This window comes from Salvelinus fontinalis, chromosome 42 (genome assembly GCF_029448725.1).
Source record: "Salvelinus fontinalis isolate EN_2023a chromosome 42, ASM2944872v1, whole genome shotgun sequence".
NCBI classification, from domain to species: domain Eukaryota; kingdom Metazoa; phylum Chordata; class Actinopteri; order Salmoniformes; family Salmonidae; genus Salvelinus; species Salvelinus fontinalis.
The window spans coordinates 19977195-20099090 of record NC_074706.1 but is presented as its reverse complement, the minus strand read 5'-3'; the positions used below and the strand labels follow the sequence as shown (position 1 = coordinate 20099090).

Below are 121896 nucleotides of genomic sequence, written 5' to 3'. Positions count from 1 at the left end.
TCAGCCTGCTGCTGTTTCTCAAGATCAGTAGCTTCAGATGACACAAATGACTAAAAATAGAATGCATGTGTGTGACAACGGGAAGAAGCCAATTTGGCCGCCTCATTAGCTATGCTGTTACCAATATTAGCATAATCACTCCTACCTGTGTGTGCCTCAACCTTAACAATAGCCAATTTGTTAGGTTTTTACATAGTTTCAATCAACTGTTCAACATAAGGTATGTTTTTAATCGGTGTGCCTGTGGTATAAGTAAACCCTCCTGCTCTCCAAACCCCACACCAGGACAGACAAACCCCAATAGCATATGCTGAGTCTGAGTAGACAGTAAGGACCTTCTCTTCCCCTAATTCACAAGCTGTGGTCAGAGCTAATAAATCTGCCTGCTGCACTGATCAAATCAAATCAAGTTTATTTTATATAGCCCTTCGTACATCAGCTAATATCTCAAAGTGCTGTACAGAAACCCAGCCTAAAACCCCAAACAGCAAGCAATGCAGGTGCAGAAGCACGGTGGCTAGGAAAAACTCCCTAGAAAGGCCAAAACCTAGGAAGAAACGTAGAGAGGAACCAGGCTATGAGGGGTGGCCAGTACTCTTCTGGCTGTGCCGGGTGGAGATTATAACAGAACATGGCCAAGATGTTCAAATGTTCATAAATGACCAGCATGGTCAAATAATAATAATAATCACAGTAGTTATCGAGGGTGTAGCAAGTCAGCACCTCAGGAGTAAATGTCAGTTGGCTTTTCATAGCCGATAATTAAGAGTATCTCTACCGCTCCTGCGGTCTCTAGAGAGTTGAAAACAGCAGGTCTGGGACAGGTAGCACGTCCGGTGGACAGGTCAGGGTTCCATAGCCGCAGGCAGAACAGTTGAAACTGGAACAGCAGCAAGGCCAGGTGGACTGGGGACAGCAAGGAGTCATCATGCCAGGTAGTCCTGACGCATGGTCCTAGGGCTCAGGTCCTCCGAGAGAGAGAAATAAAGAGAGAAGGAGAGAATTAGAGAGAGCATACTTAAATTCACACAGGACACCGGATAAGACAGGAGAAGTACTCCAGATATAACCAACTGACCATAGCCCCCCGACACATAAACTACTGCAGCATAAATACTGGAGGCTGAGACAGGAGGGGTCAGGAGACACTGTGGCCCCATCCGATGATACCCCCGGACAGGGCCAAACAGGAAGGATATAACCCCACCCACTTTGCCAAAGCACAGCCCCCGCACCACTAGAGGGATATCTTCAACCACCAACTGATAAATGTTCTGGTAGGGGCTGTATAACCTCAATATCACCTTCCACATCTACTACAGCAAATCCTACATGTTTCATCCCTGTGCTTTGATCTATATAAGCAGAACCATCAACGAACAGAACCATGTCAGAGTCAAGCAGAGGTTTGTCTTTGTCCAGTACACATTCCTGGACTGTCCCGATGTCCCTGTTATTGTTACTGATGATTTGCTCAGGGAAGCCCCAACAACTTGTCCAGGTTTGCCTAAACAGGAACAGTGAGCTCTAGTGTCTATTAGAAATGGTAGGTCATACCCATTAACATTAAGAGTAACCATTGGTTCTTCCATCATTGAATTCATACTGGAGACACTGGAGCAGGGGAGTCGGGCGCCTTCATTGTTGATTCTGAGGGAAATAAGAACTGTTGGTGTTCTGATTTCCCGTTGGCCATGGCTGTCCTCTGTCATTAGCAAAGTTTCCTCTTTCTCTGCCAGGCCCAAAGTTTCCTCTTTCTCTGCCAGGCCCAAAGTTTCCTCTTTCTCTGCCAGGCCCAAAGTTTCCTCTTTCTCTGCCAGGCCCAAAGTTTCCTCTTTCTCTGCCAGGCCCAAAGTTTACTCTGCCCCCGTCGTAACCTCTTCCTTTTTCATTTCCCCCACACTGCGAACTCACATGCCCCAATTGCCCACAGGTCCAGCCTTGAGTGTTGTTCCAGTCACGAGGGGCTCTGGCGGGCCCACCTCCTCTTTTAGCTTTTTACTTTCGTCCACATCATCTGTGTCCATTGTCTCTTTAATCTTATCAGCAATTAGCACCTACAGATCTTCTTTCAACTTTCTCTTCTCTTTTCGTAATGTTTATAACTTATTATTTTACAGTCTTCCTTCTTCTCTCTTTCTTCCCTTTCTCTCTGGTCTCTGAATAGGTCACCCATGGATGGTAACACTTTGTACTTTTCTTTTACTTCTTTAGTAGTTTGTTTGTTTTCTACAGGTGGCCATATGTCTAGGGTCTTGTCTGTTCCTTTTTGTGGAGTGAGTTGGGGTGTCGAGGGAATCTCCCTCCAGGAACTTTTGTTCTCATGACGCTTGTTGCTGCTGTTGTGTCATCCACCTCCTTCATCAGTCCCCTAGCGGATAATTGTGGTTGCTTCTCCATTTTCTTCTGTCAGTGGTATGAGAGGGTAGATCTGTGTATAGTCACCCGGGGGTCCGGGTTCTGCCTCATTTCTTTCCTCCCTCACTCTATTGTTCTCTCCAGCTTTAGTTTGGTAACGGTAGCCTTGTTTATGAAGAACTGTCCTTCCAGCATCATCATTCCTATCACAGTTTCTGATACAAGAGTACTTTTCTTCTTCCCCTTCTTTTTGAAAATTTTTCTTGTCTGAATTATCTCCTTGACTAAATAAATCCAACCTAGTCTTGTTGCATGAACCATCCATTGGATATCTATTTTCTCCTGCCATCTCTGTCCAGACATGCCATTTCTTAAAAGTGAATGTAAATTCCACAGCAGGAAACTTATTTTGCATATATTCAACAGGTGTGACAGGCTTCATTGCTCCCATCTCCTCATTCTGGTTTGACTGTGCCATGGTTCTCCGGCTTTTTATTTAGATAGTCTGCGTGTAATGTGTTTTCCCCAATTTCTATAGGGTTATCCTAAAGTGGGTGTAATATGTAGACATATGCCTATTTAAATGATTCTCTACCTCCTTTCAGTATGTGTTAAACAACAGTAATCCTAATTCTACTTTCACTTAATCCAGGCTATAGTAAATGGTTCTACTAAACTCAAATATATTTCACACAAGGGCCTCACAGAGACAACCGCATGATAGACTTCAATTCCTAGTATTATATCTTAAGGGTGTAGCGTAACAGTAATATGTTATACACCAGTGCCCCCTGGTGATAGCGTCACAAAGTAATTTTCTATGAAAATCTCTACAGAACTTCCTTTTAATAATTTTACTGGTATACTAAGTGTTGTACATTTTCTATGGTAGGAAAGTGTCACTAACAAATATGTTCAACCTTTAATTCAAATGACTTTTTATTCCACCATTGGGCCATTACCCCAAAACCCCGCCATAATCCACAGACAGACAAACAAACAAATGAAACATGCAACGGACTATTCATAAACAACTCTACTCATTCACTGGGTAAATTTCACATAGAATTACCTCTACAAAAATAAAAAAATAAACCACCCTCCCATAGGTCAAGGTGGCCTGGGTAATAGTGGCTGAATTACCTCTACAAAATAAAAAATAACTTCAACACCTTCTACTCATGAGACCATATACAGTTATACAAACCTGCAGGGGAGACAATAGTTCCAGTGTTTTCTAAGGGTTCAGCAGTAATTTTCCACTCCCAAGTTGCTTTATAGTGGTATGTCTTACTTGTCTTTTCTCTTTCACTCCCCTGCAGAGTTCTGTGTCTATGAATCTCTTTTAGCCTTGAGGCGCTTTCTCACAGACACCCTGTTTTGACTGCAATAACTCACATATCTCTCAGACCGTTTCTTATAAGAGGCAGAGACTAGAAAAGAACTGTGGAACAATATTAAACCTTATAATGCATATACAGTGGGGAGAACAAGTATTTGATACACTGCCGATTTTGCAGGTTTTCCTACTTACAAAGCATGTAGAGGTCTGTCATTTTTATCATAGGTACACTTCAACTGTGAGAGACGGAATCTAAAACAAAAATCCGGAAAATCACGTATGATTTTTAAGTAATTAATTTGCATTGTATTGCATGACATAAGTATTTGATCACCTACCAACCAGTAAGAATTCCGGCTCTCACAGACCTGTTAGTTTTTCTTTAAGAAGCCCTCCTGTTCTCCACTGATTACCTGTATTAACTGCACCTGTTTGAACTTGTTACCTGTATAAAAGACACCTGTCCACACACTCAATCAAACAGACTCCAACCTCTCCACAATGGCCAAGACCAGAGAGCTGTGTAAGGACATCAGGGATAAAATTGTAGACCTGCACAAGGCTGGGATGGGCAGGTCTCTTTGACCTGAAGAGAGCTGGGACCACAGTCTCAAAGAAAACCATTAGTAACACACTACGCCGTCATGGATTAAAATCCTGCAGCGCACGCAATGTCCCCCTGCTCAAGCCAGCACATGTGCAGGCCCATCTGAAGTTTGCCAATGACCATCTGGATGATCCAGAGGAGGAATGGGAGAAGGTCATGTGGTCTGATGAGACAAAAATAGAGCTTTTTGGTCTAAACTCTACTCGCCGTGTTTGGAGGAAGAAGGATGAGTACAACCCCAAGAACACCATCCCAACCGTGAAGCATGGAGGTGGAAACATCATTCTTTGGGGATGCTTTTCTGCAAAGGAGACAGGACGACTGCACCGTATTGAGGGGAGGATGGATGGGGCCATGTATCGCGAGATCTTGGCCAACAACCTCCTTCCCTCAGTAAGAGCATTGAAGATGGGTCGTGGCTGGGTCTTCCAGCATGACAACGACCCGAAACACACAGCCAGGGCAACTAAGGAGTGGCTCCGTAAGAAGCATCTCAAGGTCCTGGAGTGGCCTAGCCAGTCTCCAGACCTGAACCCAATAGAAAATCTTTGGAGGGAGCTGAAAGTCCGTATTGCCCAGCGACAGCCCCGAAACCTGAAGGATCTGGAGAAGGTCTGTATGGAGGAGTGGGCCAAAATCCCTGCTACAGTGTGTGCAAACCTGGTCAAGAACTACAGGAAACGTATGATCTCTGTAATTGCAAACAAAGGTTCCTGTACCAAATATTAAGTTCTGCTTTATCAAATACTTACGTCATGCAATAAAATGCAAAACAATTACATAAAAATCATACAATGTGATTTTCTGGATTTTTGATTTTAGATTCCGTCTCTCACAGTTGAAGTGTACCTATGATAAAAATTACAGACCTCTACATGCTTTGTAAGTAGGAAAACCTGCAAAATCGGCAGTGTATCAAATACTTCTTCTCCACACTGTATATATATAGCTAATCTGTAGTCCAGGACCCTAATAATGTAGTGGGGGAGGGGTCTTATAGCCCTCCCCTTCTATTCATACAACATAAGCATAATCAAGTATTATAATACATCAATCATTTGATGCAGCCCCTATCATGACCCCAAACATAACACTTTGTATTCAGCAGTAGCGTAAAGCATTTCGCTACACTCACATTAACATCTGCTAACCATGTGTATGTGACAAATAAAATTTGAAGTACTTAAGTAGTACTTCAAACTATTTCTACTTAAGTAGTTTTGGGGGGTATTTGTACTTTACTACTTATATTTTTGACAACTTTTACTTTACTACATCCGTAAAGAAAATAATGTACTTTTTACTCCCTACATTTTCATTGACACCCAAAAGTACTCGTTACATTTTAAATGCTGAGCAGGACAAGAATATGGTCCAATTCATGCACTTATCAAGATAATACATGGTCATCCCTACTGCCTCTGATCTAGTGGACTCACTGAACACAAATGCATCGTTTGTAAATTATGTCTGAGTGTTGGAGTATGCCACTGGCTATTCGTAAAATGGTGCCACCTGCTTTGCTTAATATAAGGATTTTAAATAATTTACACTTTTACTTTTGATAGTTAAGTATATTTAGAACCAAATACTTTTACTCAAGTAGTATTTTACTTGAGTAACTTTCCATTAAGGGATCTATAGCTTATTCAAGTATGACAATTGGGTACTTTTTCCACCACTGGTATTCAGGACAAAAGGTGAATTGCTTTGCCACATTTCTTGCAGTATTACTTAAGTGCATGTTTATTCTGTACAGGCTTCCTTCTTTTCACTCTGTCAATTAGGTTAGTATTGTGAACTACAATGTTGTTGCGTCAGTGTTCTATCACAGCCAATGAACTCTGTAAACATTTTAAAGTCACCATTGGCCTCATGGTGAAATCCCTGAGTGGTTTCCTTCCTCTCCAGCAACTGAGTTAGGAAGGTCGCCTGTATCTTTGTAGTGACTGGATGTATTGGCACACCATCCAAAGTGTAATGAAAGGGATATTCAAATGTTGCTTTTTTTTTTTTTTTTTACCCATCTACCAATAGGGGCACTTCTTTGTGAGTCATTGAAAAACCTCCCTTGTCTTTGTGGTTTAATCTGTGTCTGAAATTCACTGCTTGACTAAGGGACCTTACAGATAATTGTATGTATGGGGTACAGCGATGAGGCAGTCATTCACAAATCAAGTTAAACACTATTATTGCACACAGTGTCCATGAAACTTATTATGTGGCTTGTTAAGCACATTTGTACTTCTGAATTTATTTAGGCTTGCCATAACAAGGGGGTTGAATACTTATTGACTCAAGACATTTCAGCTTTTGATTTGTAAAACCTTTGAAAAACATAATTCCACTTTGACATTACTGTGTAGGCGAGTGACAAAAAATATATATGAAATACATTTTAAATTCAGGCTGTAACACAATATTGTACTACATGCCTTATATCACACAATGTATGGGCCTTGCACTTCAACGATTGACCCACAACTGCTGTTTACTGGATGTATCTATGTCATCTTGCTGCATCTACCTTTAATGCAGGGTTTGATCTAAACGTCAGAATCGAGTGTTATGGTTACTTTCTATGTTATAGTGGAATGTTTTTTCTGCTGGTGCATCTTGAGGTATCTCCTCTCCGAGAACCTCTTCCCGCAGTGAGTACAGGCGAATGGCCTTTCTCCCGTGTGGACCTTGAGGTGCATCTTCAGCTGGTGCTGGCGGGAGAATTTCTTCTCACACTGGGGGCAGCTGTAGGATTTCTCCCCCGTGTGGACTCTCTGGTGCCTGTTCAGGCTGGACGATTGTGAAAAACTGGCCTGGCACAGGTGGCAGCCGAATGGTTTCTCCCCCGTGTGCACCCTCTGGTGGATCACCTGTTTGCAGAAACTGAAGGCTTTCCCACAGAATGAACACGGAAAGCGCTTCTCTTTGCCACCGGATCTACTGATAGCATCACTACTACTGTCATTTGGCAATGGGCTTGTGTAGCCATTTAGTGTTGAAGCACTGGCTTTGTCTGAGGTCTGGTTTAACATTAGGAGAGTGTGAGGAGGGCCAGGAAGTGTCTGTGTTGTCGCAGGGTCCATATTCCAGTTGACAGATCCTATCGAAGGCAGGCTGAAGGCGGCACCTGTTAGGGGGTTAACCTGAGGCGCCATCAGTCTCTCTGAATCACAACTATAGGAGCAGGACGGAGCATCGTTAGCAGAGTCTGTTTCTGTTCTCTCCTGCCGCATATGGATACCTCCCAGTCCCCGTGGACCAAATCTACACCTCACCCTGTTGTCATGGAGACTAAGTTCGGTTGTTGTTCTGTGTTCGACTGTCAGTTTCTGGTTGTGGTTAACAGTGTTGTTCCCCAGCCCAGAGTTGAAGACGCTGTCCCATCCACTGACCTCCACTATGTTGTTTCTGGTCCTGCCCTGCTCAGTGATGTTGTCCCCTGGGCTCTTGGCTTCACTGGTCTGGGTATCCAAAATTGTTGTCCAGTCTCCTCTGTTAGCCTCCAGCCAACCACCTGCAGGAAGAGGTTAGAAAATAGGCTTTAAAAACATGGCAGAGAACTCTACATGTTTTTTTTGTCAATTACCTGGTCAAGTTCATAGATTCTAATGTCTGTTTTTACATGTAAACATAAGTTCTATTGATTTAATGAATGAAGAAAATATAGAAGAAAATAAAATAGCCAGGCGCATCACTATTCCCAATGAAGATCTATTACTGTATGTAGGCAGGTAGCCTAGCGGTTAAGAGCATTGGGGCAGTAACAGAAAGGTTGCTGGTTCGAATCGTGAGCCGTCTCGTTGAAAAATCTGTACTTAACCCTAATTGCTCTGGAATAGAATTGTGTCTGCTAAATGACTAAATGTAAATATGCATGTCTCCCTTACCTTGCTCCCCAATCTTTAGTGCACTCAGCAGGTCAATGCTCTCTGGTCTGTCCTCTATTTTCTCCTCTTTGACCAGCAGCAGATCAGGCTTCCCATCCTCCATGTCTACTGACTGTAAGAGATACAGAGTGAGAGGATGTTGGATCAAGAAATCTGATATGAGCACCCTGCTATGGAGCATCTTCTGATTGGGCAATGAGGGATTGCTATGAGTATTATGCAAACATGTTAGTTGATTTGATACTATGCAAACATGTTAGTTGATTTGATTACTTGACACTCATTAAAATGGTTTGATATTTCAAAGGCATGGTCTCACACTTAAAGGGCAACTCCACCACTTTTCAACCTCACTTTCATTATCTCCAATACAATACCAGTGTCAACATACACTAAAAGTATTAAGACACCTGCTCGTAGAACATCTCTTTCCAAAATCATGGGTATTAATATAGAGTTGGTCCCCCCCCCCTTTGCTGCTATAACAGCCTCCACTCTTATGGGAAGGCTTTCCACTAGCTGTGGGGACTTGCTTCCATTCAGCCACAAGAGCATTAGTGAGGTTGGGCACTGATGTTGGGTGATTAGTCCTGGCTCGCAGTCGGCGTTCCAATTCATCCCAAAGGTGTTAGATGAGGTTGAGGTCAGGGCTCTGTGCAGGCCTGTCAAGGTCTTCCACGTCGATCTCGACAAACCACTTCTGTTTGGACCTCACTTTGTGCATGGGGGCATTGTCATGCTGAAACAGGAAAAGGCCTTCCCCAAACTGTTTTCACAAAGGTGGAAGCACAGAATCTTCTAGAATGTCATTGTCAAATCAAAATAAAATTGTATTTGTCTCATGCGCCAAATACAACAGGTGTACACCTTAGTGAAATGCTTACGTACAAGCACTTAACCAACAATGCAGTTTTAACAAAATACCTACAAAAAAGTAAGAGATTGGAACAACAAATAATTAGAGCAGCAGTAAATAACAATAGCGGGGCTACATACAGGAGGGTACCGGTACAGAGTCAATGTGCGGGGGCAACGGTGTCGAGGTAATATGTACATGTAGATAGTTATTAAAGCATAGATAATTACAGAGAGTTACAGCAGCGTAGAAAAAAATTTTTTTAGAGCCTTCCTCTGACACCGCCTGGTATACAGGTCCTGGATGGCAAGAAGCTTGGCCCCAGTGATGTACTGGGCCGTACGCACTACCCTCTGTAGTGCCTTGCGGTCGGAGGCCAAGCAGTTGCCATACCAGGCAGTGATGCAACCCGTCAGGATGCTCTCAGTGGTGCAGCTGTAAAACCTTTTGAGGACCTAAGGACCCATGCAAAAGGGGAAATAGGTTTTGTCATACCCTCTTCACGACTGTCTTGTGTGCTTGGACCATGTTAGTTTGTTGGTGATGTGGATGCCAAGGAACTTGAAGCTCTCAACCTGCTCCACTACAGCCCTGTCAATGAGAATGGGGGCGTGCTCCGTCCTCCTTTTCCTGTAGTCCACAATCATCTCCTTTGTCTTGATCACGTTGGGGAGAGGTTGTTGTCCTTGCACCACATTGTCAGGTCTCCGATCTCCCTATAGGCTGTCTCATCGTTGTTGGTGATCAGGCCTACCACTGTTGTCATCAGCAAACTTAATGATGGTGCTGGAGTCATGCTTGGCCGTGCAGTCATGAGTGAACAGGGAGTACAGGAGGGGACAGAGCACGCCCCTCTGAGGGGCCCCCGTGTTGAGGATCAGCGTGGCGGATGTGTTGTTACCTACCCTTATCTGGGGACGGCCCGCCAGGAAGTCCAGGATCCAGTTGCAGAGGGAGTTGTTTAGTCCCAGGGTCTTTAGCTTAGTGATGAGTTTTGAGGGCACTATGGTGTTGAACACTGAGCTGTAGTCAATAAATAGCATTCTCACATAGGTATTCCTTTTGTCCAGGTGTGAAAGGGCAGTGTGGAGTATGTGGATCTGTTGGTGTAGTATGCAAATTGGAGTGGGTCTAGTGTTTCTGGGATAATGGTGTTGATGTGAGCCCTGACCAGCCTTTCAAAGCACTTCATGGCTACAGACGTGAGTGCTACGGGTCGGTAGTCATTCATGCAGGTTACCTTAGTGTTCTTGGGCACAGGGACTATGGTGGTCTGCTTAAAACATGTTGGTATTACAGACTCAGACAGGGAGAGGTTGAAAATGTCCGTGAAGACACTTGCCAGTTGGTCAGCGCATGCTCGGAGTACACGTTCTGGTAATCCGTCTGGCCCTACGACCTTGTGAATGTTGACCTGTTTAAAAGGTCTTACTCACCTTGGCTGCGGAGAGCGTGATCACACAGTCGTCCGGAACAGCTGATGCTCTCATGCATATTTCAGTGTTACTTGCCTTGAAGCAAGCATATTTAGCTTGTCTGATAGGCTCGTGTCACTGGGAAGCTCTCGGCTGTGCTTCCCTTTGTAGTCTGTAATAGTTTGCAAGCCCTGCCACATCCGACGAGCATCGGAGCCGGTGTAGTACGATTCGATCTTAGTCCTGTGTTGACGCTTTTCCTTTTTGATGGTTTGTCTGAGGGCATAGCGGGATTTCTTATAAGCCTCCGGGTCAGAGTCCCGCTCCTTGAAAGCGGCAGCTCTACCCTTTAGCTCAGTGCAACTGTTGCCTGTAATCCATGGCTTCTGGTTGGGGTATGTATGTACAGTCACTGTGGGGACAACATCCTCAATGCACTTATTGATAAAGCCAGTGACTTTTGTGGTGTACTACTCAATGCCATCGGAAGAATCCCGGAACATATTCCAGTCTGTGCTAGAAAAACAGTCCTGTAGTTTAGCATCTGCTTCATCTGACCACTTTTTTATAGACAGAGTCACTGGTGCTTCCTGCTTGAATTTTTGCCTGTAAGCAGGAATCAGTAGGATAGAATTATGGTATATTTGCCAAATGGAGGGCGAGGGAGAGCTTTGTACGCGTGTGGAGTAAAGGTAGTCAGAAATGTCTCTCTGGTTGCACATTTGACATGCTGATAGAAATTAGGTAAAACTGATTTAAGTTTCCCTGCATTAAAATCCTCACCACTAGGAGCACCGCCTCTAGATGAGTGTTTTCCTGTTCGCTTATGGCGGTATACAGCTCATTGAGTGCGGTTTTAGTGCCAGCATTGGTCTGTGGTTGTATGTAGACAGCTATAGGTAGATAGTGTGGTCTACAGCTTATCATGAGACACTCTACCTCTGGAGAGCAAAACCTCGAGACTTCCTTAGATATCGTGCAACAGCTGTTGTTTACATATTTGCATAGGCCCCCGCGCCTTGTCTTAGCAGAGGCTGCTGTTCTATCCTGCCGATGAGTGTATACCCAGCTTTATGTTCTTAATGTTGTCGTTCAGCCACGACTCGGTGAAACATAAGATATTACAGTTTTTAATGTCCCGTTGGTCGGATATATGTGCTTTCAGTTCGTCCCATTTATTTTCCAGCGATTGAACGTTAGCTAGCAGGACGGAAGGCAAAGGCAGATTAGCCACTCGTCGCCTGATCCTCACAAGGCAACCCAATCTTTTTCCGCGAAATCTCAGTTTCCTTCTCCAGTGAATGACGGGGATCTGGGACTGGCCGGGTGTCTGTTTCGCTGTAGCGTTAAGATTTCCCTTCACTGGAACTAAGGGGCCTAGCCCGAACAATGAAAAACAGCCCCAGACCATTATTCCTCCTCCACCAAACTTAACAGTTGGCATTATGCATTGGGACGGGTAGAGTTCTCCTGGCATCCGCCAAACCTAGATTTGTCCGTCGGACTGCCAGATGGTGAAGCGTGATTCATCACTCCAGAGAACGCGTTTCCACTGCTCCAGAGTCTAATGGCAGCAAGCTTTACACCACTCCAGCCGATGCTCGGCATTGCGCATGGGGATCTTAGGCTTGTGTGCAGCTGCTTGACCATGGAAACGGCACATTTCTAAAGTGTAAGTAGAAAAAAATATAACATAACATTCTACCTACCCAAAGACATTAAAAAAAAAGTGATTTTCAAACACTAAGATTCGAAGTGATGTGGGGAGCAAGGAAATATCCTCCCTTGGGCTAGAAACTCGGTGCAGGTTTTGAAAATGAATGTTTTTTTACTTTCAATCCTACCCAGAGATGTCACAGAGAAGCGTTTTTTTAGGACCTTATCTTTTTACCACAGATCATAGAAACGGTCTTGTTTTCACATATGTAGACACTGATTTCGTGCTGGAAATGATGATTATGAGATTGAAAAGTGGCAGAACGGACCTTTAAGATGACATGAACCAAGACCGGGGCCGTATCCACAAAAAGGATATTTCCAATAACAATACATTCGGAAAGTATTCAAACCCCTTGACCTTTTCCACATTTTGCTACGTTACAGCCTTATTTAAAAAAATGTTTTATTTTTATTCCCTCATCAATCTACACACAATACCCCAACTTTTCAGAAGGACAACCATCTCTGCAGCACTCCACCAATCAGGCCTTTATTGTAGAGTGGCCACTCCTCAGTAAAAGGCACATGGCAGCCTGCTTGGAGTTTGCCAAAAGTCATGCTTCCTCGAACCCCATGCTGTAGTGACGCCTCAACACCGCGATGTAATGCCTTAGACAGCTGTGCCACTCTGGAGGGCCCATAACAGGCTTTTAAAATGTAATATTGGTGGACAATTTCAACTTAAAATATTTTTTAAAAGGCACTCATTTAGTGGAACAACCCAGTTCACAGTGGGCTCACCTCCGTGAGACTGTGTGTGGTCCTGTACAGCTCAGCTGGTTCCTCTTTGGGTTCAGGAGGAGGTGTAGTCTGGTTGTCCTCCACGACCATGGTCACCTCAGGGTTCCCCAGACCCTCCTCCTTCACCAGCAGCACATCTGGACCCTCCTCCTCCTGGAAGAGAGAGGTGATACAGATTACACAGACATACACTCCCTCAGGTACGTACACACACAGATAATAAACACACTTTCAGCATGGAGTTATCTATCCCCACTACGTTTGAGTCCTATACTGTAGTTACAGAATGACTTCATTGTCTTTAAACCCATCATGGTGGACATAAATATGATGTGGGTAAATAGAAGTCAGATAAACCTGACTAAACTATTTTGACGTGTACAGTAGGTGTTTGTTAGTGTGTGGGTATGTGTAGGTATTAGGGCTGTCAAACGATAACAATAATCAAGTTAATGGCATTAGTAAATCGTATTAGTCAACATTTTTAAATGTGCTCAAATTTGTCCCCCAAAGAAAGACTTTTCCATTTAAAAAGTAGTGCATTGATGTACAGGCATACGATGCTTTGATCGTAAGGGACGGAAACACAAAATGATCTACATCAGAATCTTTTAATAGCATTTTCCCCATAAACAACACAAAAGTCCCTAACATAGCTACAGCTATTAGTGCTCCCAATGTTTGTGTAGGTCTACTTCCTCTTATCAATGTTCTTGAAGTGTAACACTTGTACACAGTACAGACCACACACACACACACACACTCTCTCTTTCTCTTACACACACCATTTTAAGTACTGTTAAAGCATTCTAGGTAAAAATAACTGTCTCTGGATACAAAGAACAAAGAGCTTTTAAACTGATGAAAGCATTGTAACCATCTGTACTGTTCAGATACCTTTACACTCATAGTCCTACGCAGTCTCCCTCCCACTTACTCCCACTCTCACACTATTGACTATGATATTGATGACTGCTTTGTTGGGAAAGAGAAAGAATGGCATTTCACTGGACTAGTGCACATGACAATAAAAACGTGAAACTTAAACACATCCTCGCTCTCACACATTCACACATTCACACATTCACACATTCATACACACCCCACTCTTGCACATGCAGCCTAACTTTGAAGCATATTTTTGAGGAGCCTATTCCTTTTCAGTTCTTCCTGTGCAATCCAAATGTGCATAGCCTAGTCAGTGGTCAAGTTATCAGGTTGCTAGGTAACATGACCAGCTAGCTAACCAATGGTGTTTGTTATCAAATCAAAAAACAGCAGCTTGCGAGTAATTTAAAACCAATCCGCGTCTGAAAGAAAAACAATAGCTCCAGTACTATTGGGTATAACTTTCACATGATTTTGGCTAGAGGCACACAGTCTTCAGCTATGCAAAGGCGCAAGCATTGACTGTAGCTGTGTTCCCTGTTGTGTTCTGCATTTAAAAGCGCCGGTGCGGAAACACCTGCGCTTAAAAAGGTTCCATGTGGTGAAGATATGGAAACGCAATTAACGGCATCCAAAGAATGTACCGCGATAAACACGTCACACGTTAAACGATGGCCCTAGTAGAAATATTTAGTAAGTGTATATTGGTTATAAAGCACTGTTGTGTGTGTATGCAGAATAGGTTGAGATCATATGTGATGAATATTAAAGAGAATCTCAATAAAAGTCCCATTTTGTGTTTATTAAACATAAACACGTTTTAAATACACCATATGAAAACCACATATACACATGCCCCAACTAAATATCAGCATTAACTTGTTGAACTGCATTTATTTTATCATTAAAAGTGTCTTGGGGAAAAAATCAGTAGGTGAATGGAAGTAATCCAGGCATTTGTAAACATATATCCTACACAGTACAAATATAATATGTAATAGACTTTAGGCTTATATATCACACAATATCTGGATGCAAAATTCTACCCAGGAATATTCAACACTGAAATCTGTTACTCGTTATTCCAAATGCACCTGTGGATCTTTTCTGCTGATAACAATGACAATGTATCAATTTGCCTTTAATGCAGGGCTTGATCTAAACGTCACAAGCTATCGCATTAAATGGTTTCTTTCGATGTTATAGATTGGAATGATTTTTCTGCTGGTGTATTCTGAGGTAGCTCCTCTCTGAGAACCTCTTCCCGCAGTGCATACAGGCAAACAGCGTTTCTCCCGTGTGGACCTTCAGGTGCATCTTCAGCTGGTGCTGGCGAGAGAACCTCTTCTCACACTGGGGGCAGCTGTAGGGTTTCTCCCCTGTGTGGACGCTCTGATGCCTCTTCAGGTCACCAGCCTCGGCAAAGCGCATGTGACACTGTGTACAGCTGAAGGGTTTCACCCCTGTGTGGACCCTCTGGTGCCTCTTCAGGTTGCCAGCCTGGGCGAAGCGCATGTGACACTGCGTACAGCTGTAGGGTTTCACTCCTGTGTGGACCCTCTGGTGGATCTCCACATTATGGGGGCAGCTGAAGCCTTTGTTACAGAACATGCAGAGGAACCATTTCTCTTTACTATTGCACGATGTAGAGTCCCCTCTCTGAGCCTGGGCTCTAGTCCTGTCATTTGAGTTCAATACCTGATCAAAAAGGACGCGGCCGTGTGAATCAGAAGGCTCCATCGACGTGGACACTGGGTCGCATTCTCTGAATGCATGTAAAGGGGAGTGGGTCGCAACATTTAGATTTGTCTCCAAGCTTTCCCTGTAATCTAAGAAGTCACTGGTGTTGTCCAGCGAGTGTCCTTCTCTTGAGTGAGTCTCGTCTGCATTCCATGTCTGAGGAGAGTTCCGCTCAACTTTCACAATAACCTCATTTACGACAAGACCTTCCCCTTTCTTATCTAGGTGCCTTTCAGAGTTTACACTACTACTGTAACGGTTCCAGTCCCTTCTCATTGGATTAATCTGTGTATCTAAGCCCACAGGCATGTCACCAGATATCATCTGTGTCTCTGTAGCGTATGAACAGGACGGATCATTGTGAGTCTGTAATGCATCACCTGAGTCCCGATTGGATAAAACTGTCCTCGGGTTAGCGTAAATTAAATACTCTGAGTGGGGTGCAGGAGGACAGCCCAGTCGCCCCAGCCCAGTTAAAGTCTCGGTGACTGTCTCTGACTTGAGTGCGGCGTTTGGCGTTCCACTGACCTCCGTGATGCTGCGTTGGGTCCTGGGCTGCACTGGGGCGGTGGTGGGGTCCTCTGTGGCTACAGCCGCTCCAGTCTGGATGTCTGTGCTGTGCCGTGGGTCCTCCTCTCCTTCAGACCGCTCCAGCTTGACCACAGGACCTGCAGCCTCTGCAGACTGACAAAGAAGAGAGGAGGTTATTGGATAACAATGTCATAGGGAAGTCTCACAAGCTTCCCTATGGCAGATAAATGAGGATGTACATGTAAGCAAGTGAATAGCGGTGGGGAGCCTTTCTGAAATAAATTGGCAACATTTGATGTACTGCAATTTTGATGTAATACTATTACACTAACCTCTATCATGATAATGTGCTGGGTTGAGGTTCCACTCCCATCATCATCAGTGATTGGTTGGTCATCTCTCCATGTATTGTGTCCCACTGGCTTAACAAAGCTTCTGTAGCCTCCAGTGCGATGTCCTTCACCTGAGAGAGTGATTGGGCGAAAAGAGATGGATAGGTTAGGTACTGTCAATGCTCAACTGTATATTGTACACTAAGGTAACATTTCTCATAACTTCTTGAAATACTATTTATTGATCGATGTATTATGTTCCATGTGTTACATTGTTTTCATTGAGTTAATAATAGGACACTCATCAAGCTGTTTTCAAATGCAATTTGTTTTCAAATGCAGTAAATTAATAATCTGGTTATAATATGAGTTTTTTTGCGCCAATATAGCTAAGTAATCAGGGGAATTATTGCATACTATTCAAAAACTGACCAAGACCAAATTCTGGGTAACACATCTGAACAGATGTCCAGAGGGGAACGGTGCGACAGGCCGCGCATCCTCGGCCTTCTGCAAAATGTACCTCTTGCCATTCCTCTGTATCGGTCGAGGATCTTAACACTACTGGGTCGAATGGCGAGGACGCGTTCTGGCATTGTCCTCTCAGCGCGCTCCCGTGCCACCTTCAGTTCCAGTAGTTTTCTCCGCAATGTCCTGTTTTCTTTCTGGCTTTGAGTTATTTCCAAACGAAACACTGCATAGTCGTCGTCTACGAGTTTACAGATCTCTGCAACGGCTGCATTCGCTAGCACCTCCATGATGGAGGCTATTTGAGTGTGAAAAACCATACAGTTAGCCATTGTTAGCGAACGTTAGTAGCTAGCGTTACCTATATACCTTCTATCGACTAAGTCGTCTCCAACACGAATGATACTCTATATGGGGTGAGAATGTGATGCTGTGCAGTTATGACTACTCATATTTTGAAATCCAGGGTGTTAATAAACGTCTAAGAAATGGTTCTTGGTCACTGTGGTTCACTTCCTTCTTCTTAGGTGGGGTTTAACGGCGGTTGGCATCCAATATTGATGGTGTATTACCGCCACCAACTGTACAGGGGTGAAAAAAGGAAACTGCATACGGTGAGAGTGGGAGATACTTTTTGATATTATCTCTCTCCTTCAGTTCTTCAAACGTCAAACCACTCTGCCGCATCCACAGTAATGCCCATCTTTCTGGACTTTCCCTCCACGTTAGCTGTGCCATTGATCACCATTGCCATAAAAACCACAACGTCCACCTTCTTTACATACAGCATATCTGGATCCTGCTGGTGGGAGGCCAACTCTGCAGCCTGCAGAGGCTTACCTGATAACATCGGACATTCTACTTTTTCTACCCTTTCTACCGCCCCCGCATAGGAGACAGACTGAATTCCCTGATTTTGGCCACCTCCATCTCTTTCACCCTATATGGGAATTCCAAGGATATCGCCTCATGTTCTCCACCACAGTTACAATACTTTATTCCTCTGTAATTTTCTTCTGCTATACAGTCTCCATCAAAGTGGTTTCGCCCACACGTCCCACATCTCGGCTCCTTCCGCCTGCAGACACTTTCTGCATGTCCAAACATTTTACATCTGTTACACTGCAAAGGCCTGGATATAAAAGCTCTGACAGGGTAATACACATATCCCAGCTGCACTCGGGTCGGGAGAGACTCCACATAAAAACAAAACACAAGGAGAGACAAACACTTCTTGCCATTAACCACACTATTCATCCAGCGTACATCAACCACTCCAGAAATGTACTTTAGCATATCAATATCAACTTATTATGCAACTCCAGAAATGACTCCTTTAATAAGTGCCCTGCTCTGATTTAACTTTACCCAAATCTTTCTCCACCACTTTGGATATCTTCAATGGGTTTATCGAGTTGGGTGTACATAGTTCCAGAAAACAGACTCCTACCAAGATACGATGGGGAATTATCAACCCTATCCTTTTCCTTTCCCATATCAATTTAGCTTATTTTTCCATTTGTTTGGACAAATGTCCATTCTTAATTTCCACTGCAAATTGATTAAAGCGCCACCATAGCAATAAACGCAAGACACCCTACCTTATTAAACTCATCCTCTCTGGATCTCTCTTCAGGCCTACTCACTGAGGGGCTCCAAGTCGAATCCCTCACCCTTGGGCTAACCGCTACTCTCGTCACTGCCTCAGCACAGGACACTTTCTTCCCCACTCAAACTCTGGCAATCTCAACCTGTCTCTCTCTCACAGGGCACTTCGGATACCCAGCTGCATGAGCACCCCCACACACAGTGCTTTCTCTATCCCAACTTTACACTCCCTCTGACTATCCAAGTGAGAAAAAAGTATATTTTTTATATTACAAGTCTACTGAAGTATACTTAAATATGCTACAAATTCACATAATATACTACAAATACGAGATGTACTTTTCTCGTATATCTAGTACTATCTTTACTATCATTACACTTAACACACATTTTAAATGCATTGTTTTTCTGTCTAAGTATACTACCGTAGTGGAGCAGGTTGAGAGCTTCAAGTTCCTTGGCCTCCACATCACCAACAAACTAACATGGTCCAAGCACACCAAGATAGTCGTGAAGAGGGCACAACAAAACCTATCCCCCCCAGGAGACTGAAAAGATTTGGCATAGGTCCTCAGATCCTCAACAGGTTTTACAGCTGCACCATCGAGAGCATTCTGACAGGTTGCATCACTGCCTGGTAAGGCAACTGCTCGGCCTCCGACCGCAAGGCAGAGGGTAGTGCGTACGGCCCAGTACATCACCGGGGCCAAGCTTCCTGACATCCAGGACCTCTATACCAGGCGGTGTCAGAGGAGTTTAATAACTCTATCTACATGTACATGTTACCTCATTTACCTCGACACCGGTTCCCCGCACATTGACAATGTTCCGGTACCCCCTGTATATAGCCCTGCTATTGTTTTTTTACTACTAATTATTTGTTATTCTTATCTCTTACTTTTTGGGGGGTATTTTCTTAAAACTGAATTGTTGGTTAAGTTAAGGGCCTGTAAGTAAGCATTTCACTGTAAGAATACCTGTTGTATTTGGCGCATGTGACAAATAACATTTGATTTGATTTGAAAGAGCAGGTGTTCCTAATGTTTTGTACACTCACTGTATATGGATCTTTTTAAAACTAGGGTACCAAGTCATTAATAAACATTTGCAATTTTTTTGATGTTGATACATTAAGATATAAAGGGAGAATATAGATACATTCAATTGAATTCATGAGATGAATCAAAACTTACGTTTAAACCTTTTTTCATGCTTGGAGTCTTCACAGTGTCGGCAAAAATTGTGTGATATAAAACACCACCTTTCTTTCCTTACATTTATGATACAGTTGTTTGTTATTATATCATATACTAAGCATTTATCAATTGAATTACACATTGACATTGATTCGGTGAAATTCCTGGATATTGTTGTCAGACATCGTTTTTTAAGGAGATCTTGGATTGTGTACCGTAACCTCATAACATTTCGTATCTCTCTCTATGTTATGGTGTGGAAACAGTTTTCATGGGCAACAGTTTATGTGATTGCAAAATCCAATGCATTAAACAGAAAGAGTAACTTTAATATGATTACTAAAACTACAATTGATACTGAAATTAATGGGGTTCTTTAATATAATTACGCATAATAGTTGTTTGAGGTGCGTTTGGTGTCTAGCTGTATTCAAAATATATTTGTTTTGCTATTTCGCTAATATACTAAGAATATACTTAAGTACAAAAAATACATCTGATTTAGATATGTTATATATTTTAAATTTATGAAAGTATATTTATCACAGACATACTTCTATATACTTAAATATATTGATCTTCAACAAGAAAAAAATCCTGTTTGGGTATGCCCTCCTGCACATTTCGGGATCTCCCTCCTACACACTGCACCAAATCTTTGGCACCTAAAGCACGGTAGGGTTTCAGAACATAGGTTATATTTGCTATTCTGTGAGAGCCTAACCTGACCTTATCAGGTAGAAACTCTGTGCCAAAGCTCACTGCACACATCAACAACGGTTGCCCACGAAGCACGGTCGTTACCCATCGCTCCACAAAGGCCACGGCCCTTGTAAAGCAAGGGGCAACACTACTTAAGTCTTAGAGCAAGTGACGTAACTGATTGAAATGCTACTAGCGCGTACCCGCTAACTAGCTAGCCATTTCACATCCGTTACACAGACAGGGTATTCGGTCTCGCCATTGGCAACGGGTCTACGACTCACCAAATGGCACGCATCAGAAACAGCAGGAAATATTACACTCAATGCTACCCCATTGATCACGACACAGGTCAATCCCCGAGGCGCGTGACGCGTTGCGCCCACTGCGGTTGGGCGGAGGATGCAACCTTTATCAGTTTGTCATTCACCCAGCTTGAAACAACATATGGACATTTCCATCTAAAAGGATCCATGAGGACCAACATGTGAAGTTCATAGGAGCATGTCAAATTGGGTGTCAAATGAAAGATAAGAGTCTATATATTTAAAACAAAATCAAGGCATATATACATTTTTAAACCATTTTCCATCCTAAAAATGTGAAATAAGTGAAGCCTTTGATTTCTGGTCAATCAAATGGAAAAGGGTCTGAGACAACAGCTTCCGGAAACAGTCTTAAAAGGTATTAGAAATACATCCAAACACAATAATGTTGATGTAGAGACCCCTGCCAACTAATATCAACACTTATATTTACACTGAACAAAAATATAAATGCAATATGCAACAATTTCAAAGATTTTACTGAGTTACAGTTCATATAAGGAAATCAGTAAATTTAAATAAATGCATTAGGCCCTAATCTATGGATTTCACATAAATGGGAATACTGTTGGTCACAGATGCCTTAAAAAAAGGTAGGGGCATGGACCAGAAAACCAGTCAGTATCTGGTGTAACCATGATTTGCCCCATGCAGTGCGACACATCTCCTTCACATAGAGTTGATCAGGCTGTTGATTGTGGCCTGTGGAATGTTGTCCCACTTCTCTTCAATGGCTGTGGGAAGTTGCTGGATATCGCCGAGAACTGGAACACGCTGTCGTACACGTCGATCCAGAGCATACCAAACATGATCAATGGATGACATGTCTGGTGAGTATACAGGCCATGGAAGAACTGGGACATTTTCAGCTTCAAGGAATTGTGTACAGATCCTTGCAACATGGGGCCGTGCATTATCATGCTGAAACATGAGGTGATGGCGGCGGATGAATAGCACAATGGGCCTCAGAATCTCGTCACGGCATCTCTGTGAATTTAAATTCCATCCATAACCCCACCGCCACCATGGGGCTCTCTGTTCACAACGTTGACATCAACAACCTGCTCGCCCACACGATGCCATACACGCTATCTGTCATCTGCCCGGTACAGTTGAAAGCGGGATTCATCTGTAAAGAGCTCAATTCTCCAGCGTGCCAGTGACCATCGAAGGTGAGCATTTTCACACTATAGTTGGTTACGACGCCGAACTGCAGTCTGGTCAAGACTCTGGTGAGGATGACGAGCACACAGATGAGCTTTCCTGAGATGGGTTCTAAAAGTTTGTGCAGAAATTCTTCAGTTTTGCAAACCCATAGTTTAATCAGCTGTCAAGGTGGCTGGTCTCAGATGATCCCGCAGGTGAAGAAGCTGGATGTGGAGGTCGTGGCTGGTGTGGTTACATGTGGTCTGCGATTGTGAGGCCGGTTGGACGTGCTGCCAAATTCTCTAAAATGACATTGGAGGTGGCTTATGGTAGAGAAATGAACATTCAATTATCTGGCAACAGCTCTGGTGGACATTCCTGCAGTCTGTATGCCAATTGCATGCTCTCTCAAAACTTGAGACATCTGTGGCGTTGTGTTGTTGTCATGTGTGCTCCCTCTCCGGCCTCTAGGTCACCAGGCTGCTCGTTATGGCGCACACCTTTCACCATAATTAGGCACACTTGCGCGTCGTCAGACTCACCTGGACTCCATCACTTCCCTGATTACCTTCCCAATATATGTCACTCCTTCCCCAGGCGTCATTGTTTCTGTTCCAGTATCATGTCTGTGCGTTGTTTGTGTCTCTATTGTTAATTTGCTTATTAAATTATGCTCTCCCTGAACTTGCTTCCTGACTCCCAGCGCACGCACACGTTAGTTTGTGTGAAAAAAATTCACATTTTAGAGTTGCCTTTTATTGTCATTACACAGCACAGGGTGCACCTGTGTAATGATCATGGTTTTAATCAGCCACACCTGTCAAGTAGGTGGATTATATTGACAAAGGATAAATGCTATGATTTAAACAAATGTGTGCAGCATTTTTAGGAGAAATAAGCTTTTTGTGCACATGGAACATTTCTGGGATCTTTTATTTCAGCTCATGAAATGAACCCAGTATCATAGATTATTGTGAAATAGACACATTGCTTATGCAACATTAACCAATTAAAAACAGTACTGTAGCAATGAGGTTTGTGCTGTAAGCTATAAGCCCAATACATTATCACCGCATATTGACTTTGCTTGAATTGCCCTGCCAATGCATTGTTGTTCGTGCCATTTAAAAAAAATTATATTTCAAAATTTGAGGTGGGCTATATGATCACACCTGTAATAGATCCGTTGTTGTATTACTTGTGAAGCATAGCTGAGTGAGCATACATTTAAATAATTCAATTTTTATTTCACTCGGCTGACATCCCTCCGCTCTCCCCTTCCTCCACTGACCAAAAAAAGCTGATGGCAAAATTCGAGTCGCACTGCATTATTTGTGTCTCATGCACAAATTCATGTTGTTACTCAGATGAACAGAAAAAGTTAAATATTTCTCAATTAAAAAAGACCCAAGCCACTAATAATAACAACAACGCAGGCCCATTGAAGCACTTTCATACTTTCATTACTGCTGCAGTGCTTGATGAGTGTCTTTAATTCCTTCGACCTCTTGAGAACCAAACCACCGATCAAAAAGACATGCTTGTTCCCAGCCTTTCTAGGGAGTTTTTCCTAGCCACCATGCTTCTACATCTGCATTGCTTGCTGTTTGGGGTTTTAGGCTGGGTTTCTGTAAATCACTTTGTGACATCGCTGATGTAAAAAGGGCTTTATAAATACATTTGATTGACTGATTGATTGCGAATTCAACATGGCTTTGTGATTCTGTATTTTGTCATTTACAGAACTGTTGTCGTGCCTCAGAGATCAACTCATAAGCCTGAAGGATAGCATCTTTAACAGTGTCCTAATCTGAGCTCTGGTCAAGAGATAAAGCGGCGTACACTTTCTAAAATTTTCCCACAAGAACACTTAGGAGGAGCAGTGACCAAATACACTGCATTACCAAAAGTATGTGGACACCTGCTCGTCGAACATCTCATTCCAAAATCATGGGCATTGCTTTGTGCACGGGAGCATTGTCATGCTGAAACAGGAAAGGGCCTTCACCAAACTGTTGCCACAAAGTTGGAAGCACAGAATCGTCTAGAACAGGGGTGTAAAACTCATTTCGCATCGTGGGCCACATACGGCCTAGGGAGATGTCAAGTGGGCCGGACCATTAAAATTATACCATACTCTGCTATAAATAACCAAAATATCATGTCTTTCCTTTGTTTTGGTGTAAAGAAGCACAAGAACATTAGGAAAATATTGAAATTTAATGAACTATCCTTTTACAAAACATTTCATGAAACACCTCATATTTCCTTAGACAAATGTGCAATTTACTTTTATCATTCACAAATATGCATTGCATTGCAACTGATCTGGCTCTGGATGAAAGTTGACTGCTGTTTCCTCAGACCCGCCAGCAATTCGTTAATCTTATCTCTTCTCAGTTGTCCTTGCAAGCCGTCATATTTTTCGCTGTGATGAGTCTCGTAGTGGCGTCGAATATTATATTCCTTCAATACCGAAACTTGTTGCAAACACACCAAGCACGAAGGTTTTCCGTGCATCTCTGTAAATAAATAGGACGTGGTCCATTTTTCTTTGGAAATTCTACACTCCTTATCTACTTTTCTCCGTTTGGATAACGACATTTTGGCTAATGAGGGTGTAGCGGAGAGGTAGAGACCAAGGTATTAACAACGTCGTAACAAGCAGCAGATGGCGCATTGATACCGTCTGCTGTTTTCAGTCTGTCTCAGTGATGCGGCTTGTCTTCTACTCTGATGGAAAGAGTGCGCCCCTTAGCGGATAATCCATGAATTGCAGCGAATTAAAAATATTAATTCCATGTCTTTTATGCATTTTTTCCACTTTCAAATTATCCTGCGGGCCTGATCGAACCTCCTTGGGGGCCGGTTCCGGCCCGCGGGCCGTATGTTTGACACCCCTGGTCTAGAATGTCATTGTATGCTGTAGCGTTAAGATTTCCCTTCACTGGAACTAAGGGGCCTAGCCCGAACCATGAAAAACAGCCCCAGACCATTATTCCTCCTCCGCCAAACTTTACAGTTGGCATTATGCATTGGGGCAGGTAGCCTTCTCCTGGCATCCATCAAACCCAGATTCGTTCATCGGACTGCCAGATGATGAAGCGTGCAATATCACTCCAGAGAATTGGTTTCCGCTGCTCCAGAGTCCAATGGCGGCGAGCATTACAAAACTCCAGCCAGTGCTTGGCATTGAGCATGATGATCTTAGGGTTATGTGCGGCTGCTCAGCCTTGGAATCCAATTTCATGAAGCTTCCAATGGAAGTTTGGAACTCGGTAGTAAGTGTTTCAACCGAGGACAGACGATTTTTACACACTATAAGCTTCAGCACTCTGCAGTCCCATTCTGTGAGCTTGTGTGCCCTACCTCTTCACGGCTGAGCCATTGTTGGTCCTAGACTAGACAATAATAGCACTTACAGTTGACCGGGGCAACTCTAGCAGGGCAGAAAGTCACTGAGCTCTTCAGTAAGGCCATTCTACTGTCAATGTTTGTCTATGGAGATTGCATGGCTGTGTGCTCGATTTTATACACCCTTCAGCAAGGGGTGTGGCGATAATAGCCGGATTCACTAATTTGAATGGGTGTCCACAGACTTTCGTATATATTGTGTATTTCAGGTCCATTTTCAGGTCCATTTTTTTACTCGCTCAAACCGAGTAAAATATAGGTCCACCTCCTTTTCATTGAAGGGCGGTACAAGTCGGCTGTTCCGACCGAGATCAAACTCTGTTGAGGGTGCAGGATGGCCTGACTGGATTCGGAGTGCTTCCAGATCCATCTCTCTTAATCGAATGGCATGCACACGTTCTTGTTGTCCGGCTGCACGTTCTCTTTCCTTGTGCTTTAGCTCTAGTTTCAGTTTCCTTTTTGCCTTTAGTTCTACCTCTCGCAGTCGCACATGTATTGGGTGTACTCTACCACCCGTAAGACACTTTTCTTCCTCCTCCACCAAAGCAGTATCGACTCTTTGAATACTGTTTTTGAATCGGCATGTGCAACTTTGATGTCATAATGCTTTGCAATGACGAGCAGATTCTTCTTCGTACATGTATCTAGCATCTTCCATGTATGTTTTTCCATAAATGCTTCCAACTTAAAGTCCATGGCTTTTTTTATTACCTGTGTTTATGCAACTTTTCAAAATCATTCCACCAATCTTCGAAGCCCTCAGGGTGGATTTCAGTGATAGAAACTATACCACAAAAGTGTATTTTGAACACCCTAATATCTGGGCAAAGCAGAGCTTCAGAGTAAAAAATTATAGCGACTACCATTCTCCTGGGCATCTCGGACGAGCACCCATTTTGTTACGTTCCCCAGTAAGAAACCAAAAATTGTTGCTCAAACAGGAGGGGGTTACGAACAAAAACCAAAGAGAAACAGGTGACGTTCTAGGAGGGGTTCTGAAAGACACTCATGGGGGTGTCCACTGAAAGTTGACGAGCAACAACAACTGGGACCTAAAAGACACCCACGATGAGCGACCATTAAAATTGCACCAGAAAAGGCAAACTAAATTAAAGCCTACACCAAACTTAACAACAACCAATTCCACACACTGCTGCCATCTTGTGGAAAACATCTAAATTACACCTAGAATCCTATCTCAATGTATGACCTTTCTCTTGCATTTCATAGATGACGCATGTTTTTTAGTATTATCTTTTACCAGATATAATGTGTTATATTCTCCTACATTAATTTCGCATTTCCACAAACTTCAAAGTGTTTCCTTTCAAATGGTATCTAGAATATGCATATCCTTGCTTCAGGTCCTGAGCTACAGGCAGTTAAATTTGGGTCATTTTAGGTGAAAATGGAAGAAAAAAAGGGATAGATCCTTAAGAGGTTTTTAAAGACAGGAAGCAAAAAAGTGGAGCAAAACAAAAACAGTGAAGATCAGATAAAGGATTGTTTATAAATCAAATAGGGAGAGCCAACTAAAGGTGTTAACCCTCCACATCTCTCAAGACATCTGGAGCACTGGGCTAGCCGCTCTTAAATATCACCTGTGCCAGCACAGGTGAAACACCTGACTAATGAGATGACAGACCAGCACAGGTTGAACACATACTGACCAATGAGGTAACGTCCAACCTCAAAATACACCGCTCAAAAAAATAAAGGGAACACTTAAACAACACAATGTAACTCCAAGTCATTCACACTTCTGTGAAATCAAACTGTCCACTTAGGAAGCAACACTGATTGACAATACATTTCACATGCTGTTGTGCAAATGGAATAGACATGAGGTGGAAATTATAGGCAATTAGCAAGACACCCCCAATAAAGGAGTGGTTCTGCAGGCGGTGACCACAGACCACTTCTCAGTTCCTATGCTTCCTGGCTGATGTTTTGGTCACTTTTGAATGCTGGCGGTGCTTTCACTCTAGTGGTAGCATGAGACGGAGTCTACAACCCACACAAGTGGCTCAGGTAGTGCAGCTCATCCAGGATGGCACATCAATGCGAGCTGTGGCAAGAAGGTTTGCTGTGTCTGTCAGCATAGTGTCCAGAGCATGGAGGCGCTACCAGGAGACAGGCCAGTACATCAGGAGACGTGGAGGAGGCCGTAGGAGGGCAACAACCCAGCAGCAGGACCGCTACCTCCGCCTTTGTGCAATGAGGAGAAGGTGGAGCACTGCCAGAGCCCTGCAAAATGACCTCCAGCAGGCCACAAATGTGCATGTGTCTGCTCAAACGGTCAGAAACAGACTCCATGAGGGTGGTATGAGGGCCGACGTCCACAGGTGGGGGTTGTGCTTACAGCCCAACACCGTGCAGGACGTTTGGCATTTGCCAGAGAACACCAAGATTGGCAAATTCGCCACTGGCGCCCTGTGCTCTTCACAGATGAAAGCAGGTTCACACTGAGCATGTGACAGACGTGACAGAGTCTGGAGACGCCGTGGAGAACGTTCTGCTGCCTGCAACCCTCCAGCATGACCGATTTGGCGGTGGGTCAGTCATGGTGTGGGGTGGCATTTCTTTGGGGGCCGCACAGCTCTCCATGTGCTCGCCAGAGGTAGCCTGACTACCATTAGGTACCGAGATGAGATCCTCAGACCCCTTGTGAGACCATATGCTGGTGCGGTTGGCCCTGGGTTCCTCCTAATGCAAGACAATGCTAGACCTCATGTGGCTGGAGTGTGTCAGCAGTTCCTGCAAGAGGAAGGCATTGATGCTATGGACTGGCCCGCCCGTTCCCCAGACCTGAATCCAATTGAGCACATCTGGGACATCATGTCTCGCTCCATCCACCAACGCCAGGTTGCACCACAGACTGTCCAGGAGTTGGCGGATGCTTTAGTCCAGGTCTGGGAGGAGATCCCTCAGGAGACCATCCGCCACCTCATCAGGAGCATGCCCAGGCGTTGTAGGGAGGTCATACAGGCACGTGGAGTCCACACACACTACCGAGCCTCATTTAAACTTGTTTTAAGGACATTACATCAAAGTTGGATCAGCCTGTAGTGTGGTTTCCCACTTTAATTTTGAGTGTGACTCCAAATCCAGACCTCCATGGGTTGATAAATTTGATTTCCATTGATAATTTTTGTGTGATTTTGTTGTCAGCACATTCAACTATGTAAAGAAAAAAGTATTTAATAAGAATATTTCATTCATTCAGATCTAGGATGTGTTATTTTAGTGTTCCCTTTCTTTTTTTGAGCAGTGTATAAATGGAAAAACCTAAGCCTGTAATAACAGTAAAGTACAGAACAGTAAAGTAGAGTGGAGTTCAGCACAGTAGAGCACAGTAGAGCACAGTAGAGAACAGTACAGTATAAACTATGATGGTTTCAGATTTTGTCTGGTCATAGCCATCCAAATGTGGTCTTGTTTGAGGAAGGACAATAATAGCCAGTGTATAGAATAATACCCAAATATGCAATTTACGGATATGACATATTTCTCTACCTTTGTGTACCTATTCAGGAAACATCACCATGAAGCAAATTATATTCATAGCCATAATTATGCATTTCTGTATAGTATAGATCAGGGACCCATGAAGTAATTCCGTTACCGGATGTAAATCCACTATACCTGCTGCAGTTCAATAACTAAAATAAATGTGTTCAATACTTAGTCAGATAAACATGAATTAAGGCACTATAATTTCTTCATTATAAAACACCAGCATCAAACAACACGACAGGTTGTCACTTTTCATCAGTGAAGCATTTTTACAGACACCATCACACCAACCATCACCATATTATTTACTCTGCCTCATCATACTCATTCTTTCCTCAGTTCACCTCATCCAGTTCCTTATACATCCACAACCAACATAATTAACTACAAACTAACTAGTACTACATTACACTATACACTCTTCATGGTCTGTGTGCATTTTCTGCTGGTGTATCCTGAGGTATCTCCTCTCTGAGAACCTCTTCCCGCAGTGCGTACAGGCGAATGGCCTCTCTCCTGTGTGGACCTTCAGGTGCCTCTTCAGCTGGTGCTGGTGGGAGAACCTCTTCTCACAATGGGGGCAGCTGTAGGGTTTCTCACCTGTGTGGACCCTCTGGTGCCTCTTCAGGCTGGACGAGTGGGAGAAACTGGCCCGGCACAGGTGGCAGCCGAACGGTTTCTCCCCCGTGTGCATCCTCTGGTGGATCTCCACCTGTTTGGGGAAACTGAAGGCTTTCCCACAGAACGAACATGGGAAGAGCTTCTCTTTGCCACCGGATCTACTGATAGCGTTACTTCTACTATCATTTGTCAATGAGCTTGTGAAGCCATTTAGTGTTGAGGCACTGGCATTGTCTGAGGTCTGGTTCAACATCAGGAGAGTGTGAGTAGGATGAAGGCCAGGGAGTGTCTGTGTTGTCTCAGGGTCCAAGTTCCAGTTGATAGATCCTATAGAAGGCAGGCTGAAGGCAGCACCTGTTAGGGGGTTAACCTGAGGCGCCATCAGTCTCTCTGAATCACAACTATAGGAGCAGGATGGAGCATCGCTAGCCGAGTCTGTGTCTGTTCTCTCCCGCCGCATACGGACATCTCCCTGTCCCCGCAGACCAATTCTACTCCTCACCCTGGTCTCAGCCAATCTGTTGTCATGGAGACTATGATCGGTTGTTTTGTGTTCGACAGTCTGTTTCTGGTTGTGGTTAACAGTGTTATTCCCCAGCCCAGAGTTGAAGATGCTGTCCCATCCACTGACCTCCACTATGTCACCTCTGGTCCTGGCCAGCTCAGTGATGTCATCCCCCGGGCCCTTGGCTGCACCAGTCTGGGAATCCAAGATGGCCGCCCAGTCTCCTTTGTTAGCCTCCAGCCAATCACCTGCAGGAAGAGATTACAAAATAGACTTGATAAACATGGCAGAGAACTCTACATATGGAGATTTATTTGTCAATTACCTGGTCAAGTTCATACATTGTGTGTTTTTGTATGTAAACATAAGTTCTATTGATTTAATTTTCTGAATGAAGAAAAATAAAAAAGCCAGGTGCATCACTATTCCTATTTGAATATATATTACTGTATGGAGGCTATATGTATTTCTCCCTTATCTTGCTCCCCCATCTTAAGTCCACTCAGCAGGTCAATGCTCTCTGGTCCGTCTTCTACTGTCTCCTCTTTGACCAGCAGCAGATCAGGCTCCCCATCCTCCATGTCTACTGACTGTAAGAGATACAGAGTGAGAGGATGTTGGATCAAGAAATCTGATATGAGCACACTTCTATGGAACATCTTCTGATTGGGCAATGATGGATTGCTATGAGTACAATGCAAACATGTTAGTTGATTTGATACTATACTAATGGTCAAAGAATTCAATGGCATGGTCCCACACTTAAGACAAAATTATTTAAGACCTGACCTAATACCAGTCAGACAGTAGTTCACAGTGGGCTCACCTCAGTGAGACTGTGTGTGGTCCTGTGCTGCTCAGCTGGTTCCTCTGTGGGTTCAGGAGGTGTAGTCTGGTTGTCCTCCATGACCATGGTCCCCTCAGGGTTCCCCAGACCCTCCTCACACTCCTCCTCCTGGAAGAGACATGTGATACAGATTACACAGACATACCCTCCCTCAGGTATGTACGTACACACACACACACACACACACAGACGTTTGAGTCCTATGCCGTAGTTAAATAATTACTTAATTGTTGTTAAACCCATCATGGTGGACATAAATATGATGTTGTGGGTAAAAATAGGTCAGCTAAGATAAGTCAAAAGTCAGACAAATCTGACTAAACTATTTTACAATAGGTGTTTGTTAGTGTATGGGTATGTGTAGGGACAGTAAGCTCCAAAAGTATTGGGACAGTGACACATTTTTGTGGGGGTATGATTTTTGTGCTTCTGTAATTTTTTCACTTTTATTGTCACATTACTTTTGGTCCCCTAAAATGGGGGGAATATGTACAAAAAGTGCTGTCATTTCTAAACGGTTCACCCGATATGGATTAAAATACCCTCCGTTTAAAGCTGACATTCTGTACTTTAACCTCAAAGTCATTGTATAATTTACAATCGAATGTGCTAAAACAGTGGTTCCCAAACTTTTAATAGTCCCGTACCCCTTCAAACATTCAACCTCCAGCTGCGTACCCCCTCTGGCACCAGGGTCAGATCACTCTCAAATGTTTTTGCCATCATTGCAAGCCTGCCACACACACACACACACACACTATACGATACATTTATTAAACATAAGAATGAGTGTGAGTTTTTGTCACAACCCGGCTCATGGGAAGTGACAAAGAGCTCTTATAGGACCAGGACACAAATAATAATATAATAATAATAAATAATTATGCTCTTTATTTAACCATCTTACATATAAAACCTTATTTGTTAATCGGAAATTGTGAATAACTCACCACAGGTTAATGAGAAGGGTATGCTTGAAAGGATGCACATAACCCTGTAATGTTAGGTTGTATTGGAGAGTCTCAGTCTTAAATCATTTTCCACACACAGTCTGTGCCTGTATTTAGTTTTCATGCTAGTGATGGCCGAGAATCCACTCTCACATAGGTACGTGGTTGCAAAGGGAATCCGTGTTTTAACAGCATGATTTGCCAAGGCAGGCTACTCTAAGTGCAGCCCAATCCAGAAATCTGTCAAAACTTCTGATTAAATTCCATTTTCACAGAACCGCTTGTTGCAATTTCGATGAGGCTCTCTTGTTCAGATATCGGTAAGTGGACTGGAGGCAGGGCATGAGAGGGATAACGAATCCAGTTGTTGGTGTCATCCGTTTCAGGAAAGTACCTGCGTAATTGCGCACCCAACTCCCTCAGTCAGGTGCTTCGCTATATCACATGACATTGTCCGTAAGCTTGAGTTCATTTGCACAAACAAAATCATACAATGATGGGAAGAACTGTGTGTTGTCCTTGTTAATGCAGACAGAAGAGCTCCAACTTCTTAATCATAGCCTCAATCGTCATCATGCAGACAACTGAAAATTATGGTCAGTAATGAAAGAGATTAGCGTCAGTTCAAATCTGGCATCAGGACAAAATGTGATTCATAGTCACCGAATATATTTTAAGCATTTTAATTAAACTCAAACGATAAATGGTAAATGCAATTTTCGTATATACGGGTTCACTGGATCTCCGCGCAGGGTAGATCCGAGAACTGTGGAATGTACTCAAAATAGTAGTTTTATACTATGACAATTTTATTCTCAACTTGTCCATTTGGCCTATCATAGTAGAGGTTTAGCATGGTTAATACTCTTGCTCCTCCTTTGTGGGCCCCCGAACTTGTCCAAGCCCCTTGGCGTTTTCCTTCTCCACATCTGGTTGTCGGGTAGAGCAGATCCATCTTGTGTCTGTCGATTCTACACTGAAACAGTTCCTAATATGGTATTGTCCAGTATTCTAAACTCCTGGTTGGTCTAGAGAGATGCACCCCTCCCCTCTCCAGACTGTCCACAGCTTTTATGGCCTGTGGTGGTCAGTCCTTACACACCTACACACACACCCCCTCTGTATTGTGTGTGTGTGTGTGTAACAAATCACTATTCCTCTTCAACCAATATGCTAACAGCCTATAGTGCATAAACATAAATCCTAACAGTAAAGAAAACTTTAAGCTCATCTCTCAATTAAAAAAAAATTATCAATACTTCAGCCCTTGATAACAAGCACACTCCTGTATGTTGTTAAAGCGTTACATGGTCGCTGCCCATATCGTTGCATAATGCAGAAAATACACAAGAGTTCAGGGGCCTTGCTTTAACGAAGTTAACCATTTTCACTGCAGTGTCCAAAACGTTTTTCAAGCGGTCATGCACGTGCGTTACCACTCCACTATGTCTCCCTGTCATGGCTTTTGCGCCATCAGTAGATACCAACATGAGCAGCAGCTACGTTTGGCTACATACTGACCGTTAGTGGAATTCCCGCGAGAGAGTAACATTTTATGTGATTGGATGTTAATTATTTGACTAGGCTACCTGTATTTGACATTGTGTTGTTATTTCGCTTAACACTAGATGGTTTAATTTCATTTTTGGCAGTGAAACGAGGCTACTCAGTCAAGAAAAAGAAAAAACTCACCCCAATGTTAATTATAAAATGGACCGAAAATGTCCCAAAAATGTGTAAAAAAAAAAGTGAATCACATTTTTATTTGTCGTACCCCAGACGGCATTGTGTGTACCCGTCCCAATACTTTGAGCTCATTGTATATTTAGTTATAAAGCGCTGTCAGGTGTACTGTATGCTAAATATGTATACAAAAGAGAGTCTCAATGAAAGTCTTAGAATGAAAAGTCCCATTTTGTGTTTATTGAACATAGATAAGTTTAAAGTACACCATATGAAAACCACACATACATGTCTAAACTACAAATCTGCATGATAAACTACATTCATTTTCTTATTAAGTGTCTTGGGAAAGAAATTATGTAGTTGAATGGAAGTTATAAAATAAGCATTTGGGAACATCATATACAGTGCCTTCATAACATTTTCACACCCCTTGACTTTTTCCACATTTTGTAGAATAAAAATTGATTCAATTGAAAAAAATTCAATGATCTACACAAAATACTCTGTCAAAGTGGAAGAAAAATTCTAACATTTTTATTTAAAAAAATTGAAAAATAAAACACTAATATATCATAATTAGATAAGTATTTAACCCCCTGAGTCAATACATGTTAGAATCACCTTTGGCAGCTTTGAGCCTTTTCGGGTAAATCTAAGAGCTTTCCACACCTGGGTTAACCAACAATTGCCTATTATTCTCTTCAAAATTCTTCAAGTTCTTGAAGCTGTGCGCCAGAAGAGAAAATAACTTGTCCCAGCCATGAAAGCTGCCAAAGCGTGTGGGTACATTGCTTACATCCACTATGACAGGCTTATTGTCCACCCACAGAAAACACACACACACCAATTGATTAATGGACTGCTGAATGTTTTTTTTCTCTCTTTCTTTGTTTGTTCTTTTCCATATTATGTATGTCTCTGAGAAGCTACCCAAGAAAGGGCAAAAAAATACTCATTAATATATGTAGCCTTAGAAATAAGGATAATGAAATCAATAACTTGCTAACATTAGATAGCATTCATATATTAGCCATTTCTTGCACATGATCATCTAATGATTTATCACTCCAGTGTTAATCTGCTAAATTGTAATTATTCGATTTATTGCCTACCTCATGCCTTTTGCACACATTGTATATAGATTCTCTTTTTCCTACCATGTTATTGACTTGTTTATTGTTTACTCCATGTGTAACTCTGTGTTGTTGTATGTTCACACTGCTATGCTTTATCTTGGCCAGGTCGCAGTTGCAAATGAGAACTTGTTCTCAACTAGCCTACCTGGTTAAATAAAGGTGAAATAAAAAAAGAAAAAAAAAGAAAAAAATTGAGACTCACTTAGATAATTCCTTTGATGATACAGCAGTAGTAATACAAGTATAACATCTATAGAAGAGACAGGAATGCTTATGGGGGGGGGGGGTGTTGCTATATACAGTGCCTTCGGAAAGTATTCAGACCCATTGACTTTTTCCAAATTTTGTTACGTTACAGATTTACTCTAAAATGTAATTTTAAATTGAAAAAAAATCTTAGCAATCTACACACAATACCCCATAATGACAAACTGAAAACAGGTTTAGGCATTTTTGCAAATTTAAAAACAAAAATACATTATTTTCATAAGTATTCAGACCCTTTGCTATGAGACTCAAAATTGAGCTCAAGTGCATCCTGTTTCCATTGATCATCCGAGATGTTTCTACAAAAATTGTAGTAAAAAAACTGTGGTAAATTCATTGATTGGACATGATTTGGAAAGGCACACACCCGTCTATATAAAAGGTCCCACAGTTGACAGTGTGTGTCAAAGCAAAAACCAATCCATAAGGTCGAAGGAAAAACCTGGGGAAGGGTACCAAAACATTTCTGCAGCATTGAAGGTCCCCAAGAACACAGTGTGCTCCATCATTCTTAAATGGAAGAAGTTTGGCATCACCAAGACTTCCTCGAGCTGGCCGCCCGGCCAAACTGAGAAATCGGGGGAGAAGGGCCTTGGTCAGGGAGATGACCAAGAACCCGATGGTTAGTGACAGAGCTCTAGAGTTCCTCTGTGGAGATGGGAGAACCTTCCAGAAGGACAACCATCTCTGCAGCACTCCACCAATCAGGCCTTTATGGGGTGAAGGTTCACCTTCCAACAGAACAACGACCTTAAGTACCACTTTTCTCTGTATACATCAATGATGTCGTTCTTGCTGCTGGTGACTCTCTGATCCACCTCTACACAGACAACACCATTCTGTATACTTCTGGCCCTTCTTTGGATACTGTGTTAACTAACCTCCAGACGAGCTTCAATGCCATACAACTCTCCTTCCGTGGCCTCCAACTGCTCTTAAATGCAAGTAAAACTAAATGCATGCTCTTCAACCGATCGCTGCCCGTACCTGCCCGCCCATCCAGCATCACTACTCTGGACGGTCCTGACTTAGAATATGTGGACAACTACAAATACCTAGGTGTCTGGTTAGACTGTAAACTCTCCTTCCAGACTCACATTAAACATCTACAATCCAAAATTAAATCTAGAATCGGCTTCCTATTTCGCAACAAAGCATCCTTCACTCATGCTGCCAAACATACCCTCGTAAAACTGACTATCCTGCCGATCCTCGACGATGTCATTTACAAAATAGCCTCCAACACTCTACTCAGCAAACTGGATGTAGTCTATCATAGTGCCATCTGTTTTGTCACCAAAGCCCCATATACTACCCACCACTGCGACCTGTATGCTCTCGTTGGCTGGCCCTCGCTTCATATTCGTCGCCAAACCCACTGGCTCCAGGTCATCTAGAAGTCTTTGCTAGGTAAGGCCCCGCCTAATCTCAGCTCACTGGTCACCATAGCAGCACCATAGTACCACGCGCTCCAGCAGGTATATTTCACTGGTCACCCCCAAAGCCAATTCCTACTTTGGTCGCCTTTCCTTCCAGTTCTCTGCTGCCAATGACTAGAACTAATTGCAAAAATCACTGAAGCTGGAGACTCTTATCTCCCTCACTAACATTAAGCACCGGCTGTCAGAACAGCTCACAGATCACTGCACCTGTACATAGCCCATCGAATTACCTCATCCCCATGCTGTTATTTATTTATTTTTGCTCCTTTGCACCCCAGCATCTCTACTTGAACATGTATCTTCTGCACATCTGTCACTCATGTTAAATTGCTAAATTGTAATTATTTTGGCACCATGGCCTATTTATTGCCTTACCTCCCTTATTTTACCTCATTTGACACACTGTATATAGACTTTTTCTATTGTGTTATTGACTGTATGTTTGTTCATTCCATGTGTAACTCTGTGTTGTTGTTTGTGTCGCACTGCTTTGCTTTATCTTGACCAGGTCGAAGTTGTAAACAAGAACTTGTTCTCAACTAGCCTACCTGGTTAAATAAAGGTTAAATACATTTTAATTTAAAAAGTACACAGCCAAGACAATGCAGGAGTGGCTTTGGGACAAGTCTCTGAATGTCCTTGAGTGGCCCAGCCAGAGCCCGGACTTGAACCCAATCGAACATCTCTGGAGAGACCTGAAAATAGCTGTGCAGCGACGCTCCCCATCCAACCTGACAGAGCTTGAGAGGATCTGCAGAGAAGAATGGGAGAAACTCCTCAAATACAGGTGTTCCAAGCTTGTAGCGTCATAACCAAGACGACACAAGGATGTAATCGCTGCCAAAGGTGCTTCAACAAAGTACTGAGTAAAGGGTCTGAAAACTTATGTAAATGTGATATGTGATATTTCGGAGTGTGCAAAGCTGTCATCAAGGCAAAGGGTGACTACTTCGAAGAATCTAAAATATATTGTTTTGTTTGGTTACTACATGATTCCATACGTGTTATTTCATAGTTTTGATGTTTTCACTATTATTCTACAATGTAGAAAATAGTCAAAACAAAAGAAAAACCCTTGAATGAGTAGGTGTGTCCAAACTTTTGACTGATACTTTTTCTTGATGTGAAGTCATATTACGTCTGCTGTTTTTGATCGACAAGACAGTTCAATGGAAACGCACTGCAATAGGCAACTGTCACATCTATTTTCTACGCAAACTTTTTAAATGTCAATGAAAAATCTCTGGGCAAACTAATGGAAACATAGTTAATGAGTTGATTCAACTGTTTTTTTTTGTCTGGGGCTACAACAAATGTGTGCTGTTGGGAGTACTCGAGGACTGGAGTTGGGAACCACTGGCCCATACAGTACTAACACATTATTTTAGGCTTATATATGCCTTATACACTGAGTACGCAAAACAATAGGATCACCTTCCTAATATGGAGTTACACCCCTTTTTGCCATCAGAACATCCTCAATTCGTCAGGGCATGGACTCAAATGGTCTCCAGTGCTTCCAGAGTTGTGTCAAGTTGGCTGGATGTTCTTCGGGTGTTGGATCATTCTTGATACACACGGGCAACAGCAGCGTTGCAGTTCTTGACACACTCAAACAGTTGCGCCCAGCACTTACTAACATACCCCGTACTTAAATCTTTTGTCTTGCCCATTCACCCTCTGAACGCCACACATACATAATCCATGTTTCAATTGTCTCAAGGCTTAAAAAAATATTCTTTAACCTGTCTGCTGCCCTTCATCGACACTGATTGAAGTGAATTTAACAAGTGACATGAATAAGGGGTCATACTGTAGGTTTCACCTGCATTCATGGAAAGAGCAGTTGTTCCTAATGTTTTGTACACTCAGTGTATATCACACGTCTGGAAGCAACATTCCTCCCGAATATTCAACACTAAAATATGTTACTCGTAATTCCAAATGCAACTGCGGATATTTTGACAATTCATCTTTGTCTTTAATGGAGGGTTTGATCTAAACGTCAGAAGCTATCGAGTGGAATGGTTCTGCTGTTGTATCCTGAGGTAACTCCTCTCTGAGAACCTTGTCCTGCAGTGCGAACCACCTCCCTCCCGTGTGGACCTTCAGGTGCATCTTCAGCTGGTGCTGGCGGTAGAATCTCTTCTCAGCTGTATTATTTCTCCCCTGTGTGGACCCTCTGGTGTCTCTTCAGGTTGCCAGCATGGGCAAAGCGCATGTTACACTGGGTACAGCTGAAGGGTTTCTCCCCTGTGTGGACCCTCTGGTGCCTCTTCAGGTCACCAGCCTGGGCAAAGCGAATATGACACTGGGTACAGCTGTAGGGTTTCTCCCCTGTGTGGACCCTCTGGTGGATCTCCACCTTCTGGGGGCAGCTGAAGCCTTTGTTACAGAACGCGCAGAGGAACCGTTTCTCTTTACTTTTTCCTGATGTTGCTCCCCCACCCAGAGCCTGGGCTCTAACCCTGTCGTTTGAATCCAATACCTGATCGAAAAGGACATGGCTGTGTGAATCGGAAGGCCCCATTGACGTGGACACTGGGTTGTGATCCCTGAACGCGTGTAAAGGGGAGTGGGTCCCAACATTTAGATTTGTCTCCAAGCTTTCCCTGTAGTCTAAGAAGTCACTGCTGTTGCCCTGCGAGTGTCCTTCTCCTAAATGAGTCTCGTCTTCATTCCATTTCAGAGCGTCATCCTCCACTTTCACAGTCACATCATCTAAGGCCAGACCATCCCTTTTCTCATCCAGGCACTTTTCAGAATATACACTACTACTGTACTGGTTCCAGTTCCCTCTCATTGGATTAGTCTGTGTATCTAAGCCCACAGGCATGTCACCAGGTATCATCTGTGTCTCTGTAGCGTATGTACAGGACGGATCATTGACAGTCTGTAACGAGTCACTTGGGTCCTGACGGGACAAAACCGTTGTCGGGCTATGGTTACCATAAAGTAAATACTCTGAGTGGGGAGCAGGAGGACAGCCCAGTCGCCCCAGCCCCGTTGAAGTCTTGGGGTATGTCTCTGTCTTGAAGATGGTGTCCGGCGTTCCACTGACCTCTGTGATGCTGCAGGGCTGCACTGGGGCGGTGGTGGGGTCCTCTGTGGCTACAGGGGGCGCTCCAGCCACTGCAGTCTGGATGTCTCTGCTGTGCCGTGGGTCCTCTTCTCCTTCAGCCATCTCCTGCTTAACCCCAGGACCTGCAGCTTCTGCATCTGCAGACTGACACAAGAAGAGAGGAGGTTATTACCGGTACATGAGTTGAATAACAATGTCATAGGGAAGTCTCACAAAATAAATGAGGATGTAGATGTACAGTGCATTCGAAAAGTATTCAGACCCCTTCACTTTTTCCAATTTTTTTTTATGTTACAGCCTTATTCAAAATGTCCTCAATCAACTCACAACACCCCATAATGCCCAAGCGAAAACAGGTTTATAGACATTTTTGTATTAAAAATAAAAAACATAAAAACCTTATTTTGCTATAAAGCAATTGAGCTCAGGTACATCCTGGTTCCATTGTTCATCCTTGAGATGTTTCTACAACTTAATTTGAGTGCACCTGTGGTAAATTCAATTGACTGGACATGATTTGGAAAGGCACACACCTGTCTATACAAGGTTTCACAGTTGACAGTGCATGTCTGAGCAAAAACCAAGCAATGAGGTTGAAGGAATTGTTTGTAGAGCTTCGAGACAGGATTGTGTCGAGGCACAGATCTGGGGAAGGGTACCAAAAAAATTCTGCAGCATTGAAGGTCCCCATTGGACTTTATCATTCTTAAATGGAAGAAGTTTGTAACCACCAAGACCAAACTGTGCAATTGGGGGAGAAGGGCCTTGGTCAGGGAGGTGACCAAGAACCCAATGATCACTGTGACAGAGCTCCAGAGTTCCTCTGTGGAGATGGGAGAACCTTCCAGAAAGACAACCATCTCTGCAGCACTCCACCAATCAGGTCTGCATAGTAGAGTGGCCAGACGGAAGCAACTCAGTAAAAGGCACATGACAGCCCACTTGGAGTTTGCTAAAAGGCACCCAAAGGACTCTCAGACCATGAGAAACAAGATTCTCTGGTCTGATGAAATCAAGACTGAATGCCAAGCGTCACGTCTGGAGGAAACAAGGCACCGATCATCACCTGGCCAATACCATCCCTACGGTGAAGCATGGTGGTGGCAGATTCATGCTGTGGGGATTTTTTTCAGAGACAGGGACTGGGAGACTAGTCAGGATCGAGGAAAAGATGAACGGAACAAAGTAAGAGAGATAGATCCTTGTTAGAAACCTGCTCAGGACCTAAGACTGGGGTTAAGTTTCATCTTCCAACAGGACAACGACCCTAAGTACACAGCCAAGACCACGCAGGAGTGGCTTTGGGATAAGTCTCTGAATATCCTTGAGTGGCCCAGCCAGAGCCCGGAATTGAACCCGATCGAACATCTCTGGAGTGACCTTAAAATAGCTGTGCAGCGACTCTCCCTATCCAACCTGATAGAGCTTGAGAGGATCTGCAGAGAAGAATGGGAGTAACTCCTCAAATACAGGTGTTCTAAGCTTGTAGCGTCATACCCAAGAACACTCAAGGCTGTAATCGCTGACAGAGGCTTCAACCAAGTACTGAGAAAAGAGTCTGAATACTTATGTAAATGAGATATATATATTTTTTTGCCATTATGGGGTATGGTGTGTAGATTGATGTAGGAAAAACACAATGTAATCAATTTCAGAATAAGGCTGTAATGTAACAAAATGTAGAAAATGCACTGTAAGGAAGTGAATAGCTGAGGGGAGCCTTTCTGAAATAAACAGGCCACATTTGATTTACAAAGTAACACTTTTTTATGCAACACTATTCCACTAACCTCTATCATGATAACTTGATGGGTTGAGGTTACACTCCTCTCATCAACAGTGATTGGTTGGTCATCTCTCCATGTAGTGTGTTCCACTGGCTTCACAAAGCTCCTGTGGCCTCCAGTGAGATGTCCTTCACCTGACAGTGATTGGGGGAAAATAGATAGTTAGGTACACTATTGACAGGTTTGACACGAAGGTAACACTTCTCATAACTTCTTGATATACTATTTATAGATCGATTTATGTTCCATGCATCATATTGTTTTCAATTAGTAAATAATAGGAAATGTTGTAAATCAAGAATCTGGTTAAAATATGATAGTGTCTTTGTTCAAGATAACTATGGAATCAGTGGAATTATTCCTTGCAATCCAAAAACTGACCAACACCCAATTTTGGTCTACCATATGTGCTTAACACATGTAAAGCCACACGTGCGCTGAGGGGAACAGGGCGTTATGGCCGGCAGTCTTGGCCTTCTGCTAAATGTACCTCTTGCCATTCCTCTGTACCGATCGAGGATCTTGACACTACTGGTACGACTGGCGGGGACGCGCTCTCGCATTGTCCTCTCTGCGCGCTCCCGTGCCACCTTCAGTTCCAGTAGCTGTAGTTTCCTCCGCAATGTCCTGTTTTCTTTCTGGCTTTGAGTTATTTCCAAACGAAACACTGCATAGTCGTCGTCTACGAGTTTACAGATCTCTGCCACGGCTGCATTCGCCAGCACCTCCATGACGGAGGCTATTTGAGTGTGAAAAACCATATAGTTAGTCATTGTTAGCAGCTAGCTAGCGTTGCCTAAATAACATATGTCAACCAAATCCTATCTCCAACGCGAATTAAAAATGCTAACGTATAAATTGTAATTGGACACTGCGGTTTTGTTGTTTGCGCAAAAGTCCGACCAAAGGCACTACATGGACTCTGTGGTCCATCACCTGTGACGCAGACAAAAAGAACTAAGTACTTCCGAGTCACGTATTTTTGGAATCCTGAATAAGAGTCCTGTACACTTTGTAAATAATTAGTGCCAAAATAATGGAAAATGTCCACAATTATCGATATATTTTATACTAGTTATCATACAAATGATAATTGAAAGTATTTCTATGTGATTTATGCTTAATTTTTTAAAGCCTAAATGGTCAACAATGTTTTTGTGTGTGTAGTCCCATCATTTATTGGACTGTACCTGTTAGGATTTATGTTTATGCATTATGGCCCGCTACCATATTGTTTGAAGATGAATATTGTTTTGTTACACACACACAAACAATGCAGATGTGTGTAAAGATTGAGCAACATAGAGTGCCTTGATGCAAAAGCTGTGGTCAATCTGGAGAGCGGAGGGGTGCATATCTCCAGGCCAGCCAGGGAGGGTAGGACACTGTAGCATCGGGAGCGGCACAAGACGGATCTAATCTACCCAACGACCAGATGCGGACAGATGAGAGCACCAAGAGACTGGGACAAGTCTGAGACTGTGAAGAGAAGAGTCTGGGCTGCAGACTGGATCCCTGACTGGAGCCTCTGTCTATCTGATGACCACCAGGACTGAGGTTGTTCAGTCCACCTGTCCACTGGTTGTGTTCTGTGTGGTGGTGGAGTCTCTGTCCCTTGTGGTTCGGTCCTGGTTCTGACTCGGGAAGGAAGAGCAACGGCTTCTGATCCAGGGTCAGGATTTGTGACCAGCCGCTTTAGAGTCTCTTCGCCAGCATGGATTGCAGACTAATAACAAATGGGCATTTCCATGTAAAAGGATCCATGAGCACCAACACGTGAAAATCATAGGATCATGTCAAATTGGGTGTCAAATGAAAGGTAAGAGTCTATATTTTTGGGAAATGTAGGCATATATACATATTTCAACCATTTTATATACAAAAAATAGGAATAAGCAAAGGCTTTGATTGCTGGTCAAACAGATGAAAAAGGGGACTTAGACAACACCTACCATAAAAATACTTAAAAGATATTAGAAATAGATGAAAACACAATAATGTAGCAGTAAAGACCCCTGCCAACTAATATCATCACATATTTCGTTTTGGAGAAATGATTTGTAATTCTGTCATTTTCAAAAAGTTGTCAACATACTGGACACTGAGTATACAAAACATTAAGAACACCTGCTCTTTCCATGACATAGCTTTCACCTAGATTCACTTGGTCAGTCTATGATCTTTTATTGATGTCACCTGTTAAATCCACTTCAATCAGTGTAGATGAAGGGGAGGAGATAGGTTAAATAAGGATTTTTAAGCCTTGAGACAATTGAGACATGGATTGTGTATGTATGCCATTCAGAGGGTGAATGGGCATGACAAAAAATATAAATGCCTTTGAACAGGGTAGCCAGGCACACCGGTTTATGTCAAGAACTGTAACGCTGCTGGGTTTTTCACACTCAACAGTTTCCCATGTGTATCAAGAATGTTCCACCACCCAAAGAACATCCAGCTAACGTGACACAACTGTGGGAAGCATTGAAGTCAACATGGGTCAGCATCCCTGTGGAACCCTTTTGACACCTCAATATTAGGAAGGTGTTCCGAATGTTTGGTATACTTAGTGTATTACATCACATTAAGGTGTAGGACGTTTACTGTATTACAGGGAACAATAGCAAGTCTATTTTGCTCCAGAGAAGTAGCTCATTGTTCCCTTGTTGGCGCATACACTAGCCTAGCTTCGAACTAACGTCAGTTAGCTATCAAGCTAGCCAGGTTATCTCAGCAGCTTGAACACAGCTCACAGCCCTTGTGGCTAGGACTACGAATTGTCCTGGGAGTGTGGCTGTTTGAATCCCTGCTGTTTGTTGCTGTTCCCATCTGCCTTGTGACCTGCGCTGTCTGGAACTGTGAGGAGTAACAGCGTACCTATGTTGCTATCATTACAAAGACCAAAGCCGGTGGAAGTACCGTTGAGGACAGTTGTGTTTGAACGATCTTTTAAACTAACAAAAATAGTTTGACAAGCAGTTGTTACAACAACAATAAAATAACTTCAAGTGTTGTGTCGAAATACCGTCAACTAACAAAAGAATGGATGATCTGACCAGAGAGGTCAAGGACATGAAGAACAGTTTGCAGTTCTCACAGGGTCAGCTCGATGAGTTTAAACAAGAGAACAGCAAGATGACAGCAATCTGTAATTCATTTTTGAGAGGACATCAGTTCTGTATGTGAATCCATGATAAATCATATTATCTCGAGGGACAATCAAGGTGGAACAACGTTGTGGACGGAATTGCAGAATCCCCAAGAGACCTGGACGGAGTCTAAGGACAAAGTGAGTGAAATGATCACTGAGAAACTAAAGATGGACCACAAGAAGATTGAGGGGGAGCACACCCACAGGACTGGGAAACCCATCACCGGCCCAGGTGACAAGTGGTCAGGTTCCTGAGGTTCAAGGACAAGGTAGCTGTTCTGGAAAGAGCCTAAACGTGAGAGGAATGTACATCTTCCTCAACTAGGACTATCCTGAAGCTGTGCACCAGAAGAGGAAATAACTTATCCCAGCCATGAAAGCTGTCAGAACTTGTGGGGACATTGCTTACATCCGCCATGACAAGCTCAATGTCCACCCTCTCTCCCAAAAGCCTGGAAGGGATGAGAGAGCCAAGCCTGAGGGTTCATAGCTTCAACTCCGCAGCACACACACACACACGTACACAAACCAAATGATTTATGGACTGCTGAATAATGTTTTTACTTTCACTTGCTTTGTTTGTTATTTTCCATATTATGTTTGTCAGGTCTCTCCAAAAGGAGATGTGGGTGTAGAGTCAGGCGCAGGAGAAAGCAAGTTTCCGAAAAGGGCGTTTAATAAACAAGGTCCAAAGAACAGGAAAAACAGGACTACAACAGTAGCCTCAAACCACCTGTACAACAGAACCTAAAAACGCACCCCAAAACTGAATGACATCAAACGAAACAATCCCGCACAAAACCCGGAAGAAATGGCGAGATTTAAATACCCCCCCCCCTAATTAACCAAATAGAACACAGGTGACACACAAGACAGACATAACCAAAGAAAAGGAAAAAGGATCGGTGGCAGCTAGTAGACCGGCGACTACGACTGCCGAGCGCCACCCGAACAGGGAGAGGAGCCACCTTCAGTGGAAGTCGTGACAATGTCTATCTCTGATCATCTACCCAGGTAATATATGTAGCCTTAGAAATAATGTTAATAAACTCAGTAACTTTCTAACATCAGATAACATTCATACATTAGCCATTTCTGAGACTTAGGTAATTCCTTTGATGATACAGCAGAAGCAATACAAGGATAACATCTATAGAAGAGACAGGAATGCCCATGGGGGAGGTGTTGCTGTATACATTCAGAGTCATATCCCTGTAACGCTTAGAGAAGATCTCATATCAAGTGTTGCTGAAGTGTTGTGCTGGTCATGCTGGTCATTTATGAACATTTGAACATCTTGGCCATGTTCTGTTATAATCTCCACCCGGCACAGCCAGAAGAGGACTGGCCACCCCTCATAGCCTGGTTCCTCTCTAGATTTCTTCCTAGGTTTTGGCCTTTCTAGGGAGTTTTTCCTAGCCGCCGCGCTTCTACACCTACATCGCTTCCCGTTTGGGGTTTTAGGCTGGGTTTCTGTACAGCACTTTGAGATATTAGCTGATGTATGAAGGGCTATATAAAATAAACTTGATTTGATTTGTGGTTCCAGGTTCACCTACCTCATCTAAAGCTTATTATTTTAGGGTGTTATAGGCCACCAAGTACTAACAGTCAGTATCTAGATAATGTGGTGAAATGCTTGATAGCTTGTGATGTAAACAGAGAGGGCTACTTCCTTGGGGACCTGAATATTGACTGGTTTTCATCAAGAGGAAGCTTCTCTGTAACCAGTGGCTGTAATCTGGTTCAGGTTATTAATCAACCTACCACAGTGTTTACAAACACTACAGGAACTGTATAATCCTCATGTAATGATCACATTTTTACTAATACTGTAGAACTATATTCTAAAGCTATATTCGTACCCATTGGATGCACACAATATAGTGGCAATATCAAGGAAAGCAAAGGTTCCAAAAGCTGGAGATCATACACAAATATTTGTAAGAAGCATCCAGATGCTGCATTTGATGAATATATGAAATTGCTTCTTCCAATTATTAACACACATGCAGCAGTTAAGAAACGGACTGTTCGAACTGTTATGGCTCCATGGGTTGATGAGGAATTAAAAAACTGTATGGATGAAAGAGATGGGGGTTGAAAGGAGTGGCTAATAAGTCTGGCTGCCTGCAATCTGACTGGCTGACTGCAAATTGAGAAATTATGTGAGACAAAGAAGAAGAAACTTTATTATGAGGCCAAGATCAATGATATAAAGAATTATAGAAAACAAACTTTAGTACTTTAAATTATGGGCAGAAATACAAATTCAACTCCATCTTTCCTCAAATCAGATTGGCAACATCAAATGCTTTTGTGATGAATAACCAACCATTTTAATGATTACTTCATTGGCAAAGTGGGCAAACTTAGGCAGGAAATGCCAAGAACGAACAGTAAACCATCGTATTCATGTATAAAAAACAAGTAATGAAAAGAAAACATTCTAAGTGTGAATTTTGTTACTGTGAGAGAGGTGGAAAAAACTATTGTTATTGATCAATATTTGTCCTCGGGCCTGGTGGTAGGCCAAAGTCATTCCACTACCCAAGAATGGTAAAGTGGCCTTTACTGGTTTTAACAGCCGACCTATCAGCTTGCTGCCAGTTCTTAGCAAACTGTTGGAAAAAATGATGTTTGACCAATATAGACTTTCAGAATTCTTATAAACTTCTTATGGGTATATGGGTACTGTCCCACCTGGCCAACATCTGGTGAAATTGCAGAGCGCCAAATTCAAAAACAGAAATACTCATAATAAAAATTCATAAAACATACAAGTGTTATACATCGGCTTAAAAATTAACTTCTTGTTAATCCAACCGCGGTGTCAGATTTCGAAAAGGCTTTACGGCGAAAGCATACCATGCGATTATCTGAGGACAGCGCCCAGCACACAAAACATTACAAACAGTTACCAGCCAAGTATTGGAGTTACAAAAGTCAGAAATAGCGATAAAATTAATCACTTACCTTTGATGTTCTTCATATGGTTGCACTCACAAGACTCCCAGTTTCACAATAAATGTTTGTTTTGTTCGATAAAGTCCCTCTTTATATCCAAAAACCTCAGTTTTGTTGGCACGTTTTGTTCAGTAATCCTATGGCTCAAAGGCAGTCACAACAGGCAGACGAAAAATCCAAAAAGTATCAGTAAAGTTCGTAGAAACATGTCAAACGATGTTTATAATCAATCCTCAGGTTGTTTTAGTCATAATAATCAATAATATTTCAACCGGACAATAGCTTCGTCAATATAAAAGAAAAACAAGAAAGGCGCGCTCTCGGTCGTGCACAGCAAACAGGTCTGGGGACTTTCCACTATCCACTTACTCAGAGTGGTCTTACTCCCTCATTTTTCAGAATACAAGCCTGAAACAATTTCTAAAGACTGTTGACATCTAGTGGAAGCCATAGGAAGTGCAATTTGAGTCCTAAGTCACGGGATACTGTATAGGCATTCAATATAAAACTACAAGCATAAAAAAATCCCACTTCCTGGATGGATTTTCCTCAGGTTTTTGCCTGCCAGCTCTGTTATACTCACAGACATTATTTTAACAGTTTTGGAAACTTTAGATTGTTTTCTATCCAAATCAATTACTACCAAGTATATGCATATCCTAGCAGTCAAATCAGTCATCCGGAGGTGAAAATAGTGCCCCCAACCCTAGTGAGGTTTTAAAGAGAAGGGCACTCAACATGTACTAGACTGACACAAATGACTGATGATTTGTTAAAAATAAATTGATAACAAGAATGTGAGAGCTATACTGTTAGATTTCAGTGCAACCTTTGATGATTCAACCCTATATGTGTCAGCAACCACATACAGTGAAATCACTGCAACCCTAAACATAGAGTTGCGGTCAGTTTTAGAATGGGTGACCAATAATAAACTGGTCCCGACATATCTACAGTATTATACAGCGCACAGGAGCTTGGTGGTACCTTAATTGGGGAGGGCAGGCTTGTGGTAATAGCTGTAGCTAATGGAATAACCAATCCAGCCATTATTATGAGCCATCCTCCCCTCAGCAGCCTCCTCTGATACAGATGCATGATTGCAAGGAACTCCCTTCCATCTCATATAGCGCAAGTTAACAGCAAAAATGGTTTCAAAAAAACAAATAATGCAACACCTCACGTTACAACAGCTCTCCCCCATGTGACCAACTTTGTGTGTATGTACTGAAATGTACAGTGACTTCAGAAAGTATTCATACCTCTTGGCTTATTCCACATTGTTGTTACAGCCTGAATTCAAAATGGATTAAAAATAACAATTCTCACCCATCTACAGTCGTGGCCAAAAGTTTTGAGAATGACACAAATATTCATTTTCACAAAGTCTGCCACCTCAGTTTGTATGATGGCAATTTGCATATACTCCAGAATGTTATTAAGAGTGATCAGATGAATTGTAATTAATTGCAAAGTCCCTCTTTGCCATGCAAATGAACTGAATCCCCCCAAAAAACATTTCCACTGCATTTCCCTAACCTGGTGGTCCCAGCCCGCACGACCCACGTGGAGTTCCAGGTCTCCGGTAGCCTCTGGAACTGCCGATCTGCGGCCAACAAGGCAGAGCTCATCTCAGCCTATGCGTCCCTCCAGTCCCTCGACTTCTTGGCACTGACGGAAACATGGCTCACCACAGATAACACTGCTACTCCTACTGCTCTCTCTTCGTCTGCCCACGTGTTCTCGCACACCCCGAGAGCTTCTGGTCAGCGGGGTGGTGGCACCGGGATCCTCATCTCTCCCAAGTGGTCATTCTCTCTTTCTCCCCTTACCCATCTGTCTATCGCCTCCTTTGAATTCCATGCTGTCACAGTTACCAGCCCTTTCAAGCTTAACATCCTTATCATTTATCGCCCTCCAGGTTCCCTTGGAGAGTTCATCAATGAGCTTGATGCCTTGATAAGCTCCTTTCCTGAGGACGGCTCACCTCTCACAGTTCTGGGTGACTTTAACCTCCCCATGTCTACCTTTGACTCATTCCTCTCTGCCTCCTTCTTTCCACTCCTCTCCTCTTTTGACCTCACCCTCTCACCTTCCCCCCCTACTCACAAGGCAGGCAATACGCTTGACCTCATCTTTACTAGATGCTGTTCTTCCACTAACCTCATTGCAACTCCCCTCCAAGTCTCCGACCACTACCTTGTATCCTTTTCCCTCTCGCTCTCATCCAACACTTCCCACACTGCCCCTACTCGGATGGTATCGCGCCGTCCCAACCTTCGCTCTCTCTCCCCCGCTACTCTCTCCTCTTCCATCCTATCATCTCTTCCCTCTGCCCAGACCTTCTCCAACCTATCTCCTGATTCTGCCTCCTCAACCCTCCTCTCCTCCCTTTCTGCATCCTTTGACTCTCTATGTCCCCTATCCTCCAGGCCGGCTCGGTCCTCCCCTCCCGCTCCGTGGCTCGACGACTCATTGCGAGCTCACAGAACAGGGCTCCGGGCAGCCGAGCGGAAATGGAGGAAAACTCACCTCCCTGCGGACCTGGCATCCTTTCACTCCCTCCTCTCTACATTTTCCTCTTCTGTCTCTGCTGCTAAAGCCACTTTCTACCACTCTAAATTCCAAGCATCTGCCTCTAACCCTAGGAAGCTCTTTGCCACCTTCTCCTCCCTCCTGAATCCTCCCCCCCCCCCCCCCCCCTCCCTCTCTGCAGACGACTTCGTCAACCATTTTGAAAAGAAGGTCGACGACATCCGATCCTCGTTTGCTAAGTCAAACGACACCGCTGGTTCTGCTCACACTGCCCTACCCTGTGCTTTGACCTCTTTCTCCCCTCTCTCCCCAGATGAAATCTCGCGTCTTGTGACGGCCGGCCGCCCAACAACCTGCCCGCTTGACCCTATCCCCTCCTCTCTTCTCCAGACCATTTCCGGAGACCTTCTCCCTTACCTCACCTCGCTCATCAACTCATCCTTGACCGCTGGCTACGTCCCTTCCGTCTTCAAGAGAGCGAGAGTTGCACCCCTTCTGAAAAAACCTACACTCGATCCCTCCGATGTCAACAACTACAGACCAGTATCCCTTCTTTCTTTTCTCTCCAAAACTCTTGAACGTGCCGTCCTTGGCCAGCTCTCCTGCTATCTCTCTCAGAATGACCTTCTTGATCCAAATCAGTCAGGTTTCAAGACTAGTCACTCAACTGAGACTGCTCTTCTCTGTATCACGGAGGCGCTCCGCACTGCTAAAGCTAACTCTCTCTCCTCTGCTCTCATCCTTCTAGACCTATCGGCTGCCTTCGATACTGTGAACCATCAGATCCTCCTCTCCACCCTCTCCGAGTTGGGCATCTCCGGCGCGGCCCACGCTTGGATTGCGTCCTACCTGACAGGTCGCTCCTACTAGGTGGCGTGGCGAGAATCTGTCTCCTCACCACGCGCTCTCACCACTGGTGTCCCCCAGGGCTCTGTTCTAGGCCCTCTCCTATTCTCGCTATACACCAAGTCACTTGGCTCTGTCATAACCTCACATGGTCTCTCCTATCATTGCTATGCAGACGACACACAATTAATCTTCTCCTTTCCCCCTTCTGATGACCAGGTGGCGAATCGCATCTCTGCATGTCTGGCAGACATATCAGTGTGGATGACGGATCACCACCTCAAGCTGAACCTCGGCAAGACGGAGCTGCTCTTCCTCCCGGGAAAGGACTGCCCGTTCCATGATCTCGCCATCACGGTTGACAACTCCATTGTGTCCTCCTCCCAGAGCGCTAAGAACCTTGGCGTGATCCTGGACAACACCCTGTCGTTCTCAACTAACATCAAGGCGGTGGCCCGTTCCTGTAGGTTCATGCTCTACAACATCCGCAGAGTACGACCCTGCCTCACACAGGAAGCGGCGCAGGTCCTAATCCAGGCACTTGTCATCTCCCGTCTGGATTACTGCAACTCGCTGTTGGCTGGGCTCCCTGCCTGTGCCATTAAACCCTTACAACTCATCCAGAACGCCGCAGCCCGTCTGGTGTTCAACCTTCCCAAGTTCTCTCACGTCACCCCGCTCCTCCGCTCTCTCCACTGGCTTCCAGTTGAAGCTCGCATCCGCTACAAGACCATGGTGCTTGCCTACGGAGCTGTGAGGGGAACGGCACCTCAGTACCTTCAGGCTCTGATCAGGCCCTACACCCAAACAAGGGCACTGCGTTCATCCACCTCTGGCCTGCTCGCCTCCCTACCACTGAGGAAGTACAGTTCCCGCTCAGCCCAGTCAAAACTGTTCGCTGCTCTGGCACCCCAATGGTGGAACAAACTCCCTCACGACGCCAGGACAGCGGAGTCAATCACCACCTTCCGGAGACACCTGAAACCCCACCTCTTCAAGGAATACCTAGGATAGGATAAAGCAATCCTTCTGCCCCCCCCCCCCCTTAAAAGATCTAGATGCACTATTGTAAAGTGGCTGCTCCACTGGATGTCATAAGGTGAATGCACCAATTTGTAAGTCGCTCTGGATAAGAGCGTCTGCTAAATGACTTAAATGTAAATGTAAATGCATTTCAGCCCTGCCACAAAAGGACCAGCTGACATCATGTCAGTGATTCTCTCGTTAACACAGGTGTGAGTGTTGACGAGGACAAGGCTAGAGATCACTCTGTCGTGCTGATTGAGTTCGAATAACAGACTGGAAGCTTCAAAAGGAGGGTGGTGCTTGGAATCATTGTTCTTTCTCTGTCAACTATGGTTACCTGCAAGGAAACATGTGCCGTCATCATTGCTTTACACAAAAAAGGGCTTCACAGGCAAGGATATTGCTGCCAGTAAGATTGCACCTAAATCAACCATTTATCGGATCATCAAGAACTTCAAGGTGGTAGGTTCAATTGTTGTGAAGAACGCTTCAGGGCGCCCAAGAAAGTCCAGCAAGCGCCAGGACTGTCTCCTAAAGTTGATTCAGCTGCGGGATCGGGCACCACCAGTACAGAGCTTGCTCAGGAATGGCAGCAGGCAGGTGTGCGTGCGAGGTGAAGACTTTTGGAGGATGAACTGGTGTCAAGAAGGGCAGCAAAGAAGCCACTTCTCTCCATAAAAAACATCAGGGACAGACTGATATTCTGCAAAAGGTACAGGGATTGGACTGCTGAGGACTGGGGTAAAGTCATTTTCTCTGATGAATCCCTTTTCCGATTGTTTGGGGCATCCAGAAAAAAGCTTGTCCGGAGAAGACAAGGTGAGCGTTACCATCACTCCTGTGTCATGCCAACACTCCAAGCATTGATTATGCAAGAATGGGCTGCCATCAGTCAGGTTTTGGCCCAGAAGTTAAGTGACAGCATGCATGGGCGGATTGCAGAGGTCTTGAAAAAGAAGGGTCAACACTGCAAATATTGACTCTTTGCATCAACCCCATGTAATTGTCAATAAAAGCCGTTGACACTTATGAAATACTTGTAATTATACTTCAGTATTTCATAGTAACATCTGACAAAAAATCTCTAAAGACACTGAAGCAGCAAACTTTGTGGAAATTAATATTTGTGTCATTCTCAAAACTTTTGGCCACGACTGTACACACAATACTCCATAATTACAAAGTGAAAACGTATATTATTATTTTTTTAGCAAATTTATTAAAATTGAAATACAGAATTATCTAATTGACATAAGTATTCACACCCCTTTGCTGATACTCCTGAAGAAACGGTACATTTCAGCATCCTTGAGATGTCACTACAACTCAATTGGAGTCCTCCTGTAGCCAATTCAATTGTTTGGACATGATTTAGAAAAAAACACACCTGCCTATATTCAGGTCCCACAGTTGACCCCACAGTTGGCAGTGCATCTCAGAGCAAAATCTATACTATGAAGTCCAAGGAACTGTCTGTAGATCCCCGAGATAGAATTGGAGTTTCTCCCAATGGGTGTTTCTCCCATTCTTCTCTGAAAATCCTCTCAAGCTCTGTCTGGTTGGATGGGGAGCATCACTGCAAAGCTATTTTCAGGTCTCTCCAGAGATGTCCGATCGGGTTCAAGTCCGGGCTCTGGCTGGGCCACTCAAGGACATTCAGAGACTTGTCCGGAAGCCACTCGTGCATTGTCTTGGCTGTGTACTTAGGGTCGTTGTCCTGTTGGAAAGTGAACCTTCGCCCCAGTCTGAGGTCCTGAAAGCTCTGGAGCAGGTTTTCATCAAGGATCTCTCTTACTTCACTCGGTTCATCTTTCCCTCGATCCTGACTAGTGTCTCAGTCCCTGCCGCTGAAAAACATCCCCCACAGCATGATGCTGCCACCAACATGCTTCACCAGAGGGATGGTGCCAGGTTTCCTCCAGACATGACGCTTGGCATTCAGGCCAAAGAGTTCAATCTTGGTTTCATCAAACCAGAGACTCTTGTTTTTCATGGTCTGAGAGTCCTTAAGGTGCCTTTTGGCAAACTCCAAGCGGGCTGTCGTGTGGCTTTTACTGAAGAGTGGCTTCTGTCTGGCTATTCTATATTTAAAGCCTGATCGGTGGAGTGCTGCAGAGATTGTTGCCCTTCTGGAAGGTTCTCCCATTTCTCAGTTTGGCCGGGCGGCCAGTTCTAGGAAGAATGTTGGTGGTTCTAAATTTCTTCCATTTAAGAATGATGGAGGCCACTGTGTTCTTGGGGACCTTCAATGCTGCAGACATTTTTTTTGGACACCATTCCTCAGATCTGTGCCTCGACACAATCCTGTCTCAGAGCTCTACGGATAATTCCTTCGACCTCATTGCTTGGTTTTTGCTCTGACATGCACTGTCAACTGTGGGACCTTAAATAGACAGGTGTGTGCCTTTCCAAATCATGTCCAATCAATTGAATTTACCACAGGTGGACGCCAAACAAGTTGTAGAAACATCTCAAAGATGATCAAAGGAAACATGAATCACCTGAGCTCAATTACAAGCCTCATAGCAAACGGTCTGAAAACGTATGTAAATAAGGAATCTGCTTTTTTTTTTTAATTAATTTGCAAACTTTTCTCTTTTTTTCACCCCTTTTTTCTCCCCAATTTCGTGGTATTCAATTGGTAGTTACAGTCTTGTCTCATCGCTGCAACCCTCGTACGGACTCGGGAGAGGCGAAGGTCGAGAGCCATGCGTCCTCCGAAACACAACCCAACCAAGCCGCACTGCTTCTTGACACAGTGCCCATTTAACCCGGAAGCCAGCCGCAGCAATGTGTCGGAGGAAACACCGTACACCTGGCGACCGTGTCAGCGTGCACTACGCCTGGCCCGCCAAAGGAGTCGCTAGTGCGCGATGGTACAAGGATATCCCTGCCGACCAAACCCTCCCCTAACCCGGACGACACTGGGCCAATTGTGCAAAACCCAATGGGTCTCCTGGTCACGGCCGGCTGCGACAGAGCCTGGACTCGAACTCAGAATCTCTAGTGGCACAGCCTTAGACCACTGCGCCACTCGGGAGGCCCGACATTTCCAAACATTTCTAAAAACCTGTTTTCGCTTTGTCATTATGGGGTGTGTAGATTGATGAGGAAAATATTTTATTTAATACATTTTAGAATAAAGCTGTAACGTAACAAAATGTGTAAAAAAGTCAAGGGGTCTGAATACTTTCCACTTAACTCTTCTGTGATGTCCAAACTTGTGAAACGTAGATGTACAGTTGAAGTCGGACGTTTACATACACCGTAGCTAAATACATTTAAACTCAGTTTTTCACAATTCCTGACATTTTATCCCAGTAAACATTCCCTGTCTTAGGTCAGTTAGGATCACCACTTTCTTTCAAGAATGTTAAATGCCAGAATAATAGTAGAGAGAATGATTTACTTCAGCTTTTATTTTCTTTCATCAAATTCCCAGTGGGTAAGAAGTTTACATACACTCAATTAGTATTTGGTAGCATTGCCTATAAATTGCTTAACTTGGGTCAAACGTTTCAGGTAGCCTTCCACAAGCTTCCCACAATAGAGCTGGTGTAACTGAACGAGGTTTGTAGGCCTTGCTCACACATGCTTTTTCAGTTCTGCCCACAAACTTTCTATAGAATTGAGGTCAGGCTTTGCGACCAAGCTTTAACTTCCTGACTGATGTCTTGAGATGTTTCTTCAATATAGCCACATAATTTCCCTCCCTCATGATGCCATCTATTTTGTGAAGTGCACCAGTCCCTCCTGCAGCAAAGCACCCCCACAACATGATGCTGCCACCCTCGTGCTTCACGGTTGGGATGGTGTTCTTCAGCTTGCAAGCCTGCCCCCTTTTTCTTCCAAACATAACGATGGTCATTATGGCCAAACAGTTCTATTTTTGTTTCATCAGACCAAAGGACATTTATCCAAAAAGTACGATATTTGTCCCCATGTGCAGTGGGTTTTTTATAGCGGTTTTGGAGCAGTGGCTTCTTCCCTGCTGAGCGGCCTTTCAGAGTATGTCGATATAGGACTCGTTTTACTGTGGATATAGATACTTTTGTACCTGATTCTTCCAGCATCTTCACAGTGTCCTTTGCTGTTGTTCTGGGATTGATTTGCACTTTTCGCACCAAAGTACGTTCATCTCTAGACAGAACGCGTCTCCTTCCTGAGCGGTATGACGGCTGCGTGGTCCATTGGTGGTTATACTTGCGTACTATTGTCTGTACAGATGAACGTCGTACCTTCAGGCATTTGGAAATTGCTCCCAAGGATGAACCAGACTTGTGGAGGTCTATAATTGTTTTTCTGAGGTCTTGCTGAGTTCTTTTGATTTTCCCATGATGTCAAGCAAAGACGCACTGAGTTTGAAGGTAGGCCTTGAAATACATCCACAGGTACACCTCCAATTGACTCAAATTATGTCAATTAGCCTATCAGAAGGTTCTAAAGCCATGACATCATTTTCTGGAATTTTCCAAGCTGTTTAAAGGCACAGTCAACTTAGTGTATGTAAACTTCTGACCCACTGGAATTGTGATACAGTGAATTATAAGTGAAATAATCTGTCTGTAAACAATCGTTGGGAAAATTACTTGTCATGCACATGCATTATAGTTTGTTTACAAGAAATTTGTGGAGTGGTTGAAAAACGAGTTTTAATGACTCCAACCTAAGTGTATGTAAACTTCCGACTTCAACTGTATATGATAGGTTTAGATTTGTCTGGTTCGGACCAACTGTGGTCTTGTTTGGGGGTCGATTAGAATAATAGCCAGTGTGTAGAATAACACCCAAATATGCAAAGGTGGATATCGCATATTTCTACCTTTGTGTACCTATTCAGAATTCATCAACATGAACATTCAAATCCATAATTATGCATTTCTGCAGTACAGATCGGGGACCCATAACGTAATACCATAATTCTGTTACCGGATGTAAATCAACTTCAATTACCGTAGTTCAATTACCCTAATAGATGTTCACAAACTCAAGGTGTCATGTCATAGCTGACACCCCATTCTTTCTGCAGACATCTTTGCATCTTAATTCAGAGCAGATATTCACCAAATTCAACAGAAAAGCATAAAGGTTTATATAAGAAACTCTTTGCTGTACTTACAGAAACATGATATTATAAAAGGTTAACCACAGTCAAGCCCATCTTTAACACAGTGATTCAAGTACTAACAGCATGGAGTCATTGGAGTTAATACAAATGTTCTATGTGTGTTGATTCAAGGATTAAGTATGTTTTGGTTCGTCTGACAGAAGGGAAACTCAGTCCCTGCAATGGTACAAAAATAACCAAGTCAGTCAGCACAGAGCCAATTTTGTATTTAATGTTTTTTAAGGCCACACCAACCATCACCTTATCATCTACTCTGCCTCATCATACTCATTCTTTCCTCAGGTCACCTCATCCAGTTCCCTTTACATCCAAAACCAACAGAATTAACTACAAACTAACTAGTACTACATTATATGTCACTTTACACTATACTAGCTAATACAACATATCAATACAATCTATACAAGGCTGTGTGCATTTTCTGCTGATGTATCCTGAGGTAGCGTACAGGCGAACGGCCTCTCTCCTGTGTGGATCTTCAGGTGCATCTTCAGATGGTGCTGGTGGGAGAACCTCTTCTCACACTGGGGGCAGCTGTAGGGTTTCTCCCCTGTGTGGACCCTCTGGTGCCTCTTCAGGTGGCCAGCCTGGGTGAAGCGCATGTGACACTGGGTACAGCTGAAGGGTTTCACCCCTGTGTGGACCCTCTGGTGCCTCTTCAGGTTGGACGGGTGGGAGAAACTGGCCCGGCATAGGGGGCAGACAAAGGGTTTCTCACCTGTATGCATCCTCTGGTGGATCTTCACCTGTTTGGGGAAACTGAAGGCTTTCCCACAGAATGAACATGGGAAGCGCTTCTCTTTGCCACCAGATCTGCTGATAGCATTACTACTACTGTCATTTGTCAATGGGCTTGTGTAGCTATTTAGCATTGAGGCACTGGCATTGTCTGAGGTCTGTTTTAACATTAGGAGAGTGTGAGGAGGATGAAGGCCAGGGAGTGTCTGTGTTGTCACAGGGTCCATGTTCCAGTTGATAGATCCTATAGAAGGTAGGCTGAAGGCAGCACCTGTTAGAGGCGCCATCAGTCTCTCTGAATCACATCTATAGGAGCAGGACGGAGCATCGCTAGCCGAGTCTGTGTCTGTTCTCTCCAGCCGAATATGGACACGTCCCTGTCCCCGCAGACCTAATCTACGCCTCGCCCTGGTCTCAGCCAGTCTGTTGTCATGGAGACTAAGTTCGGTTGTTGTTTTGTGTTCGACTGCCTGTTTCTGGTTGTGGTTAACAATGTTGTTCCCCAGCCCAAATTTGATGCTGTCCCCTCTGGTCCTGGCCTGCTCAGTGATGTTGTCCCCTGGGCTCTCAGCGGCACCCGTCTGGGTCTGGGAATCCAAGATGGCCACCCAGTCTGCTCTGTTAGCCTCCAGCCAACCACCTTCAGGAAGAAGTTAGAAAATAGATTTCACAAACATGGCAGAGAAGACTATACATGTGCAGTTGAGTCAAAGTTAATACATTATAATGTGTGTGTTTTGTATGTAAACATAAGTTGTATTGATTTAATTTTCTGAATGAAGAAAATAAAAAATAGTCCTATTGAAGATCTATTACTGTATGTAGGTTATATGTATTTCTCTCTTACCTTGCTCCCCCATCTTTAGTCCACTCAGCAGATCAATGCTCTCTGGTGCGTCTTCTATTGTCTCCTCTTTGACTAGCAGCAGATCAGGCTTCCCATCCTCCATGTCTACTGACTGTAAGAGATACAGAGTGAGAGGATGTTGGATCAAGAAATCTGATATGAGCACCTTGATATGAGGCATCATCTGATTGGGCAAAGAGGCATTGCTATGCCGTGCGGTGCTATGCAAACATGCTAGTTGATTTGATACTATGCAGCAAACATATTAGTTGATTTGATTACTTGACACTTCAATGGTTTCATAATTCAAAGACATAGTCCCACACTTAATACAAAATTGATCAAGACCTGGGCCCGTATCCAGAAAGCATCTCAGAGTAGGAAATTGGTCGTAAGTGCTGAGAATAGAGACATTTTACTCCTACTCTTATGGGTAAATATGCAGCGAGTCTGATGTTCCTGTGCCACTTGCAAATGCTTTAGAGTTGTTCAAATAATGTTTTGATATTTCTATATGATCAATCCATAAATAATATAGACCTACATGCAACATTATATCTTGCACTTTTGATAATAATTTCATGAGGCCCATTTCACATGATATGTCTAAATACTTATAACCACTTGGCAAAAATGTATAAACATGTTTTTCTTTGATTATTGAATTTCCTACAACACGTTATGTCAAGCTATCCCTTTGTAGCAATGGAAGGCATCTAGAGCTTATGTTAACATTGATTGCGTTCAATGAAAATTATAGACCTTTAGTAAAACGTTGCATGCAACTTTATTGACAAGTGACTTGATGCCTACTGTGCCAAAGCGATATAGAGTTGTTAAAAAGGAGTGACGAGTGTGTTGATATAACACCAACATTTTGCTTTTAACAACCATCATAATTGGTAAAAAAAAAAAAATTTAAAGGGTATGCATGCCAACATATTATATAGGCAATAATTAAGACTAGGCAAAGTGATCGTGTCAGGTGACAAATGATATCAAACGATTTACTATTGCAACATTCAGTCACATTCATTGTGGTTGTCTAAAGCGTGCTATAGAGCAGGGGTTCCCAAACTTTTTCACTAAGGCCCCCCTTCCAGCATTGGGGAACATCCCGTAATAGTTGAGTGACTCAAGCATTACAAAAAAATCTATGGGCTAAAAGACTGTTAGCTGACATGGGCTAGTTGATCTGGACATTTCTGACAAGTTCAAAATAGCTTTCTATGGTATGCAATGACAAGAGAAAAACGAATTTCGAAATTACACTCTGCCTCCCCAGTTTGGGAATCACTGCTCTAGAGTTCACAGCTGGCGTTGCCTCATTGCGATTGGTTATTCCCCATTATTTGAGACAATGCCAATGAGCGTCATCACCATCTTTCCTTTGCAGTAACTCAAACTGTCGAGATTACCAGCGGAGAAACTTTTATGAGTGTATTTTACTCCTGGCTCAGACTGTCTGAGCAGTGTCTTAACATCATCCTAAAACCTACTCTGAACTGGGAGTTTTTTTTGTCTTAAAAAAAGTTTGAACTGGATTCCTAGGACCTTTTCTGAGATGCCCAGTATCCACACAGAGTCTGATTAGAAGTGCTGATTGAGGATCAGATCCCCACCTGTCTATATAGTCTTATTCATTATGATCTAAAAGACAAACTGATCCTAGATCAGCATTCCAACTCTGAGAGGCCTAATACCATACAGACAGTAGTTCACAGTGGACTCACCTCAGTGAGACTGTGTGTGGTCCTGTGCTGCTCAACTGGTTCCTCTGTGGGTTCAGGAGGTGGTGTAGTCTGGTTGTCCTCCATGATTATTGTCCCCTCAGGGTTCCCCAGACCCTCCTCACACCCCTCCTCCTTCACCAACAGCACCTCTGGACCCTCCTCCTCCTGGAAAAGAGAGGTGTTACAGATTACAAGACATACACTCCCTCAGGTACGGACACACACAGATAATAAACACACTTTCAACATGGAGTGTTTACCCATCCCCACTACGTTTAAGTTCTATACTGTAGTTAGAGAATGATTTCATTGTTGTTAAACTCATCATGGTGGACATAAATATGAGTCAGCTATGATAAGTCAAAAGTCTGACAAAACTATTTTGACATGTACAGTAGGTGTTTGTTAGTGTGTGGGTATGTGTAGGCATATTTAGTAAGTGTATATTGGTTATAAAGTGCTGTTGGGTGTATGCAGAATAGGGTGAAATCAGATGTGATGTATACTAACGAGAGTCTCAATGATAGTCTTGGAAGAGTACCATTTTGTGTTTATTAATAAACATAAACAAGTTTTAAATACACCACACATATACATATCAACTACAAATCTGCATTCATATTCTCATTAAAAGTGTCTTGGGGAAAAAATGAAGTAATGAAATAGGCATTTGTGAACATCATTATAGACTACACAGTACAAACACAATATCTAAACAGACTTTTTAGGCTTATACAGTATATGCCTTATACACCGAGTGTACAAAACATTAGGAACTAGGCTTGGGAGGTAAACCGTGTATACTGGGGTATTTGGAAATAGCAACAGGATGGTTTATCAATACCGTATTAACTATTTCTTTGCAGTTTTTCAATACATTTTTATATTTGTAGCTACTTAACCGTTACGGGATCAGTGTCCCTAAACCGGGAAAATTGTTGCTCAATATGCGATAATGTGACTAGAAAACATAGTATACAACAGCCAACTTTCCCGGACATAGACATGTCTTACATGGGCAGAAAGCTTAAATTCTTGTTAATCTAACTTCAGTGTCCAATTTACAGTAGCTATTACAGAAAATAAAGACTATGCTATTGTTTGAGGATAGTGCACAACAACAAAACACATCACGGCAACTGGTTTGATACATTCACCTCTGAAGGTAAATTATGTACTTACATTTCAGTAATCTTGCTCTGATTTGTCATCCTGAGGGTCCCATAGATAAAATGTAGTGTAGTTTTGTTTGAAAGAAAATCTATTTTTATATTCAAATGTAGTAACTGGGTTCTACAGTTTGACCACACTGCTGTCTCTGGCTCCACCCCCCCTTATGATCTATCATGTGTGACATTCCTGGGAGTGTGTAAACTTAATTTTTTTATTACCATAGCATTTTTGTACTTAAATGTATAAATTGACCAATTCGGCACATTAGGGCAAATTCCTGGCAGACTTGATACAAAATGGTGTAATGTAAAAGTGGTGTAATTCTTCGCTGCCCGCACCTGCCTGCCCGTCCAACATCACTACTCTGGACGGTTCTGACTTTGAATATGTGGACAACTACAAATACCTAGGTGTCTGGTTAGACTGTAAACTCTTCTTCCAGACTCACATTAAACATCTACAATCTCCTTCCAGTTCTCTGCTGCCAATGACTGGAACGAATTGCAAAAATCTCTGAAGCTGAAGACTCTTACCTCCCTCACTAGCTTTAAGCACCAGCTGTCAGAGCAGCTCACAGATCACTGCACCTGTACATAGCTCATCTGGAAATAGCCCATCCAATCTACCTCATCCCCATACTGTAGTTATTTATTTATCTTGCTCCTTTGCACCCCAGTATCTCAACTTGCACATTCATCTTCTGCACATCCTACCATTCCAGTGTTTAATTGCTAAATTGTAATTCATTTGCCACCATGGCCTAATTATTGCCTTACCTCTCTTATCCTACCTCATTTGCACATTCTGTATATAGACTTTTTCTACTGTATTATTGATTGTATGTTTGTTTATTCCATGTGTAACTCTGTGTTGTTGTATGTGTCAAACTGCTTTGCCTTATCTTGGCCAGGTCGCAGTTGCAAATGAGAACGTGTTCTCAATTTGCCTACCTGGTTAAATAAAGGTTAAATAAAAATAAATAAAAAAAGGGCCTGAGCTACAGGCAAGTTAGATTTGATTATGTCATTTTAGGCAAAAATTGAAAAAAAGGGTCCGATCCTATTAAGTAAATACCTGCAGTCAACTTGTGCAATACGTTAGGAGATAAAGCAGATTGCGTTCTTCATTATATATTATGAAACTTACTGCAGTTTCCCAGAACAGTTGGTTTGAAAATAGCACAACGGGAGAAAGCGGGTGCAGGTGAGTCCTGCTGTGTAGACAGCGTCGCGTTTTATATTGAAAGTCAGTGAGTTTTTTGCTTCAATAGTGTGATCAGGGATGTGCAACTATAGTTTTCCCTCACAATAAAAACATTAGTGAAACACAATCGGCAGAAAATATCTGATGAAAATGAAGCTGACAACAGAAGTGCAAAGCTATTTGCCTGGCAGCCACACAAATGAATGAACTTACAAATGAAAAAGCTAAGTCTTTTTTTTTGCAAAAGCGATGCATGGCCATCATCTTTCTAATGTTTATCATAGAAAGAATGTAGCCAGCTACATTTCCTGATGTTTTGCTGAAAGTCAATATTGCATTTTACAGAAATTACAATAAGCATTTTAGATCTGTGTTTACAAAACGCAGAAAGATATTTCCTGTGTGAAAAACACAGAATTTTGCTTAAGCTTAACTTGCTAGTTATCTAAGTAAGTGGCTGATTTAAAATAAGGTGACGGGCATCTTTCTCTTCTCCATTTGCTTCCTTTTCATCGTTCGAACCATTTTGTGAAACCGGGCCCTGGCATTTACAGAATTACACTGATTGGCCCAAGAGGGCGCTATAGCAATCAACTGAAACTCCAAACTTTGAACACGCACATCTCCTGTCTCGACAGGTTTACTGTTGCCTTGTTGTTGTTAAACCCATCATACACTGAGTGTACAAAACAGTGTACTTTCCATGACAGACTGACCAGGTGAATCCAGGTGAAAGTTATGATCCCTTATTGATGTCACTTGTTAAAGCAACTTAAAATCAGTGTCGATAAAGGGGATGAGACAGGTTAAAGAATGATTTTTAAGCCTTGAGACAACAGACATGGATTGTGCATATGTGCCATTCAGAGGGTGAATGGGCAAGACACAAGACACAAATGTTTAAGTGCCTTTGAATGGGGTTTGGTAGTAGGTGCCAGGCGCACCGGTTTGAGTGTGTCAAGAACTGCAACGCCGCTGGTTTTTTCTCACTCAACAGTTTCCCGTGTGTATCAAGAATGTTCCACCACCCAAAATATATCCAGCCAACTTGACACAACTGTGGGAAGCATTGGAGTCAACATGGGACAGCATCCCTGTGGAACGCTTTCGACACCTTGTAGTCATTGCCCTGACAAATTGAGGCTGTTCTGAGGGAAAAAATGGGGTATAACTCAATATTAGGAAGGTGTTCCACAATGTCTGGATGCAATATTCTACCCAGGAATATTCAACATTGAAATCTGTTACTCTTGTTATTCTAAATGCATCGGTGGATCTTTTCTGCTTACAACAATGAAAATGTATATTTGCCTTTAATGCAGGGTTTGATCTAAATGTAAGAAGCTATCGAGTGGAATGGTTACTCTCTATGTTATAGAGTTGAATGTTTTTTCTGCTGGTGCATCCTGAGGTATCTCCTCTCTGAGAACCTCTTCCCACAGTGCGTACTGGCAAATGGCCTCTCTCCCATGTGGACCCTCTGGTGCCTCTTCAGGTCACCAGCCTGGGAGAAACGCATGTGACACTGGGTACAGCTGAAGGGTTTCTCCCCTGTGTGGACCCTCTGGTGTCTCTTCAGGTCACCAGCCTGGGCGAAGCGCATGTGACACTGGCTACAGCTAAAGGGTTTCTCCCCTGTGTGGACCATATGGTGCCTCTTCAGGTTGCCAGCCTTGGCGAAGTGCATGTGACACTGGGTACAGCTGAAGGATTTCTCCCCTGTGTGGACCCTCTGGTGGATCTCCACCTTCTGGGGGCAGCTGAAGCCTTTGTTACAGAACATGCAGAGGAACCGTTTCTCTTTACTATTGCCTGATGTGGCACCCCCTCCCTGAGCCTGGGCTCTAGCCCTGTCGTTTGAGTTCAATACCTGATCGAAAAGGATGCGGCCGTGTGAATTGGAAGGTACCATCGACGTGGACACTGGGTCGCGATCTCTGAACGCGAGTAAAGGGGAGTGAGTCGCAACATTTAGATTTGTCTCTAAGCTTTCCCTGTAGTCTAAGAAGTCACTGGTGTTTCCCTGCGAGTGTCCTTCTCCTGAGTGAGTCTGGTCTGCATTCCATGTCAGAGGAGCACCGCCCTCCACTTTCACAGTCACCTCATCTACGACCAGCCCCTCCCCCTTCTTATCTAGGCACCCTTCAGAGTATACACTACTACTGTACTGGTTCCAGTCCCCTGTCATTGAATTAGTCTGTGTATCCAAGACCAAAGGCATGTCACCAGGTATCATCTCTGTCTCTGTAGTATATGAACAGGACGGGCCATTCTGAGTCTGTAACAAGTCACTTGAATACAGATGGTATCTCACCGTCCTCTGGCTCGTGTTACCATAAAGTAAATACTCTGAGCGGGAAGCAAGAGGACAGCCAAGTTGCCCCAGCCCCGTTAAAGTCTCGGTGTCTGTCTCTGACTTGAGGACGGCGTTCGGCGTTCCACTGACCTCCGTGATTCTGCGTCGGGTCCTGGGCTGCACTGAGGGGGTGGTGGGGTCCTCCATGGCTACAGGGGGCGCGTCAGCTGCTCCAGTCTGAATGGTTCTGCTGTGCCGTAGGTCCTCCTCTCCTTCAGACCTCTCCTGCTTGACTCCAGGACCTGCAGCCTCTGCAGACTGACACAAAAAGAGAGGAGGTTATCAGTACATGAGTTAAATTATATAACAATGTTGTAGGGAAGTCTCACAAGCTCCCCTATGGCAGATAAATAAGGATGTACATGTAAACAAGTGAATAGCTGAGGGGAGCCTTTCTGAAATACTTTGATTCACAAAGTAGCACATTTTTTATGCAACACTATTACACTAACCTCTATCATGATAATGTGCTGGGTTGAGGTTCCACTCCCCTCATCTACAGTGATTGGTTGGTCATCTCTCCATATATTGTGTCCTGCTGGCTTCACAAAGCTCCTGTGGCCTCCAGTGAGATGTCCTTCACCTGAGAGAGTGATTGGGGGAAAAGAGGTGGTTAGGTTAGCTACTGTCAATGCTCAATGCTATACTGTACACTATTGACACTGTCTAGAATTGGCCAAGATGTAAGGCAACACTTCTCATAACTTCTTGATATACTATTTATTGATTGACGTATTATATTCCATGCATCACATTGTTTTCATTGAGTAAATTATAAGTGCAAGAATCTGGTTAGAATGAGTGTTTTTGAGTAAGACAGCTAGCTAAGTAATCAGGGGAATTATTGCATAATATCCAAAAACTGCCCATGACCCAATTATTGGCAACACATCTCAATAGGGTCCAGTTGCTACATCATCTCTCAGAGCAGTCATCCCTTTAGAAAGTGGGGGTGTCTTAAAGGAGTGGGCGTTTCGGGAAGCGCTGGAACCGCCATGACTTGATATGTCAATTATATTTCAAATATTCAATAATAAATAATACATTGTAAAAAAAACTTAAGGTAGCTAAAGTTAGCTAGTACTTACATTTACGAAAAAAATTGTTACATACATGGCTACCTGTAGGTAACGTTCAAAGACACAGCTCACAATAGACATTTTCTTTACATAACTGAAATTCCTTGCTGTCATCTCTGCAGAGTGCAGACCATGACTAACGTCCGATAACCCAAACGAGGTCTTGAGTTGCACCTTTCAAAAACCCCACATCTTCTTATATGGTTCCTTTCTAAATGTCCACTCCTTTCGAAACCCCTAGTTTTCCTGAGAGATGAGCTGGACTGGGAGATTGATTTACATATCAGTAGGTGGCAGCATAGAGACCGTAAAGGGATGACCTCTCAGAGATGATGTCGCAGCTGGGCCGCTGTCACACATCTGAACACATGTGCAGGAGGGAACAGGCATATATTTACAGCCTCGGCCTTCTGCTAAATGTACCTCTTGCCATTCCTCTGTATCGGTCGAGGATCTTGACACTACTGGGACTGGCGAGGCCGCGCTCTCTTATTGTCCTCTCTGCGCGCTCCCGTGCCACCTTCAGTTCCAGTAGCTGTAGTTTCCTCCGCAATGTCCTGTTTTCTTTTTGGGTTTGAGTTATTTCCAAACGAAACACTGCATAGTCGTCGTCTACGAGTTTACAGATCTCTGCCACTGCTGCATTCGCTAGCACCTCCATGATGGAGGCTATTTGAGTGTGAAAAACAATACAGTTAGCCATTGTTAGCTAACGTTAGTATCTAGCTAGCTATCGTCCCCTAGATAACTTCTATTGACAACGTCTGGTCTCCAATGCGAATTAAAGACTACATGTGTTAAGTGTGTGATATTGTGCAGTTAAATTAGTAATATCTTGAGTTCCAGAGTGTTAATAAACCCATAAATAACAACGCTAACCTGGAAACTGTTCTTGGTCACCGTTTACTTCTTTTTTTTTTTATGGTTTTCCGGCAGACAAGACGCTGTGTTGCGTATTACTGCCTTTCACAGGTCGGAGTGTGAATCGCACATTTTGTTCACAAAAAAAGAAGCTCTAACAGATCCTGGATGGAAGCCCTTCTCTCAAAACCCCCTGCACTAAAATATCTGCTGCTGCTACTACTACCACCAAATCAATCTTCTGTGATTTCCATTTCAACTGTGCGGTACAATTAATGACCATAGCAATAAACAGACATTTTGGCACCCCCACAGATTGTTCCACTGAAACTACACACTCCTTTATCCCATGCCCTTTAGCACACTTTCACATTTCGGAAATAAATGGTTTCCATGCGTATGATGCCATTCCATTCACTCCAGCTATTATTATTAGCTGCCCTCCCCTGAGTGTAACAGTATAACTTTAGTACGTCCCCTCGCCCCGACCCCGGGCGCGAACCAGGGACCCTCTGCACACATCAACAACAGTCACTCACGAAGCGTCGTTACCCATCGCTCCACAAAAGCCGCGGCCCTTGCAGAGCAAGGGGCAACACTACTTCTAGGTTTCAGAGCAAGTGACGTAACTGATTGAAATGCTACTAGCGCGTACCCGCTAACTAGCTAGCCATTTCACATCTGTTACACTTTCACCTCGATTCACCTGGCCAGTCTGTCATGGAAAGAGCCGGTGTTCTTAGTGTTTTGTATACTCAGATAGATAGATATATCTATCTATCTCAGCAAAAAAAGAAACGTCCTCTCACTGTCAACTGCGTTTATTTTCAGCCAACTTAACATGTGTAAATATTTGTATGAACATAACAAGATTCAACAACTGAGACCATAAACTGAACAAGTTCCACAGACATGTGACTAACAGAAATGGAATAATGTGTCCCTGAACAAAAGGGGGTTCAAAATCAAAAGTAAAAATCAATATCTGGTGTGGCCACCAGCTGCATTAAGTACTGCAGTGCATCTCCTCCTCATGGACTGCACCAGATTTGCCAGTTCTTGCTGTGCTATGTTACCCCACTCTTCCACCAAGGCACCTGCAAGTTCCTGGACATTTCTGGGGGAAAGGCACTAGCCCTCACCCTCTGATCCAACAGGTCCCAGATGTGCTCAATAGGATTGAGATCCGGGCTCTTCGCTGGTCATGGCAGAACACTGACATTCCTGTCTTGCAGGAAATCACACACAGAACGAGCAGTATGGCTGGTGGCATTGTCATGCTGGAGGGTCATGTCAGGATGAGCCTGAAGGAAGGGTACCACATGAGGGAGGAGGATGTCTTCCCTGTAACGCACAGAGTTGAGATTTCCTGCAATGACAACAGGCTCAGTCCGATGATGCTGTGACACACCGCCACAGACCATGACGGACCCTCCACCTCCAAATCGATCCCGCTCCAGAGTACAGGCCTCGGCGTAACGCTCATTCTTCGTCAATAAACAAAAATCCGGCCATCACCCCTGGTAAGACAAACCGTGACCCGTCATTGAAGAGCACTTTGCAAGTCCTGTCTGGTCCAGCAACGGTGGGTTTGTGCCCATAGGCGACGTTGTTGCCGGTGATGTCTGGTGAGGACCTGCCTTACAACAGGCCTACAAGCCCTCAGTCCAGCCTGATGAAAAGTGTGCGTTCCTGGTGTAACTCGGGCAGTTGTTGTTGCCATCCTGTACCTGTCCCGCAGGTGTGATGTTCGGATGTACTGATCCTGTGCAGGTGTTGTTACACATGGTCTGCCACTGCGAGAACAATCAGCTGTCCGTCCTGTCTCCCTGTAGCGCTGTCTTAGGCGTCTCACAGTACGGACATTGAAATGTATTGCCTTGACCACATCTGCAGTCCTCATCCCTCCTTGCAGCATGCCTAAGGCATGTTCATGCAGATGAGCAGGGACCCTGGGCATCTTTCTTATGGTGTTTCTCAGAGTCAGTAGAAATGAAAACAGTTAGGCCTCTTTAGTGTCCTAAGTTACCTTAATTGCCTACTGTCTATAAGCTGTTTGTCTTAACGACCGTTCCACAGGTGCACGTTCATTAATTGTTTATGGTTCATTGAACAAGCATGGGAAACGGTGTTTAAACCCTTTACAATGCAGATCTGTGAAGTTATTTGTACTTATTCTTTGAAAGACAGGGTTCTGAAAAAGGGAATTTTTTGTTTGTTGCTGAGACAGACATACATACATACACACACACACACACACCAGGACATGTACATAATGAACTTGTACACATTGTAAATATGAAAATAGAATACAGTATTTCAAAGGAGACCTACCACTTGCATGTCAATATCAGACTGGGAATAATTAAATGTTTACCATATCCACCTATCTGTAAGCATGACCAATGGCATAACACCTTATTGATTTGTGAATTCAACCAACCAATAGGAATACCTAAACATCAAATACATATTTCTGCCTTGCCAAGTGGAAACATAACTAACCCTGTTACACCGGCAACACGGTAACATTCACTGTCTTCTTAGTAAGCAACTCCAGTGTAGATTTGGCCTTCTGTTTTTAAGTTATTATTCTGCGGAAAGGTGAATTCATCTCCCAGTGTCTGGTGGAAAGCAAACTGAACCTGGTTTTCCTCTAGGATTTTGCCTATGCTTCACTCCCTAGTCCTTACAATTATAAGCATACCCATTACTTTACTTGAAAATATTGAGAGTAGTACTCAGTAATGTATTGGATTTTCCCCAAACACAAGTAGTCAGGACAAAAAGTGAATTGCTTTACCACATTTTTTGCGGTATTACTTTAGTGTCTTGTTGCAAACAGGATGCATGTTTTTGAATATTTTTATTCTGTACAGGCTTCTTTTCACTCTGTAGTTACTCCACAATACTAACCGAATTGACAATGTTGTTCTCCCATCACAGCCATTAAACTCTAACTGTTTTAAAGTCACCATTGGCCTCATGGGGAAATCCGTGAGCGGTTTCCCTACTATCCGGCAACTGAGTTAGGAAGGACATCTATATCTTTTTAGTGACTGGGTGTATTGATACACCATCCAAAGTGTAATTCATAACTTGACCATGCTCAAAGGATATTTAATGTCTGCTTTTTTTTTTAAACCCATCAACCAATAGGTGCCCTTTGCAAGGCATTTGAAAACCTGGGCAGTCTTTGTGGTTGAATCTGTGTTTGAAATTCACTGCTCGACTGAGGAACCTTACAATTATCTGTATGTGGGGGATACAGAGATAAGGTAGTCATTCCCTACATACGCATACCGACAACACACACATACACACATCATATGCTGCTGCTACCCTGTTCTTTATTCTTCCCTATTCTGATGCCTAGTCACTTTTCCTTGCCCTTATGTACATATACAAATAAAATTGCATTGGTTACATGTGCCGAGTACAACAGGTGTAGACTTTACAGTGAAATGTTTTACTTATGAGCCCTTTCCCAACAATGCTGAGTTAGACAAATATTTGTGGAATAAAAAAGGAAATAGTTAAACAATAACGAGGTTATATACAAGAAATACCAGTACCTGAGCCAATGTGCAGGTGTACGAGGTAGTGGAAGTAATATAGTATGTACATGTGGGTAGGGACAAAAGTGACTAGGCAGTCAGGATATATAATAAACAGAGTACCAGCAGCGTATATGAAGTGTGAAAAATGTGTGTGGAGTGTAAGCATATTTAGTGTGTGTGTGTAGGGAGTGTCAGTGTAGCATGTCTGAGTGTGTGGGTAGAGTCTAGTGAGTGCGCATAGAGACAGTGCAAGGAAGTCATTGCAAAAACAATTAAGATAAATTAATAATAAAGGGGGTCAATGTACAGTTGAAGTCAAAGTTTACATACACCTTAGGCAAACACATTTAAGCTCAGTTTTTCACAATTCCTGACATTTAATCCTAGTAAAAAGTCCCTGTTTTAGGTCAGTTAGGATCACCACTTTATTTTAAGAATGTGAAATGTAAGAATAATAGTAGAGAATTATTTATTTCAGCTTTTATTTCTTTCATCACATTCCCAGTGGGTCAGAAGTTTACAAACACTCAATTAGTATTTGGTAGCATTGCCTTTAAATTGTTTAACTTGGGTCAAACGTTTAAGGTAGCCTTCCACAAGCTTCCCACAATAGGTTGGGTGAATTTTGGCCAATTCCTCCTGACAGAGCTGGTGTAACTGAGTCAGGTTTGTAGGCCTCCGTGCGTGAGCACGCTTTTTCAGTTCTGCCTACAAGTTTTCTATAGGATTGAGGTCGGGCTTTGTGATGGCCACTCCAATACCTTGACTTTGTTGTCCTTAAGCCATTTTGCCACAACTTTGGAAGTATGCTTGGGGTCATTGTCCATTTGGAAGACCCATTTGCGACCAAGCTTTAACTTCCTGACTGATGTCTTGAGATGTTGTTTCAATATATCCACATAATTGTCCTGCCTCAAGATGCCATCTATTTTGTGAAGTGCACCAGTCCCTCCTGCAGCAAAGCACCCTCACAAAATGACGCTGCCACCCCCGTGCTTCACGGTTGGGATGGTGCTCTTCGGCTTGCAAGCCTCACCCTTTTTCCTCCAAACATAACGATGGTGATTATGGCCAAACAGTTCTATTTTTGTTTCATCAGACCAGAGGACATTTCTCCAGAAAGTACTATCTTTGTCCCCATGTGCAGTTGCAAACCGTAGTCTAGCTTTTTTATGGCGGTTTTGGAGCAGTGGCTTCTTCCTTGCTGAGCAGCCTTTCAGGTTATGTCGATATAGGACTTGTTTTACTGTGGATATCGATACTTTTGTACCTGATTCCTCCAGCATCTTCACAAGGTCCTTTGCTGTTCTGGGATTGATTTGCACTTTTCGCACCAAAGTACGTTCATCTCTAGGAGACCGAATGCGTCTCCTTCCTGAGCGGTATGATGGCTGCGTGGTCCCATGGTGTTTATACTTGCGTACTATTGTTTGTACAGATGAACGTGGTACCTTCAGGCGTTTGGAAATTGCTCCTAACGATGAACCAGACTTATGGAGGTCTACAATTGTTTTTCTGAGGTCTTGGCTGATTTCTTTTGATTTTCCTATGATGTCAAGCAAAGAGGCACTGAGTTTGAAGGTAGGCCTTGAAATACATACACAGGTAAAACTCCAATTGACTCAAAGTATGTCAATTAGCCTATCAGAAGCTTTTAAAGCCATGACATTTTCTGGAATTTTCCAAGCTGTTTAAAGGCACAGTCAACTTAGTGTATGTAAACTTCTGACCCACTGGAATTGTGATACAGTGAAGAAAGTGAAATAATCTTTCTGTAAACAATTGTTGGAAAAATTACTTGTCATGCACAAAGTAGATGTCCTAACCGACTTGCCAAAACTATAGTTTGCTAACAAGAAATTTGTGGAGTGGTTGAAAAACGAGTTTTAACGACTCCAACCTAAGTGTATGTAAACTTCTGACTTCAACTGTAAATAGTCAGTTTTGATTAACTGTTGAGCGAGCAGTCTTATTGTTTTGGGGGTAGAAGCTGTTCATGTGCCTTTTGGTCCCAGACTTTGGCGCTCGGGTACCACTTGCCATGCAGCAGAAGTGAGAACAGTCTATGACTTGGGTGGTTTTCCTCTGACGCCGCCTGGTATAGAGGTTCTGGATGGCAGGGTTCGGCCCCAGTGATGTACTGGGCCGTACGCACTACCCTCTGTAGCGCCCTGCGGTGGGATACCGAGCAGTTGCCATACCAAGTGGTGATGCAGCCAGTTAATATGTTCTCAATGATGCAGGTGTAGATCTTTGAGGATCTGAGGGCCCATGCCAAATCTTTTCAGCCTCCTGAGGGGGAAGAGTCGTTGTCGTGCCCTCTTCACAACTGTTTTTGTGTGTTTGGACCATGATAGGTCCTTAGTGATGTGGACACCGAGAAACTTGACCCGCTCCACTACAGCCCCGTCGCTGTGAATGGGGGCGTGTTCGTACCTCCATTTCCTGTAGTCCACAATAAGCTCCTCTGTCTTGCCCACGTTGGTTTTTGTCCAAGCGTCACATACACTACCGTTCAAAAGTTTAGGGACACTTAGAAATGTCCTTGTTTTTGAAAGAAAATTATTATTTTTTGTCCATTAAAATAACATCAAATTGATCAGAAATACAGTGTAGACATTGTTAATGTTGTAAATTACTATTGTAGCTGGAACCGGCGTATTTTTAATGGAATATCTACATAGGCGTACAGAGACCCGTTATCAGCAACCATCACTCCTTTCTTCCAATGGCGCGTTGTGTTAGCTAATCCAAGTTTATCATTTTAAAAGGCTAATTGATCATTAGAAAACCCTTTTGCAATTATGTTAGTACAGCTGAAAACCTGTTGTTCTGATTTTAAAGAAGCAATAAAACTGGCTCTCTAGACTAGTTGAGTATCTAGAGCATCAGCATTTGTGAGTTCGATTACAGGCTCAAAGTGGCCAGAAACAAATAACTTTCTTCTGAAACTCCTCAGTCTATTCTTGTTCTGAGAAATGAAGGCTATTCCATGCGAGAAATTGCCTAGAAACGGAAGATCTCGTACAACGCTGTGTACTACACACCTTCACAGAACAAACTGGCTCTAACCAGAATAGAAAGAGTGGGAGGCCCCGGTGCACAACTGAGCAAGAGGACAAGTACATTACTGTCTAGTTTGAGAAACAGACGTCTCACAAGTCCTCAACTGGCAGCTTCATTAAATAGTACTCGCAAAACACCAGTCTCAACATCAACAGTGAAGAGGCGACTCCGGGATGCTGGCTTTCTAGGCAGAGTTGCAAAGAAAAAGCCATATCTCAGACTGGCCAATAAAAGATTAAGATGGGCAAAAGAACACAGACATTGACAGAGGAAGATTGGGGAAAAAAGTGTTATGGACAGACATAAAGAACATTCGTGACACACAGAAAAAATGTAAAGATGCTGGAGGAGTGCTTGATGCCATCTGTCAAGCATGGTGGAGGCAATATGGTCTGGAGGTGCTTTGGTGGTGAAGTGGGAGATTTGTACAGGGTAAAAGACTTCCTTCTTCAAGATCCATTACTCCATTTTGCAACGCCATGCCATACCCTGTGGACGGTGCTTAATTGGAGCCAATTTCCTCCTACAACAGGACAATGACTTGAAGCACAGCTTCAAACTATGCAATATTATTTAGGGAAGAAGCAGTCCGCTGGTATTCTGTCTATAATGGAGTGGCCAGCACAGTCACTGGATCTTAACCCTATTGAGCTGTTGTGGGAGCAGCTTGACCGTATGGTACATAAGTTGGTTTGGCTTGATGGGCACTTCTTGTGGGAGGTGCTTCAGGAAGCATGGGGTAAAATCTCTTCAGATTACCTGAACAAATTGACAACTAGAATGCCAAATGTCTACAAGGCTGTAATTGGTGCAAATGGAGGATTCTTTGACGAAAGCAAAGTCTGAAGGACACAATTATTTCAATTAAAAATCATTATTTATAACCTTGTCAATGTCTTGACTATATTTCCTATTCATTTTGCAACTAATTTCATGTATGTTTTCATGGAAAACAAGGACATTTTTAAGTGACCCCAAACTTTTGAACGGTAGTCTATCTCCCTCAAATACATGGGTTCCTTGAGTGGCGCAGCGGTCTAAGGCGCTGCATCGCAGCGGTCTAGAAGAATATGTTATTAACTGATTTGCCTAGTTAAATAAAGGTGAAATGAATAAAACATTGTACCCTTGCACATTGATCTTGGTTCCCTCTGTTATAGCTTCTTTCTTGTGTATTTTATTCCTCTTGTGTTAGTATTTTTATAAAAAATAATAACTGCATTGTTGGGAAGGGCTCGTAAGCAAGCATTTCGGCTCATGTGACAAAGAAAATTTGATTTGATTTAGAAGGACGACAGTGTTGCAATTGTGGTGGGGATCATGATCCCGAGTTCCTGGAGTGCCCTGTAAGGGTGAAGGGGATTGAGGTGTCAAAAGTTACAGGTCAATCAAACTTCCTATGCAATTTAAAGAGGTGAGAAAACAATGACACCCGCCGAAGATATGAATATTGCAGCCAGTCAAAATATACCCACTGTGTTAAGGTGGATTTTGTGGCGTTCATTGCCACAGTTATAAACTGTACGGCTCAAGTGTCAAAGAAAATGGACATTATTGTGGCTGCGGCAGAAAAGTAGTTTGGATTACTGACCATCTTGAGCCTGTGTAGGGATCAGATCTGTTTAATTTTTAACAGAAAAGTAGTTCGATTTTTTTGGGAGGGGTCGTTTGTATGAATATATCCTGTTTCCATCCCGCACAGTAGGTGGCGACATGCACACTAAATTGTGTGATAGTGAATATACCATAGAAGAAGTAAACGGAAGTAAGCGTTGACCAAGACATTTTGACGTTAGGGTTTTGTTGTTATTTAGATATTTATTAACACCATGCAACTTAGCATATGACAAATTGAACTGCAAAGCATTACATACTTACCCCAGGTAGTCGTTCATTCGCGTTGGAGACGGGGCTTGGTTGATAGATATCATCTAACTAGGTGGTAACGTTAACTAACAATGGCCAATTGTGTGGTTTTTCACACTCAACTAGCCTCCATTATGGAGGTGCTAGCGAATGCAGCCGTGGCAGAGATTTGTAAACTCGTAGACGGCGACTATGCAGTGTTTCGTCTGGAAATAACTCAAAGACAAAAAGAAAACAGGGCATTGCAGAGAAAACTACAGCTACTAGAAGTGAAGGTGGCACGGGAGCGCGCAGAGAGGACAACGCGAGAGCGCGTCCTCGCCAGTCGTCCCAGTAGTGCCAAGATCCTCGACCGATACAGAGGAATGGCAAGAGGTACAGTTTTTAACCACATTGGGTTAAACACTTCGTCAGTTTTTGGATTGTCTGAAATAGCTCCCCTGATTACTTAACTATCTTGCACAAAGACATCATATTCTTACCAGATTCTTCATGTATGAATGTCCTATGACCAACTCATTGAAAACAATGATGCAACTCAAATCAACTCATGTCACATGCACCTAATACAACAGGCGTAGACTTTACCGTGAACTGCTTACTTATGAGCCCTTTCCCCAACAATGCAGTTAAAGTAAATAGTAGCACAATATAACAATAATGAGGCTATATATGCATGTGACATATCGATCTATAAATAGAATATCAAAAAGTTATTTAAAGTGTTATCTTACATCCTTCTAGACAGTGTCAATGGTGTATAATATACCATTTGAGCATTGACAGTAGCTAACCTAACCACCTCTTTCCCCCAATCACTCTCTCAGGTGAAGGACATCTCACTGGAAGCCACAAGAGCTTTGTGAAGCCAGCGGGACACAATAGATGGAGAGAGAACCAACCAATCACTGTTGATGAGGGGAGTGGAACCTCAACCCAGCACGTTATCGTGATAGAGGTTAGTGTAATAGTGTTGCGTAAAATATTACCGTTACTTTGTGAATCAAATGTGGCAGGTTTATTTCAGAAAGGCGCCCCCTCAGCTATTCACTTGATTACATTGTCATTTATTTGCCATAGGGGAGCTTGTGAGACTTCCTTACGACATTGTTATTCAACTCATGAACCGATAATAGCCTCCTCTCTTCTTGTCAGTCTGCAGATGCAGAGGCTGCAGGTCCTGGGGTCAAGCAGGAGAGGACTAAAGGAGAGAAGGAGCCACAGCACAGCAGAGACATCCAGACTGGAGTGCCCCCTGTAGCCACGGAGTACCCCACCTCCGCCCCAGCACCATCCAGGACCCGACACAGCATCACGGAGGTCAGTGGAACGTCGAACACCGTCCTCAAGTCAGAGACAGACACGGAGACATTAACTGCAACACACAGGCTCTTACACACAGGATCTGACCACAGATCAGACCCAGAGAGACTTGGGCTGGGGCCATTGGGCTGTCCTTCTCCCGGTTCAGAGTACTTACCAGTATTTCACCAGAGCAAGAAGACGGTTCATTCCTGTGGAGGCGGTGATGGTGACACGTTAGACACTGGTGTTGATGTTCCATCTTGTTCTTACGCTACAGAGATGGACTATGACAACATGCCCTTGGGTTTAGACACACAGGCTGATCTGTCAAGAGGGGACTGGAACCATTACACTAGTAGTCTATACTCTGAAGGGTCCCTAGATAAGAAAGGGGAGGTTATAGTCATAGATGAAGTGACTGTGAAAGTGGAGGGCGACTCTCCTCTGACCTTGAATGCAGACAAGACTCACTTAGGGGAAGGACACACACAAGGCAGAGATTTCTTAGATTACAGGGAAAGCTTAGAGACAAATCCAAATGTCGCGGCCCATTCCCCTTTACACACGCTCAGGGATCGTGACCCAATGTCCACGTTGATGGGGCCTTCCGATTCACAGGGCTGCGTCCTTTTCGATCAGGTATTGAACTCAAAAGACCAAAGGGCAGAGGGGAGGGGAGGGGGAGCAACATCAAACAATAGTAAAGATAAACGGTTCCTCTGCATGTTCTGTAACAAAGGCTTCAGCTGCCTCCAGAAGGTGGAGATCCACCAGAGGGTCCACACAGGGGTGAAACCCTTCAGCTGTACCCAGTGTCACATGCGTTTCGCTGAGGCTGGCAATCTGAAAAGGCACCAGAGGGTCCACACAGGGGAGAAACCCTTCAGCTGTACCCAGTGTCATATGCGCTTCTCCCACTCGTCCAGCATGAAGAGGCACCGGAGGGTCCACACAGGGGAGAAATATTAAAGCTGCTCCGAGGGACAACCTTTCTTACACATCAGAACTACCTGAAGATGCACCTTCAGGTTCACATGGGTGAAAGGCTGTTCACCTCTACGCAATGTGGGAAGAGGTTCTCAGAGAGGAGCTACCTCAGGATACACCAGCAGATAAACCATTCCACTAAATAACTTCTGATCAAACCCTGCATTAAAGACAAAGATACATTTTCAGTATTGTCAGCAGAAAAGATCCACAGATGCATTTGGAATGACGAGAGTGACAGATTTCAGTGTTCAATATTCTTGGGTAGAATATTGCATCCAGACATTGTGATATATAAGGCATATTTAAACCTAAAAAGTCTGTTACATAGTGTAGGCTATATGATGTATATTACTTCCATTCAACTACTTCATTTTTTCCCCAAGACAATTGTAATGAGAACATGATTGCTCTTTATAAAGTTTAGGGCTGTTCCCGACTGAATTTTTTTTTTTTTAAGTTAGTCGACCGAGTGCTCTGTTCTTTCGACAATCGATTGGTAGACATTTTTTACATGTATTTTTTCATACATAGTGTTTTAATAAAATCAACTGTATGCACTGAGATTGTGTGATGCTTTAAAGGAGAATTGCACCTGCTGATTTGGCCTTGTTTTTTGCCTTGCTCCTCAAGAAATGCTGGTGGTCATGACAGAAGCCAAATGTGAGTTGGCTTGGGGGTGTGGTTTGATGCGGGTGTTTGTTTGTCCTTGCCACCACCAAAACACACCCCTCTGTCAGAACCCTGCCCACAGCTGTTTTCCCCCCACTCAGTTTCAACAAACAAACCTCCTGCAAATTGAGCTCAATAACTACAGGCAGATATAGAGACGCTTTGAATAGATCAGCAGCCTGAAGAGTAACATGAGATGAATGAAATTGCAAAATCTATGTATATATTCTGAACTAAGTGTTTTGATAACTTTCAGATGTAGTCACAGGTCCATGTAGAATAAACAACACTTCACATAATACCAGAAGCAGTGTTCTGCTGATATAGCAATGTGAACCTTTCATCTTTTGTCATTCCCAGCCGATACAAATACTGTGCCTATCTGCATTTTGTCTGGTGGTATTGGGGCTACCTTAGCAAACATGGCTGAGTGGCCATACATTCCTGTGTGGTGTCCTGTTCACAACAGGAGTTCCCTGATCCTGGTGCAGAATATACAGGGTTTCTCCCTCCACATCTTGTTTGATACTTTATTTTTTATTTAATTAAATGGTAAAAGTTGTCTAGTAAAATGTTAAAGCCGAGTGCCAGGTCTTTCTCCATTCAGAGACATCAGTATCAAGCCCGTCTGTCAGTCTGGACTTCATCTTGCAAGTCTCCATGTGCTGCCTCCATACATGTTTCTATGAACACATACATACATACATACATACATACATACATACATACATACATACATACATACATACATACATACATACATAGTCACTGTTCTATTACCACTGGCCGTTACAAGGATAGATAATATCTGATACACAAACGGGTACTATGTTGAAGTTTGAACAAGTCAGACTAAACCTACCTAATTCTGTTCTCCCTATTGACAACTGTTGGTGAGCAGGCTGGAGGTGAGGTCTTTTCTACAGCCCCATTGATGGGTAGAGCAGCATAGAGCAGCTCCTGGCCCCTCAAAGGTACTGGTGGGTCACACACAGAGCACTGATTACATTATAGATGGCGGTTCTAAATAGCCTGGTCCTGGTGGAACCACCCGGATCGCTTTGTTCACCTTTCTACAGATATCATCAAAAGTGAAGTGAAATAGAATGGCAAAAAAGATCAGGCTGGATCCACCAGGCTAGGTTATGTCCTGCACATTATATGCAACAAATAATGTCAGTTTAAATAAAATGTTTCATAATTGGGTTATTTGTACATTATGATGAGCCTGTGAAAGCTGTTGCCATCGACAGGTGAAGATTGCTGGCCAGGTATTTGCCAACATGCTAGCTATATTTTAAAGACTTGTTACTGACTTTGAACACTTGTCAAACTACTTCACTGCCTGTTCATTGATTATTTGGTGACTGAAAAACTTAAGGTACATGTGGTTCTCAGCAACTTGAACCAGCACTGAAATGTAAGCAATGGGGTTAATGTCTTTCCCCTCTCTGCTATTTTCCTCAGGTTGAAGCACATCCCTAACACCCAGACAGATGTCAAGAACTTGGGAACCTCCCAGCCACCAGGATAATCATCTTGTTTAGGGGGTTTATTCACAAGGTTAGATAGAGAATAACATGGGTGGATCTATTTCTATCATGCAGAATTGTAGCTAAACTTGTAACTTGGGAAGCTCATTCAATAATACAGACATGGGTGATTTCTAGGCCAGGTGACAACTGTGTACAAGTGTTTGTTCAATTTAGACCACAATTAGTTAAATGAGGTGTTAGTGAAGTGCTGGAACAAAAACCTGTACACTCCTGTGTAAATAACCTATGGCTGTCATGACTTAAACTGCATAAATAGTTACCATTTTATTTTGTTAATATATGCAGGTTTGTCATATGATTTCCAGGAGCCTGGTGGAGATGGATACAACCATACTCCAAGGCATGCCATTTCTCTGCAACCAGCAGGAACATGGAGCACTCCATGTAAGTCATGCATGCATACACATAGATACCCTATGCACCATAAACCTGTCAACTCCTGGAGTAACTCCCTGTCAGAGAGACTGATTAGAGGGTTTTGCCAGAGGCCCTGGGCCAATGGGAGGTCAGGCATGAGGGCTTAGGGGTCAGACGGAGTGAGAATGAAGTTACAGACATGAAGATACAACTTGAACCACAGAGTAAGGCTACCTTCAAACGTAAATACATGAAACACTTATCTGTTTGGTGGGGTAAAATGCTGTTTTACCACCTGAAATGCAATAACTAAAACATGGAAAAACAAGACCAGTCAGTAAGTTGGCTAATTAAACACTCACACACCAGCCAAATGATACCCAACCAATACAGCATTTTTTCAGTCACCAATTAATCAATAAACAGGCAGTGAAATTAAGTAGTTTGACAAGTGTTCCAAAGTAACACATCTTTAAAACATTGGTAGCCAATATCGTTTTTATTTTCTATAAACCTAGCTCGGGGCGAGGGGACAACGTAAAGTTATACTGTTACAATGGCATGTATATCAACTTTACCAATCAGCTGGTTAACTAGCAAATATATTCGGTTTGCCCTCGCATTTAATGCTGCCTGATAAAGCTTGCCATAGTAAAGCTAGGATGAATGTCAGAGGCCAGATAACTAACCCTAGCGGCTGTCAATGCAATGGCTAGTCTGGAGTTCGTCTGAAATGTACCATTTTATTTCCCATGATAAGCAAACTGTCATGCCTTTTCACAACAACAACGACAAAAAAATCGATGTACACAGATAAGAAACTATTACCTTCAAATAGATCATTTTGGTTTTATTTACTTCATCCTCTCTTGTTCAAATGGGTAGCAACTTCCTGAGATTTGATTGATGGAACAATCTAGCCAATGGTTAGGCAGCTGTGGTTCTGGCAAAGGGAACTGATTGGTCAGGAGTAAAAGGTCCTGTCCCCAGAGCTGCACAAATCGAATTTGTACTTGCGAAATCTCTTTCTACAAATTTACAGAACTTTCTACAAGTTTACAAATCTCGTTAACGTGTCAACAGTAACAGAACGCGCAGATTCAAAATCTGCAAGTGTATTTTTGATTCACAGCAGAATATTCATACTCGTAAAAGGATTTGTAATCATTCTGAAAATAAATTATACTTACAACTCTTATTGAACGTATTCAAATTTACAAATGTAAACGTTACAAGTTTGAGACATGCTTGCGAAATTAAATGACACATGTGCAAATCGTACTTGCAACCACGAAATTCAAAATGCAAACTCACGTACTTCTGTCATCATTGAAATCCCATACACATTGCCACAAAATAATTGATTTACTCAGCCACACAAGTCAAACACTTAAAGTTGGCTGTATTTATACTGATATACGTCATCATGTCACTGTGTTCATTAATGCACTAACTGACCAAAACATGCTCAAATCAAGTCTCTCTTAAAATCCTCCCCCAGTCTCCCTTTTACCACATTTAACACCCGATTTACTTAACAAAAGGTACATCTCAATAAGTGGACTTTCCTCTTTTGTTCTCTATTGCTCCTCAAGCAAAGGGGGGGCTAATGACATCACATTTGACCATCAGGCAAACTATTGAGCAGTTGTGTCTAAAAAAACACTATTTTTCTCAAAACATATGTTTTACCCTTTAGCGTGTGTGTACTTTACTGTATTTATACTTGGAACATCGTTTTTCAACAGGAAATGTTTTTAAAACATCTCTGGAGGACTGCTCAAACGCGTATCTATCATCTGTGGTATGGGACCTTTACAAACAGTCCTTGACTTCAAGCTGTTTACAGTAAATGGCCTGAAGGCTTCCGGTCTTGTGATGACTGGGTTGAAATATTAAACATGAACTAAAGTGCACCTGTACTTGATATTCCAGAATGACTGGTCTCCACAAACTGTGTCAGTGTACAGCATTCTAATGTCTGTTTAAGAGGGTAATTAACCACATACCCTTCATTAACCCATTAACTTGTCATTTGAAACAGGATTGTAAATACCTGCTTTTAGAGAGACAGTAAACTTAGGCAGTTGAATATTTACGTTACTGTGGTGATGTAAGCCTAGATGGAATAAAGTCATTATATAATTGTTATATTCTAGCTAAAACACTGTTCTTTCTAAGCAAGTCTTCTCAGATTCAAAGATACTGCGCATAAAAGGTCGTGATTTGTTGTTGATTTCTATTATGAATATTTCTGTGGTGGAGACACAATGGCTGTGCAATTTGTCTAATTTGTAATGTAATTAGCATTACCGTAGTTCAAAGAGCAGCACGCACTCTTTTTTTCATTTAATCACGCCCCAAGACGCCCGCCAATGAAATCATTTTTCGTCTGTGTGGATGGGAAGTAAACAGTGACCAAGAACAATTTTCACGATTGTGTTTTTATTATTGTTATTTGGACATTTATTAATACAGGACTTGGTTGATAGATAGTACGTTATTTAGGCAACGCTAGATAGCTTCTAACGTTAGCTAGCTAACAACAATGGCTATGGGTTTTCACACTCAAATGGCCTCCATTATGGAGGTGCTAGCGAATGCAGCCGTGGCAGAGATCTGTAAACTCGTAGACGACGACTATGCAGTGTTTCGTTTGGAAATTTCTCAAAGCCAAAATGAAAACAGGGCATTGCGGAGGAAACTACAGCTACTAGAATTGAAGGTGGCACGGGAGCGCGCAGAGAGGACAATCAGAGAACGCGTCCTCGTCAGTAGTGACAAGATCCTCGACCGATACAGAGGAATGGCAAGAGGTACATTTTGACCCGTTCCCCTCTGCGCATGTTTGGATAGTAAGCTAAGTTGTAATCAGGGGAATTACTGCAATCTTTCAATAAGTTATGAGAAGTGTTACCTAACAGACCGTGTCAATAGTGTACAATTGAGCATTGACAGTACCTAACCACCTCTTTTCCCCCAATCACTCAGGTGAAGGACATCTCAGTGGAGGCTACAGGAGCTTTGTGAAGCCAGCGGCACACAATACATGGCGTGATGACCAACAAATCACTGTTGATGAGGGGAGTGGATCCTCAACCCAGCACGTTATCGTGATAGAGGTTAGTGTAATAGAATTACATACAAATTACAGTACATCAAATGTGTCCAGTTTTATTTCAGAAAGACTCCCCTCAGCTATTCACTTACTTACATGCAACATCCTCATTTATCTGCCATAGGGGAGCTTGTGAGACTTCCTTAAGACATTGTTATCCAATTACTCATGTACTGACAATAACCTCTTTCTTGTGTCAGTCTGCAGATGCAGAGGCTGCAGGTTATGGCGAATCGTCTCTGGTCAAGCAGGAGAGGACTGAAGCAGAGGACCCACAACACAGCAGAGACATTCAGACTGGAGCAACGTCTGGAGTGGCGCCCCCTGTAACCACAGAGGACCTATCCACCGCCACTGCGCCTCAGCCCAGGACCCGACACAGCATTACGGAGGTCAGTGGAATGCCAAACGCCATCCTCAAGTCAGAGACAGAGACTGTAACACAAAGGCTTTTACACGCAGTACCTGACTCCAGGTCAGACCCAGAGAGACTGGGGTTGGGGAGACTGGGCTGTCCACCTGCTCCTGGCTCAGAGTATTTACTTTACGGTAACCCGAGCCCGAAGACTGTTCATTCCCATCGGGACTCAGGTGACGCGTTAGAGACTGGCAGTGATCCGTCTTGTTCTTACACTACAGAGATGGACCCTGGCAACATGCCCTTGGGTTTAGAAACACACACTGACCTGTCTAGAGGGGACTGGAACCGGTACAGTAGTAGTGTATACTCTGAAGGGTGCCTAGATAAGAAAGAGGAAGGTCTGGTCATAGATGAAGTGGCTGTGAAAGTGGAGGGCGACGTTCCTCCCACATGGAATGCAGATAATCACCTAGGAGACAGACACTCACAGGGCAGAGATTTCTTAGATTGCAACGAAAGCTTAGAGACAAATCCAAATGTTGCGACCCACTCCCCTTTACACGTGTTCAGGGATTGCGACCCAGTGTGTACGTTGATGAGGCATTCCGACTCAGACAGCCGTGTCCTTTTCAATCAGATATTGAACTCAAATGACAGGGCTAGAGCCCAGGCTCAGGGAGGGGGAGCAATATCAGGCAGTAGTAAAGAAAAACGGTTCCTCTGCATGTTCTGTAACAAAGGTTTCAGCAGCCCCCAGAAGGTGGAGATCCACCAGAGGGTCCACACAGGGGTGAAACCCTTCAGCTGTACCAAGTGTCACATGTGCTTTGCCCAGGCTAGTGACCTGAAGAGACACCAGAAGGTCCACACAGGGGAGAAACCGTTTGGCTGCCACCTGTGCCGGGCCAGTTTCTCCCACTCGTTCAACCTGAAGAGGCACCAGAAGGTCCACACAGGGGAGAACCCTACAGCTGCCCCCAGTGTGAGAAGAGGTTCTCCCACCAGCTGAAGATGCACCTGGGATAGAGGCCGTTCACCTTTACGCACTGTGGGAAGAGGTTCTCAGAGAGGAGCAACCTCAGGATACACCTGCATAAAGACCCCTTTTGCCCTCAGAACAGCCACAATTCTTCAGGCCATGGACTCTACAATGTGTCAAAAGCGGTCCACAGGAATGCTGGCCCATGTTGACTCCAATGCTTCCCACAGTTGTGTCGAGTTGGCTGGATGTCATTTGGGTGGTGGAACATTCTTGATACACATGTAAACTGTTGAGTGAGATAAACCCAGCAGCGTTGCAGTTCTTGACATTCAAACCGATGCGCCTGGCACCTACAACCATACCCCATTCAAAGGCACTTAAATCTTTTGTCTTGCCTGGTCTCCCTCTGAATGACACACATACACAATCCATGTCTGAAGGCTTAAAAATCCTTCTTTAACCTTATTCTCCCCTTCATCTACACTGATTTGGAATGGATTTAAAATAATTGCGTCATGTATAATGGAAACGGCAGATATAGCAGACATTTTCTAGAGATTGACAACACGTTTATCCATTCGACCGGTGGATTTTTCTTCTGTCTAATTTTCTTTGTGACAAATTAGGACGTAAACTGTTTTTCAAAATAAATTGCAGAATAATTTTGAAGGTACGCAGGGCACGTGATGGCACCGTGTAACAATAAAGCTCCACTCCACATTTAATTCTAAATGCCAACTGCTTGCAAAATCAATTTTTCAACTGTAAAAATGTTTCTTTGCAGAACAAGGATTGTCCTGAATTTCAAGAGCGCCTGAATTGTTTCAACTTGCTTTTCTGGTTGGCTGCAAGTTTCACCATCCAATTATTTCAGATCGACAGGAGTGCACGTTTCACCATGGCACAGAACATGGCGATACATTGGCACTTGAGAGTTATTAGTATATGGAAAATTTGAGTCAATTATTGCATTCTATCCATAGACTACCTGAGACATGAAACCGATAGGTGGGAGGGCATACAGGCTGTTGCCAATTTATGAATGCGCAATTTGCCTAAATGAGTAATGGAAACACTTAAACCACTACATTTTTATTTGACACTATAGGTTCTTGCGATGTTTAATATTTTTTTTTTTTTTAAACAGGTATGACATCATTACGTCCAGGTGTTTCCATTTATCTATCTTGTGTCAATGAAGACGCACCCTAGCAGGCAATTGTTGCATTTATTTTCTATGCTAACGTTCTGAATGTCGACAAAAAATTTACTGGACAAGTTAATGAAAACACTAGCTAGGTCACGGAAAGGACAGGTGTTCCTAATGTGTGTACACTCGGTGCATAAGCCTAAAGTCTGTTACATATTGTGTTTGTACTGTGTAGGCTATATGATGTTCACAAGTGCCTGTTTCATTACTTCCATTCAACTACTTTAAACTGCATTCAGAAAGAAAATAATATTACGTTTATGCAAGTCTTTAGTTGAGACGGGCATGTGTGGTTTTCATGTGGTTTATTTCAAACTTGTTCATGTTTAATAAACAGTTGGACTTTTCATTTTAAGACTTTCATTGAGACTCTTTAGTATACATCACCTCTGATCCCACCCTATTCTACATATAACCAATATACACTTACTAAATATACCCACACACTAACAAACATCTACTGTACACGTCAAAATAGTTTTGTCAAGATTTTATGACTTTTGACTTATCATACCTGACAAAATTTTAACAACAATGAAGTCCATCTACAGTATAGGACTCAAACGTAGTGGGGATGGGTAAACACTTTGGATCAATACTTGCAAACACGTGTATAAAGTACTTATATAAAAATACTTTAAAGTAATACTTTTTGTTGGTATCTGTATTTTACTATTTATATTTGTCTACTTTTACTTGACTACTTTTACCTCACTACATTCCTAAAGAAAATGATGTACTTCTACTCCATAGAGTTCCCCTGGCACTCAAAAGTACTCGTTATATTTTGAATGCTTAGCAGGACAAGAAAATGGTCCAATTCACACACTTATCAAGAGAACATCCAAATATAATTTTATTGGTCACATACACATGGTTAGCAGATGTTAATGCGAGTGTAGCAAAATGGTTGTGCTTTTATTTCCGACAGTGCAGTAATATCTAACAAGTAATCTAACAAATTCACAACGACTAACAAATTCACAACGACTACCTTATACACACAAATATAAAGGGATGAATATGTACATATAAATATATGGATGAGCGATGGCTGTGCGGCATAGGCAAGATGCAGTAGATGGAATAGAATACAGTATATTCACATATGAGATGAGTAATGTAGGATATGTAGACATTATTAAAGTGGCGTTATTTAAAGTGATTAGTGATACCTTTTATTAAAGTGGCAAGAGATTTGAGTCTATGTTGGCAGCAGCCACTCTGTTAGTGATGGCTGTGTGAGAGAAGCTGTTTTTCAGTCTCGGTCACAGCTTTGATGCACCTGTACTGAACTCACCTTCTGGATGGTAGCGGGGTGAACAGGCAGTGGCTCGGGTGGTGGTTGCCCTTGATCTTTTTGGCCTTCCTGTGACATTGGGTGCTGTAGGTTTTCCCCCGGTTGTGCAGACCGCACCACCCTCTGGAGAGCGTTGCAGTTGTGGGCGGCGCAGTTGCCGTACCAGGCGGTGATACAGCCCCACAGGATACTCTCGATTGTGCATCTGTAACAGTTAGTGTGGTCATTCCTACTGCCTCTGATCTGGCGGACTTACTAAACACAAATGCTTAATTTATTTTTTATTTTATTTCACCTTTATTTAACCAGGTAGGCTAGTTGAGAACAAGTTCTCATTTGCAACTGCGACCAGGCCAAGGTAAAGCAAAGCAGTTCGACGCATACAACAACACAGACTTACACATGGAATAAACAAACATACAATCAATAATACAGTAGAAAAATCTATATACAGCATGTGCAAATGAGGTAGGATAAGAGAGGTAAGGCAATAAATAGGCCATGGTGGCAAATTAATTACAATATAGCAATTAAACACTGGAATGGTAGGATGTGCAGAAGATGAATGTGCAAGTTGAGATACTGGGGTGCAAAGGAGCAAGATGAATAAATGCAGTATGGGGATGAGGTAGATTGGATGGGCTATTTACAGATGAGCTATGTGCAGTGATCTGTGAGCTGCTCTGACAGCTGGTGCTTAAAGCTAGTGAGGGAGGTACGAGTCTCCAGCTTCAGAGATTTTTGCAGTTCGTTCCAGTCATTGGTAGCAGAGAACTGGAAGGAGAGGCGGCCAAAGGAAGTATTGGCTTTGGAGGTGACCAGTGAAATACACCTCCTGGAGCTCGTGCTACGGGTGGGTGCTGCTATTGTGACCAGTGAGCTAAGGCGGGGCTTTACCTAGCAGAGATTTGTAGATGACATGGAGACAGTGGGTTTGGCGACGAGTATGAAGCGAGGGCCAGCCAACGAGAGCATACAGGTCGCAGTGGTGGGTAGTATAGTGTCCTCTGTCTCTGTGTGGATGAACCAGTGAGAGCTGGTCAAACTTTTAGCTTTTTGCCATTCTCAGTGCAGGTGGTACATAAAGCCCTGAAATCCTTAGATCAGAGAAAGCCTGCAGGTCCTGATCTTTTGGATCCCTGCTTTTTAAATCTGGCAGCTGATTTCATAGCTGAACAACTTAAATATCTGTTCAAACTAACCCTCGAATCTAATGAAAATCTGGAAATCAGCATTTGTCCTACCACTTTTAAAAGGGGGAGATCCAACTCTTAAATAATTATAGGCCAATCTCAAAGCTGTCACCCCTGGTGAAAATACTTGAAACCCTTGTGAGTGAACAGCTAAAAGAGTATTTATTTACTAACTATATTTTATCAATGTACCAATCAGACTTCAGGAAGAAGCATAGCACAATTACAGCAGCCATGAAGGTTTTAAATGATATCACTGAAGCCCTTGACAAAAAACAGCAATGTGTCTCACTTTTTAGTGATCTCTCTAAGGCTTTTGATACAGTTGATCATGCTATACTAAGGCAGAGATTGTCGAGTGTAGGTCTTTCAGAGCATGCAGTTGCATGGTTTGCTAACTATCTGTCTGATAGAACTCAGTGCACTCAATGTGATGGGCTTATGTCTGTTAAATTGTCTGTCTTTAATGGTGTGCCCCAAGGCTCTGTACTTGGTCCTCTCTTATTCACTATTTATATAAATGATTTAGACAAAAATGTTCAAAATGCGTAACTTAATTTTTATGCTGATACTGTTATTTACTGTTGTGCCTTGTCTCTCACAAAAGATTTCCAGAACTTGCCAACTGCTTTCTATACTGTTCAACATACCTTGTGTCAATTGAAGCTTATCCTCAATTCTGAAAAAACTAAACTAATGGTGTTTTCTAAAGCAAGAAATAGACCTCTGAACCTTTCACCTATTACTACCTGTCAGGGAAAGGAGATTGAGGTTGTAACCTCATATAAATATCTTGGAATTTTAATTCTTTTAAATTGCATATTCAACAACTTACAAAAAAATTGAGGCTGAAATTGGGATTTTATTTCAGGAATAAGGCCTGTTTTTCTTTTGAAGCCAGAAGGAGGCTAGTATCAGCTACATTTATGCCTTTACTAGACTATGTGGATATTTTATATATGAATGCTTCCGCTCAGTGTTTGAGATCAATTGACACCCTTTACCATTGCACTTTGAGATTTATTTAAAACTGCAAAACCCTTACGCACCACTGCACTTTGTATACCAGGGTTGGCTGGCCTTCTCTAGTCACTCGTAGGCTCAGTCAGTCACTGGTATATTTTTATTTCTAAAGCCATTTTGGGTTTACTACCTTTTTATTTGGGCATTTTAATTGCTCAGAAATGTGGTGGGCTTTATCCTTCGTTCGCTGGACTTTATCCTGCTAACTGTTCCAAGTGTCCGAACTGAATTTGGTAAAAGGGCTTTTATGTCCTCTGCGCCATCGTCTTGGAATGCCTTACAAAATACTTTTAAACTGGAAGAACTTGTCCCGATTGGTATTTTTAAATCACTGATGAATGATCTTGAGACTGATTCCCTGACCTGTCAATGTTTTTAATTTGCTGTTTTTGATTTTTGTTATACTCTTGGGAATTCTATGGTTTTTACTAGATTACTTGAAATACGACATGTTGTTTGTCTTTAATTTTTGTAATGACTTGGTGCTGCCTATCTTGGCCAGGACGCTCTTGAAAAAGAGATTTTAAATCTCAATGAGCCCTTCCTGGTTAAATAAAGGTTAAATAAATAAATACAAGTATTTGGGGCTTTGGTGACAAAACGGATGGCACTGTGATAGACTGCATCCAATTTGTTGAGTAGAGTGTTGGAGGCTATTTTGTAAATGACATTAACGAAGTCGAGGATCGGTAGGATGGTCAGTTTTACAAGGGTATGTTTGGCAGCATGAGTGAAGGATGCTTTGTTGCGAAATAGGAAGCCGATTCTAGATTTAATTTTGGATTGGAGATGCTTAATGTGAGTCTGGAAGGAGAGTTTACAGTCTAACCAGACACCTAGGTATTTGTAGTTGTCCACATATTTTAAGTCAGAACCGTTCAGAGTAGTGATGCTGACGGGCGGGCAGGTGCGGGCAGCAATCATTTAAGAGCAGTTGGAGGCCACAGAAGGAGAGTTGTATGGCATTGAAGCTCATCTGGAGGTTAGTTAAGTGTCCAACGAAGGGCCAGAGGTATACAGAATGGTGTTGTCTGCGTAGAGGTGGATCAAAGAATCACCAGCAGTGAGAGCGACATCATTGATGTATACAGAGAAGAGAGTCGGCCCGAGAATTGAACCCTGTGGCCCCCCCATAGACTGCCAGAGGTCCGGACAACAGGCCCTCCGATTTGACATACTGAACTCTATCGGAGAAGTAGTTGGTGAACCAAGCGAGGCAATCATTTGAGAAACCAAGGCTGTTGAGTCTGCCAATAAGAATGTTGTGATTGACAGAGTCGAAAGCCTTAGCCAGGTCGATGAATACGACTGCACAGTAATGTCTCTTATCAATGGCGGTTATGATATCGTTTAGGACCTTGAGCGTGGCTGAGGTGCACCCATGACCAGCTCTGAAACCAGATTGCATAGCGAAGGTACGGTGAGATTCGAAATGGTCGGTAATCTGTTTGTTAACTTGGCTTTCAAAGATCTTAGAAAGGCAGGGTAGAATAGATATAGGTCTGTAGCAGTTTGGGTCTACAGTGTCAACCCCTTTGAAGAGGGGGATGACCGCGGCAGCTTTCCAATCTATGGGAATCTCAGAAGATACGAAAGAGAGGTTGAACAGGCAAGTAATAGGGGTTGCAATAATTTCAGCAGATAATTTTAGAGGGTCCAGATTGTCTAGCCCGGCTGATTTGAAGGGGTCCAGATTTTGCAGCTCTTTCAGAAAATCAGCTATTTGGGTGAAGGAGAAGTGGGGGAGGTTTGGGCGATTTGCTGTGAGGAGCGCAGGGCTGTTGACCGGGGTAGCGGTAGCCAGGTGGAAAGCATGGCCAGCTGTAGAAAAATGCTTATTGAAACGTTCAATTATTGTGGATTTATTGGTAGTGACAGTGTTTCCTAGCCTCAGTGCAGTGGGCAGCTGGGAGGAGGTGCTCTTATTTTCCATGGACTTTAGTGTCCCAGAACTGTTTTGAGTTTGTACTACAGGATGCAAATTTCTGTTTGAAAAAGCTAGCCTTATCTTTCCTAACTTCCCTGAAAAGTTGCATATCACGGGGGCTATTCGATGCTAATACAGAACGCCACAGGATGTTTTTGTGCTGCTGGTCAAGGGCAGACAGGTCTGGAGTGAACCAAGGGCTATATCTATTCCTAGTTCTACATTTTTTGAATGGAGCATGCTTATTTAAGATGGTGAGGAAGGCACTTTTAAAGAATAACCAGGCATCCTCTACTGACGGGATGAGGTCAATGTCATTCCAGGATACCCAGGCCAGGTCGATTAGAAGGTGTTTTAGGGAGCGTTTGACAGTGATGAGGGGTGGTCGTTTGACCTTGGTTGAAAACAGCAGAGGTTTATTTGGAGGGCGAGTTAGTTAGGATGATATCTATGAGGGTGCCCGTGTTTACAGATTTGGGGTTGTACCTGGTAGGTTCATTGATAATTTGTGTGAGATTGAGGGCATCAAGCTTAGATTGTAGGATGGCCGGGGTGTTAAGCATGTCCCAGTTTAGGTCACCTAGCAGCACGATAAATGGGGGGCAATCAATTCACATATGGTGTCCAGGCCACAGCTGGGGGCAGAGGGTGGTCTATAGCAAGCGACAACGGTGAGAGACTTGTTTCTGGAAAAGTAAATTTTTTAGAAGTAGAAGCTCAAATTGTTTTGGTTCAGACCTGGATAGTAAGACAGAACTCTGCAGGCTATGTCTGCAGTAGATTGCAACACCGCCCCCTTTGGCAGTTCTATCTTGGCGGAAAATGTTATAATTAGGGATTTCAGTTTTTTTTTAAACATTTTTTTATTTATTTTTTTATAAATTTTAACCCCTTTTCTCCCCAATTTTCGTGGTATCCAATCGCTAGTAATTACTATCTTGTCTCATCGCTACAACTCCCGTACGGGCTCGGGAGAGACGAAGGTCGAAAGCCACGCGTCCTCCGAAGCACAACCCAACCAAGCCGCACTGCTTCTTTAACACAGCGCGCCTCCAACCCGGAAGCCAGCCACACCAATGTGTCGGAGGAAACACCGTGCACCTGGCCCCCTTGGTTAGCGCGCACTGCGCCCGGCCCGCCACAGGAGTCGCTGGAGCGCGATGAGACAAGGATATCCCTACCGGCCAAACCCTCCCTACCCCGGACGACGCTAGCCCAATTGTGTGTCGCCCCACGGACCTCCCGGTCGCGGCCGGCTGCGACAGAGCCTGGGCGCGAACCCAGAGACTCTGGTGGCGCAGTTAGCACTGCGATGCAGTACCCTAGACCACTGCGCCACCCGGGAGGCCCGATTTCAGGGTTTTTGGTGGTTTTCCTAAGCCAGGATTCAGACATGGCTAAGACATCCGGGTTGGCAGAATGTGCTAAAGCAATGAATAAAGCAAACTTAGGGAGTAGGCTTTTAATGTTAACATGCATGAATCCAAGGCTTTTACGGTTACAGAAGTCAACAAATGAGAGCACCTGGGGAGTAGGAGTGGAGCTAGGCACTGCAGGTCCTGGATTAACCTCTACATTACCAGAGGAGAAGTAGGATAAGGGTACGGCTAAAGGCTATAAGAACTGGCCGTCTAGCACGTTCGAAACAGAGAGTAAAGGGAGCAGGTTTCTGGGCACGATAGCATAGATTCAAGGCATAATGTACAGACAAAGGTATGGTAGGAAGAGAGTACATTGGAGGAAACCTAGGCATTGAGTAATAAACCAGGTGATGTCATCGCATATGTGGGAGGTGGAACTAAATGGTTGGTTAAGGCATATTGAGCAGGGATAGAGGCTCTACAGTGAAATAAGACAATAATCACTAACCAGGACAGTAATGGACAAGGCATATTGATATTAGGGAGAGGCATGCGTAGCCAAGTGATCGTATGGGTCCAGTGAGTAGTTGGGCTGGCTGGGGACTCGGCGATTCAGACAGTTAGCAGGCCGGGGCTGGCAAGCTAGCAGTTAGCAGGCCGGGGCTAGCAAGCTATCATAAGGGCCTTAGAGAGACGTCGCGATGGGGGAAAGTCTGTTTTTGCCTCCTCGTGCTGTGATGTCGATAGACCAGTCGTGGAATTAGTAGGGTTCCAAGTAGCAGAGTGGTCCAAGTCCAATTGGCAAAATGGGTATAGTGCTTCAAGAAACTGGCCAATGGATCAGCTAACAGTCCAATATGCTATACATAGCTAGCAGGCCGCGGTTAGCAGAATGGGCCTTCAGGGGACGTCACACCTGAGGGGCCTGTTGGGATCCTCGGGCAGATTATGTTGGTATTCCAGTCGTGAAGGATCGGCGGGGTTCCGTGCCCCGTCCGGCAGTAAAAGGGGTCCGGATATAGTAGCCGAGGAGTGGGCTTCAGGAGTAGCCCAGGAGCCCTAGCCGGGAGATGGGTTTAGCATAGGCTAGCTCCAGGCTAGTTGGTGCTTGCTCCGGGATGGAAACGTTAGCCAGGAGGAGTCAACCCGGGTTGCGGTTAGCTAACTGCCATGATCCAGATGAAAAGGTTGAGTTTGCGGTAGGAATCCGGGGATATGGAGAGGAAAAATAGGTCCGGTATGCTCTGGTTTGAAACGTGTTGTACGAACTGGCGAGAGCTTTCCGAGCTAAAGGTTAGCTGATGACCGCTATCAGTGGTTAGCTGGCTGATAGCTAGCTAGCTTCAGTTGAGGTATTCCAGTTCGGAGGTAAATAGAAATTCTTTAGAAAAAAAAAACAGATCCACACCCCATTGGGTGTGGCGGGTTGCAGGAGAGTATTTTGAAGTTGAGGTTTAGGAAAAATATTAAAAAGAATGCGAAGAAAAATATATAAAAAGATGTATACATAGGATGAGACAAGACAAAAACAAAGACATATGACTGCTATGCCATCTTGGAAAACTCGAGTAGTTTTCATTATAAATGATAAATCATTATAAATGATGTCTGAGTGTGTCCCTGGCTATCTGTAGATTTAAAAAATAATAGCATTGTTATTTGGTTTGCTTAATATAAGGAATTTGAAATTATTTATACTTGTACTTTTACTTTTGATACTTAAGTATATTTTTGCAGTTAAGTATATTTAAAACCAAATACTTTTAGACTTTTACTCAAGTAGAATCTTACCGGGTGACTCACTTTTATTTGGTAATTTTCTATTAAGGTATCTTTACATTTACTGAAGGATGAGTGTTGGGTATTTTTTACACCACTGTGCAAACATAAATCATTTAAATGGTTGCTTATCTGGCACAAAATACATATCAACCAATTAAAATCATCAGTATACTTGCACGTGACAGAATGCTAAATTGTAGTAGCTGGTCCCATAACATGGCACACGTTGGCCCTATGCTAACCTCAACGGGTAGCACTGATTTTATATCCTGGCACAAATTCTTAATCAGCCTATCAAAGACCTTAGACTTTATATCCACCAACCAATAGCATTTCATAAAATAGGTCAACCCTAGCAACTAGATGGATATTTTAAACCTTCAAATTCAAGGTTTACTTTTGTTCCGCTGGTCTGTAACAAAATGTTGGGTGCCAATATTGCATTGATGCATCCTTGACTAGGTTACCAGCTACTACTAATGTTAGACTACATTTTCACAGTTTTGGCATATATGACAAAATTCATGTTTTTGTTTCTGTTTCACACACACCTATCCACGAGGTCCTTACAACATAAGTTTATCATACATCGTAAACACATTTGTCAAATTTCAGTCATGTAGGCTACCATTATCACCATTACTTCTAGGCGGCACACTCTGCTAAAGCGGTTGACTCTAAATCAATAGTGCACTTTCACCATGAGCCCCTCCCGCATCAAGCTTTTTAGTTTAGGAAAAAACTGTTCACTGCCGGACCTTGATGTTAGATTCAAAACGCACGTGACGAAAGGGATGATTTATAATAATTCATATCCTATAAAACATTATAGGCCTGCCTGTAAGTGTAGCCTACATAAGAATATACTAATGACAGCCAAGTGTCATCCTACATTAAGACTGTCGATTAAACATCTTTAAAGGAACTGCAATACTGCCTCATGTAGGATGATAACGAGAATGCAACTTATAATCCTATTGTACACTAACGCTCATCCTCCCCGAGTCAAATGATGCCTCTGTAACCACGTTTCCATCCACAGTTTGAGTAAAGTCAGCTGTGATGATGGAAACAGGAAGTTTTGGTAAAATTGTATAATTGCAGACATTAATTTGTTCTTTCGTCATGGTGGGATGTTTTTGGGTTGGTAAATACCTTGCATGGTGGACTTTGCTTCAAAACAACTTTAAATGCATGCAAGTGATCATCAAAACTTAAGGTTTCAAGAGCTGACCCATTCCATCATCAGTGACATTAACATTTCAGAGTCATTTGAAATATAAATGATAATCATCTAACCTTCAACATTCGTGTCAGCTCCCTCATCGACTGCAGATTCTGCCATCTGGATCAGCTCCTGAAGTTCAGCTCCCTGAGTGGCCTTGCTTAGGGTCTTGCTTAGCATGAGGATCTTTTGCTTGAATGTAGTTGGCCACCTCTGCAAAAACTTAGGCTGATGTTCCCCCTCCAAACAGCAGCACAAAATCTTGTTCAATCTGAAACAAATAAGACAAAGACAAAACTTTAGTTTTGTGCAAGTCAATTTCTTTCTCACAAAACATTCCACTTTAACCTAACACAGTTTGAGTAAATCACCAGCCTACACATTAATTGAACTACTATTACTGGCCAACCTGAATTGGCATTTAGTGATTAAACACAATTTATACAACTTAACTTTTTTTTTTTTAAGTCTTGCATCCGGAAAGCGTAAAAATTTGGTTTGATGGTGGAGCATTTACTCGGTCGTGGGTCATCTTCTTCCTGTACTCAAAGGTCAATTTCATCTTCTGTTTGACTGTTTCTTCATCAGAAGAATGTTTCATACGAGAAATGGCCTCTCTGCACTGGTCTTCACTCAGGGTAGCCAAAGTGGATGGACTGGACTCCCTCTCAGCAGTTGGGCCTCCAGAGTATAATTGAGTGGGCAGTTTCTCTGGAGCCAAATTCCTCAACGGTTTTGATTCTATACCAGAGGTACTGTACCCTTCTCCACTATTAGGGTTGTAATAATGTTCCTTAAGAAAATGAACATGGTTACTAATCTTGAAAGAAAAAACAAATAACCAAGTCCCATTTGCTCCGATACCATACCAGAAGAATTAAACGTAGATGCCCTTTATCAATTGTAATGTATTCTTACATATCCATTTGCGGTGTAGGGATCTTTCAGGTTATGGGAATAAGGAGACAATTATTTGTGCAAACGTTTCTCACACTGAGCGGTGGTGATGTCCTGACAAGAATATAATAAACTAAATAAATGTACCTTTTTCAGGACCCGGTCTTTCAAAGATCATTTGTAAAAATCCAAATAACTTCACAGATCTTCATTGTAAAGGGTTTTGAATGAGCGGTATGGCTGGTGGCATTGTCATGCTGGAGGGTCATGTCAGGATGAGCCTGCGGGAAGGGTACCACGAGGGAGGAGGATGTCTTCCCTGTAACGCAGTGTTGAGATTGCCTGCAATGACAACAAGCTCAGTCTGATGATGCTGTGACACACTCCCCCAGACCATGACGGACCCTCCACCTCCAAATCGATCCCGCTCCAGAGTACAGGCCTCGGTGTAACGCTCATTCCTTCGACGATAAACGCAAATCCTACCATCACCTCTGGTGAGACAAAACCACGACCTGTCAGTGAAGAGCACTTTTTGCCAGTCCTGTCTGGTCCAGCGATGGTGTGTTTGTGCCCATAGGCGACGTTGTTGCCGGTGATGTCTGGTGAGGACCTGCCTTACAACAGGCCTACAAGCCCTCAGTCCAGCCTCTATTAGCCTATTGCGGACAGTCTGCACACTGATAGCGGGATTGTGCGTTCCTGGTGTAACTCGGGCAGTTGTTGTTGCCATCCTGTACCTGTCCCGCAGGTGTGATGTTTGGATGTACCGATCCTGTGCAGGTGTTACACGTGGTCTGCCACTGCGAGGATGATCAGCTGTCCATGCTGTCTCCTGTAGCGCTGTCTTAGGCGTCTCACAGTACGGATATTGCAATTTATTTCCCTGGCCACATCTGCAGTCCTCATGCCTCCTTGCAGTATGCCTAAGGCACGTTCATGCAGATGAGCAGGGACCCTGGGCATCTTTTTTGGGGTGTTTTTCAGAGTCAGTAGAAAGGCCTCTTTAGTGTTTTCATAACTGTGACCTTAATTGCCTACCGTCTGTAAGCTGTTAGTGTCTTAACGACCGTTCCACAGGTGCATGTTCAAACTTCTTAGGGCTAGGCGTCCCACTAGCATGCCATGCGATTGTTTGATGGCGCCCCACATCAAAATATTTTTCCACCGTAACAGGTTTCATAAATTCACAAATAGCGATTTAAATATTCACTTTTTGAAAATCTTTCTCTGATTTGTCATCCAAAGGGTCCCAGCTATAATATGTCGTGTCGTTTTGTTAGATAAAATCCTTCTTTATATCCCAAATAGTCTGGTTAGTTGGCACCATCGATTTGAGTAAGCCACTCGTTCAACATGCAGAGAAAGGAATCTGAAAATCTACCACTAAACTTTGTTTAAAGAAGTCAAAATATGTTTCTATTGACTCCTCCCGATACCCTAAAATGTAATATTTCATTCGGAAAGAAGTATGTTCAATAGGAAACCGATATTAGCAGGTGCGTCTTGTCTTCATTGCTCGACCAAACACGAATTTCCAAGAGTGTGTCCCTGTACTAAAACTAATTTCTTACTCGTTTTGGAAGTTACAAGCCTGAAACATTGAACATAGACTGCCGACACCCTGTGGGAGCCATAGGAATTGCATCCTGGGAGCTAGAATTCATCATTTCCCTATACTTTCCATTGGAAGCGCATGGGCTCTCAAAATTCATTCTGGTTGTTTTTTCTTTGGATTTTCTCCTAACATATCTATTGTGTTATAGCCTCTTACATTATTTTAACATTTCTACAATCATCAAAGTGTTTTCTTTCCAATGGTACCAATTATATGCATATCCTGGCTTCAGGGCCTGAGCAACAGGTAGTTGACTTTGGGCACGTCAGTCAGGCGGAAATTTAGAAAAAAAGACCCTAGCCCTAACAAGTTAATTGTTTATGGTTCATTGAACAAGCATGGGAAACAGTGTTTAAACCCTTTACAATGAAGATCTGTGAAGTTATTTGGATTTTTACAAATTATCTTTGAAAGACAGGATCCTGAAAAAGTTTAGTAAGCAGCTGAAATAAAGAGAACAAATTAACATGCTGAAATGAGACACAAGCCCATGGAACCACCACATGAAGCAGAGTTAACTGCGCAGGACAGGGGCGAGCTATCTCACAAAGACGTGCAAAAAGTGAAACGTTAGCTGCAACACACACAAAGTCAAAACTGTTCGACTTTTTATGTTACACTGAAGTCTGACAACCAAGTATTTAAATTAAAATAGCTAAATAAAATCAGTGAAATAACTGTTTAACACTCACCTTTGTGTAGAACAAATTAGGATTTTGTGTATCCAACAATGGCGTTGAGCAAAGAGGAAATTTGAGCGCAGAAATTGAATTTATGGGCAAGGTTGTGATTATGTTTACACTTACTGAGTAAAAGTCTACAACTAATAGAGTAAATTTTTACACCTTAGCAATTAACACCAGTTATCAGCACTGACACTAGGGGTCATTTGGCAGTGGCAGTTACTAAAACAACTCTATGGGAGTCGATCATTTTTGACACAGTGAATTTAACACGGGTGATTTTACGTGTACCTGCACTGTAAATGCCAGAGTAGGCACATTTGCTATTTACTGCAACAGTTAGTTTTGTCACAATCTGTAGAGTTGAAAAACTCAGGGTTGAAAACGTATTGAACTTTAGATTTTTATTAGGTATATGGAAACTTAAGCAAAAAAGTGTATTTTCTTTATACAGATTTTTTTTTAAATATTCGCATAAATCTGTCGCCAAATGGAAGGAAATGGAAACCTAGCTTGTGACAAAGCAGATGATTACAAAATTGCATATAAACATGTAGGCCTACATTTAAGTGTATGCGTATGACCATTTAAATAACCAATACAATATGATTATTTGCCAAAAGCAGTGTGTTTGTGCAAGGCTTAACGATTCATTCTTAATCTTCATTTTCAAGTTGTTGGCTGTATGCTACGTCCCTTTTCAACACACTAAGACAATACATGTAAGTCTACATTTCAAAGAGTGTGAAAAACTTGTGCGATTCGAACACTTGCCACAATTTGCAACAATTATGTGGACTAGGCAATTTACACCGAAAGCAATTTGACCAGTCAGTCAAATACACATGATAGTTGTTTTGATGATCAGAACGTGTGGTTGGAAGAACTTGTGCTAGGATAAGATCAGTGAGGTTAGCAGTGAGGTTAGGGCTAACCTCACTGTGTGCCATGTTGTCTGATGGGACCAGCTACAATTTAACGTTTCGTCACGATTTTAATTGGCTGATACATATTTTGTATCGGGGGACCCGTTTACATTTAAGTGGTTGCTTATGTTTGCAAGTATGGACCCTCCATGTTTAAAGTGTGTTTATTATCTGTGTGTATGTACCTGGGGGAGTGTATGTCTGTGTAATCTGTATCACCTGTCTCTTCCAGGAGGAGGAGGGTCCAGAGGTGCTGCTGTCGAAGGAGGAGGGATGTGTGGAGAGTCTGGGGAACCCTAAGGGGACCATGGTCATAGAGGACAACCAGACTACACCACCTCCTGAACCCACAGAGGAACCAGCTGAGCAGCACAGGACCACACACAGTCTCACTGAGGTGAGCCCACTATGAATTAACATCTTAATGGTACTAGGTCAGGGCCTGTCCACAAAGTAGGAGTGCTGATCTAAGATCAGTTTGGTCATCAAAATGAATAAGACTATATAGACAGGTGCGGGACCTGCTCCTCAATTAGCACTTCTACTCTGAGATAGTTTGTGGTTACAAGCCCAGGTCTTGATTAATTTGGTCTTAAGTTTTGGACCATGCCTTTCAATTATCAAAAGATGAATTAAAGTGTCAAGTAATCAAATCAACTAACATGTTTGCATAATAATCATAGCAATCCCTCATTGCCCAATCAGAATATGCTCCATAGCAGGGTGCTCATATCAGATTTCTTAATCCAACATCCTCTCACTCTGTATCTCTTACAGTCAGTAGACATGGAGGATGGGAAGAATGAGCTGCTGGTTGTCAAAGAGGAGACAATAGAAGATGAACCAGAGAGCATTGACCTGCTGAGTGGACTAAAGATGGGGGAGCAAGGTAAGAGAGAAATGCATATAGCCTGCATATAGTAATAGATCTTCAATGGGAATAGTGATGCACCTGGCTATTGTTTTTTCTCCATTCATGAAATTAAATGAATACACCTTATGTTTATACACAAAAACACGTATTATAATGTATGAACTTGACCAGGTAATTGACAAATTCCATATATAGAGTTTTCTCTGCCATGTTTATGAATTAGATTTTGTAACCTCTTCCTGCAGGTGGTTGGCAGGAGGCTAACAGAGGAGACTGGGCAACCATCTTGGGTTCACAGACTGGTATAGCCAAGAGCCCAGGGGACGCCATCACCGAGCAGGCCAGGACAAGAGGCGACATAGTGAATGTTAGTGGATGGGACAGCGTCCTCAATTCTGGGCTGGGGAACAACACTGTTAACCACAACCAGAAACAGACAGGGGAACACAAAACAAAATCTGAATTTAGTATCCATGACAATAGACTGGCTGAGACCAGGGCAAGGCGTAGCTTTGGTCTGCGGGGACAAGGAGGTGTATATATGCAGCAGGAGAGAACAGATACAGACTCGGCTAGCGATGCTCCATCCTGCTCCTATAGTTGTGATTCAGAGAGACTGATGGCACCTCACGTTAACACCCTAACAGATGCTGCCTTCAGCCTGCCTTCTATGGGATCTATCAACTGGAACATGGACCCTGAGACAACACAGACACTCCCTGGCCTTCATCCTCCTCACACTCTCCTAATGTTAAACCAGACATCAGACAATGCTAGTGCCTCAACAGCAAATGGCTACACAAGCCCATTGACAAATGACAGTAGTAGTAACACTATCGGTAGATCTGGTAGCAAAGAGAAGCGCTTCCCGTGTTCGTTCTGTGGGAAAGCCTTTAGTTTCTCTAAACAGATGGAGATCCACCAGAGGATACACACGGGAGAGAAACCGTTTGGCTGCCACCTGTGCCGGGCCAGTTTTTCACACTTGTCCAGCCTGAAGAGGCACCAGAGAGTTCACACAGGGGAGAAACTTTTCAGCTGCGTCCTGTGCAGGGCCAGTTTTTCACACTCCTCCAGCCTGAAGAGGCACCAGAGGGTCCACACAGGGGAGAAGCCTTACACCTGCTCTCAGTGTGAAAAGAGGTTCTCCCACCAGCACCATCTCAAGATGCACCTGAAAGTCCACACGGGAGAGGACATTCACCAGTTCGCACTGCGGGAAGAGGTTCTTAGAGAGGAGCTACCTGACAATACACCAGCAGAAAATGCACACGCCCCATGAATAGTGTATGTACTAGTTTGTTTGTAGTTAATTCTGCTGGTTTTGGATGTCGTTGGGAACTGGATGAGGTGAACTGAGGAAAGAATGAGTATGATGAGGCAGAGGAGATGGTATGATGGTGTAAAAATGATTATCCGATGGAAAGTGACAACTTTGTCCTGTTTGATGCTGGTGTTTTATCAGGAAATTTTAGTGCCTTAATGAATGTTTTCTTGACATTAAGTAGTGGCGATGTTGAACCTTTTTCAAAGCATTCTAAAAAATAATTTTATCAAAGCAAACCTTTTTCAAAGCGTTCTAAAATTAATTTATCAAAGCGAGGATACCAGATTTACAGAAAAGTGTTACCATAGTGAGAAGTTATTCTATAATACTTGTCACATGTATACTTTTGTGCAATAAAAGTACTGACCATTTTGTTGAAATTAAATAGAAAATTGAATCTGTGCTGACTGACTTGATTATTTTTTTATCATTGCAGGGACGGAGTTTCCCTTATTTCAGTCAATCCAAAACATTCTTGAATCAACACATGGATTTTTTAAAATAATAAACTCCAATGGCTCCATATATTTAGGTACTTGAATCACGTTGTTAGAAATGGGCTTGATTGTGGTTAACATTTTATGTAATGTTTCTGTGTGTACAGTAGAGTTTTATATAAACCATTATGCTTTTCTGTTCCATATGTGTTTTACAGTCGGCAGTCCATGAGGACCTGCTGATATCTGATATTGCTGGTGGGAGAGACTGGACCTCTGAAGCGGCTGGTCAGAAACCCTGGCACCAAATCGGACCGAAGCGCGAGGGACAGACTCCTGGTCGTCATCAGAGAGACGGAGGCTCCAGTCAGGGATCCAGTCTGCAGCCCAGACCCTTCTCTTCACAGTCTCAGTGCAGGGATGAAGCAGGGCCTGGGGCTGATAGAGATAGACCCTCCTATTCCTATGATACAAACACCACAGAATCCATGATGAGGGGTGGGGGGTGACCCCCCTGGTGGTAGTCTTTCAGGAAGAGCCTTCTTCAGAATCTCATCCAATGCCTAGCGAATTGGTTCATAGGGTCTGTATAGTTACCTCTTGTGGGCTTTCACCGTGAGGTACCTAGCCTTTAACACAGCACACAAACCCAACAACACCCAAACAATGGCTAGAGGTCAAGGAGTGAGCTCAAAGACTAACCACCTGAGGGTGGTGGCTCCTGCTTCTTCCACCTCTGGTGTCATTGGGTCACAACATGAGAGGCCGAGCAGTAGGACAGACACCGACAAGCCATATGACGTGTGGGAAGCGCTTTACTGAGGTGAACTATGTGAAGAAGCACCGACTGTTCACACCATGGACGCCCATCAGGTGCAAACTGTTACACGAGCTTCTCCTCCCTGAGTAGCCTTAACAGACATAGGGAAGAAATCGTAGCAGTGTGGCTTGAGACGTACACATGGGATATCTGGGAACAATTCCCCATAAATTCCCATACGCATCGGAGTCGAGTCTTTCCAGGTTATTTCACTGCTTGTTTCTAGCATAAGGCGCTGTTATACTGTAGATCACCTTATATAATCGGATCAGTTTTATTTTCTTTCAAATCATAAGCTGGTAAAGGGGTAGGCCTGTGCTTTTTGCAATTTTCTTTAATAAAACGTAAGTCTGTTTGACAGACAATTAGGCTGCTATGTCCATCAATTTGTCGATCAATTCCTCCACCCACCATGCACTCTTTAGGACCAAGTCTCTGATTGACGGGGTATGAGAGGGTATTAAAATGAAGACTGTTTAAATGAATTATGCATACTCGAATTTGTCTACTTTCAGCACCATGTGCTGTCAATTTCCAATTGATTGTGCCTTTGCTGCTGCTTCACGTTTCATCACCAGTAAGTAAGTAACTTAAATTGGGCTTATTGTGAGGTCAGTAACTCTGATAAATTGATAATTGGCAAGAAATTGTTTTTAATAAAATCAATTATAGTAGTAGCAAGCTATAAAAGTTGAGCTCCGGTCCTCCTCATCTTCTCCTTCTCCTCAATTGAAATTACGCACCCAGCGGAGAATCAGAAATGATTGGCATTGGGCATATATATATATATATAAAGCGGAAAGACTGACATAAATTCAACTGACATTCATTCAACTGGTGCTTCCTTTGTCTCCCGCAGGTTAAACAGGGACTGGGAGAAGGGGGAACCTAAGGGGATTCTACTCGGACAACTCCCATCCGGGATTCTGCAGTCCATTTTGCATGACTGTGGAAGGGTTCTTTGATTGACAATCTCTCTCACACTACCATAATTCCAATGAAATAAGTAGTACAGGATATGAGGCGGTGTAATGGATGAAAACCAGTGTGGGGATGTGGACTACTTACTACAGGATGAAGATTCACTCATAGAAGAAGGGGTCAGCAACCCAGTCCTCATTGTGGTAGTTCTGAGTCACTTTTTTGATTGGACTTCTAACACTGCTCTGCAGAGATGATCAACAAAACATCCACCCAGAGAACCAGGAGCATGTGCGTGCTGTTCGGTAGCAGCATCTGCCACCTCTTCTATGGTTCCTGTATAATTGCGTATTGGAGGTGTGGGACTTGGCGTGGTGCTATTAAATCAAATCAAATCAAAATCAAATCAAATTTATTAGTCACATACACATGGTTAGCAGATGTTAATGCGAGTGTAGCGAAATGCTTGTGCTTCTAGTTCCGACAATGCAGTAATAACAACAAGTAATCTAACCTAACAATTCCGCAACTACTACCTTATACACACAAGTGTAAAGGGATAAAGAATATGTACATAAAGATATAGATATTAACTGCCCCATCTGTTGACAAATGGTGACATTTTTTTCCTGCTCTTCCAATAACACGCCTCACTGCAGCAGGTCCAGGATTGGCAGACTGAGCCGATACGATACTCATCTTGCAGGATCTCATTTCTGTTCTTAGAAATCCTAAAACTAGCATTCCTGCAAGATTATTTTGTTTAAATATAATTTAATCTCTGAGAAATTAAACTAATTGATTTCAACCAAATTGGCCATTTTAATGTATAGGATTCATTTAATATTCAATAAATACAGTACCTAACATCCAATTTGGACCAAACTTTTTTTCTAACATTGAGTTGGGTGCAATCAATTAGCTGAATTTCTCAGAGATCACATTATATTTCAACAAAATAATGTTTCCAGACTACTTATCTTATCTGTTTCTAAATACAGAAACTATTTCAGAACAATCAGATGGTGGGTGTCATGGCTTGCAGAAATTACATGGAATGCAATATCTAAATAACATACGTCATATCATGTTGATTGACTATCTGTATTGATTATTATTACAGCTGTGGTAATTGGGTAACACACTGGAAAGATTTTTTTTTAAGTATTGTGATGATTAAGTAAGCATTTCGTTGGACGGCGTATACCATGTGTATCCCGAATATACGATTAATAAAATTGGAAGAATAATAACACAGGGTCATATTCAATCTCTCTTCCCCCATTCAACCAGTGCTATTATGGTTGGAGTAAATATTACAGGAGATGATGGTAACAATGTAATGTACTGCATGTTCACAGCAAATTAATGATATATATAAATGCATCCAGTAGCTAGCAGCAATTGTCAATTGTTTTTGTGTTAAGTAAGCATTTCGTTGGATGATGTATCTACCAGCTCTCAGTCTCAAATCAGAAGACGTTCATCCATGTTTATCGAACGTCACATTTTTAAGTATTGAAGGTTAATGCCTTAACTCCGCATTTTTAAAGTTAGTGTTAAGTTCAGGCATTAACTCCAAATTCTTAAGGTTCAGAGGCAGATGCTTACACCCACCCGCCATGCCCGTCCACAACGCCCTAGCAAAATCAAAACCTATTTGAAGGTACCAGAGCTCACCTGTAGCCGGTTTCCATGTCATCTCCCAACGTTCTCAAACATGGATGGACGTTGAGTACTGACTTGTATCATGGGTAACCTGGCTGAGTGTATGCAGTAGGCCTACCATGTGTATCCCATACATATGACCAGTGGCAATTTTAGCATGTAAATCTTGGTGGGGCCAAAAAAAAAAAAGTTGCATGCATGCCAGCAAAGCCACTACACAACACTAAACAATACATTAATTGCACTAGAACGTTGACAAACTGTGCCCTCAAACTGTTAGGGCCTACATCAAACTTTGTCATCAAAGTCTGGCATTCTCTGGATTTATGGTGGGAACACATTTGTGGTCTGCTGGAGGTCATTTTGCAGGGCGCTGGCAGTGCACCTCCTTGCACAAAGTCGGAGGTAGCGGTCCTGCTGCTGGGTTGTTGCCTTCCTACGGCCTCCTCCATGTCTCCTGATGTACTGGCCTGTCTCCTGGTAGCGCCTGCATGCTCTGGACACTACGCTGACAGACACAGCAAACCTTTTTGCCACAGTTCGCATTGATGTGCCATCCTGGATGAAATGCACTACCTGAGCCACTTGTGTGGGTTGTAGACTCCGTCTCATGCTACCACTAGAGTGAGAGCACCGCCAGCATTCAAAAGTGACCAAAACATCAGCCAGGAAGCATAGGAACTGAGAAGTGGTCTGTGGTCACCACCTGCAGAATCACTCCTGTTTTGGGGGGTGTCTTGCTAATTGCCTATAATTTCCACCTTTTGTCTATTCCATTTGCACAACAGCATGTGAAATTTATTGTCAATCAGTGTTGCTTCCTAAGTGGACAGTTTGATTTCACAGAAGTGTGATTGACTTGGAGTTACATTGTGTTGTTTAAGTGTTCCCTTTATTTTTTTGAGCAGTGTATAACTCTATGGCAGAACCCAAGGGGCAACATTTTTAGAGCTCTAACCTTAGTACATCATCGCCAATTCTGTCTCATGAGTGACAGAAAACTGAGCCAATCAGGCGCAATGCTCTGTATTTTCTGCTGGCTAGCCACACCACCACAGAAAGCACTGAGCTAGGCTGAAACACCTTCATGTTGGAGCTGCCTTACTCAAGAAAGCAAAAAGGAGACCATGTTAGTATGAGGCTTTTATTAACCCATTTAGACAGATTTTTTTTGCAAACTGATATGACACATTAATGCCAAAATAACATACATATATATTTTACCTAAAAGTGTGGTGCTCAGAACAGGTGGGCCTCTGCCCTGAATGACGGGTTGCCACTGCATATGACGAATACAACTTGATTAAGTATAACACAGGGTCATCATATTCAATCTCTCTTCCCCCCTTCAACCAGTGTTATTATGGTTGGAGTAAATATTACAGGAGCTGATGGTAACAAATAATATAATGTAACATTTGTTCACGGAAAATCAACTATATATATAATGCATCCAGTAGCTGGCAATTCTCATACTCCAATCTGTTTACAAACCCCCAAAATAATAAGGACAACAGAAAAAAACTTTAGGTGAATCAGAAAACCTGATTTTTTATTTTCAACAATACACAGACAACATTACAGTAGACCATTCAATTATAGGTTATATTATAATAACTTTTTGTTTCCGCGACAAGAGCAAAAAATGACATGGTTAGATTAATCTCACCCGGGCGCACGTGCAGGCATATTTTGAATCGGCTGAAAGTTGATTGCATTCGATTTGGAACAGGGCTGCCTCACGGAGTGATGTAATTAAGCTAACATTTTTACATTTAGAATGAAAGTGTTTTTAGGTATGATGTACACTGAACAAAAATATAAACACAACATGTAAAGTGTCGGTCCCATGTTTCATGAGCTGAAATAAATGATCCCAGAAATGTTTCACACACACACACCCCCTGTCACGCCCTGGCCTTAGTATTCTTTGTTTCATTTATTATTTTAGTTAGGTCAGGGTGTGACATGGGGAAGGTATGTGTTTTTTGTATTGTCTAGGGTGGTTGTAATGTGTAGGGGGTTAAGTAGAGTAGATGGGTTAGTGTTCAGTGTAGGTGTCTAGGAAAGTCTATGGTTGCCTAGATTGGTTCTCAATCAGAGACAGCTGGTTATTGTTGTCTCTGATTGGGAGCCATATTTAAGGCAGCCATAGGCTTTAGCTGTTTGTGGGTAATTGTCTATGTGTTGTGTTTGTGTCAGCACTATTTGTCTTATTAGCTTCACGGTCGTCATTTTGTTAGTTTGTGTATAGTATTCGTTTTGTGTTTTTTCCCTCTCTCTTCTAAATCAGTTTGTTATTTTGTTAGTTTGTGTATAGTAATTGTTATGGCCAATAAACCACGGCTAAGGGCTGTTCTTACACGCAACGCGGAGCGCCTGGATACAGCCCTTAGCTGTGGTATATTGGCCATAAGCCACAAACCCCGAGGTGCCTTCTTGCTATTATAAACTGGTTACCAACGTATTTAGAACAGTACAAATAAATGATACCCGTGGTATATCACGGCTTTCAGTCAATCAGCATTCAGGGCTCGAACTACCCAGTTTATAGTGGAAATTCGAGCCCTGAATGTGTAATGTAATAAGCAATAACGTAATTCAAATTACAGCGCGCATATCTTTTAATTTAGCACCCGTTTTCATTTAGCCACACCCTTTGAGCTATGACGCACACCAATAGGATCCGTTATCTTCAGTGTAAACGGAAGTGAACATTGACCAAGAACCACTTTAGCGGTTTTAATTGTTGACATTTAGACGTTTGGCATACTGGAACAAAAACAATTACTCATAACAGCATCACATACTTACCCCATGTAGTGTTTAATTTGCGTTGGAGACTGGGCTTTGTTAATTGATGGTATCTAGGTAAAGCTAGCTAGACTAACGTTAGCTAACAATGGCTAACTGTATGGTTTTTCACACTCAAATAGCCTCCATCATGGAGGTGCTAGCGAATGCAGCCGTGGCAGAGATCTGTAAACTCGTAGACGACGACTATGCAGTGTTCCGTTTGGAAATGTCTCAAAGCCAGAAAGAAAACAGGGGATTGCGGAGGAAACTACAGCTATTGGAATTGAAGGTATCACGGGAGCGCGCAGAGCGCGTCCTCGCCAGTCGTCCCAGTAGTGTCAAGATCCTTGACCGATACAGAGGAATGGCAAGAGGTACATTTTGCAGAAGGCCGAGGGTGCGTGACATGTATCCCTGTTCGCTTCTGCGCATGTGTGACTTTAGATGTGTTAACCACATTATGGTTAACCAGAATTGGGTCTTGGTCGGTTTTTGGATACTATGCAAAACGTATTCCCCTGATTACTTAGCTTGCACAAAGACATAACATCATAATTTATAACCATATTTTTGATTGAATGAATTTCCTATTATTTACTCAATTAAAACAATGTGACGCATGGAACATAATCAATCAATAAATATTATATCAAGAAGTTATGGGAAGGGTTAGCTTACATCCTTGCCAATTCTAGACAGTGGAAAAATTGTATTGGTGAACAATATAGCGTTGAGCATTGACAGTAGCTAACCTAACCACCTCTTTCCCCCAATCACTCTCTCAGGTGAAGGACATCTCACTGGAGGCCACAGGAGCTTTGTGAAGCCAGCGGGACACAATACATGGAGAGATGACCAACCAATAACTATTGATGAGGGGAGTGGAACCTCAACCCAGCGCGTTATCGTGATAGAGGTTTGTGTAATAGTGTTGCATAAAAAACTACAGTCACTTTGGAAATAAAATCTGGCCCATTTATTTCAGAAAGGCTCCCCTCAGCTATTCACTTGCTTACATGTAAATCCTGATTTATTTGACATATTGGAGCTTGTCGTGACTTCACTATGACATTGTTATCCAATTCTACTAATTTCTATTCATTCTACTCCAGTAATAACCTTTCTTCTTGTGCCAGTCTGCAGAGGCTGCAGGTCCTGCAGGGTTGTCTCTGGTGAAACAAGAGAGGACTGAAGAAGAGCACCCACAACACAGCAGAAGCATCCCTACTGGTGTAACGTCTGGAGTGGCGCCCCCTGTAGCCACGGAGGACCTATCCATCGCTGCTGCGACCCAGCTCAGGACTCGATGCAGCATCACGGAGGTCAGTGGAACGCTGAACGCCGTACTCAAGTCAGAGACAGACACTTCAACTGTAACACAAAGGCTTTTACAAGATGGATTATCTGACCACAGGTCAGACCCAGAGAGACTGGAGCCAGGGAGACTGGGCTGTACTCCTGCTACCGGCTCAGAGTATTTACTTTACGTTAACCGAAGCCCGAGGACGGTTCATTCCCATCTGGACTCAGGTAACGCGTTAGAGACTGGCAATGATCCGTCTTGTTCTTACACTTCAGAGATGGACCCTGGCAACATACCCTTGGGCTTAGAGACACAGACTGCTCTGTCTAGAGGGGACTGGAACCGGTACAGTAGTAGTGTATACTCTGAAGGGTGCCTAGATAAGAAAGGGGAGGTTATAGTGGTAGACGATGGGACTGTGAAAGTGGAGGGCGACGCTCCTCCCACATGGAATGCAGATAGTCACCTAGGAGACGGACAATCACAGGGCAGAGATTTTTTAGATTACAGCGAAAGCTTAGAAACAAATCCAAATGTCGCAACCAACTCCCCTTTACACACGCTCAGAGATCGCGACCCAGTGTCCATGTCGTTGGGGCCTTCTGATTCACACGGCCATGTCCTTTTTGATCAGGTATTGAACTCAAACGACAGGGCTAGAGGCCAGGTTCAGGAAGGGGGAGCCACATCTGGCAGTAGTAAAGAGAAACGATTCTTCTGCATGTTCTGTAACAAAGGCTTCAGCTGCCCCCAGAAAGTGGAGATCCATCAGAGGGTCCACACAGGGGTGAAACCCTTCAGCTGTACCCAGTGTCACATGCGCTTCGCCCAGGCTGGTGACCTGAAGAGGCACCATAGGGTCCACACAGGGGTAAAACCTTTCAGCTGTACCCAGTGTCACATGCGCTTTGCCCAGGCTGGTGACCTGAAGAGGCACCAGAGGGTCCACACAGGGGAGAAACCATTCGGCTGTCACCTGTGCCGTGCTAGTTTCTCCCACTCATCCAGCCTGAAGAGGCACCAGAGGGTCCACACAGGGGAGAAGCATACAGCTGCCCCCAGTGTGAGAAGAGGTTCTCCCACCAGCACCAGCTGAAGATGCACCTGAAGATGCACACGGGAGAGAGGCCATTCGCCTGTACGCACTGCAGGAAGAGGTTCTCAGAGAGCCCATTCAATGCGGGGGGGGCATTGAAATCACTAAAACCAAATGGGAACTGTGTAGGAATGATAATGGAGCTACATTTATTATCTCCTCTCATGTCTAGCTTGCTAACAGGCATCGAAACAAAATCTAGACAGTTGTTGAGCATCAATTTATTTATTTTTAAAAGGGGAATAATGGCAAATTTCAAAAAAGTCCTGACTCATTGTTTGACTGTCTGTCAAAGGGAGAGAGAGCTAAAGCCAGAGCTACATCACCATAGCTACTGATACATGCATGTTATTGAAATGTGATTAATGCTCACTGTGCAATTTTTCATTGGGGTAGATCAAATGTGTTATTATTACATGTATTATAAGCCTACATTTACAAAATCGGTAGACTAATGACAATCATTTACAAAATGATGCAGGGGATTTTGTTTGTAAGCCAGGGCCAAATTGCCTTCCTCACGTGAGAATGATAATGTGGTAATGCAGGTAATTTTATGCAATGGAAAAGCATTCTAATACCCGTGCATCAAATAACCTACTCCTTAAAAGTCATGTATTGATTATACACTGAGTTTACAAAACATTAGGGACACCATGACATAGACTGACCAGGTGAAAGATATGATTCCTTATTGATGTTACTTGTTAAATACACTTCAATCAGTGTCGATAATTTTTAAGCCTTGAGACAATTGAGACATTGATTGTGTATGTGTGCCATTCAGAGGGTGAATGGGCAATACAAACAATGTAGATTCCTTTGAATGGGGTTTGGTAGTAGGTGCCAGGAGCAGCAGTTTGGGTCAAGAACGGCAACACTGCTAGGATTTTCACACTCAACAGTTTCTTGTGCGCATCAAGAATGGTCCACCACACAACTGTGGGAAGCATTGGAGTCAACATCGGCCAGCATCCCTGTGGAACGCTTTCAACACCTTGTAGAGTCCATGCCCCGACGAATTGAGGCTGTTCGAATGGCAAAAGGTGGGGGTGCAACTCAATGTTAGAAAGGTGTTCTTAATGTGTTGTACACTCAGTGTACAGAATATAGCCTACTTGATGAATGATGATCACTGCAATCAACAGCTGCAGTGTTGCTCATTGGATTACCCCATATCATGAAATAGGCTATGTGAAATTATTTTAAAACAAAAGGTCGGACACATGGAATTACTTTTATTTGGATGGATGGTTGGCATTACAAAGGTAAGCAGATATTTTCTTATCTAAAATGTGTGTGAAACTTTTCTTCTGTATACATTTGTCAAGCTCATTATGTGTTGTTTCGCACACAGGGCCCTAAGCTGAATGGACTTGTGCTTGGTAAAAACCTTAGACTATTTACACAATAAGGCCTGGGGTGTGGTATATGGCCAATATACCACGGCTAAGGGCTGTTCTTATGCACGACGCAACGCGGAATGCTAGGACACAGCCCTTAGCCGTGGTATATTGGCCATATACCACAAACCGCCGAGGTGCCTTATTGATATTATAAACTGGTTACCAACGTAATTAGAGCAGAAAAAATAAATGTTTTGTCATACCCATGGTATACGGTCTGATATACCACAGCTGTCAGCCAATCAGCATTCAGGGCTCGAACCACCCAGTTTATAATGCACAATATATTCCAACAAAATACACCAACGACATCAGTTAGGAGATAAAGGTTGTGAGCACAGTGTTTCTGATCAGATCAGCAATTATATTCTAATGTATAGTGCCTTTGGAAAGTATTCAGACCCCTTGACTTTTTCCACATTTTGTTACTTCAGCTTTATTCTAAAATGGATTAAGTAAAAAACACTCTTCAGCAATCTACACACAATACCCCATAATAACAAAGTAAAAACAGCTAATTATATTTTGCAAATCTATTAAAAAAATATATATATACACAACTATTCAGACCCTTTGCTATAAGATTTGAAATTGAGCTCAGGTGCATCCTGTTTCCTTGAGATGTTTCTACAACAGTATTGGAGCCCACCTGTGGTAAATTCAAATGATTGTACATGATTAGGAAAGGTACACAACTGTCTGTATCAGGTTCCACATTTGACAGTGCATGTCAGAGCAAAAACCAAGCCATGAAGTTGAAGGAATTGTCCGTAGAGCCCAGAGACAGAATTGTGTCGAGGCACAGATCTGGGCAAGGGTTTCAAAACATTTCTGCACCATTGAAGGTCCCAAGAACACAGTGGCCTCCATAATGCTTAAATGGAAGGAGTTTGGAACCACCAAGACTCTTCCTAGAGCTGGCCGCCCGGCCAAACTGAGCAATCAGGGGAGAAGGGCCTTGGTCAGGGAGGTGACCAAGAACCCGATGGTCACTCTGACGGAGCTCTGGAGTTCCTCTGTGGCGATTGGAGAACCTTCCAGAAGGACAACCATCTCTGCAGCACTCCACCAATCAAGCCTTTATGGTAGAGTGGCCAGACGGAAGCCACTCTTCAGTAAAAGCCCGCTTTGAGTTTGCCAAAAGGCCCCTAAAGTCTCTCGGACCATGAGAAAAAAGATTCTCTGGTCTGATGAAACCAAGATTGAACTCTTAGGCCTGAATGCCAAGTGTCACACCTGGAGGAAACCTGGCACCATCCCTACGGTGAAGCATGGGGGTGGCAGCATCATGCTGTTTGGAAGTTTTTTAGCAGCAGGGACTGGGAGACTAGTCAGTATCGAGGCAAAGATGAACGGAGCAATGTATAGAGAGATCCTTGATGAAAACCTGCTCCAGAGTGCTCAGGACCTCAGACTGGGGTGAAGATTCACCTTCCAACAGGGCAACAACCCTAAGCACACAGCCAAGACAATGCATGAGTGGCTTTGGGTCAAGTCTCTGAGTGTCCTTGAGCGGCCCAGCAGAGCCCGGACTTGAACCCAATCGAACATCTCTGGAGAAACCTGAAAATAGCCGTGCAGCAAAGCTCCCCATCCAACCTGACAGTGCTTGAGAGGATCTGCAGAGAAGAATCGGAGAAACTCCCCAAATGAAGGTGTGCCAAGCTTGTAGCGTCATACTCATGAATACTCGAGGCTGTAATCGCTGCCAAAGGTGCTTCAACAAAGTACTGAGTAAATGTGATATAAGTTTGACATTTTTTATAAATGTTCAAAAATATTTAATCCATTTTAGAATAAGGCTGTAACATAACAAAATGTGGAAAAAGTCAAGGGGTCTGAATAAGTTCCGAATGTACTGTATTTGTGTGGCTACGATGTCATCTTTAGAGCACTGCATTTTCTGCTTGGTTTCACGAAAAAATGCATTGAAAGAAATTGAATAGGCTACTACCGAGGTCTGATGATGCTTCTAACAATATAGTAAAAGGCGTGTTGTGTTGGGTGATGTGCTAAAGTCTGATGTAGGCTATTTTGAACACTGCCGGTGTGTTTGAGTTGTCCCCTCTCAAAGGTAAAATTGCAACCCACAACCCAAATTTATCACATAAACATTTCTCAATCGTTTGGGCTTCCTGAATTTAGTATGTTTGTTGATAACGTTTATTATTATCGTAGATTTGCGTTATTCTACAAAGTTCTATCTTAAGTTACCTTAACCTGGTAACGTAACTCTTGCTCTACCTCTGCCTCTCTCTCTCCCTGAATGAGAAAGATGTACACTTTGACAGTCCAACAATGAGTCAGAAAGGTTTAAGACACATTTTCTAAATGTGCTGTTATTCCCCTTTAAGAGTAGCCCACCGACCTCTGTGAAGACTGAATGCGGCCTGTGGGGCAAAATGAGTTTGACTATAGGCTATATGATGTTCACAAATGCCTATTTCATTACTTATTTTTATCCCAAGACACTTTTAATGAGAAAAGGTATGCAGTTTATCAAGTTCATGATGATTTTTTTGTTGAGGTATGTGTTTTTCATATGGTGTATTTAACATTTGTTTATGTTTAATGAACACAAAATAAAACTTTTCATTCTAAGATTAATTGAGACTCTAGTATACATCACAAAAAGGCTCATGTCCACAAAGCATATCAGAAAAGGTCCTAGGAATCCTGAGGGAAAAAAATCCAAGCTCAGAGTAGGTTTTAGGATGATGTTAAACTGCTCAGAAAAACTCTGAGCCAGGAGTAAAATCAACTCATAAAAGTTTATATCAGCTGATAATCACGACAGTTTCAGGTACCGCAATGGGAAGACAGTGACGACGACGCTCATTGAAATTGTTGAAAATGAAGGGGAATAATTGCGATGAGGTATCGCCCACTGTGAACTCTATAGCACGCTTCAGACAACCACAGTGAATGTGACTGTACATCAAATGTTGCCATGGTAAAACGATTGATAGAATTTTCACCTGACACTTTGGCTTCTCTTAATTATCGCCTGATATGTTGGCATGCATAACCTTTTTATTTTTAACTATATTCTTGTTGTTGACAACATTACCGTTAGATCAACACACTCGTCACTCCCGTTTAACAACTCTTAATTGCTTTGGCACAGTAAGAATCAAGTCACTTGCCGATAATGTTGCATACAATGTTGCCTACAACATTTTAAAGGTCTATTTTAATTAAACACAATCAAATTTAACATAAGCCCAAGATGCCTTCAATTGCCCAATTTATGGGCATGCCCAATTTAGACATGTTTTTAACAATGTGTTATTGCGCTCCAAATGGATAACTTGAAACAACATAATGTAGGTAATTAAATAATCAAAAGAAAAACAGGTTGATTAATTATGTGAAATATGCCTAATTTGAATTCATTGTCAAAGGTGCAAGATATACTGTTGCATGTAGGTCTAGATTATTTATGGACTGATCACATGGCAGTATCAAAACATTATTTCAACAACTCCAAAGTAATTTCATGTGGCTCAGGAACCACTGACTCGCTGCATTGTTCTATTACCAAGACACCTGCTGGTAACTCTTAACTGCTTAGGACAGCTCAAGAGGTCTCCTAAATATCTGTCAACTAGGTGTGACTCTTATGACTAAAGAGGCTTCATGCATAGCTTTTATTTTGACCCATTAGAGTAGGAGTAAACTCCCACTGGGCACAGAAGTCTATTCCATGTTGGTTCAAACGTGGAAACAACGTTGATTCAACCAGTGTGTGCCCAGTGGGATGTCTCTATTCTCAACATACACCTAACAGCACTTTATTACCAATCACTTTATTATATATAAATATACATAGTGTCAAGTAATCAAATCAACTAACATGTTTGCAATCTCATTACCCAATCACAAAATGCTCCATAGCATAACCCTACAGCAGGGTGCTCATATTAGATTTATTGATCCAACATCCTCTCACTCTGTATCTCTTACAGTCAGTAGACATGGAGGATGGGAAGCCTGATCTGCTGCTGGTCAAAGAGGAGACAGTAGAAGACGGACCAGAGAGCATTGACCTGCTGAGTGGACTAAAGATGGGGGAGCAAGGTAAGGGAGAAATGCATATAGCCTACGTACAGTAATAGATCTTCAATGGGAATAGTGATGCACCTGGCTATAGTTTTTTTCTTCATTCATAAAATTAAATCAATGCAACTTATGTTGACACAAAAACACACATTATAATGTATGAACTTGACCAGGTAATTGACAAAAAATAAACTGTAGAGTTTTCTCTGCCATGTTTGTAATGTCTATTTTGTAACTTCTTCATGCAGGTGGTTGGCTGGAGGCTGACAGAGGAGACTGGGCAGCCATCTTTGATTCCTAGACCCAGACCGATGCAGTCAAGTGCCCAGGGAACAACATCACTGAGCAGGCAATGGACCAGAGGCGACATAGTGGAGGTCAGTGGATGGGGAAAAGTCCTGGGGGACAACAATGTTAACCACAAACAGAAACAGACAGTCGAACAAAAAACAACATCCAAACTTAGTCTCCATGACAACAGACTGGCTGTGATCAGGACGAGGCGTAGATTTAGTCGACGGGGAGGTGTCCGTATGCAGGGGGAGAGAACAGACACTGACTCAGCTAGCGATGCTCCGTCCTGCTCCTATAGTTGTGATTCAGAGAGACTGATGGCGCCTCAGGTTAACCCCCTAACAGGTGCTGCCTTCAGCCTGCCTTCTATGGGATCTATCAAATGGAACATGGACCCTGCAACAACACAGACACTTCCTGGCCTTCATCCTCCTCACACTCTCCTTATGTTAAACCAGACCTCAGAAAATGTCGGTGTCTCAACACTAAATGGCTGCACAAGCCCATTGACAGTAGTAGAGATGGAATCAGTAACGTTGTAAGCGTCAAAGTGAAGCGCTTCAGTTTTCCCAAACAGATGGAGATCTACCAGAGGATGCACACGGTGGAGAAACCCTTCGGCTGCCACCTGTGCCGGGCCAGTTTCTCCCACCAGTCCAACCTGAAGAGGCACCAGAGGGTTCACACAGGAGAGAAATCCTACAGCTGCCCCCAGTGTGAGAAGAGGTTCTGAAGGAACCTGAAGGTCTACACGGGACATGCACGCACTGCGGGAAGAGGTTCTCAGAAAGGAGCTACCTCAGGATACACCAGCAGAAAATGCACACGGCCCATGTGTATTGTGACATGTAATGTAGTACTAGTTAGTTTGTAGTTAATTCTGTTGATTTTGGCTGTACTGGACTGAACTGAGGAAAGAATTAGTATGAGGCAGAGTAGATATGGTGATGGTTGGTTCGGTGGTGCCTGTAAAAATGCTGATATGTTGAAACTAGTGTCAGTGCTGGAAAAAGTACCCAAATGTCATACTTTAGTAAAAGTGAAGATACCTTAATTGAAAATGACTCAAGTAAAAGTGAAAGTCACCCAGTAAAATACTACTTGAGTAAAAGTATAAAGGCATTTGGTTTTAAATACACTTAAGTATTAAAAGTAAATGTACAGGGCCTCCTGAGTGGCGCAGCGGTCTAAGGCACTGCATCAGCGTGCTAGATGCGTCACTACAAACCCGGGTTCGAACCCAGACTGTATCACAACCGGCCGTGATCGGGAGTCCCATAGGGCGGCGCACAATTGGCCCAGCGGGTCATGTTTCAGAGGATGCATGACTCGACCTTTGTCTCCCGAGCCCGTTGGGGAGTTGCAGCAATGAGACAAGATCCAATTGTGCATTTATGTTCAGTGTGTCCACCAGATCAGAGGCAGTAGGGATGACCAGGGATGTTCTCTTGATAAGTGCGTGAGGAACATTTTCCTGTCCTGCTAAGCATTCAAAATGTAAGTACTTTTGGGTGTCAGGGAAAATGTATGGAGTAAAAAGTACATTATTTTCTTTAGGAATGTAGTGAAGTAAAAGTTGTCCAAAATATGAATAGTAAAGTATAGATGCCCCAAAAAACGACTTCAAATACTTTAAAGTATTTTTACTTAAGTACTTTACACCACTGACTGGTGTTTTATACACTGCTCAAAAAAATAAATAAAGGGAGCACTTAAACAACACAATGTAACTCAAGTCAATCACACTTCTGTGAAATCAAACTGTCCACTTAGGAAGCAACACTGATTGACAATAAATTTCACATGCTGTTGTGCAAATGGAATAGACAAAAGGTGGAAATTATAGGCAATTAATAAGACACCCCCAAAAAAGGAATGGTTCTGCAGGTGGTGACCACAGACCACTTCTCAGTTCCTATGCTTCCTGGCTGATGTTTTGGTCACTTTTGAATGCTGGCGGTGCTCTCACTCTAGTGGTAGCATGAGACAGAGTCTACAACCCACACACGTGGCTCAGGTAGTGCAGTTCATCCAGGATGGCACATCAATGCGAGCTGTGGCAAAAAGGTTTGCTGTATCTGTCAGCGTAGTGTCCAGAGCATGGAGGCGCTACCAGGAGACAGGCCAGTACATCAGGAGACGTGGAGGAGGCCGTAGGAGGGCAACAACCCAGCAGCAGGACCGCTACCTCCGCCTTTGTGCAAGGAGGTGCACTGCCAGCGCCCTGCAAAATGACCTCCAGCAGGCCACAAATGTGCATGTGTCTGCTCAAACGGTCAGAAACAGACTCCATGAGGGTGGTATGAGGGCCCGACGTCCACAGGTGGGGGTTGTGCTTACAGCCCAACACCGTGCAGGACGTTTGGCATTTGCCAGAGAACACCAAGATTGGCAAATTCGCCACTGGCGCCCTGTGCTCTTCACAGATGAAAGCAGGTTCACACTGAGCACATGAGCACATGTGACAGACGTGACAGAGTCTGGAGACGCCTTGGAGAACGTTCTGCTGCCTGCAACATCCTCCAGCATGACTGGTTTGGCGATGGGTCAGTCATGGTGTGGGGTGGCATTTCTTTGTGGGGCCGCACAGCCCTCCATGTGCTCGCCAGAGGTAGCCTGACTGCCATTAGGTACCGAGATGAGATCCTCAGTCCCCTTGTGAGACCATATGCTGACACATGCACATTTGTGGCCTGCTGGAGGTCATTTTGCAGGGCTCTGGCAGTGCACCTCCTTGCACAAAGGCGGAGGTAGCAGTCCTGCTGCTGGGTTGTTGCCCTCCTACGGCCTCCTCCACGTCTCCTGATGTACTGGCCTGTCTCCTGGTAGCGCCTCCATGCTCTGGACACTACGCTGACAGACACAGCAAACCTTTTTGCCACAGCTCGCATTGATGTGCCATCCTGGATGAACTGCACTACCTGAGCCACTTGTGTGGGTTGTAGACTCCGTCTCATGCTACCACTAGAGTGAGAGCACCGCCAGCATTCAAAAGTGACCAAAACATCAGCCAGGAAGCATAGGAACTGAGAAGTGGTCTGTGGTCACCACCTGCAGAATCACTCCTTTTTTGGGGGTGTCTTGCTAATTGCCTATAATTTCCACCTTTTGTCTATTCCATTTGCACAACAGCATGTGACATTTATTGTCAATCAGTGTTGCTTCCTAAGTGGACAGTTTGATTTCACAGAAGTGTGATTGACTTGGAGTTACATTGTGTTGTTTAAGTGTTCCCTTTATTTTTTTGAGCAGTGTAGTAAGATAAGGATAGTGCCTTCATTCATGTTTACTTGACATGAAGTAGTGAAGATGTGTGTAATGTTGAACCTTTTCCAAAGTATTCTAAAATTCACTGTATCAAAGCTAGGGTACCAGATTTACAAAAAAGTTATTCTTTTTGTCACGTATAGTTTTGTGAAATAAAAGTACCGTACTTCAAAGTCCCTTATGTGAGTGTATGACCCTTTTGTTGAAATTAAATACAAAATTGACTTTTTTGGGGCTGTATCATGTGTTTCCCTTATCTCCGTCAGCTCCTAGTGGCCAGGGACTTTAATGCAGGGAAACTTAAATCCATTTTACCTAATTTCTATCAGCATATTAAATGTACAACCAGAGGGAAAACAACTCTAGACCACCTATACTCCACACACAGAGACGCGTACAAAGCTCTCCCTCACCCTCAATTTGGCAAATCTAAACATAATTCTATCCTCCTGATTCCTGCTTACAAGCAAAAATTAAAGCAGGAAGCACCAGTGACTGGGTCAATAAAAAAAGTGGTCAGATGAAGCAGATGCTAAGCTACTGGACTGTTTTGCTAGCACAGATTGGAATATGTTCCGGGATTCTTCCGATAGACTTGACGAGTACACCACATCAGTCACTGGCTTCATCAATAAATGCATCGATGATGTCGTCCCCACAGTGACTGTACATACATACCCCAACCAGAAGCCATGGATTACAGGCAACATCCTCACTGAGCTAAAGCAGCGGGACTCTAACCCGGAAGCTTATAAGAAATCCTGATATGCCCTCCGAAGAAACCATCAAACAGTCAAAGCGTCAATACAGGACTAAGATCGAATAATACTACACCGGCTCTGACGCTCGTCGGATATGGCAGGGCTTGCAAACTACTACAGACTACAAAGGGAAGCACAGCCGAGAGCTGCCCAGTGACACAAGCCTACCAGACGAGCTAAATTACTTCTATGCTCGCTTCGAGGCAAGTAACACTGAAACATGCACGAGAGCATCAGCTGTTCCAGACGACTGTGTGATCACGCTCTCCGCAGCCGAGGTGAGAAAGACCTTAAACAGGTCAAAATTCACAAGGCCGCAGGGCCAGACGGATTACCAGGATGTGTACTCCGAGCATGCGCTGACCAACTGGCTAGTGTATTCACTGACATTTTCAACCTCTCCCTGTCTGAGTCTGTAATACCAACATGTTTCAAGCAGACCACCATAGCCCCTGTGCCCAAGAACACTAAGGTAACCTGCATAAATTACTACTGACCCATAGCACTCACGTCTGTAGCCATGAAGTGCTTTGAAAGGCTAGTCATGGCTCACATCAACACTATTTTCCCAGAAACCCTAGACCCACTCCAATTTTCATACTGCCCCAACAGATCCACAGATGATGCAATCTCTATTGCACTCCACACTGCCCTTTCACACCTGGTCAAAAGGAACACCTATGTGAGAATGCTATTCATTGACTACAGCTCAGCGTTCAACACCATAGTGCCCTCGAAGCTCATCACTAAGCTAAGGACCCTGGAACTAAACACCTCCCTCTGCAACTGGATCCTGGACTTCCTGACGGGCTGCCCCCAGGTGGTAAGGGCAGGTAACAACACATCCGCCACGCTGATCCTCATCACGGGGGCCCCTCAGGTGCGTGCTCAGTCCCCTCCTGTACTCCTTGTTCACTCATGACTGCACGGCCAGGCACGACTCCAACACCATCATTAAGTTTGCCGATGACACAACAGTGGTAGGCCTGATCACCAACAACGACGAGACAGCATATAGGGACGAGGTCAGAAACCTGGCCGTGTGGTGCCAGAATAACAACCTCTCCCTTAACATGATCAAGAATAAGAAGATGATTGTTGACTACAGGAAAATGAGGACCAAGCACGCCC

At 43.1% G+C, this 121896-nt stretch overlaps 7 protein-coding genes and 1 pseudogene across 10 annotated transcripts; 4 read left to right on the top strand and 4 right to left on the bottom strand.

Moving 5' to 3' along the window:
* Nucleotides 1-395: 395 nt before the first annotated feature.
* Nucleotides 396-17440, bottom strand: LOC129841454 (zinc finger protein 709-like). Of its 3 annotated transcripts, XM_055909724.1 has the most exons (7): nucleotides 16940-17440; nucleotides 16417-16547; nucleotides 16082-16237; nucleotides 12926-13078; nucleotides 8195-8306; nucleotides 7700-7821; nucleotides 396-968 (listed from the first exon to the last, which is right to left on the bottom strand). In XM_055909724.1, exons 1-7 carry the CDS (start codon nucleotides 17214-17216, stop codon nucleotides 927-929), a joined length of 993 nt encoding a protein of 330 aa, XP_055765699.1. In that variant the 5' UTR covers nucleotides 17217-17440; the 3' UTR covers nucleotides 396-926. The 3 variants fall into 3 exon arrangements, with proteins under 3 accessions (XP_055765699.1, XP_055765697.1, XP_055765698.1); XM_055909722.1 differs by having other exon boundaries at nucleotides 396-7821; XM_055909723.1 differs by lacking the exon at nucleotides 16940-17440 and adding an exon at nucleotides 16849-16933 and having other exon boundaries at nucleotides 396-7821.
* A 9321-nt stretch (nucleotides 17441-26761) lies between these two features.
* On the bottom strand, nucleotides 26762-30133 carry LOC129841475 (oocyte zinc finger protein XlCOF8.4-like). The gene is made up of 2 exons (XM_055909763.1): nucleotides 30045-30133; nucleotides 26762-29931 (listed from the first exon to the last, which is right to left on the bottom strand). The coding sequence occupies exon 2, from the start codon at nucleotides 29871-29873 to the stop codon at nucleotides 29199-29201; it is 675 nt and encodes a 224-aa protein (XP_055765738.1). The 5' UTR covers nucleotides 29874-29931; nucleotides 30045-30133; the 3' UTR covers nucleotides 26762-29198.
* On the bottom strand, nucleotides 30082-42064 carry LOC129841472 (gastrula zinc finger protein XlCGF48.2-like). Of its 2 annotated transcripts, XM_055909758.1 has the most exons (6): nucleotides 41606-42064; nucleotides 41119-41249; nucleotides 39308-39472; nucleotides 30745-30873; nucleotides 30366-30508; nucleotides 30082-30166 (listed from the first exon to the last, which is right to left on the bottom strand). In XM_055909758.1, exons 1-6 carry the CDS (start codon nucleotides 41886-41888, stop codon nucleotides 30163-30165), a joined length of 855 nt encoding a protein of 284 aa, XP_055765733.1. In that variant the 5' UTR covers nucleotides 41889-42064; the 3' UTR covers nucleotides 30082-30162. The 2 variants fall into 2 exon arrangements, with proteins under 2 accessions (XP_055765733.1, XP_055765731.1); XM_055909756.1 differs by lacking the exons at nucleotides 30082-30166; nucleotides 30366-30508; nucleotides 30745-30873 and having other exon boundaries at nucleotides 33619-39472.
* A 14893-nt stretch (nucleotides 42065-56957) lies between these two features.
* On the bottom strand, nucleotides 56958-75337 carry LOC129841442 (zinc finger protein 143-like). The gene is made up of 7 exons (XM_055909707.1): nucleotides 75263-75337; nucleotides 66321-74728; nucleotides 65271-65401; nucleotides 64909-65076; nucleotides 60087-60251; nucleotides 58354-58465; nucleotides 56958-58146 (listed from the first exon to the last, which is right to left on the bottom strand). Exons 2-7 carry the CDS (start codon nucleotides 66598-66600, stop codon nucleotides 57167-57169), a joined length of 1836 nt encoding a protein of 611 aa, XP_055765682.1. The 5' UTR covers nucleotides 66601-74728; nucleotides 75263-75337; the 3' UTR covers nucleotides 56958-57166.
* A 5-nt stretch (nucleotides 75338-75342) lies between these two features.
* LOC129841469 (zinc finger protein 329-like) lies at nucleotides 75343-78922 on the top strand. The gene is made up of 3 exons (XM_055909751.1): nucleotides 75343-75625; nucleotides 76078-76208; nucleotides 76406-78922. Exons 1-3 carry the CDS (start codon nucleotides 75343-75345, stop codon nucleotides 77522-77524), a joined length of 1533 nt encoding a protein of 510 aa, XP_055765726.1. The 3' UTR covers nucleotides 77525-78922.
* Nucleotides 76489-102674, top strand: LOC129841432 (neurotrophin receptor-interacting factor homolog; annotated as a pseudogene).
* A 5800-nt stretch (nucleotides 102675-108474) lies between these two features.
* Nucleotides 108475-114974, top strand: LOC129841459 (myoneurin-like). The gene is made up of 3 exons (XM_055909731.1): nucleotides 108475-108950; nucleotides 109362-109492; nucleotides 109713-114974. The coding sequence occupies exons 1-3, from the start codon at nucleotides 108683-108685 to the stop codon at nucleotides 110973-110975; spliced, it is 1662 nt and encodes a 553-aa protein (XP_055765706.1). The 5' UTR covers nucleotides 108475-108682; the 3' UTR covers nucleotides 110976-114974.
* Nucleotides 114975-116765: 1791 nt separating this feature from the next.
* Nucleotides 116766-118364, top strand: LOC129841476 (zinc finger protein 271-like). The gene has a single exon (XM_055909764.1). The coding sequence runs from the start codon at nucleotides 117120-117122 to the stop codon at nucleotides 117468-117470; it is 351 nt and encodes a 116-aa protein (XP_055765739.1). The 5' UTR covers nucleotides 116766-117119; the 3' UTR covers nucleotides 117471-118364.
* The last annotated feature ends 3532 nt before the right edge of the window (nucleotides 118365-121896 follow it).

What these genes read in the sequence shown, in the direction of transcription:
- LOC129841459 (XM_055909731.1), top strand. Translation starts at nt 108,683, where the DNA reads ATGGCTAACTGTATGGTTTTTCACACTCAAATAGCCTCCATCATGGAG. An exon ending in ATACAGAGGAATGGCAAGAG is followed by an intron (nt 108,951 to 109,361) that starts GTACATTTTGCA and finishes TCACTCTCTCAG; the next exon opens with GTGAAGGACATCTCACTGGA. An exon ending in AGCGCGTTATCGTGATAGAG is followed by an intron (nt 109,493 to 109,712) that starts GTTTGTGTAATA and finishes TTCTTGTGCCAG; the next exon opens with TCTGCAGAGGCTGCAGGTCC.
- LOC129841476 (XM_055909764.1), top strand. Translation starts at nt 117,120, where the DNA reads ATGGAACATGGACCCTGCAACAACACAGACACTTCCTGGCCTTCATCC.
- LOC129841442 (XM_055909707.1), bottom strand. Translation starts at nt 66,600, where the DNA reads ATGGCTAACTGTATTGTTTTTCACACTCAAATAGCCTCCATCATGGAG. An exon ending in AGCACATTATCATGATAGAG is followed by an intron (nt 65,077 to 65,270) that starts GTTAGTGTAATA and finishes TTTTTGTGTCAG; the next exon opens with TCTGCAGAGGCTGCAGGTCC. An exon ending in CCCGACGCAGAATCACGGAG is followed by an intron (nt 60,252 to 64,908) that starts GTCAGTGGAACG and finishes TCTCTTTTCCAG; the next exon opens with GAGGAGGAGGGTCCAGAGGT.
- LOC129841475 (XM_055909763.1), bottom strand. Translation starts at nt 29,873, where the DNA reads ATGCGGCGGGAGAGAACAGACACAGACTCGGCTAGCGATGCTCCATCC.
- LOC129841469 (XM_055909751.1), top strand. Translation starts at nt 75,343, where the DNA reads ATGGCCAATTGTGTGGTTTTTCACACTCAACTAGCCTCCATTATGGAG. An exon ending in ATACAGAGGAATGGCAAGAG is followed by an intron (nt 75,626 to 76,077) that starts GTACAGTTTTTA and finishes TCACTCTCTCAG; the next exon opens with GTGAAGGACATCTCACTGGA. An exon ending in AGCACGTTATCGTGATAGAG is followed by an intron (nt 76,209 to 76,405) that starts GTTAGTGTAATA and finishes TCTTCTTGTCAG; the next exon opens with TCTGCAGATGCAGAGGCTGC.
- LOC129841454 (XM_055909722.1), bottom strand. Translation starts at nt 17,216, where the DNA reads ATGGCTAACTGTATGGTTTTTCACACTCAAATAGCCTCCATCATGGAG. An exon ending in CCCAACGCAGCATCACGGAG is followed by an intron (nt 13,079 to 16,081) that starts GTCAGTGGAACG and finishes TCTCTCTTCCAG; the next exon opens with GAGGAGGAGGGTCCAGATGT. An exon ending in CCACACACAGTCTCACGGAG is followed by an intron (nt 8,307 to 12,925) that starts GTGAGCCCACTG and finishes TATCTCTTACAG; the next exon opens with TCAGTAGACATGGAGGATGG.
- LOC129841472 (XM_055909756.1), bottom strand. Translation starts at nt 41,888, where the DNA reads ATGACTAACTATATGGTTTTTCACACTCAAATAGCCTCCGTCATGGAG. An exon ending in GTACAGAGGAATGGCAAGAG is followed by an intron (nt 41,250 to 41,605) that starts GTACATTTAGCA and finishes AATCACTGTCAG; the next exon opens with GTGAAGGACATCTCACTGGA. An exon ending in ATCAAGTTATCATGATAGAG is followed by an intron (nt 39,473 to 41,118) that starts GTTAGTGGAATA and finishes TTCTTGTGTCAG; the next exon opens with TCTGCAGATGCAGAAGCTGC.